At 43.7% G+C, this 133,706-nt stretch overlaps 1 protein-coding gene across 4 annotated transcripts; it reads left to right on the top strand.

The window, feature by feature from the left end:
• Positions 1-81,273: 81,273 nt before the first annotated feature.
• CHRDL1 (chordin like 1) lies at positions 81,274-126,557 on the top strand. Of its 4 annotated transcripts, none has more exons than XM_075107235.1 (12): positions 81,274-81,426; positions 84,281-84,427; positions 86,369-86,481; positions 90,476-90,569; positions 108,608-108,753; positions 109,765-109,858; positions 114,231-114,298; positions 115,623-115,797; positions 118,766-118,960; positions 120,669-120,833; positions 121,996-122,085; positions 123,333-126,557. In XM_075107235.1, exons 2-12 carry the CDS (start codon positions 84,331-84,333, stop codon positions 123,461-123,463), a joined length of 1,368 nt encoding a protein of 455 aa, XP_074963336.1. In that variant the 5' UTR covers positions 81,274-81,426; positions 84,281-84,330; the 3' UTR covers positions 123,464-126,557. The 4 variants fall into 4 exon arrangements, with proteins under 4 accessions (XP_074963336.1, XP_074963334.1, XP_074963337.1 ...); XM_075107233.1 differs by having other exon boundaries at positions 120,666-120,833; XM_075107236.1 differs by having other exon boundaries at positions 81,285-81,426; positions 108,626-108,753; positions 120,666-120,833.
• The last annotated feature ends 7,149 nt before the right edge of the window (positions 126,558-133,706 follow it).

The following is a 133,706-nucleotide window of genomic DNA, read 5'->3' as shown; positions in this document are numbered from 1 at the left end:
ACCTTGCAAACATTGACTGTGCATGGTGGTTTTTCCTGAAAATCACAAAGAGTTTTTAAAAGTCTGTGCCTTTGGTGTTGGCCTTTAGAGACCACAAAGCCCTTGAACATGTGCTATTTTAGCCTCTCAGGGTTCTCTAGCCATCTTTCAGCTGCTGGATGGAAGCTGACTGTCCCATGCCTAATAGGAAGCTGATGTCCCATGCCTTCCTGGGAAAGGAGACAAAGAGAAGAAGCAAAGGCAAAGGCCAGAAAAGGGAAATTGCCCAAACTGCAAAGCTTTCTTGCCCCTCACCTCAGCCGTACGTGAGGCTGACCCCGTCAGAGCTGGAGGGCTTCTCCGCACATCGTGAGCAGCCAGGTGCACCAGCAACAGGCGCATTGCTCACAGAACACTGCTAGGAGAGGGAAAAAGCTGTGACTGCATGGCCAGGGCACCCACACAGCCCCAGGGTGCGGGGCTCGGCAGCGCAAGCTGGACTCGCTCCACGGGTGACACCTGGGCTGGGCTGGGCTAGACCTGCAGTCTTGCTAAGCCTGATCCAGCCCAGACGTGGACAGGGTGCCGGCTTTGTCCCCATGGGGCATGGGAAAGCAGGCTGGTCCCTGCTAGATGTCAATCCTGTGTGACTGTCACATGGGTGTCAAAGTTGGCTGGAAACACTTCAAGGGTCTGCACGCCCACAGGGTCTAGCTTCCAGACCTGCAGGGCCTGCCTGAACCCCGTTTTTTCAGGAGCCAGCTAAGTCTCTGAGCAAGGGTCTCATCCTGCAAAAGTAACCTCAAAAGCTGCCCTAATTTGAGCCCCGATGCCCAATGCTTCAGGAGTCTGAGAAGCAGAAGGAGGGACCTGGCTGGCCCAGGTCCACCACCAGCCCAAATCACTCCTTTCTCATGTGCAGACTGGCTGTAACAGGACCATCGTGCTGGAGCGTCCCTGTGCACAAGCTCCCCAGCCCCTCCGTGGGGTACCCCCTGCCAAGCGCGGCCCACAGGCAATTCCTCCCTGAAGATGCAGCCCATGGAAATACAGGACCAGGTAGCCAACAGCAAAGCAAGAGAAAGAAATACTAGCTCTGAGCAACAAATAGCCTTCTCCTAGCCTTTGTTCTTCAGAAAGCTGCCTGAGGACTTCAGAAGCCAAAAGCCACGTGACCCCACCTTTTAGATCTAATCAGATCGACCCTCCCGAAGTGATTGCAGTGCTGCAGACTCACACTGCCTGAAACCACCAGCACCCTTCCCTGTGCAAGAGAGGTGTGCAAGGCTAAATGTCTCAGTAAAGGAGAACAAGCACCAGAAACCAAATGTACACTTAGCTGGGATGGCCAGGAAGTTAAAAGAAAAGTCTGTCTTGAGCAAAAAGAGGAATCCCTTCGAAGAGCTGCCTGAACCTGCTTTCATGTGCTTAAGCAGGACAGGAATTCAGGAAAGGCCTGCAGCCACACATCTGCCGGACACCTCGGTCAGTACCATGTAGGATGTAACCTTAATGGGGTACACGGTTCCAGGGGTGCCTCAGATACACCCTAGTGAAGGCACAAGGCCACTGAACAAACCCCTCTCTGCTTCATCAGGGCAGGAAGGTGGACACATTCTCCATCCATGACAGAACAGGTTCTGCCGCATTTATCACACCTTGCTGGCAAACATGACACAATCCGAGCAACACAGCGTGACTGGTAATCGGGTGTCAGTAGGTTTTCATGGGAAGGGGGGAGTAAGGATCCCATTAGTCTCCCATACTTAGTGGTACCTGCCAGAGAGTTTCTCTTGCAGATAAAATTAACTCTGACAACTAACTTCCATCCCCATTAACAAAACCCCAATAAGCAGCAACCTATTCTGGCTCCTACCAGCTGTGAGTATTACACTACCCTGCAGCTTTCTGTCTGTGCCGTGCTGCCGAGGCACAAGCACTTGGCTGCCATGGCTCTCGCTCCTGACCATGGCTGCATTACGTGGGGAGCTCCGGGGGCCCCTCCACCAGCCCCGCCAAGCCGAGCCAGCTCCGGAGCAGTTTGGAGCGGTAGCGCAGCAGGACTAGCTTAGCTGCACCAGGGGCTGATGTGGGGAGCGCTGGGGGGAAAGGGACACAGAGGGACACTGAAAGCTAACAATTAAATTTTGGGGCCTGCTTGGCCCATGATGTCATGGTTTCCCAGCGCCCCGGCGATTGGCTGCGGGTGAGCATCTGCTGGTTATTTGCCTGAGGTTCAGACCTTTCCCAGCGGCTCTGAATCAGGCTGGTTGTCGTGACAACCTGGATAGTGGCAGCTCCTGATAACCACGTAATGCGGTTGTCACAAAAAGGAGCCCCTCTATCAGAGAGGTTTAGGGATCATTAATGTTTCCGAGGGAGCGTGAGAGCAGAAGAGGTAAGGGGACCATCTGGCGATGCTGGAGCACATCAACAGCCTCCCTTGGAAAGGAGCTTCCTTAGACAGGAACCACCTACCGACACGTAGCGATGGGAACCAGGCAGGCTGCCTGCCAGCAGTGAGGGGGTCCCAACTGCTCGGCTGTGGGATCTGGTATCTGCCAAGATCCAGGCAAAGGCAGAGCAAGGAGGACACACGAGCGCTGCCTGGGAGCGACTCGAGTCGCTGAGCGGCGAAGGTGCCCGGGGCTCACTCGGGCACAGGGCAGTAACGCAGCCTGGGACAAGTGAGACGGTGAGGCTGGCACACAGAGGCCTTCCCACTGTGCCACTGGCTTCACGTGCCACCTTTTCGAGGGTAAGTCATTGAACCACTCTGTGCCCTAGTTTGCCCCATTTGCAGGTAACTTCTGCGAGTGTTTAGAATACCTTCCCTACCCCCCCACCGCCGTGCCGTGGGGCACTGGGAAGTACATGGACCGCAAACCCCACACGGGGCAGGGCAGGGACTGGCAGCAAATGCAGCTCATTCAAAGACAATTCGTGCATGATCCTGTTGTCCTGAGGATCCTCGCAGCTCAGGTGCAAGAATGACAAGGCAGGACAGGGATGTCCCCTTGCCATTACTGAAGACTGAGCCCGGGGGATCATGCAGGTCTTCTCACACCAGGAAACCTTTTGTCCTTCACCTTGTCCTTGTGAAACATGGGTTTCACCCTGTTCTCAACAAACCTGTAAGATATCTGCTGGCTGCAATAACAGCGGATTGGGGTGCGCTCACCGATGGTGATAACGCCACAGCTTGGAGAGGCTCAGCTGCCAAACAACTGATCCCCAAGACCAGGTCCTGGAGCAGAATTTCCCCATTCACATTAAGGAACACACTTTTGAAAAAAACTTTCCTGCAAAACGATGAAGTCTGAAGCTTTCCTAAGAGGAGGCAGAAATTACCTCCATAGATAACTATGAATCTTACAGCAATAATTGACAGCATGTTTCTTTTATGTCATCTTCATCTGTTTTAAAAATACCTACTGTAAACACTTGCTTAAGTGAGTATAAGACTTTACTAATAAAGTCTTCATATTAAAAGCAGCTGTACTTTTATTTTAGTTTATATTTTTACCTCAAATCATGATTTTCCTACTCAAAATTAACGCTTCAGCTGTGGATTTAACTGAGATGTAGTAAGACTATTAACACATGCCAATTACATACCAAACAACTACTAAAGACTGCATTTAATAGATGTATTTCTTAATATACCACTGCTACAGCTCATTAAAATGTTGTTGAATCTTCATAACTGTTGTAAACAATCAAGTGGGATATAATCCACCTCCAGGAACTAGTAAAACTAAATGTAGCGCTCCCCTACTGTGGGGATGTTTGTGACAGAAAATTCAAAGCTAAGACATATAGTTGATTACATATAACAGAAACACTCTCAGATTAATATTAGACACAAATCCTGCCTCTCTCAGACAGGAACAAAGGGACGGGAATGTCTGCAAGGAGATCCCCATCGTGGAATAGAGTTTTGCAAGAGGGAAACAATACGAGCCGATACTGCTTAAACCTGTGATCTGAAATACGACCTGAGCTCTCGTCAGTGATTCTTCCCCACAAGAGGCCGTACAGCCCAGCAGTGTTGCTCCTCCAGTTTTGGCAGAGGGGAAACTGAGGCAAAGAGCTGCAACAGCAGCCTAGGGCTGGGCAGCAGCCCCGTGGCAGCTGTGCACTAACCTCCCAGTAACGTTGCCTCCCACGGATCCCCAGTGTCACTCCCAGGCCATTTTTTTTGTAAACTGCAATTTAAATCACCTTCCAACAGGAGCAGCAGGACTAACAGCTTAAGCGTATCAAGCCCTCCCTTAACACATGTTGCAAACAGAACATATCACAGCTTCCTGCACAAACAGGAACAGGATTCAGAATTTTTCAGATGACCCGTATGAAGTCCAATCCTGTCTGATTTGCACTTAAACATCTCCCATCCTCCTTCACAGGGATCACATTTGACTGAACACAAGCAAAGATGACCCACCTGGATTTTACCTACTAAAGATGTTGAATCCAATTTGCTCTCAGGCCTGAGAAAACCAAGATTCACCCTACCTATCTAAACAGCACAGAACGGTTTCCAGTCCTTCCTGGTGTCAAAGAACAGGATTCTGAGATGCAGCATGTTACCCCAGAGCCAGGGGAGCGTGGCCAAGCTGCCGTGGCCCAGCACAAACACCAGATTTACCGATTCGTGACCATGCACAAGCCCCCTGCACTATAATGTCTCAGCAGAGGTGAGGGATTACTTCTCGCTTAGGAACACATACACTGAACTATGCTGCCGTGTGCTTAAAGGGCAAAATCTGGCAGTAAAACCACCATAGTGAGATGGCCCAATGCAGCAAATGTATCTTCTCCCCCAAAAATAGTCGCTATTCAACACTGATTCCTCATTGGAACAGCCCTACATCACCGTGCCTCACTTTTCAACCTGTAAAACGTCTAGAGCTGGGTGATACATACAAAAACTATTCTCTAAGATGCTTATCTTTGTTTTAATCTGGAAAGCATTTACCAACATACTAGATTTTTACACGTCAGTCTCCATTTTTTTCCCCAACTACTTGTGAACAGGAATGATACAATTCTTGTGCCTGCTGGGAGACATCAAAACAGAGTGGTTCAAGAGGTGAAACGTCAGCATTACACAGGCTACGTTCAGGCTTAGCCACACTGTGGCAGTGTCTGGATCTGGGGTTTTAATTTACACTCACCTCGATGTAATCATTAAGACTAATTACTGCAGCACCGAGGTAGGGGAAGTGTGAAGCAGCCCTGCCTGCACAGCCCTCCGCTTTTGACACCCGAGCGCAGCCCGGTGCTGAGAACACACGTGCCAGCGGGGAGACCTGCTGAGCTCCCACCTCGATGTACGCATCTGAAAGGGGTAAAGCATTGGTGGTACCTCACATTTTGGGTTTTTAGAGATGCTGAATATGGAGGCTAATATATAATCTGTGACTGTCCAGAGCATCTCAGCATTCCAGACCAAACCACATGAAGGCAACATACAAAGGGAAGGTATGTAGCTGATCTGATTTATGAAAATGAACTGATTAAAGCCAATAAGGCAGTTAGAAAATGAAATGGCATTAACAGCGTTTACACTGAAGTCACTACTGAATTTTTTTAATGCCTGTTTCTCGGTCAGACATGTTTGCAATACAAAAATCTTCCTCTCTGGCTCTTTCCCACTCAATGCAGTTGTGCTTCAGGAACATAAAGGGCTTAGGCAGGGATTCAGACCTCTTTTTTGCACTCCATCACCAGAAGATTTCACTTGGGGGATGACTCTGGACTGAAGATATAGGAGACTGGAGTGCTGTTTGCTGTGGAAGAGAAGCAGTGTCGAGCAGCTGCCAGGAAAACTTTGGCATCCCTCATCTCCTGCTGCCTTCAGAGCATTCTGGAGAGAGCAGGAAAGTCTGATGCCACTGAAGTCCAGGATTTCTCTACTGCCCTGAGACATGGTCTGTGGGAGCCGAGAGGGAGCCAACCTGTGAGGGGGGCAGCAATGCACTACAAAACAGGCTGGAGATACAGACTTATATCCGGAAACAGACAACCCATAGAGGAAAGACTCTCTATCTTGTTTTCAACTCCTTGAACTATCTCCCTTCCTTTGACATCCCAGCTGCTAGGAGCAAATGATGAAGGCACCACCCAAGCGTGTGAGAACAGCAAGGCTACCAGGGGCTCTGCAAGCTTGTATCCACGCAAACAATTCTTGCAGCCTGGACATCCTCCCGTGGCAGCCCAGTCACACAGCCTCCAAGCCTGGGCTGACTGGCTGGCCTATAGCACAGACAAACTCATAACGGTTTGCACCCCTTAGGGATCCTAGCCCTTCAGCTATGGTATTACATGGGAGGGTCTGAGTTATTCCTTCAAAGCAGATGGGGCAGCTGAGGCTGCTTTCATCTTTAGTGGCTTCTTTCCCTAACCCCACAAATGAAAGCAGATCCTTATTTCCATGCGGTTCCTCCTGCTCACTCAGCTCTCTCTTGAAGATCCACTTTTCCCACAACAAATGTTGTGCATCTGTGAATTAACCTCATATTAGGTAAGTATGAACTTTGATTTCACAGCTACAGCAACGCTGCTGATGTCATGGGTGAATACGAACAAAGGTGCTATGGATGGCAAACACACGGCACTGCATGCGCTGTGCTACCGATGTGTTGCAATGCGAAGATACTATAGCATTGGGATAACATCAGCCCAGAGGGCCTGGAGAAGAAAAAGGTCTTTATATGGTTCCCATTCATTAAATGAAGACTTCATTGCCTGGTGAATATCCCATGACAGATAGACTTTTCTACCATGCCAGCTCAGGGCAGTGTCCTCCCAGCAGCTGGAAGATGAGAGACAAGGGTTGTCTGTGATCTTACAGCACTTCCATACCAGCCTGCTAGACTGAAGCCTTGCAGTTAGAAAAAGTATGATGGAGAATGTGTCTCTTGACTTAGAGAATGACCTTCCCAAGCTTACCAGGGTTGTGACCTGGAAGGTTAAAATGCAAGAAACACCCTGGCTGCTGGCCAGGCAAAGTATTTGATATTGGGTCAAAGAATCAACGGCTCTTGGCTATAGCAGACAGGCATCAACTGCACTAGCTAAAATGCCCCTCTTTTCTTTAGTGTGCCTAATACCAGCTAGAGCAGCAGGACTGAGACTGCCTTTGTGATATAAACAACTTGCAACAGCTGGAGAAAAAAATCCCTCTGAAACCCAATGTAGTGAGACACTTCAAACAAGATTTCAGGAACTTGTTCCAGAGAAAGGACTTCTACCTTTGCGAGACTGACCATATCACGATAATAAATGGAGAATGTGCCAGAAACAAACTTACATGTACCAAGAGGAGCTGCTAGAGCCTAAAACACAACCTCACCCCCAACACATCCTCAGTGCAGTTACTTCTTTAGAAAAGAATACCCCCTTCTCCTTCTCATAGAATCATAGAACCATTAAGGTTGGAAAAGACCTCTGGGATCATCAAGTCCATCTGTCAACCCAACACCCCCAGGCCTCCTGAACCATGTCCCCAGGTGCCACATGTACATGTTTTTTGAACACCCCCAGGGATGGTGACTCCCCCACCTCTCTGGGCAGCCTGTGCCAATGCCTGACCACTCAGTAAAACATTTTTCCTAACATCCAATCTAAGCCTCCCCTGATGCAGCTTGAAGCCATTTCCTCTTGTCCTATCACTAGTAACTTTCCCCTCTCATTACTGTCTGTGAAATGAGAACCACCTTCCAGCACCTTCCTTCTCTGTCTCCCCTGTAACTCTTCACACACTTGTAGCTCACTATACATCAAGACACAGCCAGTAAAATGTGAGAGCTTATAGATTTGCTCATGTCAAGTATTTCACTACTATTTGTCCCCAAACCCTTTTGGCCACAGAGAGAAGTCCATAAGACAGAGTGAGGGCTGATTGCCCAGCTAAGCATGTGTGTAGGTACAAACACCAAGGAGAAGTTTGTTCCGTAGATTTATCTTTCATGTCACTGAGAAAGCTAAGGTCTGTTTTGACATAGCATAGACAGGACCAAGCATTGCTTTGAAGACAGAGGCCACAATCTCAGAAGAAATCTCTTTATCATAAATTCAGGGTCCAGAAGGCAGTGGAGCATGAATTTTCTGGCAAAATAGGTTTTCTTCCTCTAAAAATTATGCTTTTCAGAGTACAAAACAACCCAGGTTTGACAAGTCTTATATGAACAGTAGAAGAGTCTTGAACCCCAAGATTAAGGAAAGATATGTGTTCATGAGACCCTGACCCAAGTCCACAGAGAGAGGGTGAGACCTGTCTTAGATGTGGAGACTTTTTTGTATCACCTCCAGTGGCCAGCTTCTTTTAAAAACTCAAGACACCATCAAATCTAGCATACAGTCACAGGATGGGAGAACACTTAATTAATTGCAAATTTAGGAAAGTTGTGTTCTCTATCCAGTTCAATCAAAACCAAATGTAAAAAGAAAAAATATTTCAAGAATCATGAGCATGACCTTCTGACCAGCTTCAGTGAAGCGCAGAAAGCACGACAGTGCAGAAAGCACTACATTTCAGCCCTCATCTCTGGCTGTGAATGTCAGGTGTTCAGAGAATACAGTCAGGCTTATTAATCTGGTGCTTAAAGATGTCACCTAATCAAGAGCTGGGATCAGGACGAAATCCCCAGCAGACATTAAAATGTTAAATGCAATGGACTGAATCCAATTATTACTTTTATTGGAATTGCTAATATATGGGATGGGGCTGGAGGGTCTGATTTCCAAGATAAACACGTGCCATCAATGCCACTGGAGACAGGGACTGATTGAAGCTTTCGATCTGTTCTGCACTGCCGCTGTGCCAGGTCAGACTGCCCTTCCACCCCAGGCCTGCTGACATCTGGGCAGTCGAGAAGCTCCCATGGGGTCAGAGAATCCCTGCCACAGCAATGGTGTCTGCGTGCTCTCATGCATCACAAAGGCTACCAACCTGCATGGTTGCCCAACTATTCCACTAATCCTCATCTTCCATGAGGTATTTCCTTTTTGTACCCATGAAATCCAAAGCTCAGAGATTTACACTCCCTGGTAAACCTAGCATATAAAGAGAGGAACTGTCTCCTTCCACGAGCAAATGAACTCCTCTCTGTGAAGAGATCTCACAGCAGGCCTTCATCTCTTCTGGGTGCACATGTGCAACCTGTAGCCAGAGTACCAAGATAGCCTTCCTTCTCCTGAAAGTGCCTTTGCAGTTAGCTGATAAGTTTCCCTGCCAGTCTGAATGGCTTCACTGCAAGGATATGTCATAAACCTTCCTCCCAAAAAATCCTTCAGTACATGAGAGGAAAATGACTGGGGTGTGTTGACAGCCTTCAACTATCTGAAATCACTTTGTGAAGTGTTTCAGGGACCCAGCCCAGCCAAGAACAATCACCCTTAAAATAGAAATTAAAATTAAATACCTTTATTTTTTCATGAAAGAAAAAGCAACATGTTTCACTGGAGCACCCACTCCACCTCTGTGTCACTCTGACACCTTCACTGACAATCACGCTCAGCTTCTGCCAGCGCCCCATGGAGCCCACCAGGATGGGGCCACCACTCAGTATCCATCTCCCTGCTCTTGGTACTTGGTAAGCAGATAATGGCTCCATATGAACAATCTTTACAACGAAAGGTACCATCCTGAGGCCACTGGCAGAGAGGCCAGTACTGGATTCGATGGCATCCTGCCCGCTCTCCCGATGCCATGAATCTGCACTGGACTCCAGCAAACAGGATGCAGCCAAATGTAATAGGCGATTCCATTACATTACTCCAGTTTACACCAGTGTAAATAAGACTGGGCTTCTGCTCACTTTTCTTGTGCTACCAGCGTTGCCTTACTGTGTGACTGCCAGTCTGAATGCCAATCCAGTCTGCTTCTGTCTTACTGCGGGACCCAGACTCTTACACTTCAGTGCATCCTTGCAGTCGAAACAAGACGTTTGTTCATACATATTTTTAATTTTGTTGCTACCCTGGCTTCTTCTCGTTAGCCATCTTGCACAGCCGTCGGTTCCACACCAGGGAAACAGGTCAATTATCTTGCACAGCCCAAGGGAGAGCTACTGCTCTGGGAAGCAACGGGTGCTTGCCCCGGCGGGAATATCTGCTGTCCCACAGTGAGGGGAGGAAATCCCAGAAGTTCAGAAAGTCCCAGCAAAGCAGGGGAGGAAATGCCAGATAAATTCCACATCATCCAGAGGAAGAGAAGCACCATCCTTCTGGCAAGTGCTGTCTTTGTTGCATCTCAGGGGGCTGCGCACAGCCTGGCAGACGGGAGGTAAGGACCCATTTCTGGAGACAGCAGCTCCCTGGAGCAGAGTTCAGGGACCGATCCGGGGCTGGGCAGCTCCAGGGCATACTCACACTTTACAGCACAATGTGACACAAGGCCACAGACTCAAAGCTGGCAAGTAGAGACCTATGTTGCTGAGCAGGACGGGCTCACCCACCACCAACATTTCAGCTCCCGTTAACTTGGACTGAAGGTCCCAAGGGACGACCTTAGCCAAGCCCAGTCACCCTAACCACACTGTCTCCTTGGAGCTGACACCTGCAGGTCAAGCTACAGTCAAGGCCATTGGCAGACAGCCTCATCCCGCTCTCCCTATGCACAGGGCAGACACATCAAGCCTGGGAGCAGCATGCAACACAGAAGAAGGTAAGACACAGGCAATATGGCTTTCAACTAAGCCAAAAACCCTCTGTTCACATTTCCACCCAGACATCATCAGAGACATGGTCCCTGCTCCTTCAAGCTTGCCATCACAAAAGACACAGGTTCTACCTCCTGTAAGAGATCTGATCTGCCAGTTCAGGCTGAGGCACGTAGACCCCAGCTCCTCTTCCTCTCAAGGAGTTAAGCGATTGTACAGCCTTAGCTACACTTACCAGTGTCTGCAGTGGGGGAAGAGAGAGAGCAGAGGAGGCTGACTTGCCCTTTGGACGTCCAGTCCCTTCACTACCTGCCTCCCCCAGGCCCTGCACCAGCAAAATGGATTTTCACGCTTAACCCCACATGCAGCCTTTGTGCCATCCCACTTGATTTCACATGGCAGCCGTAACTCCTCGAAATAACGCATGGTCCAGAACAGATAGACTGTGCAGCAAGGTGAATTACAGCTGTGAACAAAATGTCTGGACAATTGCTATGGCGAAAGGAACTGGTGTTGCTTTATGCTACTGCTGCCAATTACCTCCTGGTTGCACAACGAATCCCTTATCACCTTCTCTCACCAGAGCTGGGAAGGAGAAGCTTTGCAGCCTTTGTTTTTGTCTCACTAATCATTGCTGGGCTGACAAGTCCCATGGACCAGGAACAGACTGCTCTTCTGGCTCAGAAATAGTGCCCATACCTTGCCTTCATTCTGACTGCTGAAAATGTGCCCTCAGATGGCCTGTGATGCCATTTTTGTCTTCTAATGGAAGCTGAATGTCACTGCCTCCCCATCAGGAATGAATGCTGGCAGACTGAAGCCCCAGTTCTGGCCACTTGTTGCACCAGGCAGCAGCTGAACAGGTCTGTCCAAGGAGAGGGGCACTGGGCAGGCACGACTGGAAGCCTAACTCCTCTCAGTCCCAGGGTGGGCAAGTGCCAGTGTCTGCCAGAGCCAGAGCTAGAGCTGGCACCGGCAGGCAGCCTTGCACACCCCAGCTCATGCCTTCTGTCACTGCCACCCTCAGCGCTCATTGGAGAGGTGGAAAGTCATGATGCCAACACCAGTCACCTTGGAAGGAGACTAAGAAACTGTTTCACTTGCACCCAAGTGATCTGCTCAGGACCAGCTGGATGGATTCAGGAGACAGGAGGAGAAAAGTCTTATCTGTTTGATGTTTAGTGGCTTAATGTCAGAAAGCATTCTGACTGAAAGCATCTCAAGCTTCACGGCCTTTGAGCTCTTTTGGTTGTGGCTCAAAAAGGCAAACCCCAAACCAAAAGAGCTCATATATAATGTAGGAATTTTCCTCCCTCTATTGCCTCAAAAAATGTGAAATCAGAGTTTACCTGGGGTGGGCTGCAGCCCCTGTAAGGGGCACGATGCAGGGCAACCTCTGCATCTGCCCCGTCCCCTGCCATGCCTCCTTTAGGGGTGCTGGCCCACAAGTAACTCTGCTCCATGAGCTACCCAAACCTCATGTGAATAAGAAAAAGAGAAACAGATCAATCTTACCCTACGTAAGGGGAACGGAGAGGCACAGCCAGTCCCATATACATGTTAGCATTGCAGAATAACCCACTGTACTTTGGACTCTACCTCCTATACTAACTGCTCTACTTCGCAATTTTCCAAGCAAAAATAATTTTGAGCCTGCAGCAAACTGTCTGCCCAGAATTGCCACCACTGAACTGGCGTGTCTGCGTCACTACACCTCCCTCCAGTGTCCTCGTACTGACAAGGCCTGGAAAGGTGAGCTGCTCTGAATGGAAATGGGGTGGGGGTGGGGATGAGGATGGCCATCAAATCCAGGGGCATCATCAGTTTTCTTTCTAACTGACAGCAATTGCTCCTCCCCACCTCCTGGCCTCACCAGCCCGAAGGCTATCTGCTTACTGCAGCACTGGCCACCTGCCTTGGAGCCGTGTCTGAGAATTCAGCACATGAATGCTGCACTATTTTGCACTTTTTGGTACATGTGCCCAAACGAAATGATTGTGGCCCTGCAAAACCCTCAGAGAATGTTGTGTATTCATGAGTGCCATCTACTGGCACCTTCTCCCTTAATTAAGCTTAACAAAGCCACTTTTTGGGGTGTGGAGCTCTCCAGACCCAGAGCACACAGGTACCACTGGCTCCTGTCCCCTCCTTAGCAGGGGAAAAAGTCTGTGCCTTCACCAATATCCCAACCTCTCCATTCTCAGCAGCTGCAGGAAATAAATCAGGTGGATTCATTCTATAATCTGCTACAAGGATTGTTTACATAAAATGAACATGTTTTCCTGGTAGGGAAAGGATAACAGTTAAGATCTTGAGATCTCAAGAGATTCTTCATGATGCTTCTGCTAGCTGGAAAAGAAGACATCAATGAAAAAAAAAATCCACCCAACATATACATATAGTGGCTTCTTCCTCAAAAGACTGTCTGGCACCCTGGAACCTCAGCTTCTAAGGACTGCAGCTGCAAAGAATCTTGCAAAGTGTGCCGAGAGCCAGAAAGAATGGATCTATCATGAGTGATCTCATCCCTAACCACCACCCTTGCAGTCATAGCCACTGGGGGACAAACATGGGTAGTTTATCCAGTTTTCCTGGGAGAGTGAAGCAAGGGGGTCCCAAACCTGCACACTTTGCACAAAACAATATTTCATTAAATGGGCCCAAGTCAAAGGCATTTACCAGACACCGTTGCTTATTTTGCTCCCCCAAAATGTCAAGGAGACTTAGCAGAGCCCCTGTGCTGTAAGAGCTCTGCCCTCTGAAGGAGAGCCATGCAGCATCTACCCTCATCAGGGCAATAATTACTCTCATGGGAGGTTTATGAAAAAAGTCTGGCAAAATTAGAGAAGGTTGCAACAGCAGGAACATGCCAATCTAACTGACAAGTAATACAAAGGCTGCTGAGCGATGAAGAGCAAAGAACTAGGGTTACAGAGGAAGAAACACATCCAAAAGTGCCACAAAATCACGCTTAGATGGATAAAGTCTCCTTGACACCAGCTCTGCCAAGAGCAGAACTACTTCATCTCCGAGCCACACAGGCTTAGGATTTGTGTTCTCCTTCCATGGCCCTTGACGTGGTCCTTGACAAGGAGCCAAACTTCTACGCTAGCAATTAACGCCCTGTAGGGCAAGCTCTTCTTATTGCCTCGTACAGACATAGACATTAGCCTTCCCTGAGATCACAGCACCCAGTGCCCCAGGCCCTGCCCTTTCCTTCTCTTCTCTCCCTGTTCAGTCACCTCCTCCTGTTTGCTTTTTCACCTTCACACAGGAAACAATCTTATAATTGGAGCCAGAAACAGATACTCATCCTGCAAAGAGCCACCTCAAAGCAGGAGGCTTAGATCCTGAACTATCCTAGAAAGGCATCTGAGTTATGCACACTCCTGATGACAAAAGTGATTAACCATCATTACCAGGTTGCTGTAGTGTCATTTCTGGTGCTCGCTCTAAAAAGGATAATGTCTGATGGCACAGAGTTTAGCAAAGGAGATAAAAACCAGAATTTAAAGTCCAGATAATCCATCTTGCGGAGAGAGGTGCAATTAGCTCAGTGTATGGAATTTAATAATGAGAAGGTTAAGTTGCATCTCAATCGCAGTCTGTACATACCGTGCAGTGAAAAAACCCTGAGATTAGTAGGTGCTTGAGTCTTTTTAAACAAAAGCATAATGAGAAGCACAACAAAGACTGGAGACTGGAAGTAAGTAAGGGGAGCATTTTTAGACCAAAGCAATGCACCACTGAAATAATTTACTAAGCAAAGCAGTAGATGTTCCCTGACTTACAGTTTCTGCATCCCCACTGAATGTCTGTCTAAATGACATTTCTAACCTAAGCAGAAGTTATTGAGCTTGAAGCAGAAATCTTTGGATAAAAGTTTGTGATCTGTTTTGCATGGGAGGTCAGACTAGCTGCTTAGAACTGTCCCATCCTCTTGTGAACAGGGCCATGATGGGAGACCTGGAACCTGAGAACTGGCAGCCAAACAACAGTAGCACAACAGTAGTAAGTTTCCCATTACCTGGGATCACAGTACCATTAAGTCAGTACTGTAGGAGGTACAATATTAATGTTGCCTACCCAGGGTTTCTCCAGCAGCAATAAAACTTAAAGAGATGTATAGTATGACTCATATAGACTGTATGCAGTAAACAAATAATGAAAATAAACCATTGCAATATCCAGTACCATGTGTGTTATTAATTGTATTCCCATAGCAATATACTTCTGCAGTACCCTGTAGCCTCAAGCCCCTCTTTTTCTGTTAATTAGGGCTCACAATAAATGCTGAGAAGTGAAGGAAATGTGTTTGGCTCACAATAAATGCTGAGAAGTGAAGGAAATGTGTTTGTCTCTCTCCTACGTTTGTAAAGCCCTACAAGCAAAACCCAAAGAGACTTGCACGAGGTCACAAGTTCACTTCCAGAAACAGAGCTCAAAACTCCTGACTTCCAAGTTTCACGTTCCTCCCACGGGGAGAGAAAGGTTGGTAACAAATCCCCAAAAGAGTAGGAATGAGCTAGAAAATTACAGTGTGCAGTCTGGCTGCGATCATAGGTAAGTTAATTAGATTGTGGCCTAATTAAAAGACAGGCTTTGCATCTTGCCTTTCTTCCTTGATCATGTGGGCAACAGGTATAGGTTGCCCATAAGTTCAAACTGTAAGCTAGGAGACAGCTTCTAACCTTGGAGAGAGGAACAGCCCTACGATGGGGCGAGAAACCCAGTGATTTCAATATATAATATAATATATAATTGCCTGCAACAGCAGAGGGAGAGAAATGAAGACACAAGAGGCTCCTCCCAGTGCTCCCTTCCACAGTAAACCTAGTTTTAGAAGCACTAAACACTTGCTATATCAAATGAAGTTCCTGGGTATTTGGCACCTCTGGAAAGCAGCTCCTGCACCTTAGCGATTCTAATAGACACACAAGCCCAATATGCTTTTAATGACTTGAGTTAAAGAATACTTCTGCCGAAAACAGCAAAACCAATTGGAAATCAGGTACCTCTGCATCAGAGTGAAGCTGGTAAAGGAGAGCATTATTTGTGTTATGATACCTCTCCTCCCTTTTTGCCAGGAACACAGTGGGAATGAAGGGAAACAACTTAAAAACAGGCCACAAAAATGCAACATTAACCAAAGGTTTGATCTCCACACACAAAACAACTGGGAAAACTCTACCACAATAAAAGAGCTTTTTTGTCTAAAGATGGTTTTTAGAGGGCAATGAGGTCAGAGAAAAAGCTGTGTTTAACTTGCTTAATCTTCAGCAAGTTTTAAGGGTCCGATCAGGAGCTCACTAGCAAAACCCCACTGTTGTCATCACTCACCCGTTCTGCACAGGCAGAGGTGTCACGAGCACAGGCAGCACGCCGTCACCTCTGGGGAAAGGAGGTTTTCAGTTACCGAGGCACGAGTGCAGCCCAGGTTCTTACTGAAACCTGTTCACATGAGGATGAATAGTTATGAAATGAAATACCAAAGTCTCCCAGCACAGAATCAGTTCATCAGTGACCAGAGATGAAATGCTAACACCGATACAAGCTAGCGCGTGCAGAAGGACTGAGCCACAGACCCAGAGCGTTCAGGAGGTGCTCAAGGCAGCTTCACACAGGCTGCATGTCCAAGATAATTCCCCTGCCAAGACAGATACCCTCTGGACACAGACGATGCTGAAAAGCTAAAGTATTTGGCAGATGAGAAGGGAAAAAAATTATCTGTAAACTCTGAAGGTAAAAGACATTACTCTCACCCTTAATAACTCACAGATGTATTTTTCCTTATCTTGTATGCCAAACATTTTAAACCAGTGTTGCATTTCCTACTAAGCCGTGATGCCCACACAAGGAAACTCAAATAAGCAGTGGCCCATGAGACGGTATAGTGCATTGAAAATGAAGTTTCCAAAAGCATTTGAGATAATGGAAAAGAAAAGGAGGGATCAGAAGCAGCAATGAATGAACACAGAGAGACAGGATTTCTCTGTACATCAGAGCTCTGAGCTTCAAAATCATGTGGAAACCCCAGCTTTCCTGGTTTTAACAGGAAATAGCCCAGGAGATAGACTGAAGGCTCTGAGGCAATTCATTTTCCAACATGACAATGCAGTCTGCAGCCAGAGCATCACATTGCAGTCATGCTGCCTGTTACTCAGTGTGAAAAAAGATCAAAGAGCAAGAGGGAACAGATCCAGCAAGGCACGGTGCGAATCTGCAGCTGCACTGTTCTCTCTTTCTCACAGCTCACCTAGCTGAAAGCACGCAGTCTGTTCAAGCTGTGGCTGTCTGCACTTACACAGAGAAGAAGCCAGTAACGCCAAGTAGCCCCTTTCCCCCGTGTGATGGACGGCACCACACACACTCGCTTAGAGCCCCTCTCCCATTCAGTGGGCTGGTAGCACCGCTGGTTTGTTCCAGCACAGGAGGGTCAAATGAGCCACAACTCCAGAAAGGTCTGGTTGCAAACAAAAGCCAGGGAAGCTCATGTCTTCATGAACTTTTATCAGCTTCCAGTCCCTTTTCTCTTCTGTTTTGCTGTAACCTATCACTAAAATTAAATAACATTTGGTATTGTCACTATGTTAACCAAGAAACACTGCAGACTCAGAGAGTCAAACTCAGTCTAACCTGCTGGATGCTCACTCCTGGTACACTTGATGAGGAAGCACAGCCTAAGATGGAGAGAAGAGGGGACTCATCCCTTGGACATCTACATGCCTGATGCTCACCAAACTCATAAAAAAAAAAAAAATTACAAAGGGATTAGAGACACAAAAGATTATAATTGGGAGGATCCTACACAGGTGTATCAGTAACTGACGTTAAACAGCATGGAAAAACCTGATTCACAGCCCTCCAAAGGATCTGGGACAGAGAACATTAGCAGCACAACGTAATGCCCAGCCTTTGCACACTGTCTTTACAACAGGCAGTCAATATCCCTGCCAAGTTGCCTGCTTGCATTTCATATGTGTATTATCTTCCACATTCATTTTGGTCCTGATCTCAAAAGGTGTTGTTCTCTTCTTCCCAAACATCATCTCCTCAGTACCGCACAGCCATGAGCTGCTCCTATATTTCCATGCCTTGAGAAGTTAGGATAAGGATGCTCCAAAACCCAAAGAAATATAAAACAGTGCTGGATGCTCTTCAGGTCGTCAAAAATACAGGGCAGCACTGTAGCATGGGCGCAGCGCTTTCTGCTGCTGTGCCAGCATTTTAGGAGGATTCTTGGTTTTCTTCTCTCTTCCTGATGCTTCCTTACATATCAGGCTCTCTCCCTGCCTGGTCCTCCCGTGATAAAAGTCTCATTGCAGCTGCAGGGAAAGGCAGGACATTTCACTTGCATGGCTGCCTCTGCATTTCAAGCTTATTTGTATGAGACGTTGCCACAAAGCACAATTTGCATACGTACCAAAATGCGAGACCTGCACAAAATGAAGCAGGAAAACCATTTGTCTCTCCTCTTGGAAAAGGTTAATGGCATGGATACTTCGCCAATGTTTACTATGAAGTGTTTCCTAAGCCTCTGAGCTATAGAATTTGTACATAAAAGGAGGTTCGCCCTCTTCCCCCAGTCCCACAATCCTATTTGCTTCAGATTAACACGAGTGACCTCTACTTCACTTGAGCGTCATTCATCGCCCACAGAGCAGGGCCTGGTTTTACTGAATTATTCCTCTGCCATCACGAAATGCTGTTCAGCTGCATTGGAGGGGACAAGGCTGCAGATGCAGGTGTAAGCTTTCTATTATATTAACCGTTCATCACCCAGACAAGATCCCTATTTAAACCTTACTGAGATCAGGAGGGTTGCAGAAAACCATGACGTAAGTACAAGATACCTGGACTTAACACACCAGAACACTAGGCCCAAACATGTGATAAAGAAAACAGGGGCGAACTACATCCTGGTGATCATGCGATCATACATGTCAGGGGACAAAGCAGCCCTGCCATGAAGCACTTCAGCTCAGCTCCTCCTGCAGCTCCCTCCCTCTCTGTCCTCAACTGTGTCAGGCACTCAACATGCCCCACAGTTGCTGTCTTACGAGTGCATCAAAGGCTCTGGGATGGGTGCTCTTTGAAATGGCTTAATTTAAATTGACATATGAAGTGTCACCTCCAAACTAAGCCAGGCTGACGAAAACCCTTCAGGACCTTTGTCTCCCTTCTCTCTCTCTTTCTTCCCCTCTCACTTTGTTTTAAAAGAGGGCTTACACCTCACTCACCTCTCCGGCCATCAATAGGAAACAACTCCTACCTGAAAGGTGTCTTCAGTGGCAGACTGTAAGGGCAGGGAGGATATGCCCTCATCTCCCCAGTCCTCCAAGAATAACAGCCCAGACTGAAGTCCCTCCACAAGTCAGATGTCCTGTGTCAGACACAAACCCAAATTATTCTGGCACATAAACACAGATCTGTGCTGAAAGAATGGCCATTGGGCAATTAACAGAACCAGCATTAAATCCGTCTCGCTCCTTTGTTCTCCAGGCAGGCTGGAAGATTGACTGAACCCTTTTACTTGGGAAAACAAATATTAGACCCGATTTTCAGCTGGCAGAAAGCCACACAATGCCATCAATTTTTCTGTTAACTCTGACTGAAATTTTGACCTACGGCTTCCAGCTGCACCAAAGCTCTTGCTTGCTACCTGCACCTCCCCTGCCTTCAAACACCACAATAACTCCACTCACTATTTTTCCAGACCTCTTTTTTTTTTTTTTTACACCTTGCAATTCAGTTCTGGTTTTCCTGCCAGCCGGATACCCCTGCCACGCTTGCCCTTCTACCTCCTCACCCTGTTCTGTCTTATGCACACAGGCTGTGCTGAACAGTTTTAAGTAAGAAGTCAGATGCTTTCTGGAAGTGCCACAACAGCACAGCACAAATCCCCCGCTGCATTAGCCTCACAGCGGCCACCCTGTGTGGCACCCAGGCTGCCTGGCAAATCCTGCTCCGACATGGACTGGATTGCGCCGGGTTTGGGAGCTTTTGCTGTGATTTGCAAATAATCAGATAATTCCAACACAATCCATGAACACCATATTTAAATGTTGCGCTCATGACTACAGAACAGCATCCTGCCTAAAGAAGCAGAGCCCTAAACTTAACGCAGAGCAGACAGCTACAAGGGGCTGGTGGCAGTAACTGTCTCGCTCTCACGGAGCGAGGGAAGCGGGCTATTTAAATACCTTCAGCACCCAGCCTGTCCCAACAAATATTCCATCCTTTAGCTCTCCAAAGAATTACAAACCATTCCTTACTCTGCACAGACAAGAATTTGCTTTTGCATTCAGTGAAGGGTGGTTGGGGTTTTGGTTTGAAAAACAAAAACATGTATTTACTGAGAATCACATGTGACTCTTGTGATGAGCAAAGCTATTTTAAACAGCCCAGTACCTGGGGTAACCACCCAGAACACAGAGGGTGTTGTGTGGGCCTCTCTTCAACACGCCCGTACTGAACTCCAAAAAAGCTAGAGTCTGATGAAGACGGGGAAGATAATCAGAATATGGGAGATTCCTCTATGGGAGACCAGAATAGCCGGCTCTTTTTAGCTTAACCAAACAGAACTGAGAGGAGCCATCACTGCAGTCCAGAAATAACTCAAAGGCAAACACCAAGGAAGAAAAACAGCTAGTCAAGATCAGTGACTAGAAATAAACAAAGAAGAATGAAATGGCCATAAGTAAATTTGGAATGGAAATTATAATGTTTCTATTACCAGCAGGATGAGGCAGAAGCTATTTTTCAACAGAAATAGTGGGGGAAAGAAACCATTAACCATCTTCAGGAGTTTATAAAGCAGACTCCAGGACATGGTACCTGCAGTCAGAGGGTGAATCAGACACCCTCGAGCTTCCTCGCTACACTGGCTGCTCAGCTCAAACCCAAAGAAGGAAAAAAAAATTAAAACAGAAGAAAATGTCAACATTCACCACTGCTGTCAAAAATCTCTCATTAAAACTAGGCCACAAATGCAGCAAGCTCTGCAAGGAGGAATGCCCAGAGGAGAAAAATGGCATCTCAGTTAACTCAGGCTCCCTGATCATTTGTGCCTCTCCATCACAAACACAGACACTTGCCCCACGCTTGCTCTCCAGGATGAACTGCCGGTTGGGATCTTTCTGTAGCACGTCTACAGTCAGGCCGCAGGAAAATCTCTGTAAAAGCTATCGGAATAACTCTACCCAAAAGCACTCTCTTGCAGTGAAACGAACCGTGAAGAAGAAAAGTGGTCAAAGTTTTTCTGGACTCCTATTTAGTCTCTGTAACTAGAATTTGCAGGAATCAGAAAGAAAGAAAAGTGCTTCCACCCCTAGTTAGAACTTTTCAAAGGAATCGTGCTCATTTTTTTTCCTGCAAACATTCTCCATCAACATTTCCAGTTTATGGCCCAAGAGACATGGAACGCAGAAAGTAGGCAAACACATAAAAGAAAGCAGAGTGCCTACTTCTTTTTTTTCTTTTTAAGATTTTACAACACATAGTGCAGAGCAAGAAAGAAGGAAACCCAGCTGGCCTGAAATAGGCAAAACTATTTTTAAGGGTTTCTTTTCTAAGCCGAGAGAGTTCTAGAACAGCATAGCTTTCTTTTTTTAAAAAAAAAGGACACAATACCCTCACTCACTCAATACCTTAACTAAGGATTTAGTGTTCCAGGCTTGACATGGAAGGATTATATGATGCTTTATGCAGATGTTCTCATGAAGGAAACAGTGATCTCTCTGCCTGTAGAGAGATTCTCATCTGAAAGCCTGGCAGTGCCACTGAATGACTATTTATCATGACCAAAACACTAGTGAGCTCACTCTTGTCTCCTTCCATGCATGGAGCTTGTGACGGTATCTTTACCTTGCCCCATGAGGTAAAAATATAAAAGGAAAATGAAAGGAGAGAGGGAAATCAAGAAAATGGGTAAAAAACTATGTGGGGAGGGACATAGCAGAAAGAAACCCAGTGCAGGAAAGAAATACCTCCCTCCTGGACATCTCCACTGCCACCATCTCCACACTGTAACCTTGTCCCTCTTTAATATAATCTTCCTATTTTGCAAACACTTAAAAAATAAATAGAAGCCTTTCTGTCAAATAGATAGTGAAATATTTTGAAAGACATAGTGAAAATATATACACACACAATATATAGTGAAATATAGTGAAAAATAAACCGACAGGTTTGTCTTTCCCTTCACACTGTCCTTGTGTCTCACCTGCACCCAACCTAGAAGGGGTGCACGGTCACACCGAGGTTTGTTGGGAGATCCGTCAGGGCTACGGAGGGCAGCGCTGGCCAGGCTGAGGGCAGCTGGCGCGGTGCAAGCTCCCACCTTCACTGCAGCAATGGGGCTCTACCTACGCCACAGCCGAAAGCTTCCCATTTCCTGTGACATTTTAGAAACTAGTTGGGAATCACCTAGAATTTTTTCAAGTATTGAAATACGAGGTGTTGTGCCACAGGGAGAATTTAATCTGAATATACCTGGAGATGCAGCACATGCACATGCAGGCACAGATGCTTTCAGTGCTCCTGAACAAAAGGGTTGCTCAAATACAGCTGGCTCTCGGCTAGAATCCAAATGACTGAGGAAAGTTTATCATTGCTATTCTACCCATGCATCTTCAAAGCACACTGGTCAGTAATGGACCAGATCCTCTGAAGGAGTACCTGTAACTCATTCCTACAACTACACCGAGAAGGAATTAATCAATATATTAGTTTCTAGGCACTTGCTGAGGGATCAGACCCCCATTCTGCATGGACAAGCAGGAAGGATGCCTGTCCCTGTCCTACACCGCTTACAAGCCCTGTTACTGGCAGCACACCAGTACAGGAGATGAGAGGACAGGGGCTGAAGCCATGGACAGCACAGCACAGAACCAAGCCTCAGCTCAGTTCCTGTCTGCCTGACGGCACCTAAGAGCAACGCACAGGCCTCTCAGCAGAGAGAGGTTTCAAGGAAGTATCAAAAAACAACCCAGTAAAATGGTTTTTGGATATTTGAGTAGTTTTCCAGAGGCATCGGGATGTGACCAGAGAATCAGCAGACGCGTCTCTTGGGACTGACAGTGCAAAAATAATGGTCAACATGTTGATCCAGTCATAGGCAAGGCTGCTGAGGAGATGCTGCCTGGTCAAGAGCCCTAAAGACCAAGCTCTCATTTTAAAGAGGCTGTTCCTTCCATTTTTCAAAGGACAGAAGCCAAAAGCCTGTCCAAAAATATGATCAACAGCTACTTTAGTTTAATCACAGGAGCCAACTCAATTAAAAGGGATGGTAAGTAGAAAGTTGTGCAGAATAACTTATTGAACTTCTTTTTCTTCTTTCCCACAAGAAAGAAGGTGCTTGTCAGTCCCATCAAAATGCCTTTGATCCCAAGACTGATCTAAGCAACAAAACAAGAAGAAATGAAAGAAAAAATGAAAAAGGCTCTGTGGAGGAGTGCAGTATGCATACATCTTCCCTCCACACGCTGCTTCGCCGCTGCCTCCTCAGCCACGAGCAGGTGACTCCTGACAGCCGGAGAGGTACGGCGCAGAGAACAGCCCCACACACCCCGATGTGCCCTGGGCACTTTCGTAAGGCTCTACCACATCCTCCATTCCGCTCTGTCACTGCTAGATATGTTAATAAGTGACCAAGGTTTACTGTGCTATAGTTACATTTTACAGTCATATGTAGTGCTCTTCTCAACAGCATTCTCCCTCTTAAATTCCCAAGAGTAGGGAAGCACAGTCCGTGGGGTTTAAGGATGTTCTGTATTTTGAATTTGGAGGCCATCATCATTGCTAGAATAAAACTGCATTAGCTGAGTCTATCTACAACAACACAGTTATCAGCCCTCCGCAGGCTCGCAGAAGGTCAGGGCAGCCAGGCAGGGAAACCTAAAATTCAAGAAAGGCTGTCTGTGTGTTAGGACTTAATTTAGAATTGGCTTGGGTATTTCAGCACTTACTTAAGGTTAGGCATGTGAGACGTCTCACTGAAGTTACAGGAGCTATTTGTGGGCTCAGAAGTCAGACACACATTAAGTATCCTCCTGACTTGTGACTTCAGATCATAACATCTGTGAAGCAGAGTCTGCTGCTCAATACCACCTCGTCCAGCACTTTACATGATGATCTTACCTGCTCTGGGATCTAACAGCCACTGTATAATAATTATTTAATTTAAATGATATCAGCTGAGATCAGACTAGCCTTAAGTTTGCCTTTTTCAGGAAAAACCAGAAAGCATCCATAGACGCACATTGCCTCTTATGATGTCAGCAAAAATTTTGCTACTGATTTCATGAAAACCAGGATTTCATTGCAACATTTAATGCTCTGAGCGTCACTAAGCAAAAGTGGGACTGTCCCAGATTTCCCTACAGTTGTTAAACAAGACAGCTATCAGTTCAAAGAAAAAAGCAGAACTGTAAACAGTGCTACTCGCAGTGATTATGATAACTGGAGGAAAAAAAGGAGAGTTAATATTTCTCTGCAGCACTGGATGCTCCTAGCAAATGCTAGAAATGGCAAGTGTTCAGTGACAGCCACGGCTTATTGTTCACAGAAGGCTATCCATAATCGTAAATTTTTTACCTCCTTAGCCTTTATTTTACAAGATTTCTGCCTGGGTTTGCTCTGGCCCTCTGCAATCTGGAAGCTGAACAGCCAGCCACAGTGCAGCACAGAGCTTGAGAAACTAACCCTGAGACCTGGAAAAATTCCTCACTGTCTGCCGAAACCTGCTGCTTCAGAGATCCCAGCAAACCCTTCTCCATCGCAGGGCTGCTCTGCCTGGCTGGTGGGCGAGCAAGAACCAAGTCCGAGAAACAGGCAAATATTTAGCGATCCTTTTGGCACAAACACTCCTGTTGAGGGGAGTGAAAAGTTCATTTGTATTCACATACACTGAGTGGTTTGTACAGCTACCCCTACTGCTGTATATCACATACACAGGATCAGACCGCAGGCAAGGGAGAAAGTGGGTCGTTAAGTCACAGGAATTCAGTCAACCTGTCCAGATATGAGTCTCAGGAGAACATTCAATTTAGATAGCTTCTTCAACCCTCCTGAAGCTCTGTTTATGATTGATTAATTTAGACATACAGAAATGATAATAACTTGATAAATCTCAGTATGCAGGAGGTCATTTTTAAAGCATCACTATGTGCATTAGAAAGCTTTAACACTCATGACACCACACTTATAATCAAGCCTCATCTGGCATTACCTAGCGTTGGAAGAGTGTAGTGGGGGGTAGTTTGGTTTAATTCCTAATCTAATTAAAACTCTATTTTGTTCCAGCAACCAAAGCCATCTTCCATTTTAAAAGCATATCAATGCATACCTACAATTATGAATTAAGTAATTTCATTTAAAAGCAACTGCTGCATACAAGAAACTCCTGCACCTTGGATGTCCTCATGATAAAACACAGAGTACACATCTCTAACAGAACATGCCAATTCTGGCTCCTTACAGCCCAACACTGATGTAAAATAAAAAAATTACAAAGGCGGAAAGCTCACAGCTTCGCAGGGCAAAGGCACAGCTGTATTTCATACCTCACGAAACTTATTATGTGCAGCACAGACTTGAAAGTAAATTTTTGGGGTGGGGCTACGGGAGGATGCTTAAATCTGTTCTCAGTTGCCCAGTTCGGTTACAAAGTTATTAGGCTCGTTGTGAAAATTACAAGGCAAAATACCACATCTTGAATAATTCAGGAAGTCAGATTGAAGGACGGTAGCAATGCCTTCTCACTTTAAATCCTGCCTCCCTCTTCCCCATACTGATCTCCTGTGACTCCACTGAACATAAAGCAGCAGGCAATAAAAGAACCAGCCATGACTACAGACAGCTGCATAAAGCCCTGCTCCCTCCCTTCTCCCCCCTGTGCCCATCAGAAATGACCCTTCGCATCCTTCTCTTCTTTCTACTGACTTGCGAGTGAGAAAGGGAAAGCAAAGATTATTGATCTGATCTCCAAATTCAAAAGTGCAGAGCATCCCCAGGCTCCAAGAGAGGAAATCCCTGGTAAGGTCGTGTTCTTTATCTGGCAATACCTCGTAGAGCTGACAAAACTTTCAAGGTGCCCGTTATCACAGCTGTGGGGTGAAACCAGAAAGTCTGACTGGGGTTTATAAATCCCAGTTTAACACATGCGCATCACGATTTATGGACGTGGTACATTAATGGCTGGGTTCAGCATCACTAAATCAGTCCCTCCTGCCACAAGTATGAAGTAAAGATGGATAAATCAGAGCATTTCATTTAGGGTGATTTATGTCGCAGATAAATCACCAGAGTGATTTGTTAACACATTGCAGGATCTTCTAATCTCTTTCTGGTTTTCCATCAATCAAAACTTTTTGAAATTACATCACTAAATCCCAGACTAGAGGGGCAGGGCCATAACTCAAGTCTCTGGAGCAAAACCAAGCAGGCTTATGGTGCGGAGTGATGGTTTGGTTGGGCTGGGCTGGGTGACGAGGCAGCTGGGTTCAGTTCCTTACTCTAGGACTCCTTACACAATTTGGAGGCCAAACTTTGCTTGGGATCCACTCTCCTGTCTTGTTATACAATTCCTCTGTCCCACGCCCCCATGCGTCAAAGGGAGACCAGAGCATGTCCCTCTGAGGGTTGGATCATGAGGAAAAATAGCTTCAGAAGAGCACAGGGTGTTAAACACTAAGGCAGCTACACTGCAAGGCACTCGGGGATCCTGGCCACCCCAGAGATCCATGAGAAGCAGCTGAGGTCTCCCTCAAGGTGACAGAGTGATCACTTACAGACCAAACGGACAGAAGTAAGATAGGGTGACCTAGAAAAGCACAGACTTGGGAGCATTTCTACAAGGAGCTCCAGTTGGGTTCTGCAAAGATCATGAGCATAATTTTCACAACAAGGAAGATAAATCACAGAAAAACCTCCAGGGGACACAGTTTCCTAAAAGACTGCTGTAACCACCCTGCTTGATCACCTCCATAACACTCTCCGTAGAAACAATCCAGAAGAGATGGTGGGAGAAAAGGGCTGGAAGGAATGTCCTCTGAGGAGCGGCTGAGGACTCTGGGCTTGTCTAGTTTGGAGAAAAGGAGGCTGAAGGGTGACGTCATTGCTTTCTGCATCTCCCTGAGGAGGGGAAGCAGAGAGCGAGGTGCCGAGCTCTTCTCCCTGGGATCCAGTGTTAGGGTGTGTGGGAAGCGTTCAAAGCTGCACCAGGGGAGGTTTAGACTGGCCATTAGGAAGCACTGGAGCAGGCTTCCCTGAGAGGTGGATGCCCCAAGCCTGTCACTGTTTAAGAGGCATTTGGAAAATGACCTTAATAACACGCCTTGGTCAGCCCTGAAGTGGTCAGGCAGTTGAACTAGGTGGTCATTGTAGGTCCCTTCCAACTGAAATAGTCTAGTTCTATTCTATACTAAAGAGCTCCTAGTAAGGGAGCCAAAAACCCCCTCAGCCTTTGCTGTACCAATAGGTACAATTTTGGAGGACTGCATGGCAGAGGGGCTGCGTGAAGCCAGCACACAGGTACACACCACAGCTACTTCAACATCTTTACTGGACCATTTCCATAGCTCCAGAACAGGGCCCTCAGGGGCAGGGAGGCCCCAAGGACAACTTCCCTCCTGCATCTCAGGATGGATGACTTCTGTCCTGGCTCCACCCTGGTCTGTCTGTTCCCCATGTCGTTCTCAGTGCCTGTTTCCTCAACTGTGAAGGGGAAATTAGGAGACTGGCTTCATTTATAAAGCACTTGAGATGTGCTGATGACAAGTGCTCTAGAGGAATGATTTGCTCTTCAGGCACAACTTCTCATCTCAGTGGTTGCTCAGTCTTTCAGCATATCCAGATAGCTTAAGACCCAGAACTAAAGCACTTATGCTGTGTCTCTGTATTACCTCTCACAGACTTTACAAATTCTCTATTTCCTCCTCCCAGAAACCAACAAGTTTGGTTTCTTGGGCAAAGCTGATAACTTCTCCATCACAAAAGCATTCCAAGTTAGTCAGAATCCAAAATATGAGAGCCAGGTGTGCCTCTCTAGGTTTCTCCCTACAAAAAAAATCCTTTCTCAACAGTTAGGCCTTGGAGGCTGCTGCTTTTCACATGAGAGATCACTGTCCTGTTTGACTGACTTCTGCCTCGGCTTTCATGTTGTAGTGTGGCACTGAGGAAGCAATACTAGAGTAATCTGGAGTTCAGCAGACACGAAGCTGATTAGCACCGTACATGAATCACTGTCTGACTTTTGTATCCATTTATTTCAGCAGCAACACTCATTTGAATAGATCTAAAGGATCTACTTTCTGAAACGCTGTTACACTGATGCAAATAGCTCTTATGTAATTCCTATAGAAAGCAACACATCCAGTGCTGTTCAGGCAGCCATTCACAAAGTCCTCTCTTGTACTGGGTGGACAGGCAGCACCAAAAAATTAGGACTGACTCTAAAAGGCATTTGGTTGGGGTTTTTTCCCCTGTACCTTAAGCACAGACGGGAGGTTTGTGCAGGCAGAAGGTGTCAGAGGAACCCCTCCAGAGAGGGGGACGCCCCGACCACCACGGAACAGGCACCACACAGCACCGACGGGCCTCTCCCACAGCTGGACGCAGCTGCATCCTGCAAGCTGAGCGGGATGTTTCCCTCCGTGCCAGCCAAACCCAGAGCTCGTGTCGCACACCGGGCAGTGGCGAGGGGACAGTCACCGCCTTTGCTGCCCTCACAAAAGCACCCATGCTCCCTTCCCCACCCTGCTCAGAGCAACAGAGGAATATAACTTCCACTCAACAGTGCTCTGACTGTTGTACATATATAAAAACTCACACACAAAAATACACATTTATATATACATATATGTATACATATATGTTCATACATGTATGTGTACCTATACATATATGTATGCACATACATATACATATGCTGGACACAACTGTATGAACTCGAAGAGCTCAGGACACAGGGTAAAGTGGTTTAGTCTGAGACTTTCCAAGCCCAGAGTATCTGGTTTTTCCCCTCTCTCACTGGTCCAGCTGTGCCAGCAGAGAAAACATTACCCTGACAAGACTGTGCTTTTAATAGTACAGATCATTTTGATGAGGTGTCTGTGTACAGTAAAAGTACAGTTTTGCTAGAATCACTTTTCTCCCCACCAGGACCAGTGAGAGGACAGAGCGTGCTGGTGTTGCTCCAGTGGTCCAAGTCCATTCCATGCCTAGACTAATGTTATCCTTAATTTACCCTGCAGGTATATCCAAGCAAAAGAAACCTCACTCCCAAAGCCTCAGCCTCTGTAGTCTGGAACAATCCCCTTCAATCCCATAATTATTTTAACAATTTGGCAATCTAGCTGGATTTTGCCACTTTTGGAATGATTTGACAGTCCAGAGATGCTTGCTGAGGACAAAGCAGAACTAGAGTGCCATTCTAAGTATTAGTTGATTAGGTAACTTGTGCTTTTAAGTATACTGCATGATTATCAGCACATAAAACACCATAATGCTTCTGAGCTCTGGTAAGACCCATGCCTTGCATTAACTGCATGAGCTATAAGCCCAGCCCCGGTGTGCTCTGGCTTCTCAATATAAAGCATATTCAAAACCCTACCAAGTGCTAGCACAAAGTTATATCACCTTATTTGTGTAGTCTCTGTCACAATGGTGACTTGAGATCTACCCTTCAAATATTTACACACACACTTCACACACCAGACTAGACACTGTGGAAGCAGAGCTGAGGGTATGCATAATACACCTTTTTTTTCCTATGATATTGTTATGAAGTAGGAGGTGAGATTATTCACATATTAGGCCTTCAGTCTCCAGGGAACTGTCTGTGGTTTCTATATTTATACTTTCAGGGTTGTCACAGAAAATACTGCAAGAGATTTTGATCTTGAAAACTGATTCAAATTTTAAAAAAGCTGTGGCATTCCCACCTCATCCCCAAAGCTGGGGGAAAGAGACGCTCTCAGATTTTTGTTCTCTTCCTTAAAACAAAAAGACAGGGTAAAGCAGCAGGAGGCCATCACACAAATGGCAATCATAAAATTGATCAGGCTATCAAACAACTGTCATCAAGAAGTGGAAAATAGATTAATGAACATTCATTATTGACTGGTCAAGTAGGCTGGCAACAGCTCTCTTCAAATGCTGACAACAGCAGGACTCTAATAATTTCCAACCAGGACAGGACCTTTCTTATGGCACTGGTCAGCACAGCTCTGGGGTTTTGCTCTTCACCATGCGGGGGAGATAAAAGAGGGCTTAGATACCGTACTGGCTGCTGCCTAAGCACAAATATTCCAAAATTTGAATTGTCTAACATGTAAGCACCAAGAAAAATGTGCAAATCTAGATTAAGAGATGCACAACTAAATATCTTCGACAGCTTATCACAGTTTGCTATTTTCAAGAAAGCTGCCACTTAACCAAATGAAAACACAAATAGCAAAGTTTTGAAGATGACCGATGAAGGAGTGGTGAGAAAACAAAAGGGTTCACACAGTAGACATCTTGGTCCCTGCTATGTCAATGCCAGTCCATGGCCAGCAGAACCACTCAAGTTGGATCAACCTTATTGTGAAGAAAGGGGCTGTAGGCTTGGCAGACTCTGAGAACACTCCTGCTCTCCAGTGCACTGCCCAGGCCGTTGTATTAGTCTGAGCATTGAACTACCCTAATTTTACATATAGCTCAGCGTATGAAGCATACATACAGATTATCCTTTTTGTATCTGGCCAGTTCAGATAGGATGCACACATTTAGGGTCATCAGCCCATGTGCTCACGGCTGGCTCCTGTTCAAAGCAGTCTGGCTCCAAGGACCTTCCAGGCACAGAGCAGAGGATATTTATTTTATCAGGTTTCTGAATAAGTTCAAGAACATTTTACAAAAGGCGATGAAAGGGGTGGAAAGCACCTTATGTCAGCAGTTGGCTCAAGACACACAGACCTGATGGTTTGAATGCTGCCAGGATTGGGATTTTGTTGTTACTGTGCAGCAGATGAACTGCAGCCTTCTATAAAACAGGTATTGGTGGTTGTGTTAGGAAGAATATTCTACATCAATGAATCAAAAGCGGGTGGCTTCTTGGTTTGCTTGAGGGACTGCTTCTGTCAGGTAAAAACAAAGACAGGGACGAAGGCCAAAGACATAGTAGGGAAGTTCCATCTCAAGAAACCTCTGTACTACACAACTACAACTCACATCTATTCACTGTCCCACAAGGTACGTAGTACAACCCACATACATTCACCCCACACACATGGCTGAGGGAGTCAAAATCGCCATTGACTGGTGCAGCGCAGAATGAGCCCTGTGATGCCCAAAGGGGCCCGGTGACAAAAAGCCAGAGCAGGCAGTCTTTTGTACAGCGACACTGCGCGCTCACCTGACGCCACCACGTGTGTTACGTGTCCAACCCCTTAGGTACAAAAGAGGGAAAAAAGAGGGCGAAAGGGCTGGTATGGTTTTACACAAGCATCTCTGCCTTCTCCCCAGTGCTGCTGCCCCTCTCCTGAAGGAACTGAAACCCAGAGCAGAAGCAGCTGGCACTAAAATTTATAGAAATTTCTAGAAACCCTGCCATATGCTTTGCCTTTGGCATGGGGACCCACCTCTTCTCCCCTACCCTGTGTTTCCATGTTGCATGATTGAGCAAGACCTATGGGGGATAACAGCACTCGTGGCGCATGTTCCACACAGTAAGAAGTTCCCTCTGCCTCCATTTCCCAGGTCACTTCAGCATCAGTGAGAAGCCCCATGAGCTGTCCTCCAGTCCCAATTGCCAAACAATTAGAAGGGGATGTAGGGTACTTATGCCCATTTATACCATTTAAAGATCCACCCTGTAGCTCACATTTGCTTAGTAATTTTACAGAGGTGATATGAAGAAATGGGTTGATAGTTAAAGTTTCTTAATATTAAAAGATTGATTGTAGCAGGGGGAAATTAATAGTGCAGAACATGCAAGCGTGATCCAACAGAAGCAAGTGCCTGTTCCAAAAGAGCTGGGATGCTGCTGCACAGAAAGAACCAGCATTTATCTGAGTGTCCTTAATAATTGAAGAGTTTGCTGCCTTTGTTAGCCAACTCTAAAATAAACACCATCATCAGTATTGCAGTGGGGCCTGCAAGACCCATCTCCCAGGCCAGGACCCCAGAGCACCAAATGAGCCCAGGCAGCCTTCCCCAGCAAGCTGATAAACAAAATACAGAGCACAAAGTAACATGTGGGTACAGCTAAGGATGCATAAGGAATTAAGAGGAGGATTTAGTTCAAACTGTGAATAGTGCTATCAACTGTCAAAACAAGCTGAAGAATAATCTTTAATAAATGCTGCTGTGGAAGACAGAGTTTTGAGGCAGGATAAGAAGGAATAAAACAAAGTTTTACTGGGGATCTTGGAGGTACATCCTCCCATAGGAGAGCAGAAGTCCAACGGCCAGTGGTCAATCCCCCCACAACAGGTTAACCAGCCCTTCTGGTTAGTTCAGGCGAGATAATGAGAGTGAAGTGGCTCCTCACTCCCTCCCAGCTGCCACTGACTTCCAGAGTGGCTGAGCTAGTGCCTAGTGCCAGGTGGGCTGGCTGGAAGCAGCTTCGGGAGAGTGGGAAGGTAGGAATCAGGGAAAGGCAGATGAGTGGTTTGTGTGTGACAGGATGGGGAAGGTGAAGGGCAGTGGAGAGATCTTCAGAGAGGAGGAAATGCAGGCACAAAGCATTGCAGTACCAAGAAAAGTGAGGTAAAATGAGATTTGACAACTTTCGTTGCTTTCCAAGAAGGATGATGCAGGGAGCTGAGACAGAAGATAGAGGAAACCTGGATGGAAGAACTTTATTTGTACCTAGGCTTAAAAAAAAAAAACAACAAAACACCAAACAAAACCAGTAGCAGCCTCTCCATATGCTCTGGATGCACTTGACAAAAACATCAAACTAGAAGAAAATGTCTGAAGATGAACTCAAGCACAGACCATAATTTAGTCTTAGCCAGCGTCAATGATTCAGGTAACGCCAAAGCTCTACATTCACTGAGACAAAACATCATTATTAGCAAAGAAAATTAAAGCCATTTGCTCTGAGGTCAGTGAGATCAGAGCACGTGAAGAAGTTGAGTTTTGCTAGCTCATTTTAATACCATATATTTTCCTAAACAAATAAATCATTGTGCCATAAACCACTGTTTTTTGTAATGGGGACAAATACCCTCTCTACTGCCCTTTAATCAGTTCAGTCCTCCCCTCCACGTCTTCCTTACCGGCAGCACCTTTTTTCTGAACTGAGTGAAAACAGAGGTAAAAATATCACGACCAAAAGGAAAAAAAAGGATAATCCCAACTCTTGCAATTGTTTGCACTGCTAGCATCCCCCTGACAATCTGTCACAGTGAATCATTCCCCAAAGGGAAGCTGTTCTGGGATGCTGATGGTTCACAGTGCTGTGAAGTCCTGTTGAGGATCAATTTGAAAATAATGTTTCACCAAAGATCCAAAAAATGCCCCCGGATAACCTTTAGCCCAAATTATCAGTCATGGTCCCAATGGCTTTTACACACTCAAGTAACCTCTTTCCCTCCCACCACCCTTCTGCTTCTGGCTTCAGATTTCCACAGAAAAGAAATTAATAAACTCAATCCCCACAGACCATTTTATTCATTAATGGGCAAAATTCTCTCAGTTCCTTCACTGCTTCTCCCACAGCTACTAGACAATGTTCAGATGCCCTTCTGCTTTTGTTATCAATGTACAGCTGAATTTAATTTAATTCAATTATGAGTGAAAGCCACAGGAAGCCAATACGACAACTCCACCAGATAATCTTCCACTTATCTGCCACGATTTCATCCATAAGACGTTTTTCTCATTTTACTTCAAGATTCCTGACTGCCTCACAGTCTGATTTGCTTATTTTTAAGACAAAAGCAGTAATTTGCCTTCCTAGTCATGCCAAAGATTTTTGGGTGTAGGTAGAGATATATGAAGTTTTGAGATACCATGTTTATTAAATAGTCAAACATTTGCTTTTTATACTGTTACATTAGAAAAAGTAAATGGTTTATTTTCAGCACTCAGAGGGACATTAGTCTTTCTGATTGCTTCTAACAGAGATGCATGCAAAAAAATCACTGCATTGCACAAAATATAAATAACTAAAATAAAATAAGGCTATATAATTATATGGCATTTTAATGGGATTTTATAATTATATTGCATTTTAATGAGATTTGGACAATTAACTCCCTTCAGCTCTTTGCAGATTTCTGCCTTAGGCAACAACCTTGTGCCAATGTCCATCCCAAACCAATGGGTAGAACAAACCGTGGGGTGACTTATGTCTCCACTGAAGTATAGTCACCTCCGTAATGAGAAACAGCCACTGCTGACCTGTGACAGTGGCTAGAACACAAAGCAGGAGTGCTCTGTTTAGCCATAAGCCAACAGGGGATTGCACCGCACAAGCTGCAATGCCAAGAGGCTGGGACAAGTAGCCCCATCCCACACGTTTCCTTCTGCTCCACAGTCCAGCAAGGTTGACTGACAGGGAAGAGCCTTATTTCATCAGTCACTAATGCCACGTCTTAAACCAATACAGAGGGGGATGTTGCTTTGGGAATCTCCCTGCTGAATACTAACCTGTGCCAACCTGTTTAGCTTTTAAGAGCTGGCAAGGCAGGACAAGTTCAGAGACATAAACTTATGGGTCAGGAAATCTAAATTCTTCCTGGGAACTACATTTCTAAATAAAACCCATCCTTTTTGTGCAGTGCTATTTATAAGGGCTGCAAGTTTATGCTGCTCACTCCCTATTTAGTTTAGTCTTTCTCTAATATTCATTATCTCACTCTTGACTTCTTGCTGTCTGCGTATCCATTGTCACCTCTCATTTAGGAGTGACTCATTCTTAAAAGGATTTAGTCAGCTGTGAACAGCCAAGCTAAGTACTGAGCACAGAAGAGCCAGCGAAAGAGAATCTCTAGAAATGTCTGGACAGATCTATTTAGATAATCTCCGTTGCAGACAGAGCAAGCAGACAGTCCAAATAACCCACCTTGAGCCTTTGGGAATTTTACTCCCAGAATTTAGGGTCAAATTATTGTTGCTGACACGTAGACTTTAGATAGGGTAAAGGCGCAGGAGCTTTTTCCTCCACTCCATCACTGCCCATCGTGCCCCCCCCCCAACGCAGCAGTTATTTATCTCCCTTTCTCCTAAGTGCAAGAAGCAAAATAGAACATTTTACCATCTGTCTGCAGCAGTTTCCAAGAGCAGAAATTTGATCCACTGTCCTATTCTTTTACACGCCATAAAAAAGCCTTCCCTGAGGAGCTCACCACCTTTTGCCCCTTGGAGCTGGTGGGGCTCGTTCCCAGCCGGGCAGGGGTGCCTTCTAGTGGGACTCATCTGAAAACACGGCTCTGTTAGCTCTCATCTCCTCAGTTTATGGCCACCCTCTCCCCTGATGGACTGGCTGGGTAGGTGGCTCACAGGTCCACAGGTGACCTGGGTGGGTGGCTGGCAGGTCCACCCAGGGAGCTGCTTATGGCACAGGAGGTCAGGAGAAACGAGAGGTTGCTCTTGGGGCTTGAGGGAAGAGCAACTCTTACATCTGCAGGAAATGACAAGCCAGCCTCAGAGCCCAGGATAGCTGGATGTCCTCTCCCATCGGCTCTGGGCTTACTCACTCGGGAAAGCAAAAGTAAGCCCTATATTAAATGAGAATTTACTTTAAGGTTTAAGAGCGTGGCTGAGGATCACAGAGGTGTCCAAAATGCTGTGCTAGCAAAATGCATCCAGCTTCCTCTTCAAATGAGTCTAATAAACTGGGAAAACCCTGTCAGTCTGAATATACTGTAAGTTAGTGAGGCGCGCATTTAGTCCCCGGCAAGGCTGACTTCCAAGGTACAGTCACATGCAGTACAACCAAAGAGGATGGCACGTTACCACAACACCTCGCCTCCCTGTGGCATAAGAGATGCCCCTGCTTTGCCTGCTCCCGCTTTTTGGGTTTTGTTCAGAAGGACAAAATAACTCCACCTCTTTCTTCATCAGCCACACCCCCTGTGCCCACAGGGGCTGGCCCTGCACCCGATTCAGCCACGCAGCAATGGGACAGCTTCCTGCAGCCATGTCCACCGCAAGGTCAGATCTCCCGGGGACTATCCTGCCTGTTTCCGGGACTGAAACACCAACTCTGCCTTTCAAATTCCAATCTGGAAAACAAAGCCATCCCACAAAAACCACAACCAAAGAGAGATAAAGGACGGGAAAGAGCAAAGATTTACCCTGTTCTTCCACCCTCCTTACCAGAAAATGACAAAAGTCAGAACTGGTTTTGATCAAGACCCTGTTATAGCTGAAAGCGATACATTTGAGGGATGGAAAAGGCAGGCAGATAAATGGTTCTAATTTTGGCATATCCTGCTTACAAATGCACCACACAGTAAATCACCCCAAACCAAAGCAGACGCCAGCAGAACTGGTATCACGAGAGCAACGCTGAACCCCAGTCTGGGCTGAAACTAGAAAGCTAGAACGTTTGCTGAAACCAGATTGGAAGAGTGTCGGAGAGCGAGCGTCGCATCTGCAAAGATGAGCATTTCCCTGCAGAACTAATTCCGGGAGCAATTTTCATCCAATTAATGAAGTGAAACAAACTGTTGCTAGGCCTAAGGAATTTGCTTAGCCAATCTATTTGGACGTTGCTTCTGCATCTTTGATTACAAGAAGCTGGCAATATGAGTTCTCTTTCCTGAAATCAGTAGGATCAAACAAGAAATAGCCTCTCATGGATCAAAACTGCTCATGATGGCAACCGTTACCATCCAAATTACACAGCAACAAAACAACTGGACAGATACAGTCAACCGGCTCGTGAAACTAAACCTGCTTTTAAAAAAAAAAAAGGGGGGGGGCATTGTTGGATGCAATACAGTTCAGAGTTTAAATCCTTAAGGAGTTGTCACAAGGTATAGCTCCACCACATTTCCAGAACAAAATAAAATTGAGAAAAATCATTCTTCCTACAGAAACAGGAAAAACAAACAAAAAAATGAATGGAGAACTCATTTCTTAAATAAGAGCTCCCCTAAGAGTTGTTCAGCTTGCTCACTTGCTCCAGTCACAGCTCAGTATGTGTCAGGCAAATCTTGTGGATAAAACATGGGACAGAACCTAGATCAACCTATTTCTCCCTATTTAGGGTAAATTTACTTTTCACAATGTAAGTGTACTAAATTGAAAAATACTGGGCAGGGAGCTCAACAGGGAGCCCCCATTCCCACTAGTGCTTTTCCTGCTGTTATTTGTAAAGGCTGAGGAGAGTCTCGAAAGAGATGATAAATCTCTTCGCACTAACCTTTGGTATTATAAGGAAATCCTTAACAGTCTGGGGTGTAGATCATATCACAAAATAAAGTAAGAGTGCTTTCAGACTCCAAATAGTGGCTGTCTCACCACAGCATTAAGAAACAAAAATTCATTTGCAAAGTTGAACGTTTAGGCCATCTCTTTGGCACCAAACAACCCAGTTGCATCTTGAACCCTTCCCACATCTCCTTGCAACACTGAACAAACAGCCCTGAGCAGAACGGACTTTTCTTCTCATAGAAACTCTTCACCCAACTTTTACACCCCTCCACCCTGTAATGATTCAGAAAGGGTTTGAAAAATATTCCTTGTGATTAGCAATCCAGTCAAATTAGATTCACATTGTTTAGCTCAAGTATGCCTGCAATCCTCTCTTTAGCTATGGTTAACCACTGTTTGTCAGTCAGGTCCAGCATACAGATTAAATCCAAACAGCATGTTCCCCGATGGCGTCACCAGCCTGGAGGCTCTGCTTCCCCTTGGCGGGGCGAGATGCGGGAGGAGCCAATGCAAAAGCGCGCAGCAAGCTGCTCTACCAGGAGACAGAAACACCCAAGGTGCTTCTCATTAGAGCTTGCTGAAACTCACACCCCGCTCTCATCTTCCAGCTTTCCTCCCTGAAAACATCCTGAATACACAACGTATGAAAAGTGCGCAGGGAGGCAGGAGGAGGGAGGGGAGGGGAAGTGAAAATTTCTATAATGAGAATATTTCAAAGCTATTTCTTTTTTCTACTCCTAAATGTAAACATAGGAGTGAGAAGATTTATTTTCTTCCTCTTTGTTGTCCCCCATTTTGATATTCTACCTTTTCTAAGCCTCTCCAATTTTGGCAAAGTTACAGAGTGGCAAAATTCCACTGTTGCCTTTTTCTCCTTTGTTTTGCTTTGGAAATTTTATAGAGAAGGGTTTTTTTTTTTTCCCAAAGAGTGGGGAAAGGAAAATCTAAAAGAAAATATCGCTGAAAAAATCCCTAAGCTTTATTCATGCAACTGCATCAGGAATTAAAAAATGCTGGGTGTGGTGGAAAGGAGCATTCAAGAAAACCCAAAGTAAGAAAAAAAATCAAACACAAAAGGAATTATTTGTTTCTGAAATAAAACTAAAATTTTGAAGCCTTTCCACCTCTCTATCAAAGAATAGGAAAGTATTTTCTTTCAATTATGCATAATTTTCTACCAAAACCCTTTGGGGGGATAACAAAAAATAAATTTAATTCTGCTTTTCATAAGCACAGCAGTTTGACATGCACCATGAAAGGTGCCTGGTGTGTTATTGCCACTGCGGCCCAGCGTAGATACGCTGAATGTCTGCCCAGTGCACTCCACTCCAGAGACTGGTTCTAGCTTTCCTGAATCTTGTAAAAATCATGGGGCTAACGAACTGCAAATCATCCCTGTCCATCTCTGTACATACAGAACCAATCACTGAGATCACCCCCATACAGTGAAAATAATGCATTAACGGTCTTCCCCGGAGTCCCTGAATTCCAGTTAAGTAACCAGTAAGTTCTGCTCTGGACTGCTGTGCACACACATTACACCCGACTTTGTAACCAAGGCAAGATTTTCAAGCAATGCAGGGAGCCATTAGGAAAGCCAAAAAGCAGCTTGAACTTTGAGATCAAAAAGACTTGATCTACACAGGAACAATTTTATTACAAACATACTCACTTTCCTAAAGGGAGACCACACATGCCCTAACAGTTCTCCTTTACTTAGGAAATTCCCTTTCACCAGCACTCTGAAGGCACGTGCTGCTCGCTTTCATCAAAGAAAAATTTCGCAGGCAGGGAAGGAGGAGGAGAGGTGTTGGCACTAGGGGAATTTGCAAGCTACAGCATCAGAAAGTAATTTCTAAAACCCTAAACACTTCAGCAATAAATGTGCATTCCCCAGGAGGTGCAGGTCCTGCAACTGCCTCTCTGTCAGCGAGGAAGCAGCACGAGGACAGAACCACACCAAGGAAAACCGGGAATGGGAATTCACCTGGCAGAGCGCACAAGGAGGAAAAACACAGCAGCAAAACAAAATTAGCACTTTCTGCTTGCGGGGTCCCTTCGTCGGTATGGAGGCATCCTGTGATTTGTGCCGTATCAGGGCATGTGTTCAATTTTCACACTCACCCCCCACGTGCAGGTCCTGCCCCATTTGCCCCCAGCAGCGAGGAGCAGGGGGTGGCTGGTGCAGCACCAGGGGCACATCCCAGATGGATTTAAGCAAAGCAGCTTCGTGCAGGAAACCTCCCCCCTGCACCCACAGAGGAGAAGGTACGAAATCAAAAGCTTTGTCAAGTGGAGCGTCCAACAGAGACAGATGGAAATGCAAACCAAAAGCAAGGTTTGCAATGAGTTTGTAATGAGGCAAACCCAACACAACCCTCATTGCTCCCCCTGTTCACACATCTCACCTCTCCCCGTGTCCCTCTTTCCTGGAAGAGGAGTGAAGGGTGAAGACGCCTCTGCTTTTCCTGTCTCTGCTACAGGACAACAGCCTCCAGAAAGCCAGCAGAGGGCCAAGAAGAAAGAAATGAGCTTTAATTTGCCCCAGCACCAACTGCAGAGCCTCTGCTGGCGCTTCACACCTCACCCCGGGCTGATCCAAAGCACCAAGTGCCTCAGTGAAACCCTCTCTGGCTCTCGGACCAGGCTATGGTTTCCACCCTCAAGGAGTCTTGAACCAAAGGTCTGATCCAAGTGCTCTCCTACACAGGCAAATTCAGATCCAAATTCAGGCCCAAAACACTGTGCTCGTGTGGCCAGCACCTAGGTGTGAGAGGGGCTGTTGGGGTTCAGGCTGCCTTAGCAGTTCTTCTGCTGCCACAGGTGAAGAGAGTCCACAACCCTGAGGAGTCAGTCTGGGAACTTCCCTTCACACCACTAACCAGAGTGGGTTTGCGGGAGGTGAACTGGCCAGAGAACAAGGCCCTGGACAAAGGGAATGAAAATCAAATGGGAAGAAAATACAGAAAGATGGGAAGAAGGGAGCCATGGGATGCATGACTGACATTTTGCAGCCTCCACCCCACTTTGCTGTCCCTAAAACCCCTAAATATGTCAAAAAAGCATTCACAGGCTCACTTCAAGGTTACCAAGAGCAGCAGGAATCATCTCACTGGGTTTGCTGGGTTCAGGTCCACAAAGCAGAGCATATATGAGTTTCCCTGAGGGTGTGGGTAGGATTGCTGTCAGATCTCAGAGCAGCTGAGACTTGTAAACCTCACTGATTTCCCCTCTGGAGGGCTGGGGGCAGAATTCCCCACCAGAAGCCACGTTATAAGGTTCTCCTGGGAATGGCAGATCCTCCTCTCTCTCAGTGGGTGCTTGGGAGCATGGACTATCCTCCTGATAACAAAGACGTGTCTTTCTGCCAGAGACATCCCAGGCATTTCCCAAAAGTCCCTGTGTGGCTCAGAGCAGTCACCTTTCAAAGTAATGTCTTCTTAGTTTGCTCAAGGACACTTTGTGGTGCCATTAAAGTATCTCTCCAGCAAACATGCTATTACACAGCTTGGAAACTTAATTAATAAAACAACATGTTCAATTTCTTTTCAGCAGCTAACGCAGCACAGAGGAAGATGATCTGCAACACTCTTGCTTACTTCAGTGAGACTTCCAAGAAGCGCCAAAGTCTCTGGGCAGGCAAGCAGCCCCGTCCTGCCCCCTACTACACCTTTTTTGATCACACAGAATGATTCTGTGCAAAAGGGGATCCTCTCAAAGAGCAGATGCTGCAGCCTAAGAGCCTCACAACTGACTGTCCTCCACGCTGTCTTTGCTTCAGAGCTGACAAAGCTGTTAGCACTGGTAAATGTTTTCTATTTCTTCAAATCCTACTGTGCGGTTTTCCTTGAAGACACCTCTTGGCAGATAATTCTTATAGTCCAGCCCATTGCTCTGTATGCAGTAAGGTTATTCAGCCGTTTTCCATGGCCCATTTTTCAGTTTGAATTTCCCCTTCCCTCTCAAGGTACCATAGAGAAGGAAAGGACTGATCAGGTTTTCTAGTGAGATTCTTCAGACCTCCTTCTCTATTCCTCTGCAAGCTTTAAAAGCAGGCAATAATAATATGAAAAATTAGCAAACTGTTGTTAATTTGCTGCACTTTTCTGAGACACTAAATATCAATTTCCATTTTCTCCTCATTTGGATTTTTTCTAACACCATTCCTACAAACGGAGGGTTAAACTGAGTCGCAGTTTAATCCATTCCCAATTTTACCGCTGAAATGAGCAAATAAAATGGTGAATCTTACGGGGATCAATGCTTTGCTTCCACAGAACAAATGACCCCACTCAGCAGTTTGCTAATTTATCATTGTTCATTTTAAAAAGAAGCTTTATTGGAAGTTTAATACCTTTTGTTTCCCTGGAAATGCAGGGTTTGCCTTGCCTCTCCTACATAATATGACAGAAGCAAGAGAGCAAATCCATCCAAAGTGATCTAACAGCTCTCACTGTTACTAATAATACTTCAATACGAGCAGCTTCCTGATTATATCACCAGAAGAAGTCACTGATAAAGGACACCAAGAGGCAATATCCCCTGTGGAGATTGGGAGCATCAGGTAAATTCCTTCATTGTGCTCTTAAAGTGCCCAGGGCTTATCAGCATGGCTGTGAGGACTGTGTCACCTTGTCAGGAAAAGACTCAGACCTGCAGGGGCAAAAGACAACCCACTCATCAGAGTTCAGCTAAGTCAGTCATTTAACAGGAGCCTACTTCGTTGTATTGCATTAGTCACATGGGAGGTTTCCTCTTGCTCCCAGAGCTGGTGGAGGGCACATCTGTGGGGGATCTCTGCTGGGATCACACAGGCTGGTCCCTCACACTACAGACATAACCACCGAGACAGTCACATTTTGTAGCCTCCTGCAGGCACCTGAGAGATGGGCCCAAGGAAAACTTTGAAGTCCTAAAGGCCACATCTCTGAGCTGCAACCCTGCCAGAATCCTCCCTCAAGTTTAAACATTGCTGTAGTTCAGCTCAAAACGCACAGCACTGGTTTGACGCAAACCCTGTCTGCAACGAGCAGGAGCAGCTTCCCTCCATCCCCTCTTCCATCGCCGAAACTCAGCCTCAGCCGCACGGCAACCCTCCCATGCAGTGAGCGGTCCCCAGCTGTCCTCCTCCTCTCCCCCTCGGAGAGGCTGGGGAAGCAGGAAATCTTTCTTCATCTTCTGTTAATAAGCCCCCTGTCACAAACCCATATTCCAAGGACCAGGGAGAACACTAATTAAAAGAGCAAATATGCCCTGGTTTTGAATATGCAAGGGACTCGGCGACACAGCCTGGATTTCAAACCAGCTGGCGTATTGTGGAGCAAACAGCTGCTGGATTTGTCAGGCTTCATTGCCTGTTCAGCCCAGCACCGGGCTTCAAACACACTGAATGAGAGATTTCCACTAACACATGTGAGATTCTAACTTCTCCCTCAAGCAGGCATATAAGCCATCCCTTTAAATGGGGTCAGTGTTAATTAACCCACTTTAAGTCCCTTTATACAGAAAAAAGAATACTTTTGTCTTTCTGTGGACACACAGCTTCATCTGCCAGCCACCACTACGTTGTACAAAACTGAGCTCTCTTCTTTTACTTGCAAGGAGAGGGATTTTGTGTACCCTCCACATTCATGAAGATCCCCAGCAGACAGAGAAAGGCCTCCTATAACAGGAGAACACGTAGGTGGAAATAACAGCTTATTTCACTGAAACGCACAAGGAGAATTGTGGAATGAAAGGAGCTCATTCAGAGCACTCGGTTAGGAAGGTTTGGCTCGGCACTGTTCACAGAGGGACTTTTGTCTTCGATGTATATGTATTTATGGGAAAAATGAGCAGGTAGAATATATATCATGCACTCATGTTAAGGACTCTACTGCTGCTCATACACACCCTTTCTATCATCTCACTCAAAAGCCAAGTCATCTTCCTTCCTCATCAAAAGATCTGCAAAGCCAGAGAAGCTGCTGGAAAAGCCATTTCATTTATAGCATCTTTTAAATATAAAAGGTATCTCAAAGTAAAGACTGAGCATGTGACCTACTAATTTGTTGCCAATACCTCAAACACAGACTCACATGCTTCATGCCAGACTTACCTGCAAAAAAAATTCCAAACAAACAAACACATACAAACATACTGATTCCCAAACTTTGTCAGACAATTTCTCCCCTTTCATTCCTGTTACAAAATTTTAGGTTATTTTGAAACTACAAAACATGCAATGCTCTGAGTGTTTCTCTTATTTCTGGCAATTTGCTGGCCTCATTCAAACCTGAACTTTCAAAAAAGCCTGCCTTCACTGCAGAAAGACCAAAAAGTGTATTTACAGGGAAATTGTTACCCTTAGATTAAAGTCTAGCAGAGATGCAACATTGCAGCCCTGACCTTGAGATTTCTAAGTGAGGTAAACTCCACTGGGGAGTGTACAGCCAGGTTCAATCAGTAACCTTGGGGTAAAAGCTGGAATATTGCTAACCCCCAGCACTTAAAAATCAAGAGTCGGGCCTCAAAATAAATACACGCAAACAAACAACAGTCTTGGGGCTGGGGACGGGGAAGGTTTCTCCTCTTTAACATGCAGCTGGCTCAAATTTCCACTCACTGTTCCATGGATGGGGAACATAGCAAATTACTTCCTTAAGGGATGCCGAGAGTATCCCCTGAATCCAAGAGCTGAGGCCTTAAGGAAAACCTAAACACAGCAATATTTGTAATAAAATAACACTGTGAGATGGGCTTTGTCTCCGTTAGGACTTTGCACCAGTATCCACACACCCCTTTCTTCAAATGAAGACAAAATTCCCAATTTGCACAGTTTTACTTTAGGATATCCCTTAGAGAAAGATCCTTCCCGGCTTCCCTTTGCTATCGTGTATTTTTCTCTCCTTCCCCCTCCCTTTAACCTAATTCGCTCCTTAGATGTAAATCTCAGCTATGCCGATTTCATAACTAGTTCATAATATTTTTGCATTAATATTTTACATTATAAAAGGCCCAAAAGACTATATGAAGAAGCCTTTACAGTTATTTCTTGTTTCTGCCTCAGAGAAGACAACATTGCTTAATGTAGTTCCCATTTACCGTGACATATCGCAGGTACGGTAAAGCTCTGTATATGCCATGTTATCTGCATTTCTTCTCTCCACCCCCAAACTGTGTATGTCTGACTATGGGTCCCCAGGCATGATTTTAATGGGGGATTTTTATAGGTGTGACAGCTGGAGTAAAGTACTTAGCACTTGTGAAAAGCAGGTCTCTTGTCTCCAAAGCCAGCCTGGACATTCAAAAATCATTACTCAGATCCTAAAAAATAACGAGATTGTCTTAGAAAACAAGATGGTTTTAGATATTATATGTTTTATTTGCCTTATGGTGTTTCTGCCTTTTGCAGCTATGTATTCAAGCCTTCCTTTTTTTGTCCCTTCACAGCAAAGAGGACTAGCAACTTGCTTCTAAATGAAACAGAGAATCTCCCCAAAAATCACCTGACTTCTAGAGCTGGGATTTTAAAAAAATATACAATATCATCAGATTGTTGATGTAAAATTATGATTGATTTATCCTCATTAGAAGCATGTCTTCTTGTACAGGTTTCTTCCAGGTAAAAAGTATTGGAAATGTTTTCTCCCTTTGTGGATGCTCTTGGATAGATCTACTCTGTCACCCAGTCTCTCCCAGTTATCACAAAGGGGATACCTACATTCAATAGTCAAGCACATTTGTGCTCAGACTTACAGACCTATACAAAATGTATTTCAGAGGAAACCTCTTACATTGTTGGAATTGTCACACTCACACCATGCAGCCTGAGACACTGCAGGAGACCTTGTGCCCTTTGGCTGAATGAGAGACATCAAGGCCCTGCTAAACCCCTCGATGTCTCCCCAGGTTTGGGATGAAATAATCAAGTAGCCTGAAGTCTGGCTCTTCGGGAGGCCTCGATCCAAACATTTCCAAAGCTCTGGTGAAAGCTTAAGGAAAGACTTAGCTTTGTATCTTACTCATTTTGAGTGTGGGAGATGAGGGAGCAAAACATTAATTGTATATATCCCATTGCACCAGCATGTCTAAACCAACTTACTCTTCCAGCACTCCCATATACAGCAGGACAAACTAGCCCTAAGTTGATAAAAGCCTGCCAGACACCAGAGAGGCTGACAAGTGGCACACTATGGATGGGCTTTCAAATTCCCCCTGGAATTAAAAAAAGCAAATGATTCTAGAGAGAGAGGGAGTTTTTAACATATATTTATACACTTCAGCGTTGCAACATTCTTGGAGTTCCGCTGTCGAATCCTTTTCTGGGAGTAGGGGGTGGCAAGATGACGTGCCTATTAGCGGAAATAAATAAAAGCTTAGCATGAAACAAAGAGTTCACCCTCTCCGGATCTCAAACTGGCCGGAAGGTCACACTTCCATCTCTTTCTTATCACTCAAAAGTGACACCTCCATTTATCAGGGCAAGCCATATCCTTCCACTCTTTTGCTGGCAGCATCAACGTCTGTAAGACAGTGCTGCTCAGCAGTAGCCTGACCAAACTATAAGATTCAGTGCTGTTAGATCACCCTGGAATACATGTCTGAGACACTCAGCAAGTTACCAGGCTGAAGGCTTTCAAGCGCCATCATGGCTGTTTCCAAGTCATTCTTCCAAGGTATAAGTCTACCTCCTATTCCAAGAAGTTTTCCTAGAAGTAGAGCAGCAACACACCATGGCCATAATGATGCAGAGGACCACAGGCCAGGGATCAGGACCTGACAGCTGTTTATCAATGCTTCACTTCCTACACTGTAACCAGAATCCGTTTTGGCTGGAGATGGTGCAGCTAAGGACTAATCATGTTCCTACTTAAATTAATGGAAGTTAATCTTCCTACTGCTTTTCCCTGTGTCGGATAACTTAAGGACATTCAGCTATCAGTGCAATCAGAGTTGGAGTTACACTAAGGTGGGGAAAGTGGGATGTACAGCCACTGTGAAAGAAAAATTAATGCAGGAGCAAAAATCATCACAATCCATCCTGCTTAAGATAATTTGAGAGGCCTATCTTTATATAACACATTTTTGGAAGAGTTATGCATACTTCATGCCTCCCTTTTCTGCCTGCAAACTCCCCATGCTGCTCTAGTAAGAGTCGCTGGTAAAACAAACTGAACATACATAGCTTTTCAAAGAAGGCATCAGTGCCCTAAAATAAACAATTCTTTAAACCCTTGTGCATTGCAGCACTTGCTGGGCCTTAGGCAAGGGGAAAACAAGACAAACTGCAGCTGTGAAATATGAAGTAAGACAGGAATAAGAAAACATTCCTTTCTCCTGAGGAAGTGTATGCAGAGCTGCGAGCATTTTGATCTACCAGTTTAAATTAGGCCTTACAAATCAGTTGCCTCGTACACAAGTAGAGCTGAGGAGTTCTTGCTAAGTGCATGTAGTACGGGGCTGTAAGCGGAAGGTGTCCCAGCAGCACTAGGAGATGAACAGAACCAGCAGGAGGAAAACAGCAGTCTTGCTCTTCCCGTCTCCTTCGCTATTATTTTTTTATTCAGCTTTCTTCCTCCCCTGTCTTCTACTAAAAGTTCTCTTTCTGCTTATAAAAGAACCATGACTGTGCACGAATGGAAGGATGTAAATCATGCCACAGGTTGTTTTTTAAGCTTTAAAGATGTTTTAATCTGCAGGTAGAAAGTGAGTGCTCACGAGTTCTGGGAAAGGAGAAGCTGGTGCCTGGGGAGAACACTCTGGAGCCCTTGTTTTCCAGGCAACAGTCATCCCAACATGGCCAGGTACGCTCAGCTCAGGTACTCTATTAGAAGCACTTTTGCACAGCCTTCCGGTTTCACAAGGTAGGGGGGAAGGTACTCCTACTGCTGTTATAATCAATAGCTTCCAGACCCCATCCACCATATCTAACCATATACAAAGCCTGAAAATGGGTGTAAGACCGAGTTCTGACTTCCTAGTGCCAGTCCCTGGTTAACCATGAGGCTTTGATCCCCAGCTGGGTCATCGCACCAAGCAGCAGCAAATGTCACCATGGTTAGGGAGGAGAGAAGGAAGAGAAGGTCTGTTTTCCAAAATACTTGTGTAACATTGATATCTCAGCATCTTAAAATACCTATCTGGGAACCAAGTACCTAGCTCAGTTTAGATCAAGTCAGAGACAGAAAGATAATCAAGACCAAAGCTGAGCCACTGTCAGCATACAGGTCTCTGAGAGCCATCCTTGTCCGCTGGCCTTCCCAACTGTCCTTCCCATAACAAGGAGAACAGGAGATACTCAGTAGCTGCTGACAAGGGAACAAATAAAATGCGCTGTGGTGGTATGTTCAGTTAACCCAGCTTGAAGGAAACCATATTAGGCATTCCAAAAGCAAATAATTATACTAGCCCTAACTAAAGCTGTCACTCTAGAGAGTCTGCACAGAAGAACCAAGACTTGCCCACTGCAGTCCTGCCATCTCTGAGCACATCTCTCTTCACAATTTCTTTTTAACTTCTTTGGACGCAAACTTTCCTGTGCTGTTGTGTACATGTATAAGCGTGCCCTTCCTGCACATGGAGACTGCCAGGCTGTGATAAGGGCTTGAGAGGTTGTCTAGCACCCCTGCAGTCTCTCCAAGAGCTTCTGTGTCCTTTGCAGAAATGTTATTTCACAACGTTTCAAAGCACCTCAATAGATTTTGACAGATATCCCTACACTTCATGAAAGCACCAGCAGGCTAACAGGTCTACCTTTCCTATCCAGCCACCAATGAAAAACATAAGGAACACAGAACTGGCGTGTGCAGATGCCAACTTTTAATTTCTAACAATAGTCACTTCTGGCCATTCCTGATTTCTCTCACTCATCAGAACCTAGTTGTTACTGTCAATTGTCTTCCAATGGAGTGGCACATGTTATTTCAAGGGAAGAAGCTAAAAACATATTTCAAAACTGTTCAGTCAACCCTGTCAGTATAATATCTGGCAAGAGAAGAACAAATTAGGAACACCAGAACTTAACTTGAATGGTTTACTATTTCACACCCTGTACTGCTATAATTATCTGTGTGTACAGGCATCAGCAAGGTGCAGGCAAAGCAGAATTTTTTGGTCAAGCACCAAAGATCTGCATCCCAGATAATAAGCATTTCTTTAAGTCCTCTCTGCTGTGCATTTATATAAACACCTCCTGCAGACACTCTTCAGTCCCAGCTGTGCGTAAGCTGAAGGTAGCACATACAAGATCTGATAAGACGACAACTATTTTGCTTCATGGCACTTTCTGAGGTTTCAGTATTTCAGTGCCTTACAATGAGTTGAAAACAAACCTACTCCAGTGTTTAACTTAGCAGAATCATTCTGAAGCATCATCCACATTTAAATGGGAGTCTTTCCAATCAGGACGTGCAAACCCAGTGGTTACTGTACTGAGCTGAGATGTGACAGATTCAGGTACTAGTCCCTGATGTGAGATGAAATTGCCCTGACAGATGAGGGACTTTAGAATCATAGAATCATTAAGGTTGGAAAAGACCTCTGGGATCATCAAGTCCATCGTCAACGCAACACCCCCAGGCCTCCTGAACCACATTCCCAGGTGCCACATCTACATGTTTTTTGAACACCCCTAGGGATGGTGACTCCCCCACCTCTCTGGGCAGCCTGTGCCAATGCCTGACCACTCAGTAAAAACTTTTTTCCTAATATCCAATCTAAGCCTCCCCTGACGCAGCTTGAAGCCATTTCCTCTCATTCTATCACTAGTAACTTGGGAGGAGAGACCAACCCCCACCTCACTACAACCTCCTTTCAGGCAGCTGCAGAGAGCGAGAAGGGCTCCCCTCAGCCTCCTCTTCTCCAGGCTAAACCCCCCCAGCTCCCCCAGCCGCTCCCCAGCACACTTGTGCTCCAGACCCTGCCCCAGCCCCGCTGCCCTTCTCTGGACACGCTCCAGCCCCTCAAGGTCCTTTTTGTCCTGAGGGGCCCAAAACTGAACACAATATTCAAGGCATGGCCTCACCAGTGCCGAGCACAGGGGCAACCTTAAACCTCTAACACATGGTTCAATGCTTGCACGACCTCTGCATATGCATCTATAGGGCCCCATTCATAAACAGGTACACCTACATGCTGACCAACTTCAATCTGGGCAGCTGACAATACAGCAGAGGGGCAGCAGCCGCTAACAGCCTGACAATATATCTCCTGTCAGTAAGTGCCCTACTTTACAAGTTGATCATCCTCAGTCGCTGAGAAATTTAAGAGCGATCAGCAATCTATAAGCATGTCCTGTGTACTCAGAACTCAGTACAAGTTCAGCACCTCAGCTGAGAAGAGCTAAAGGAGACATTCTTGTCAGCTGCCCCCTCATTATTTTGTAGAATGCCACCTTGCCTCTTTATTCACCTTTGTTTTACACTGGCACTCCATTAAGACAAAGGTTCCTAAACAAGGACTCATCCCATGCGCAAAATGCAGGAGTGACATATAAGTAACCCCAGAAAGTGAGAGAGATGGATCCGAGGGTGAATATTACCTAGAATGATTTTTAGCACAATCTTTCATATCCCACTGTTCAACTTAGTCCTCCAGATACAAATATTTTCTCCTCTATGCATGTCTGAGGGACTCTATTCTAGTTTTTACAGTAGAGACCAAAGCAAAAACTATTGTTTTTTGGATTTCTTTTGAAATACAGATTCATCCAGAACTTTAAGAGGTGAATACATGCACTGTTAAAATATTATTCTCTTTTCTAAAATATATATGTAATATTAGATCCACCTCTGCTGAATTTCACTTGACTTTGGCACAACTTACACAAATGCTGAGACCAAAGAGAAGCCTTGTCCTCATTGTCTTCATTTAAGGGAAAAAGGTCCCACTTGATACTTCCAATGCTTCCAGAATTAGCAAAGGACGGCACTGAAGAATGCCTCTGTTCACTCTGTTGTACTCTCAGACACTTGAGACGGGCATGCGAAAGAACAAGCATTGTGCAGCCATCCCCTTCCACAGTGTAATTAACTCTCATTTTCCCTGGCCCTGGAGTGCTTGTCTCCTTCACCCATAACTGAAAGAAACAACAGAAAGCTCTGGAGGCAAGGGAGGGGACAAAAGCAGCTACGGAAAGTTGTTCTCCCTGTTGGCTGTATGTTGCTTGTTTAGGTAACTGGAGACAATTGGTTCATTGGCTGATGTTTTTCATCACAGAGGTCACCGTAAAAAAATTCTGCACACACATCGTGTTGAAATGGAGAGATCAGGAGAGTCAGACTCACAAACCCAGAATTACTCTTGCTGGATCACCCAACAGCCCTGGGCAACCTGTTCCTTTCCCATTCCACCATAAACGCTCTTTCACCAGGACACCACAAAAAGCTTGACATCAGTTGAGACCCCTGCCTGTCACATTGCTTTACCATCGCCTCAATGTTTCCCCACACTCCTAACATCTTCAGTTCTCCCAATACTCCCACTGCAAGCAGTTTGGGGCTGAATCTGGCATAGCCTTAACGCTCCCAGCGCTGATTCAGGCCTGGAAACCCAAGGCACAGTATTAGCCATGCCTCACTTTACTCACCCGTAAAATGGAAGCCGAGATGCTATTTTCTACAGAAGGCTGGAGGCTGGGTGTCAGCTCAGCAGCTGCCCCACACCGCTGACAAGGATGAAGTCGGAGACACTTAGTTTCTGAGCATCATGTGCTCTGCCTCTTTCGAGACCACAGATCCAAGGCAGCAGGTCAGACGGACCTAGCCTGCTGGCCACCAGTTGAACTATCCTGGCTGCTATCTCACAGGTACTTGATCAAGAGCAATCTAAGTACTCAGATACTTGAACAGAAAGAGGAATTGTTTTCTAATTAGAGCCATGGACACCAAAAGAACTACATAGCTAATAAGCCCAAACAGAATCATCATTAGAGGAAACTTTATTAAGATACTTACAACTGAGATTATAGCCATTTGTTCTGCCAATAAGCTTAGGTAAAACTGATGCCTGGTGTCCTTTAAACCTCAACTGGCTTAATTAGACTAGTTGAGGATATTTGATAACCCGTCCCTTTAGCCCCTCTAAAAATAATCACATCATATGTCCTATTTATTAATTTTGATTTATATCAAGACACTCCTCTGTTTCTCTAGGGGACATTTACAAAAGTTAAAACGCAGAGCCAGCCAATAAATCCATCCTGTATATAATGAAATGACCTCCCAAGGAAGTAAAACCCATCTCCCTGAAAAGCCAGAGAGGCCTTAGTTGGATTTGCTGAAGGTAACTACAGATTGAAAGATGGCATCTTTGCCTAAGAGGTTGGAAAAAGTGGTAGCTATCATGTTTGAGTGTATTATTAAAAGCGACAATTATCTCTGTACGCTTACAATTGGAACTTCTGATTTCATAGACTATAACAAATGCACCGCGGCTGTTCTGGATGGCCTAGTGTTAATAAAGCAAACCAATTTTGAATGCCTAAGGCCGGGACCTCAGGGACAGCAGATGGTGCCCAGGATACCCATTCTCACATTAGCATAAGAATAGTGCAGAGTGGGTCACAGATTGCCTTTAAGCAAGCTTTCAGTTGTCCACACAATCTCTGCCTCCTACCAAATGAGACAACAGCATTGTTTTGGCTTTCTAATTTAGGTAATCGGTGCTTCATTACTTAGAATGTATTTCACAGGCAAGTCAAGCAAAAAAGAAATCCATCTCCTTTGTAACAACTTGCACTCCATAAGCACCTTATTCAATCTTTGGACACACAACAAAAGGAAATGAACAGTCCTTGTTAATATGCACCAAAACACTTCTAGACAAATGACGTATTTAGAGTTCTTAAAATTAGACTTTTTTTTCTTAAATTGTTTCTAATTTTGTGTGCGATCAATTGCAGCTGTATTTGCTTATAGCACAAACAGTATATCCATTGATATCCAACTTGACTCTCTCAGTGAAAACCAGAAAAAAATCCAAATAGAAAATTGGAGGATGTGCCTCAAATTCTTTAAAAATAGCATGAAAACCACATGCTTACCTGGATTCAAAAATAAGACTTCCTTGATCTCAAAAGAGGCAAAACTTCACCCCAATCCTAACTGCAGCCTCTGAGTTAAGAAAAAAACAGCCAAGGCCTGACTCTCCAGAGAGAAGTTCAGATAGAGACTTAGGATATCCTATGCAATCTCCCATGAGATATTTTGCGCTTTCTAGTAAACATAGGTATGTTCCACTTTAAATAAGGTGTTTCTCAGAATGTCTGTTCGGTATCTTAACATTAATAATTAACAGAGCTTTGTGTGTTTAGATGTCTGTCTTCTTGGCTGAGCTAATTCAGATTTCTGAATTAATTAATTAATAATTAATTTCTGATCTCTGATCTCTGAAAATATGACTTTGCAGTCCTTTCACAGTTCACACTTTGTGCCCCTTGGACAGGGATGCTAAGCCCAGTTCGTTTCCTGGCTGGTTATTAACCATCAAAAGAATGTTTCAACTTCACTCATCACATGTATCAGTCAAATCAAATCTAGAAAAACATACAAGAAGAAGTCAGTTTATAAGAAAACATGAAGTGCATTAATTGAGAGGTTGCCTTCTACCTCACAAGCTCTCTGCGAGAAAGGCATAGAAGGGCAGAGCTCATTTCTTTTTTTTTTTTCCTCCATCCAAGAAACAGGAAGAAAAAAAAGGGGTGTTGTTTCCACTCCCAGGCCCAAGGGATTAAACAGAGGAGCTAAACCAATCCACCCAGATATCGTGTGCCCATGTACCTCTTCTATCACTGCACTTATCTAGCAAATGGCAATCATGGCTTCACCTGCTTGGATCCCCCTTGAGATCCCATGATGGGAACTTCTAAAGCAAAGACTGGTATTAAAAATCTGCAGGGTTTCAAAAAGATGGCTAACCTCATTCCAAGTCAAAAGTGCAAAAATCTCAGGATGATGGTGCCACGGATTCACTAGGATGGATCTTGGCAGGCTAAACAAGCCCTTAGTCTCCTAAGCTGTTCTCTGAAACAAGCCTGACAAAGAGCTAGCAAAGGTAAGCCACTCCACACCACAGGCACACCCCAGATTCCAGACATGGGTGATGGTGAGGCAGCTGAGGATTACAGATTTACACACAACACAAACTGGCACAAGGAACAGATGAAAATCTTTTGTTGATGTTGCTGTTCTTGTTTCTCATGTAACAGTTTTCATTCCCTAAAGCCAATGTACCAATTGCCAACTGAAAATAAGTCATCTCATCATCTTACTTGAATAAATAACAAGAGTTCTTGAGCTTGACTGGAAAATTCAAGAAGCTGTATCTGGGCAGTGAAACTATTTCTGTATCTTGCTCAGCACATTTCCTTCTAAATGAACTGCTTGAAAATTATGAGCTCTCTAGAAACATTTTGGAATTGGGGAAAGCTTGGAAAGCTTTTGAATAAACTGGAGGATGTTTTGGGTCACAAGATCACTGGACTCCACTGAATTATGAGTGTCCTTTCTTGGACGAGGAGTTCAGAGAAAGGCTGAGGATTCTGTGATTGGCAGATGAAATATGAAAGGGACATATTCATCTGGGACAGGGACAGGGGCTGAAAGCTGGTTCCCTACGTAACCTCAAGCAGAGTTGCTTAGGGCTTATTTTTCAGACCTGTTGAGCTTCAAGAATTTCAATTTTCACTCAACTTCCTTCCAATCAAATACTTCTGGGGATGGAAGTTCTAAAAATTATATCAAATAAGAATTATCAACCTTGCCACTGGAATGTAGCCCACTGAACAGACCTACTGCTCAATACTCAGCATTGTTTAACAGAGAGAAAATGTAAGTCTAGCAGTGTTTCTTGACGCTACCTTTGGGGAAAGAACTTTCTGCTGTTGCAGGTGTCTCCTTGTAAGTGGTTCCAGAAGGTGAGCAGATGCAGAGAGGTGGTAATGCTTGCTGGAGGGGAAGTGTCATCCCCTCCTGTCAGTGCTCAGACTTCTCGCACTCATCTCAGAGTGGGAATGAGAGAAGGGAAGAAGGCAAGCACAAACGTTACAGTAGAACACTACGTAAAGATACTACACTGCATTTGTGCTGGATAGCTATAGCCATAGAGTTGGAAAGATGGCCATAAAAGTATTATTTTAAAATTATCTCTAACATCTATTTTATTCTTCTCAGAGTCTGCTAAGCAGCCAAGTTGGGGTGGTCCACAGAAAAAAAATACACTGTAGCTGAAGCACTGCAGGCAAGTGCTGAATGTTCTGTAAAAACATAAACAGTTTCTTGCTGGCAACCTCCTCTCCCTCAGATTTCTCATCTTTCACTCCTCAGTTCCCAAGATACTAGAATTTCCTCAGTTCTTGGTTACCTAGAGTTTTCTTCATGGAAACAAGCACCAAACACATCATGAAGAAAACAAACAATAGGCAAAAATCCCCTTAAAACAGCCCTTCAGTTTATTATTCCCTTATTCTTCCTGTGCAGGCTCAGAGCCAAAGATACTCCAGCCACAGCTGAGGAGATCAACGGTAAACATCGTTAGCTGTTAGCAGAGGAAAAATCTTAAAATAAACAAGTTCTTTAAGGTATAATTTTTCCCCTGATAAAGGTTAAAGAGGGGTAAAAACACGTGACCTCTTTATCTGCCCCCTTCATTAATTAATAGTACAAGCAATAACCTGGAAATAAAAAGGGACAGTGTCTTTGACCCTATGGGAAACCCTCGAATACAGGCATAAGGCTTCTGTCCCACTTGTCACAGGGCTGCCATGATTTGCGGGTGGCACGGCAGAAATGAAGTCCCACACTGTGAGGAATCCTCACGTCGTCTGTCGCGGGCACGTGCTCTCCCAGTGCACTCTGATGCGGCCAACCGGCTGGGCAGGCACTTGCCCGAAGTGCCTTTCTCAATAAGAAAGAGGAGGATATTCCATTTCAGTCCTTGCAAATATTAAGGAGTTCCAGCGAAATGGTAGTTAAAGATCTGTCAGGCCAAAATGTGCTGCACTTACGGAGCTTTTATAGTATTTGCCTCTAGCTGTCTTTGCAAAGAGGGAGGATGATACTTAGCATCCTTTTTACAAAGATCTCAAAGAGGTAAATAAAAATCATTTTTTATCTGGAACAGGCAAAGTGCAGGGAGGTTAACTGAACAATCCAGCCTCTCACAGCAAGGCAATGGGAGAGTCAGGGAACGAATCCAAATCAGCTGATTACAGTCCTGTGATCCCAGCACTAAATGGATATCTTCCTGTATTTACAGTCCTCCTTCTCAGGGAAGTTTGTCCTGCCAACGTGTACGCCAAAGAGTGACCAAATAGGTCTGGAAGCCCCTGCCGCAGGAGCTTGTGCAGATGTGCAAAGAAGGTTGTTTCAATAACAGCCTTTCCAGGGCTTCTTCCAGAGGTCAGCAGCCTTACTGCCTTGTTTGGGTTTGGGCTCTTCCTGACTTTTAATTTAACCTGAAGGATTTGATTCCTTGTTTGTCAGCAATAAGCTGTTTCCTTTAAAAGGGCTAATCAAACTTTGATGAGGCCCTTGTGCAATGGAAAGATTGATGAGGTACATTAAAAGTTAGGTGTGGAGCAAAACTGAAGATAATGGCAAAAACTCCTAACTCCTATTGAGTTCAACCGAGTTATTATTGGGTTTTCTATCCATATCTTTTTCCACTGCTCTATCTCATATTTTAATATATTTGTGTAACTACCGCAGTATCCTGGAAGGGGGAAATGGTAACCTCTCCCATGCTTTGCTTAGCTTCTCTTTGCTGCCAATGTCACCATGAAAGGAACATGTTTCACCGGCTCGCTGCAGCGCACTCTTACATCGGTGCTTCATCAGGCTCAGAACCATAGCTTCCACTATGAAGTGAGAGATTAAAGCAATTAAGACATGTTTTCTGCCTACACCATAGCTAAGTAAAACATCGAAATCATGAACCAGGCACTCATCCAGACCAAGAACCTAACAAGATTCAAGAAGGGATAAGAAATACACACAAATACAGTCCACCAAAGAACCCTAGCAAGTTGGCACCCAGGCTGTCTCCATGCAAACCCTGCCTGTGTTGGTGCTGCCCAGACCTACTTAACCTGGCAGAAAGGCTGCAGTGCCCCAGCCTCAGCTCTGCCCGATCAGCCCTGTGTCGTACCTGCACCCACGGATGGGACCAAAGTGATGTTTTGGATGGCAAGAGCTGGGAGATGGGCCAGGAAGAGAGGCTGTGCTGCAGGCGTGCAGGAGTTACCACGTGTGTGGGAAATGGAAGCTCTCAGCTGACAGCGCGGACCCAAGTCCCCCATCTGAATACTTACATCCTCAGCAAGACTTACTTTCTTACTCCCAAAAATCTTCAGCAGTGGAGAGGCTGCAGCCTCTCTAGGCAGCCTAATCCAGGATTTAATATCACTGCTGCTGGAAAGTGTTCTTAAATTTATAATTATAAACATCTGAAAAACATATCAAATTACATGCTGATCTCCTAAGGCACAAAATGAGCTATCATGTGGGGACATGGACTAGCCCGCAAGTTCCTATGGTATGGTCTTTACACTGTCCCCTGGGCCACCCAGGAAGAGTCGTATCAGGCTTGAACAGCAGAGCAGGTGACCTTCAGACCTACTCTAATATGTCAGTTCTTACACTCCCACAAAAATAACAAGTTCACACCAATTGCCAGACAGCAGGTCAGTTTTTCCAGCTGATCCCCTGTCTTATTATGTAAGATACACTGTTTGATTATTGCTCTCTCCTAACCTCTGCATAAATTAGCCATTAAGGACTAGAACAGAAATTATTACTGAAAATTCAATCAGTGCTTAACTGATTTTTAATACATCATCATGTGTAGGTCAAAGTGCATTAACCTGCTTGAGCCTATTGGAAAAGATTTCACTAATGAACCCCATACAACCTAGCAACATTACAGAAAAGGAACAGTGGTCCAGGAGATGGGGGGATGGGGAAAATGAAGTCTAAACTTCTCAACTTCAGCACTTCCAAACGCTGTATTTAGGAGGGGACATTATCCATTATTTCACCTACAAAGGGGATTTTATCTTCTACATGGCTTCACCTCTACTCTGCTTTGGCTGGCACATGTTCCAAAGCTCTTGTTCAGGAGGTGCTAGTGACATGTGAGGCCAGAGCAGGTGATCCATGCCTTTCCCTTTCCCACAGAAACGTATCACTTCTGCAGTGTTCAACGCTCGCGGTCACAAGCCGCCTTGCAGAAAATGCTGCCCGTTGATAGTATCCAAGGTTTGAAGTTTGGGAAAGTGCTGACATGTTGGAATGTGACTGCTCGGGGCACACTCAGTGCAGTATCAGGAAGGAAATGTCTTACACCATACAAATATTATGGGACAGATCCACTCCAAAATCAAATTAATCCCTTAGGGGAAAAACATGCCAACAAATGGTTTTGGAGCACTTGAAACTGCAAGAGGCCCACAGAAAACCCCACACGTGGAAGAAGACACGTTAATGCAGCACTTAATCCAGTCCTGAACACAGTCCACTGTCTGTCACATAATGCTGAATTTGAAGGCAGGACTTAGGAGACTCTGTGATATCACAAGACAGGTTCATTGCAAGGCTAGAGCTGTGCCAATCTTAACTCCACATCAGAGCAAACCACATGAAGACCTTAGTGCACTACATATGCTCTTGCACTACTACCACTGTCTCCAAACCCCTGTCTCAACAAGGGCTAGAGAAAAAAAATCAGAATATAGAAAAAGGCTGCCTGCAACCAGCAGCATCTATAAAAAGGCCCCCTTGACATCTCTTCTAGCCTCACTCTCTCTATATATGTACGTACCTATATACCTGTATATAACAAGAAGGTATAGAAAAGATGGAGCTAGACTCTTCCAAGAGACGTGCAGTGAAAGGTAACAGCCACAAACTGAAACATGGGAAATCTGATTAGATAGTACTTATTTTCATGAGGATGGTCAAAGACTGAAATGGCACCAGAGAGGTTGGGGCATCTCCATTTTTTGAGATATTATTAACTTAACTGAACCAAGTCCTGAGTAACCTGCTATAAATGGGCCCTGCTTTGAGAAGCAGGTTGGACCAGATAACCTCCAGAGGTCCCTTCCATCCTAAATTATTCTATGATTTTTCCTGGGTATATTTGGGTCCATACCATAGGGCCCTAGCCAATATTAATACATGTTTATAATACTTAAGCTGACGCTCTGCACTGATCAAGAATAGAGGCAGACTGCCGGTGCTCAGCTAAGACAAATAATAGCACTACCCACAAAATACCCACAACGGTCAGCATCCACACTGGGGAGCTTTACACTCCAAAACCTCCTGTGCACTCTACGGACACTTCATCTACCATGGTCTCAGAGTGCTCACGGAGATACTCCAGATATCCTGTTGTGCTCCACAGAGCAGGACCCTGTGGCTACGAACAACTGGTTCCATAGTGAAACCTAGAACGTGATGCACTGGAAGAAAGACTACTGGGGAGAAAAATCAGAAGGAAAATCATTTAGGACCTCAAAACGCATCTCATTCTGTCTGAAGGGCCAAGGCTTCAACTAGGAGGATAATTTTAAAGCCCTCGCTTAACCTTAGAGAGCACTGTGAGAGACTGGGAGTACTTACATATACTAAAATAGTTACAATCTGATGATTTAGTGATATCTATTGATGCCCAAAGGTATTTTTGGGCCCATACTTCCTTCGCTGACTGTCTGTTTTCATGTAGTTGTTTTGCCAACTACTGCCAATCTGTTTAGAAATATCAGGGAACATGAAATCTGGAGGTGTATCAGTGTGTGAGCGTCCACTCCAAAACCCCTGTGAAAATAACCTTCAGGAATGGCAGTCAGCCAGAGATGCAGTTTGAAGCCAGCTAAGATACGAATAAATATTCATGGCAGCTAAGGATTTTGGGTTTAAGGCCTTTCTGCTAATGCAGATAAATATTCAGATTTCCTTGGCTTCTGTAGACTAAACCCAGTTTAAAAGAGAAATCCATACAATACCATTCAAGTAACACTGCCGCTGCTGGTAGGGGTTTGGGGGGAGGTGGAACAGGGCTGTTACCATAAATTTTGAAGACCAAGACAAAATCCCTGTAATTCAAATGTCTACATTAGAAAGCAGACACAGAAAGATTCACACTTCCCAGTGGACTCTGGATCCCTGCTGCCTCATGGCAGAGGGATGGGTCTTCCTGTACCACACTGTTTAGCACTATGCTGTGCTTTTACCTACAGGACTGTATTTCTTAGGCAGGTAAAGCACCTCTCACTTATTTTGACATTTTTGCAATGAACAACATAAGCCAAAGCTACCATTTTACTGCTGTTACTCCCACCTACTGCACAGCTTTCTCTGTCCTAAGGCAAATGTTTATGTGGTATAAACACCAGGCTCACAGCCGAGTGCAACCGACTCCGACGGGTTGATGACCTTTGCAAGACTCAGTTTACACAAATGATACACAGTTGAGTTAGGCTTAACCATACTATCACAGCTGCTAACGACGTTACAGCAGCAGATCTACATAACCACCTAACTAGGTTAAAGCTGAGCTTTCCAGCCAACCGAGAAGCGATAGTTACGTCCTGTCTCCACCACAAATTCTAGTCACATCATGGGCAGGAGGGACCTCAGAAGAAGCTATCCAAAGGGAAGCAGAATGAAAGAAAATTATTTCCCTTTCTCTGCACATTCACAAGCAAAAGGATAACTGTGCTCTATAGCCCATTATTGGAACTCTTTGTGGCTAACGACACCATCGGGCTCTCGCACACCAGCTGGATGCCAGCCAAGGCTGTAGTAACTGTGGGACCACTGATAAGTCACTTCACTCTCTCAGATGTAATTCAGGAGCCTAATTCACATGCTCCAGAACATTAACTTATAAACTGCTTCCAACACACCTTCAGACTTCATGGAAGGAAATGAGCAAGATGACGGGTGGAATAGTTGTTTCTTCTTTTTTCACAAAACAGCTCTCAGTCTGCATTATCTCACTGCTTCTTATTTCTTCTGTGCCATACTTTCGTTTCTGTAAGTCTACGTAGACTGAACGACTTGCACTTTCTCTTCCCTCTTGTGACTGTAGTTTCTGTAAAAGGCTAAGAAAGGAGGGCAAGTAACTCCTAAACAAGGCCAGCTTTCACACTCATGGCTGGCCAGAGAGGGGCAAGAGGAAGGGAATGGGAAGAGGAAGTGCAGGCGCATGGCAGTGATAGGCCAAGGTCTTTGCCACAATCTTTCGGTTGCCTTAAGCAAATCATTTCCGTTACATGTTGCTATACCTTTAAGTAATGTTAAATTGAGCAGGCTTCTGGCAAGATTTCCAAAGTACAAGGCTCAGCAACCAATATACATATACTTGAAGACATACAAACCACAAGTTTCACCTTCATGAAGAAAACTATTTACAAGCAGGGGTTCAATACTTTGTTAGAGCAGTTACTTCTTTAAAAAAAGTGAAAAAGACGGTACGCGTTCAGCAGCCCATAAGTCATCCCTGCCGAGATCTCCCTCAGTGCTAGTGCCTTTGCTGTGACAAAGTTTTTACATGACCTCAGTGCTCATCATCTCTGTTGGACAGAGCATGCCCTGAGTTTGCCAAAAGAGAAAAACTACATGCTGCATCAAAGTGACAGTAACAAGGCCAAAGGGGAGCTTTGCACCTGATCCCATGGAGAGGGGCTAATTTAATCTTCCGTCTTGCTTCAGCAGAAGTTCACAGTGCTCATCTCCATTTCTAGCATTCTGCTCACCATTACCAACCTCTGAAACTGCTCAGCCAGCTCGATGGTGTTCCCTTAAACTAGGGCATCAGATCTAACCCAGGAATGGTTAGACAGGCAGATGGACTACGTCACTGGCAGCACGAGGAGTTTTAGGCTGCGCCTGGCTTCAAAGGGAGCCCATTCCAGTTATTCTCTTCCTCTGAGTCTGGAAGTGACTGATGCAAAGACAGTCAGGACCATCCCACCGAGCCTTCAGATTGAAAATAAGGACAAGGCAAAAGTTGGGAAATGTTTAATCTGTGAAAAGCCACTGATGTTAAGATATTGGAAGGGGAATTCACTTAAGGTACATCTGGCATGGGAATGAATTCAACTTGGCCCAGAGGACAAGCAGCCCAACTCCCCCATGGCTCACTACGAGGAGCCTGCGGATCCCTTGGCCTCGCACCCTCCCTTCGAGCACCCCGCCAGGCTCCCTGCGCCCTCCAGCCTGGGACAGCCAGCAGCACAGCACCCCGCTCCTACGCACCGCGGCCAGGCCCAACCAGCACCACCAGGCACATGCCGGAACGTTTTCCATGGAGACAGTTCTCCCGGGAGCCTCACACTAACCAGGTCCTCCAGAGCAGGAAGAGAGGCTTTGGGGGGAGGTTGGGGGGCTGAAGGCCCAGATTTGGAAACTGGGGAACTGACAAGTAGCTCAGGGGCTCTCCCCAGCCCCTCCCGACGTGCAGCCCCACACGGACCCCCTGTCCATGGGCAGGGCTTTGTTGCTGCGGCCGGCCGGCTGTAGGCTGGGGAAGCAGGTTGCAAGGAGCCTTTCCCTTTCCACCCAGGACAGAGCTATGCCTGGGTACGCAAGGTTAAAAAAAAAAAAAAAAAAAAAAAAAAAGCAAAGGACAGACCTTCTCTGTGGCCTCTCCAGCGCTGGGGAGGGTGCGCTCGTCCTCCCGGCTGCGGCCGCGGCTGCGGCGGGATGCTCAGCGGCTCCACATTGATCCGCCTGCCGGGAGCCTCCGGGATTCGTTCCTCTCCCTCCTCCCCTCCAGCCCCTCTTTTCAGGGGGGACAAAAAAGGGGGGGTGGTCGTGGTGTGGTGGGGGGGAACCTTTCTATTATTATTATTATTCTAATATATTCTGGGGGCTTGTGGTTCCTGCAAGCAGGCGGAAGTGAAACCCGTGTTGGCCCCCCTCCTCCTCCCGCGGTGCTCGGGGCCTGGGTGCAGCCCGGCGGCGGCCGAAGCTCCGGGACCCCCGGCACCCCCCGGCCCGCTCCCGCTCCCGGGCCCCCGCCGCCGGCAGCCCCCGAGGCGGCGGCACCATCCCGGGCTGCCGCATCCCCCTGTCCGGGCCCCCCGGGCGGGATGGGGAGGCAGTGCCGTGCCCGAAAGGCAAGGGGGGGTGCTTCGGAGGAAAAAAAAAAAAAAAAAACCAGAGAAAAAAGGGAAAAAAATGGTTTTCTTCACGCCAGTGAGGGGGCACACGGGCCGGCGCCGGGGCGCCGGGGCCGGGCCGGGAGCGGGCGAGGGGCTGCGCAGGGCTTGCGGGGCTCGCAGGGCCGGCCGGGGGCGCCGGGGGGACCCGGGGGGGCCGGGGTTACTCCGGTGAGCGGCAGTTAGGGCTGGCAGCGCCAGAGGACGAGCCGTACAGTGCACTTAAGTACAGGGGTATCACCAGCTCCGTGGTGACATCCTGTGGCGCGGGGGCACCACTGCTCAGGGCCGGCCGAGCCCCGGCCTCACGAGGCCCCCACGGGAGCTCGTGCGACTGACGCGTTGCCCCCCGATTTCTGCCGCCCCGGTGCGGTGTCGGCGTGTTCGCTCAGGGACCCACGCGGTCCCGCGTCGGTGGTTCTGTTTTCAATCAGCCTTATGCCGCTGCTGCAGAGCCGCTCTGTGTCTCAAAGGTAACCGGCTCTCAGGCACCGTGGGGATTTGTGCTTTATAAATGTGCATCTCCCACGGTACGTTACAGGGCAGGGAGGGCTGAGACCTAAACACTGCAGCTGGCCTCGTGCCTAGACTGAGGAGCAGAGAGTGAGAGAGACACCAAATGAACATCCAGCTAACTAAGGCAAATGTTAATTTCTTAATCCAGCATGTGTTGTCACGTTGAAACAGACTTGCAGAACATCTCCCCCAGCCAAGAAGGAGAGATGAGGCGGCCCCGACCCTCCCTAAGTCTTAGCTACTCTAGAGAATTCCCCCATCCACCTCCTGATGACCTGTGGCAGAAACGGCAAGAAGAGAAAAAGCTGGTGGAAGAGAGCTAAGCGCATGGACCAAGAGACCACAACCTGTCCCCGGGCAGGAGGAAAGCATGAAGTCAGCACTTAACAGGCATAGCTGAGCTAACCGGATTCCAGCTTACAGGGATGGCACTAGTAGTGAGGATTTGGTGGCATCAACAGAAAAATGCCTCCACAGCCCCTGGCAGGCTTGGTAAGACCCATGCCGCCATGTTTTTGATGCTTACATTGCCCAGATCAAAAAGGTTAAGGCTAGCCTGGGCAGGCCTGAACACACAGCCACTGAAACTCCTGATGATTGTTTGGAGGCCTGCAGGTGCTGGCGGTGGATGGGTTGGAAAAGGCGCTTCTGAATTCCACTACAGGACTAACTCACATCAGGTGATGCAGATGTTCACAAGAGATGAATGGGACACTCTTTACTGAGGTCTCTGTTGTCCCCAGAAGCCACCTGCTCACAGCATCATGATGGAACTTAACCCCTGTGAAATTCTGGCGCTGCCCCTTCCTCCTTGTGGGAAAAGTGAAATGGTCAATGATGCTGACATCTGTTTAGTCTGTAGGACCTGCTGTTCCAGACTCTGCAGATTCATCTCTGTGCTCAGTTCTGCGTTAAACATCTCCTTCACATCCCAACAGCAAGAGAGTTGCTTCGTCAGCTGGCTGCATCTGCCCCACAGCCCCAGGGCGTCTGTGGCCTCCGCATTGCCAGTGGATGGCTGAACAGCCGTGTCAGCAGAAATGCCCTCTTCCAGGTGGGACTGGCCGGGAGATTGCGCCTCATCCTAAGGAATGCACGCCTGGACACACTGATGCATGAACGTGTGTCTTGCAGCTTAATTACTACAACTGCCTTTGAAATAAACCACAGCTCGTGTAAAATACAGCAGATGTCTGCTTAGCAATGGAGAGCAGCGTGGTGCTCGTCTCACCCTAGTTTCTTACTAAGACGACTTTGGTCTTCTTTCCTGACACTCAAAGCCCTTCATAATCTTCTTCTATAGCCAGCTTCTGCTGGAGCACTGCAGCCATTGACAAAGAGGTAAGAAAAGAATTACTTTTTCATCTTTCCCAGGCAGTATTTCTGCACTGTGGAACATATTTTACCTCACAGAGATACAAATAACCCAGATCTCGATGCATTCAGAAGTAAACGCAAAACTTCTCTCCTCAGCTTCGTTTCTTCACACGGAAGCATGCAGAGAATGCTAGTACCCAGCCCAAAAAATCCAAGCCCTATAACCTAATCAAGCTATCCTCTTATGGGCTAGATAGAAAGCAAGGCAGAGAAGGAAACAGCTTTTTTCTATTTTGAAATACTTGGGAGGCACACAAGTCCCACAGAGATGGGAGCCATCTAAATATATATAAAGACATAGTGAGATAAATGAATCCATCTGTTGTAATCTAGCAGTTTCATAAAACCAATGAAAAAAATCGACAGTTTCATGAAACCACTAAAGTACTATTGATACTTCCAAGTTTTAAAAATTTTTCTCCAATGTGTATGAATGTAGGAAATCAACCATCCCATCGGATTCCTGAAATGAATAGAAAAGGAACGAGATGGTCCACGAAGTTGATGCAAACAAATCCACAATGTAATTAAAGCAAATTGCCATTAACAATCTAACACAGGCTATTACAAATCCCTCCTCACACCCCGAAAAACATTTCTGATTTCCATGAATTATCAGCACACAGATCCACTGCTTCCCTTCTTCCGTCCCAGGGATCTCAAAGCTTCTCACAGATGGTGCTTAAATGAAGCCTTACAACACCTCCATTCTATTTCTCCACAGGGGAAACTGAGAGGCACAGAGATTTGCTTATCGACTAACGGGAAGTATTAAAATGTTTGGAAATATGTAGGTGTCCTATCTGCACATATGCCTTGCTCTTACTACTAGATACAAGTCTGCTTGTAATTAGAGAAAGTTGTTCTTTTAAAGACTGCACTGAGCAATCCACTGACAGCTTTACAGGCAGAGAAGGGCAAAGAAATAGCTGCTTTTTTTTTTTTGCTTCACCCCAATGAGCGATGCCTTTTCTCAGCTCTGTGTCTGAAGAGCCACGTGGCAGCTATGGAGCAGCACTCATTAATATACGGTGAATTCACCCCAGCTTTTGTTGGTTTCAAACACTCGTATTTTGGTAGAGCCAGGTGGCCGGTATGGGAAATAGCCAAAGGTTTCCATACATCAGGGAATCCTACAAAACGTGTTGGAAGAGAGTCACTGCATAAGCACCCAGTGTATCAGCCATCATCTCACAGGCATGCTGGTGTGTGCTTTGAGACCTTCCAGCAGAGCAGGCTAGTCTGGGAAGTGGGAAAACAAATGTGCATTAGCCAGCGAGCTGTACTGGGCCAGTGGAATACCCTTGGGAGTGCCTTCCGTTATATATGCAAGCAGATTCAGCTTCCTCCCTTCGTTCTCCTCTTCAATACATGCACACACTCATCTCGGTGTGATTTCAAGGCTATACAACAGTCAGTCCCACAGCCCGTCACGCAAAGTCCTGACTAAATATTATTGCACATATAGAGGGTTACATACTGAATACAAGGCTACCTAGCGACTATGGGCTTCACGTACAATATAATGAAAGAGGGAGTTGGCAACAGCTGATCGCTTCTGCAGATCATGTCTAGGTTACTATTTTAACATGCTCTTCTATTTTCCTTTTTTTTGGTTTGAGTTTTTCTAGAACTTGGTAACTGATGTCCCACTGTTATTACCAGTATTTTATTAATAATATACTGTCAGCGTGTATAAAAATATTTCTCCCCATAAATGCTGCAATATGAAAAAACAATCTGCTGTTAATAAAACAGAGACAAATTCCCAGAGGAAATGAATGCTCTTAAAAACCACGAACTTGAAGTAAAAAACCACTCTGCTGCATTTGAAGTAATTACAAGAGAAAAATGACGAAGACTGTTTCTCCTCAAAACTTGGCAATTTTTATATCATGCTACTGATATTCGCAATGAAAAATGGTACTTTTATTCACTGCCACTTCTTTTGCTTTGGCCAATGCTGTAGCCAAGCATCTGCTTGTTAAGTTAGCAGAGGAAATTGGTGGTTAGTAACTCATGAGTTTCCAAAGAAGATCTCCACAGACATTTCCAAAGGAAGACCCTCTCTAAAGCTTTTTAAGGATGCACTTAGGAGGGGAGAACGCTGTGACAAAACAGAATTTCCTGTGAGTACAGGAGATGAGGCTAAAAGCAATGGTGAGGTAGCAGATAGAGAGTTCATTGCTCAAAGGATCCTTTCCTTTCCCTTCTATCTTTAGAGAGCGGCAGAGGAAAATTAATCATGAGTATTAAAGTTACACATCCTGAGCCCGTTCCTGCTAACATGTTGACCCATCCCTATACTGGAAAAATTCTTAGGAACAACCCAGCTTTGCCAAATCTATCCCAACAGACAGAATCCTGTACATCCAGGATTTGAGAGGCAAATCCCCAAAGAGCCTATTGTCCAAGCTGATAGAATCCAGACAATCATTAGCAAGTCTCACAGGTCCTTGGCTTACACTCTCTCTCCATGCTGTGCGAGGGCAGCTGAGATGTGTCAGACTTCGGGACCCTCCAGGAGCAGGTACAAAAAGGCATCCTTACATAGCCAGACTAGCAGCATTCCCACCAAATGCCCTTCCTTTCCTATTGTTGACAATCAATTTTCGCACACCAGGGTTGAAACAATAAAATACTACTTGTGAAAAATCATGTCTTAACAGAATAATAATTTTTAAAAGATTTGAAAGAAGTGTGTAAATAGTGATACTATCCTCACAAGGCAATTAGATCTGTTAGGCTGAAGAGTAGAAAATGATGATGACTCATTTTTTAAATGATAATGAGTTTCTTGCAGGCAAACTACACAGCCCTGGAGACTGAATCCTCAGACTATCCACAGACCATGGCAGCACAGAGAAAAAGAAGCCAGTTTCTCCAGAGCAGTGCCTGAAACCCAGGAATGCCTTCCCTCAGTGGCAGTGAGGAAGCCTGGGTGCCAAGACATTAGGAAAAATTGGATGGTTTTGTGTGCTTGTGACACGCCTGCACAAAGGCACTCCAGCTCGTTTCCAGCTGCAATGGGAACTGAAGGTGTTAATTATTTTGTTAGAGTTATGAGGATGTCAGACTGTGAGTTCAGCAGCACTGGTGTAACAGTGAGGAACTCACTGGGGCACAAATGATGTCAGGATGAAGTTCTGCACCTTTCAGCGTGTTCTGAAAATAAACCTCCTCTGACTACCGCTGGCTTGCTTTGTTTTCAGACTCCATTCGTTATTGTACAATGGTAGGACATAACTCAAGGCTTTGCACGCTCTGTGCTGCTATGAATTGCTAGCAACAAAGACGTTCACCACAACGTACACAGTAAGGTGAACAAGTAATTGTGCAACTATTTCCTGAGCAGTACTTCCTTATCACCACTAAAGGGCAGTGTTTCCTACAGTTCTACTAATAAGAAGGCCAGCTCTGCAAGTTCAATTTTAATTAGCAGTGGTTAATGCCTCCTTTTAGTACTTGAAGTGTTTTATATTCTATGTTATGTTTGTTTAGTAAGTTACTTCTTCATGGCGCAGTGAGTTACAGGCCCATTTATTGTACTTTCACTACCCCCAGCAGTCTACACTAGTAAATCAAACAAGTGCATTCGTGAAGGTAATTCCTCCTATGAACTTATAAGCCTACGAGGATGGCTGGTCTAAAACAACTGGTTTACAGTCAGGTTTCAACAAAAGGGCATAAACAGCTTTTCAAAACACATCACTTTTTGCATATTTTTTTCAAAATACATAATTTGTATCTGTGAAAACCTCATAAACTGTCCTCATCTGTGTTGGCAATTCAAATATTGGTAAATCTGATGCTCTTTGATATGTGTTGATTCTGTTTTCATTCATACAGAGACACTTTTGCCGCTGACTTCACTCAGAGTGAAGATAATGTCTGCTATATTCCGAGGCAAAGCTTCGCTAACGGTCCCATTTCTTCAGACATCTTTTGTGTCTGGAGAATAGTTAATCAACTTGAAAGACTCCACTAAGTAACCTTCTCTCAGTCTGTGTTTCTGAAAAATACTCTGAAAGTCTCACTCACCAGAAAGTAATTCATGTATTATAAGGCTGTGGCTTATTTATAAAAGGTGAAGCTTTTACAGGACGATATAGCAGAGGTACCTGGTTGTCCCTACTTTCACACTCATGCAACTAAGCAATGTCCATGAAGTACCTGCTACAGTGATAACATATGACTGTATCAACCCCAGTGCTGTATGATTTCAGGACCATTATTCCCACATCTTGTTTGGTGTTGGCTACAAGGTTGGTAGTTGTTCAGTCAAGCTGATACCGTAGCTGCACAACCAAAATCAAATCTCCCTGGCGTCTCTTCAGTGAGAGAAAGCACAAGGCACATCATATCCAATCAATAAGGAACAATTAAAAAATCAAAAAAAAATCATGAGTGCTGTGAGCAGAAGGCTGTCCAGATTCAATACTCTGCTGAATAGTACATCTAACCTTATCTACACAGATAATCCAGTGCAATTAGCCCCACTGGTGCTAGCAGGAGACACTGGCATAGCCAAGCAACAGATATTTTTAGTACCCACCATCTAACCTTGCTCTGTAATTAACTGCAGAGCCCCACAGATTTCTGCCTAATTAGCTGTTTCAACTAATGAGAGGCTCCGGACTCAGCGAATATGAAGCCTGAATTACCTGCCATTCATCGACTAGTCTTTGTGACCGCACAGAGCAAATCACAGGTGCAGAACTGTGCTGCAGCAGGGCCACAAAGAGGAGAAGGGGGCCCGCATCCAAACTGTGCACAACTCCTCCGACTTCAGGCACATGGATTGAATGTTTTGGGTGGTTACGCACATGCGAGCAAAACCTGGCAGTTCCTGTATGGTCATTACCCAAGATATAAAACGTTTGACTTTTAATTAAGATCTACAATATCAATGTCACAAAATGAGTCTGAAATTACAAGAGCAGGAGCTGATCTGATTGTAGAAAGCTCAGCTATTCAATTGAAGGCCAACGCTCGGTCATAACCAGAGGAAAGTTGAGGTCAGGAGTCCAAGTTCAGGAGTGGAGAAAATAAGAAGCTGAAGGAAACATTATATCCTCCAATAATCCTTGCAGGAGATATGATTTCAGCATGAAAGGATGCAGTCCAGCTTTAAAGTATCCAAGCAAAAATCATTCTACTATAACTCCACTGTGAGATAAAAGCAGACATGTGATCTAGTAATACTGGCCTCTTTCACTGGTGTTTTTATGGCTGCTGCCCTCCATATTAAAGAAAACAAACACTCTGCTTTTGATATTAAAGATAACTCCAACAGGTCTGCTGTAGAGAACCTGTCTGTGTTAATCCATTCCTTGTAGTACAGTTAGCCTTCCATAAATTTGGAAGGTGGCCTGTAAAAGGGAAAGCAAACAGAGGATTGGCTTTTTAAAAAGCTTTTACCCAGCTTTTGGGGGTTTCTGTTTGGGTGTTGTTGGTTTTTTTTAATGTCAGCTGCTTCTCCTTTCTGTTTTAAAGGGTCATGGAAGAAGAATTAATAAAGTTGTGATCTCATATGTGGTTCTCCCATTTCTTAACTGAGAAAGAAGGAGGTTTGGATCCTTCTGACACCTGAAATACCTGAAGGAATGCATAACTACATGAAAGAGTACGTTTATTGAGTAGAAATATCACTCAGTGAAACTCAGGAGGCAGGGTCTGATGTAGCTACTCGTGAGCCTGATGGGTATCTCCACACAAAGCGTTTCCTCTTACTGTGTCTCAGTTTCTCCATTTCTAAAACAGATAACCTGGAATGTACACAAGTTTTAAAGTTCCTTCAGATAAGACAGTGCAGTGTAATAGCAGTGCCAGCCATGAAATCACCAGATGAGTTAAGGTATGATACCCCTCCTTGCCAGCAGACCCCCTGTCGTCACATGGGGCACATATATTTTGGCAGTGCAACATATAACACAGCTGCTGGAACTCCTACTCCCTTCTCCCTCTTCATAACGTGACCGGATTCAAATGGAAAGGATTTTTAAGGATGCTACAATAGTAATAATTTTGCTCTCACTGTACTGTCAGATGGTAATTTTCTTGTACTTAAATCATGCAATCAGATATTGTTAAACATTCCTTAAACCAGTCCTGTCTGCTAATGAGTTAAGTTATTGAATGTTACAGAATAATGAAGAGAAAACCAGGAAGTCTTGTGAACAATAATGGGTGCCAGTGTCAACAGAAAAATAAGGTGTACTTGCTGAAACAAAAGTTAGAAATACCTTCCTTTCTCTCTTTGGTGTGTGTTTGTCAGCTGCTTATAGCAATGGACATCATCATTTACATCAGTTCTCACTGATGAATAATTGGATGAGCTGGGGTGCAAGGTAGGGTGCTGTTGACCTGATCGTTTCTGCAACCAAAACAGGTCACACATAACCTGGCAACATTAGTAACATCCAGATTCCAGTTTTCCACAATGGAGTCCTCATGTACTGGCTGAGGACAGAGTTTTACACTATATATTTGCCCATCGTGACAACAATCTGGGGAGAAGGCAAAGGATTAAAAAACAAAAACATTGAGGAAGCCATCTCCTCATCAGTTTAGAGTACCACAGCTGCTGCCCCAAACCATACCCTCCTAGAGGAGGGAGACATTGGCCTTGGTAATTAGCCAGACATCAAAACCTTCCTAGGGAATTCCTCCTCCTGAGAGGCACACGCAGATCAGAAAAGGACAGGCTGTCTAAACACAGAGAGCCTCCTCTCCCTTGCTGGGTTATTTTCTTTCTCCCTAGGGGAGCTCCAGCCAGGGGAAACTCCAGCTTTAACAGAAGGTGGCCTGGTTGCCTCCCTGTTTTTATAGCAAGAACAAGTTACAAAGGCACCCTTTCGATAATGTCCGGTTCTTCAAAGTCAAGTTCTCTGCAGTACTGAAGCATTTGACACTTCTGTTCTGCTCTCACTGCAGTTTTATCTAGCTACTGTACTTCTAACACACCCAGAACACCAATCCATACCCCAGTCTGAAGTGTACTGATGTCGAATAGCAAAAGACATTTCATGACCCCCTGCTCGTTCCAAGGAAATGTCGAGATCCTCACTCTCAGACAAAATACTGTATATGTTCAACAAGCCAGAGGTGCAACATCAGTGGTCTCTAGAGACCCAGTCTGGGCTTTCCAACTCTGGGAGAGACAGGGACCCGAAGGAATAAAGGTCTCACCTCCTAGATGAGCTCCAGACAGCTGGTGGCTGAACTCCTCTCCACTGCAGGTCAGATGCCATGCTTGAAGGTACTTACAGGGAAATTGTATCAGCGTTAAAAACATCAAAATTGGATTATACTTGGACACATGCTGGCAAAGTATTTGTAATGTATTCGGAATAGCTGAATATTGGCCACATCCACATAATATTCCTAAAGTTGGATAAAATTTAACAACAGTAAATTAGGAAATGTTGCCAACTCCAAAGCACTACCTCAGACTTGGGCCAAAACGACGCACTGGCACTCAAATGCTCTAGAAGGATTTTTCCCTTCTGCCAAATGCTGTGGATCAGATAAGGAGAGCTGGGCTGTGGACCGCAGGGATAGGGATGCTGTTGATGGCGAAGGCTGGGCTTTGGAAAAGAGCCATCGTGGCAAAAACTAAGAACTTGCAATGAAAAACTAAAATACTTGCAGAGCTCTGTGTAGAGGGCAGAGGAGCGGGGCTGCTGGGGCACTGCAAGCCGCAGCTTAAGAGCACCCTGGACAGTGGATGTTGCTCAGAATCTGCTTCTGCTGAGTTCTTCTTACCCACCACTCTGTATTCCGCACTGACCAACCTACACAGGAAAATGGGAAACTGAATTGTTGCGGTACATAAAAACATTCCTTCCACAGAGATATCTGGAGCACGATGAGGGGCAGGGGGTGCGGGGAGAGGGGAGGAGAAAGAACAAAAAGTTTTAAAGGGGAGAAACAAGCTGTTGGCGCCTATGTCTTTTGTCAGATCCTATTGAGGTACACTGTGAAATCTGTATTTCTCTCAGAGACCTCAGTGAGGCTGCTTATGCACGACAGTGCTCCCCCCAAGCAATTACACATTGTCCTGTCTGGCCCACTAGAACCCCACTAAACCACAAGACTCCGGAGGAGAAGCACAGCCTTGCAAGAACACTTCCCTCTACTGCAGGATTATTCAATGTGATATTTAAAAGATTCTCCCCATCTCTTAGAAGTGAAGGAGGGGAGGATCCGTCTGATTGTATCTGTGACCCTGGCAACTCTTCACAAGCAGAGACAGCTGAGTCACTAATATTTAGAAAAATAACATAATTGACTGTATTCAGCCCTGTGGAGGACCCCTGCTGGGTATTCACAGTTAAACATTAGCAACTCAGTCATTTCTGGCAGCCTTTGTGAAGGGTTGCCAGGGCTGTAGATTCAATTAGATGACCTCCGACAAACCGATTTCCACTGCAAATATCTTTGAAAAAAATACATTAAATCCCCAGTAAATACAGTGAAATTGGAGGAGACAGCCCTTCCTACCTCATTGAATGTCCCAAATCACCCTCCAGCCCCAGCTAGATGTCTCGCCTGGATGTTATGTATGCACGGGCTCTATTATCACCACTGCCTAATGTGATTTAGCACTGTCTGCGGATTGCACTCTTTAAATCTAAGAATGTGACAGTGTCGCAGCTGGATGCAGATTAGGATACAAAATGATGTTGAAAAGGTAAAAACATTTGCATTTATCTTTCTTTTCCTTTCCGTTGGGCAGGGGTGACTCTTCTTTTACCACTACATGTTGTCCTCAGACAGCTTTTTTTCCATTACTAGCCATTGAATTATTTTGATGGAAGAGGAACTAAGAAGAATTGCTAGATCCAGGGTTTGTACTGCAGCAGTGCATTACACTGAGTTGGAATATTTACTTTCTTCTCAGTATCTATACTAAAAGTGATTAATGTACCACTAAGGCAACTAGAGATGAGATTTTAAAATTCTGTTTTCTGCGTAGGGTTTTATGACAAACCCTACAATAAAACAACCAATGTGGACCTGTTTGTTAACACTATCATAATGAAATCAGCTAACACCTTAATTACACCTTGTAATTGCTTCTCATAATGTATAAGACATTTCCAATTCAACTTTTAAACACCCAGTTGCCTAAGTTCCTCTCTGTCTCCTCAGACTACAGGATTTTGTTTCAGTCAACATATTCTGCCTTGGTAAATTCGTTCTTAGCTCAACTTTTTATTTGCTTTTTTTCTATCCTAAATAATTCTGAACAGCTACCAAACCCTCACCTTTCTTGCACACATCAATGTTTGAGAAAATCTAAAGAAACAGAGTAGTGCTGGATTCTCTTGTTGCTCCACAGAGAAGCTTAACAAAACACTGTTTTAAAATAATAAATCCCATTGTTTGGGTTACCGTAAGATACAAATTCAACAGCAAAAAAATTATAACGGAATAACAGCTATTATTAAATTATTATCCAGAGGGCCATCAACCAGCATTTTCTCAAATGGCATTGTAATTATTCTTTGTACATGGTGCAAAATAATATACTAAGGGTATTTACAGAGGGGAAACTTTTCTTTACATCTAGTGTAAATTGGTATATGGAACAGAGACACTGCATGGAGTTTAGTCTGATTTTTTTTTCCTCAATGTTCCCTGCTGAGCAGTGCCACAATTAATCAAGCTTTCTAGGTTTTAGTTAATTGCTGGACCCCAATAAATTGGTTTGTACTGGCATTGGTCCAGGTCTGATAATTTCACAGCCTTGGAAACTGCTGCATGTTCACACAAGAACCTTGCAAGCAGGGAGCTGGGATAAAAAGAATAAAAGAAACTCTTGTTCTGTGAGGTTCCATTAATACTTAAAAAGCCAGCCCACTAGCAACAGTGTCTTCACTGTTTGTTTTTCTCCATGTGTTTTATACTGATGTTTTTAATGATGAAAGGAAACCCCCCCCTTTCCTTATTTTACACTTTTTTTCTGTAGTTATTCTCAAAGAGCCATTTCTAATTTCACCAGTACCCTCTTGGAAATTTCCACTGTTCCCATCCTCTGCTGCAAATCCATTGTGGCTTTTTGAGACAGCTCAGCTATTTTTTTCCCCCTCTCTCCAATTTTGTTCATGTGAAAGGATCACCATCTTCTGGTGAAGGGAAGTTCAAGGCTGGCTTTCTGAACGAGACAAAAGAGATAAGGGGTCCCACAGCCCGGCCTAACTCAGTGCTGGTGAGTGCCCCCCTTGGCCACTCGGCGCTGCGAGGCAGGGCAACATGGCTTTTCCTAAGCGTGCAGGATCAGAATCAAGCAGACTGGCGTCGCAGTTTAGTGCAAGTCAACGCCTTAGGGTCTGTTATGAGTAAATACACAGTATTGTTATCAATGTGAAAGACAGGTCCACAGCCATTAGTTCATTTTACAACCGGGCTCAGTTACACGAAGGACTTTGCGTCCTCAGCTCTTGCTGGTAGCAATGGGATTTGCGAGTGCTCAGCCCCTGGCAGGCTCTGGCTCCATGCTGGCACACATTTGACTTTGTTCTCCCTGGAGAAGGCTCATTTGGCAAGTTCAGTTTTGCTAATGGGTTTCAAAAGCACTCTCACACCAGCAAGTTTCTGAGCAAGAGAATTACATAATACCCGAGGTGTTCGGTAACCTCATTGTTATTGTCTTTGGCTCACCAAGGCGAGATTAGCAGCACTAATCACGGTTTTATAGAAGTATATTTGAATTGCAATTGGAGCCTCATTCAGTCTGCCTTGACTCCTTCTGTCATGCCTTGGAAGACGGGACTGACTGGGTTTATCTGGTGGATCTCAGCTGTAAAGAAATGCCTCAGCAAATGGATCTTTATCATGGTGTGACCAATCTGTAAGATTTGTTGCTGCTTTTCTCATGCATAGCTATATCCTCAGCACGTGCAAATCACTGTGAGTCTTTGAAAACTCCTGCAAATTTCTACCAAGTGTGATTCTAGTCAACAGTTCCAATGGCAGGGAAGAATGTCTGTTGCTTTTATGTGAACCATACCACCTTCTGCTGTTTTCAAGAGCGTGTGGTACTGAAACAACAATGGTGAAGTTCCTCCCAGAACTCTGAAAGGATCACTTATAAGGATTATTTAATGCTGCTTTTCACTTGCTGAAAACAGTCACCGAGATGCTGTTGCTTACTATGTAGTATTACTCTCTGGTAGTAGCAGTAATTGTAGGTTGTGCAGGCTTCTCACCCACAGAATGCTGTCCAGACCGGAGTTACAGATGAGAGTTTGGACTGAAGATTTGGACTTGGTGTCTGAAGGGAAAAAATGCCCCTTTCAGTTTTCTCAAATACGTGGCATCAACTAGGGATTCAGAGCTCTTGTTTCAACTGCTCTATTGGTGTTATGCCTCTAACACCCATTACATTTCAATACAGGATTAAATAATGTGAAAGAAATTAATTACTACTATTAATACTGGAAAAAGACAAAAACCCCAATCTGGCATGGCTAAATAATAAAAAAAAAAAGAAGGTAAATTAGATGGATAAACATACAAAGGGGACAAATTAGAAATCAGTGGTTTCTGCCAAAGATTACAAAGCACCACTGACAGTAAGATGTACCTGGTCAAGCATTTCCGAGTTGGAGATTCAACTACCTGGATAAGAAGGTACAAGGAAAGACAGGACGGAAAGGAAAGCTTTCTGGGAATGTCACAAAGATCAGCCCTTTCACAGTTTAACTGTAGTCTGTGTAGACTCCTTGGGCTTTTTTGAGTAATAATTGCTTCTACATACCTTGGCGATGGCAATTCACCACTATTTTACTCGCAGTAAACCTCTGAGCACCGGTGTTTTGGCACACCATGGCAAAGCTCATGCAGCTCATGAATATACCAAAACCCCTGTATTCCTACAAATCGTCTTGCAGACTTTGTTTGCTGTTACAAGTAAGAGAGAGAATTGTAGGATCATCATCACAGCTACACACACACTGTGGTGGCAATAGGTATTTTATAAATACCTGGAATGGAATGGATTGGATTGGATTGGATTGGATTAGATTAGATTAGATTAGATTAGATTAGATTAGATTAGATTAGATTAGATTAGATTAGATTAGAAACAGCAGCAGATGAGCTCTTTGAAATCAATGCAAAATTCAGGAGGGCCTCACCTCTGAGTGCATGTCTATCTATTCCATAGTTATACACTGGTATTTTCAACACCTCACCTAGCGAAGTGTCATCTGCTCTAGGACAGAATGAAAAATTGCGTGGTTCCCTTCCCCTGCATTTTCGTGTTTGCTACTGGCAGCTCTTGCGACTCTCTTCTTACCTGTGTATTTGGAAGTGAGATTTAGTGATGTATGTTTTAGTTGCCTTTTTTGGCGGAAGAGTGAAAGATTTACCTACTCTTCAATCTCAGCTGAATATGTCCACATCAAGGTAATGAGGATTTGGGCTACAATTTGACATTTTATGTAATGTTGTTGTTGTTGTTTAGTAAACTGTATTGAAATCTCAGACTCACTACGTCCATCTGTCTCACTGCTAAATAAGTAAATTAATTTCTAATGCTAGAGGACTGAAACCCCACCGCGGATGAAGTCAGTGCTACAGAATGAACAGGAGGGTGGAGAATGTTCATGACCATCCTATGCCATAATCACAAAATCATGCACATCTGAAGCCCTTTTTGTTTAACAGTGTATGTGAAGACTGCTTGATGAACATCCAGATTGTATTCCCAGTATGGTACTTAGAGGGCTGATCCAAACCACAAAAAGTAATTTAGAGATTTTTATAAAATCCTGGGAATAATATTTAGCATCTTAAGATACATTTTCCAAAGGGCTCCACTGAATCTATAGGAATGCAAAAAAAACAAAGGAATTTGTTAGTTTAAGAACTTCTTTTCATACTTTTTCAGAAGTGAAAATTTGACCATAGATAATAATTTTTGCTTGAAAGCAAAGAGGGAAAAAAAAAGACAAGGAGGTAAAAGAACGTTGTGTCATGTGTCTAACATCTCTCAAAGCTCAATGTCTGTTCCAATTAAGAAAACTCCACATGGTGTATAAACATGTTAGCATTGGCACGAATCTTTTATCCTGGTTTTTTTTTCCCTCAAGAACTGAGAAATAATAGCAGGATACCTACATCCTGCTCAGTCACTGTGAGGCACAGCACAAGGAGCACTGTTTATTAGCTGCTTAGCTTCCATTATCTTTAGTTAGAATTACATGGCTACATTTCTATGCTCTTAAAAACTGAGGGCACCCTTGAATCTCTTAATGCCCACTATCAGGAGCAATTCTTTCCTCTCCAGACACCAGAACGCAGAGCATATTCGAGCAGTGAGTTCTGCTTGGCAGCATGAAGGGTAACAACTACGTATTTGATGCTTCTCTGGAGCTCCCTGTGTCACACGTGCAGCAGCCCTGAACTTCACAAATTGCGGTAACAGTCCACTGCTGAGCAAGAGCACAGGGCAAGGTGGTTGCTAAGTCATGTCAGTGCTGTGGTCTAAGGGGAATAAGACAGACTCCCTACCATGGGGCTGTATTAGCTGCAAGACAAGGCAAAGCATAATGGGCTGTGGCAAGACACAGAGAGTACTAGCTTTTAATTGTACTTACTCCTCAGTGACACTTAGGCAGAGCTGGGAGAAGAGGAACAGCTCAGGCACGGGTGCAGCGCTACCAGGACCCAAGGGCGCTGGCAATCCTGCAAGCTTAGCAGGGGTCACTCACCGAGAGGCCACCTGTGAACGTTTCACTCATGCACAATGTCCAGCATGCGTCACTTTATCCTTTGACCTAACAACCGTAACACTTGCTGCGACACTATCCCATGTGAAGATGTATGACAAAAAACAGAGGCAGCCTTTGTACGTGACCAAGAAAGAAGCAGACCCTGATAATTTTAAACTGCATCATCACTCAAAAGCCCACAGGGACATGCCAGCAACTGATGCACAGCACAGCCTGAGCAGCAGGATCAGAACTAGGAGTAAGGCTAGGGCTTGCCTTCAGAAGTCTGGGTTTCCGTCATGTTGCACATTCAGTAAGTCCCAAGCCCTCACCTGAGAAAGGCTCTTTCAGCCAATTCACTACAGTCTAAATCTGCCAAAGAGTGGGGAAAGGGCTTCGTTTTTTGTATTTCTGTGTTCAGCAAAGGTCTGACACCTGAATGAGTATCTCCAGAGACCCTCGGACACCATCATCTTCTGAAACAGTCTTACAGAATGCTGTGGAAAGTGCTGGCATCTATAGCAACTTTCCCAAGGCACTCTTCAGGCCAAATAAGGAATTTCTTTTCAAAGAATCTCTGAGCAAAAGAATTCAGGTCACAGAGTCTATAGAAAATATTTCATTTCTCATTACTACTACACTGACTATGTGTAAAGAGTACTGCAACAATTACTGTTGTCTTTATCTGCACATGCTGGACTTTGTATCAGCACAGAGAAGGAAATACACATGAAGAATGCTGTCTAGATGAGGTTGGACAGAGCTGAGTAGCTGTATTGGGTGAGTTGTTCCGGAGGATGTCCACACAGTAAAACTGGCCCAAAGCTGCACCTACCAAAGTCATATAGATGCTATAAAAGCAAGCTATCAAGCCTGCCTACAGGGACCTGTGCATTCCTACTCACAAAGATTTGCAATCTCTTTTCTTTTCTAGACAAAACCACAAATTGCATATTTGGTTTTGAGTAACACTGGAAGAAACAGATACTTACATTACCCAGGATGCCTAAAGTCTTCTGAAAACACCACCATACGTATGTTCACTTTGGCCACTGTTATCCATAAAGAGAATACTGCTTCTAATCAATGACAACAACAGAACAAAAGCCTTGCAGAGCAGAGACCCAGCATGGAGAATGCAGCCTTCATCCAACTGTAGTAAGACAGGAGTTCAGAAAATCAAAACACTCTGCTGGAATTTGGACAGCCCATGCAATGCCCCTTTTCTATAAAGGAAAGCCATCTTAATGATGTTACTATGGGCATTTTAATATCTCATCAACTCCTCTGAAATGTGATGGCATATCAATTTAGCTCTAACACTGTAGGGAATGGACTGATTTTTGATTTGGAAGGAAAACTATGGCATGCGGAGTCACCAGCACGACTTCAGCCTCCTGTAAGGGCAGCAGGACAGAAGCGCAGAGCTTCACTTGTAATTGCTGCCCTAAATCCAAGAAACAGCCCTGATGATGCAATCTGGTTTAAGTTGAGAGCTATCAGGGCATGTAGACAATCTACTGCATCTTGCTGGACTGTTCCAGTAACAAACTCCTTTCCTTTCACAGTATGATCTTTATTTCATTTGACTTCATTTACCTTCGGTGCTACATCCTTCGCTGCTGTGTTTCCTTGTGGTGTCTGGACTCAGTTTCTGCAACAAGATCAGCAGCACTGGTGAAGAGGTACTGGGGTAAGATTCACTACTCCTCCCACACCCAGTGGGCTCCCAGACAGCTGGAGGCAGCTCCTAGGAAGGTCCCTCCACCCTGTGCCGATGTCAGTGGGAAGACTCTAACGGGCTGTGGGTCTGCCTCTTTGCAGAATGCAACAGGGCCAGTTCAGCCATAGATGTGAGTGTGTATGTTACTCGTATGTGATTTACCTCACAGACTGAGCCCGCACAGTCTAACCCGGTGCAACATCCAAAGGAGCAACATTACTAAGGCCCCACAATTTAGAAGCATGTGTCTACACGCTTAACTCTCCTCTCCAGGAGCATGGCTATACCTCTGCAGGACCAGAGCTTGCACAGCTCAGGCTCCCTGCCTTCAAGTGCAAGTTACTATCATATTTCTGATTCAGAGTTACCATTTCTTTTCCCATTGCCCACCCTTATTTCACACAGTGCCTCTTCCAAACTATCAGCCTGAAGCAGTAGCCATCACATTCAGGACCAAGAGCTTTAAGGGATGATTTTTCCTCAGGGACACTGATTACTGCCTGTGCACAGCAAGGCAAAGTGTGGAAGAGTTATAAAGTCACGTTTTACTAAGAGGCAGCCCTGGTTACTCACAAAGTCACACTACAAAACCCTTAGGAAGTCAACTGTTCTTTCCTCATGCTAGTACAAGGTTTCACCATACACTGTATTTTCCATATTTCGTCCAGCTCAGTTACAATGGAAGAAATGAAAGTTCTGCTCAATTTTCAGCTGTCTGAAAATATCTACCAAGCCCGGGAGGCGTATGACCTCCCAGTAGTGCTTCCCAAACACCCTGGTCCCAAACTAGGGGAAATAGGTTGTAATTTGTTTCTCCACATGATGTCTTTTCATACCTCACCCTTTTTCTCAGATCATTTGTCAAGGGTTCACTGATCTCTTCTTGTTAGTTACAGGGGCTACAACAAGACAGAAAAATAATGTTTGGCCAAGCATATAATGTCATGAGTCATGGGTTTAATTTAGCTCCAACAGAATCTCAATGTGACCTTGAAACCTTCTAACACAATAAATCAGAGCGGAGGGTATCAGCAGAGGGTGCCTGAGGGATCCCGGCGGAGGCGAACTCCACGGGCTCTGCTCCGGAGGCTGTGCAGAGCCCATCAAAGAGCCGCCTCGGTGCAGAGCCCCCTCCCCGGGAGAGCGGCCGGTTACCGGGGCACGGGCTGTGCCCGGAGCCGCTCGCCTTCCTTTTCTGTTTGAAGGCACCGGAGCCAGGCCCGGCCCGCAGGTGGTTCCCGCAGGGCGGGAGGGGAGGGCGGCGAGGGGGAGCCGGGCCCCCCACCCCGGAGAGCCCCCGCCCGCCTCCCCCCGGCCCCCCAGAGCGGAGCAAACCCCACCCCAGGGCCGTGTCCGGCGGCGGGAGCGGGGCGCAGGAGGGGAGGGGGCCGGGGCGGGAGGCGGACCGCCGGGGCGAGGGCTCCTCCACTACTCCTCCTCCTCCTCCTCCTCCTCCTTCTCCTCCTCCCGCCGCCGCCGCTCCAGTGCCGGCGGGGCTGCGGGGCAGGACCCGCCGCCGAGCATCCTCCGGCCGCGGGGCCCGGCCGCGCCGCCGCGGGGGCTGGAGGCGGTGGCAGGTGTCCCACGGCCCGGGGCCCTCCGAGCGCCCGCCCCGCGGCGCCCCCGCCCTTAGCGGCTTCTTCCTCTCCGTCAGGCGGGGGTCGGGGGCTGCCCGTGGGTCCCCTGCGCGTCCCCGCACCGCCGCCGCTGCGGGAGCGAAGGGGACACTCTGAAGGGCCGGGCGAGGCGGGGGAGGAGAGGATGGCAACGTGAGAGGGAAGCGGGGCCGCCTGGCCGGAGCCCTCCGCACCCCGGCGGAGCCGAGCCGAGCCGAGCCGCGGGGCTGCCCCCGCCGAAGCCGCCCTTGCAGGCAGTCCCCAGGGCCGAGCGGAGCGGCCTCCAGCCCTGCCCAAGGTTTGTGAGCTTTTCCTTCCTTAGGCGAGACCCCGGGGAAGGCGCAGTCCCGCTGGCCGAGCTGCGCCCGTGGGCGCGGGCACTGCCCCGGGGGCTGCGGGGGGACCGAAGGGCTTTGAGTCCGGCTTAATTTCTCCCTGCCCGAGGGTCGGGGCCGGCCGGCGTCCTGCCGAACCCTCGGTGGCCCCCGGGGCTCGGACCGGCACCCCGCCGACGGCAAACCTCGACCTACGCTCCCCTCCCGGGCTGGGCGCCCGAGGGACGACAGCTCCCTGGCGGCGGGGGGAGCCGGGAGCCTCCGGCCACCGAGGGGACTCGCCTACTTGCAAAACAGCCCCCCGACGGTAAAAGTGCAGGCTTACAGCCAGCTTGCAGGAATAAAAACCTTGGGAAGGGCGGCGGGAGGTGCGTGCCCCCGCTCCTCCGGGCGATGGACGGAGCGGAGAGCCCGGGCCAAGCGTCCTCCAGCTGGGCTCGGTCCCGCTTGGGCTGGGGTTTTGTTGGGCTTTGGGTTTATTTTTTGCATTAATCCTAAAACGTGGCGAGGCCGGACCGTGCCGCTTGTAGTTGCTAAACCGGGCTCTTCTTACGCGAGGCGTTAAAACGGTGCCGTAAACCTTATCGCAGTGAGCAGCTGGGGTCCGAAGGGGATCGCTTTCATTGTTTCTACTAAGCAGAAAACACACCAATAATTAACAGGTTAATCCTAACTGAGATTATTTAAACCCAGGAATATTTTTAGGACGTTGCCCTTTGGGGAAATAAAGGGAGTGTGCTAATAGTGAGAAGTATGTGTTTATATTTGGAGTAACAACAATACAGAAATTAAAGAGAATTAAGAAAGACATCAAAAGTCCCCATCGCATTTCTGTTATTAACTCCTCCATTTCACATCACCGTGCAGCATTTCTGAGCGTAAGCAGTCCAAGTTTTAAAATGTTCTTGCTTCTGAAGACCTGACTTTTAAAATGGATGGATTTCTCAGCCTTTCTATTCGAGCTAACCAATCTAGCGAGCAGGTAAAGTGCCGCACAAAGGATAATTGTTCTGCATTTATAAATATTGTTTGCTTAAGCAACCCCCAAGAAGGTCAAAATATTTAAACACTCCCATTTCTGCTAGTCCCGGTGATGTGCTACCGTTGTTCCCAGCGCGTGCGTGGTGTCCTGGGACTAAATTGCAAGGCTTTAATTTTAAACAAGTTTCTAAAAGGTTGTTTGGCTTTAAAATGCCCTTTGTGATTTGAACACGTTAAAAGGAAAAAATTACTTACGCTCTTCTTCTGAAATTGGAATATTATTCTCCGTTTCCAAAATAAATGGAAAGTTTTATTTTGTTACTGCATAGGGAGTGTGCTTTTAAAATATTGTTATTTTTTGGAATGTTTTCAGATGCAGTTTGCACTGTTTTGAATGAGCTTATTGGGTACAGACCGAGTAGTTGCATAGATGTGATTAGGTAAGGAAGATGTCCATTTTGGTTGTGGTTTGGGAACGCAGAGAACCCTTGAACAGTTAAGGCAATAAAAACACTCCGATAAAATCAGATCACCCCCGCTTTGTTACAGTATCCTACCTCTCAACAGTCTCAATCGGAAGATTTTCTTTCTAAGTGGTTGTTAACTTACTGTTCCGTTAATTTCTGTGAGTTTTCCACCACTTAATTTTGAATGCACATATCTAAATTATTATTTCTGCTTTGGTTTTCTGTGAGCTGAAACATATTCCTGTACAGTTCTATTACTTACCTGAAATATGAAGAGGTCAAATTAGTTTACAAAGCAGATTGGTTATTTTTCCAATAGTCAATCTATTTTTTTTTTTTAACTTTTCTAAAACTAATTGTGAATCCACATCAAAACTCTTAAAATCAAACCCAAATCTTTCCAACACTGTAAATTATGGACAAGTGTACTCTGGGAGGTTAATAGTTTTGCAATGAATTCTGATAAACAGTAAAGCATCAACATATTTCTCAATTTAAAATCTTAGGTTGGCTATCAAAGACGAATAAATTCGACCATAGTTAATTATTTTCTCCCTTGTTTCTTTCATTATAAAATAATTCACCTTTTAAAAGCTAGAAGAAGATAAACAGAATGGCACATGCAGCGAGTACGATGCCATCTCTGCACCGCACAGAGAATACATTCAGCTTTGCTCCATATGCAAGATTTTGCTATCAAAGGTCGACAAGAAAGGGGATGACATGTCACTCCCCCATTCTACTTTCAGATATCAAGGCGACAGAAGGGTTAACTGTAGAAAAATTAATTATACATAATCCCAGAACAACAGTAGATGGGAGAGGGGAGGAGGGGTGAATTAAACAGTGGTAGAAGCCTGTTAGATGCCGTGAGGAAAACTCCCGTTGACTGCCGCATGGCCAGCGTTTCACCCAGCACAGGGATTGCCATAGGACAGGGCCAACGCACCAGGGCACCCAGGGTTAATTTTACGATGAAGGAAACGTGTGACAACTGACACCTGTATTTCCTAAGTTACAGCCAAAAGAGCTGCTCTACAAGAAAATCTCCCAAACTAGTTTCTTCTGAAGGAGAACTTCAAGAATTTAGATTGCTTATTTGCCAGATTTCTTTCTTTTGAAATAAAATAGGGACTTTATTATAAGTAATATCCAGTTTTCTGCTTTCATGAATGGGAGTGTGTCCCCTTTTCCACAAATGAAATGATCTGAAGCCAAAGTTGTTTCCACGAAATGAAGATCCATGATACAGACCAGTGTTTTAGTTCTGGCAGTTTAGGATTTCTGTGTGCTGGATGAAATCATGTCAGAGAATGTAAGTATCTTACAGGACTTTAGTTTAATTAATTTAATCTTTTCTTTCCAACAGCTCAACATTCTCTACTTTGGAGGCTCTTTCTTTTCCTTTTGTTGATAAAGATGAGAAAAAAGCGGATATTGGAGGATTTTCATTTTACCTTTTTTGGTGTGCTCTGTCTCCTTTTCCTAGATGGAGGTAAACTAGAACAAGTAAAACGTAAGTAGACTTCGAACAAAGCTGTCACATTCACCCAAATTTGATATTTTCCTTCTATTTGACAGAGGTGGTCCAGAAAAGATCTTCAAACAAGAATGTCCTAAACCGTGGAACTGACTTCAAAACCTTCTAACATTCTTCCTCTTTCTAATCCTATGTTTAATGGAATTGGGTCACATCCACGTTTGGGGCAGGTTTTCCTGAAGCTGTGCAGGTTTCATTGCATCATGAAGAACATAACATGTCAATTTTAGAATCTGTTTTATTTCAAATATCCTAAATCAAGAGAGCGCTTAATTCCATTTTAGCGACCTCTGTAAACATCTGACGGATTATCTGGATTTTGTCCCATGTGTAAGACTATTGTGCTGAAGTTTTCAGCCAAGGTAAAGTTCGTCCAAGACTGTTCTGTTGTGTTCCAAAAACAACCTCATATGAACTGGATTAGATACATCCTTTGAGAAAATTAAGAGTCTAAGCACTGTCAAAAACTTGATGAGAAGCATTGAAAAGAATACAAACAAAACAAAGGGAATATTTCTACAAAGCCGGTCATCTGTGGGAGATGTTAACACATTTTAGAAAGCATGGCAAGGAAGAATAACTACTCGGATAAGTCTGGGAGTTATTGACTGCCACAGCCTCATTACTAGCTCTCTGGAATGCTCTCCTCACCTGCACAGGCTGGGTTTTGGCCACCTTCTTACAAAAGACATTGTCTGCCCTTGAGAATTAGTTAAAATTTTCAGTCTTGGTATCAGCAGCTTCTGCTTCTAAGGAGGTAGATTAAAAAAAGAAAAAGAAAGAAAAAAAAAGATTAAAAAAAGGCAAGTGCAGTTCCAAAAGTCTGCCTTCTCTGCTGAACTTAGTCAGAAGAAAACAATGTACAGGTATCCCTGTTCAAAGAAAGCACAGTGTGAGAAACTATCGGACTCCACTTCAGCTGTCTGCTTTTTCAGATCCTGCATTGCATGTGTCATGCTTTTGCGTGAAGTGAAAGCAGATCACTGCACCGTTGCTACTAATAATCCCTGCCTCTTGCTACCTTCTTTTAGCCCAGTAAATGTCAAGAATGTCCCTTGCTTGCGTTATCACTTGGAAGACTTTGATACCCTGAGGTGTCATCCATACTGAAGGTGATGAATGCAGCTGAATTTGGATATCATTAGGAAAACAGGAAGGACTTCTCTCATGGACACACATGAGAAACACCCTTTTACTGGAGAGATTTGTGTTTTCATGTAAAACCATAATGTGACAGGGAGAGACAGGACAGGAATGTCTGATCTGTAGATTATATCATCTGTAGATGATATCTGCAAAACTGCATCTGCAAGATTAGAAGTGCTTAATGAACAGAAAGGTCTTAAAATATGTTGAATGCTGATGCATATGTAAGCCAGCACAAATTGTTCTGAAATGCTAGGACAAACTTCTTTTTTATTAGGTTGTTAAAATATGGAGATACTGAACATGCAGCGTAAACACAGTGCGTTTATCTTCCTTCTGCAGTCCCCATGTTCAAAATCTCTCTGCTGTACAATCTGGGACCTTCCTGAGTTGAGCTAATTGTTTTGGTCTTGCAGTGGAAAGGTTTTGCTTCCCATAAACCTGTCTGAGCAATCAAGCACTTTAATTTTGTTACCTAAAAGGGATCTTAGCCTGTGGTTTTGCAAGTGAAAGAATTAACTCACCCTGTATGAAAACCATTTTGTCGGCTATTTCAGGAGCTGCGATTTTGGAAGGATGGGAGGCCAGTCCGTTTATTTTGGTTTGGGAGGTTAGAAACAACAGCACATGCAGTTAAGGGCATTTCTGTTGTGTGATTCTCCAGGGAAGGAAAATATAGTTTACAGAAAACATTGCACACCTAAAAAGACTTTGTAAGCATGGAATGGGAACATTCATTCATAGCTCTTTCAATTCTTTACTGTTTTACAGATTCAGATACATACTGTGTGTTTCAAGATAAGAAGTATCGCGTAGGAGAAAGATGGCATCCTTATCTAGAACCCTATGGCCTTGTTTACTGCGTTAATTGTCTTTGCTCAGAGGTAGGACTGCTGAGTTATTGATCCTACAACTTCTTCTGCTTGCTTAATTGGCTAGAATCCTTTATGTTGTGTCTACAATTTGACAAAGCCCAAACCTGTTTCTGCTGGTGGGTCTGATCATGCTGCAGGAGATAGAAGCAGGTGACCCCAGCGAAGGGAAAATGTTGATAGAGAGGCCAATACTGGAAAAAACCCCACTTGCATGGGGTAGACAAAACAGCTCCTCAACTAGCCAGAGGCTTTGTCAATGCTGAGCATTACATCTTGAATAATTGGACCCTACTACCTAAATGCAACCCTTGCAATTCCATCAATATGGACGGGTCTGCGGACCCTGAATTTGGTAGTGTTTTGATCTGTGTACAGTGCCCACATTTTCCAAGGCACTTCCACAGTCAAAGCGTCTGCTGCCCTAAAGTGCTGAAGGAACAGGCTTGGATATCACTGTTTGTAAAAAGTCTGTGAAATAAGAATGGGATGATGAAAAATGAGAACAGGGTATGGGGAGCAGAGAGAATTGGGTAGGTCATGAAAGGCGAGGTCCTTGGCTGCCATCGGTTGGTGCCTGATACGAAGCCACAGCGGTCATAGATCCCCTAAGTGTCGTAAACAGCTGAGTGGGGACACACCAGGAAAATGAGGGCAGAATATGCCCCTTGGAGTACTTCAAAATGACTAAACAGTAAGGGATCTTAATCACTAACACATGAGACACTCCAGATGCTGAGTCTTGTCTGCTGTATTTAATGCAGAATAAAGTTTTCTTGGCTATTTTCCCCCCTGCAAGTATAAAATATTGGGCCCCTGTGCAGCATTTGTTCTGAGGGATCTGCTACTACAATTTAGTGCAGAGATGCACAAACAGTAGTCCTACAAGCTTGGCTGAATCTCAGATCCGTGCAGCAGAATGTATCCGTAAAAGAAAAAGCAACGTGGTATGAGGAAAAGGAGAAGTCCCTGGTTATAGCTAAAAGGAGTTTCCACTCACTTTTGGTGATCTATATGCAAAGTTGAAAGTTCCCTCAGTCCGTGTGTGGCAAAACGCTCATTAAATTGCTGGAAGGCTGTGTCTTGGGTGGGGATGAAATTCACTGGAAACCCTAGAGATCTGGATACAAGTAATCATTCAATGATTTTTAGGAAGGTATTAGACACTCTGGAGGGATAGGAAAGTGCATGGGATGCTCCTCTAGAGAACAGCACTGCTGTGATCCGGGCATACCCATGCACTGTGAGGCTCCAACAAATGGAGTGTATTTTATTTCTTTCCTTCGCACATGGGCATGGAAGACAAGCATGAGAGTTCAGGGCAACAAGGTTAGTAAAGAAGGAAGCTGCTTGTGGTAATTTTCAGTACATGCAGCTCAGGAGTGGTTCCAACTCTACTACCTTGTTTGCTCTGTTTTGCCTTTGTTATACCGTGAGGGTGCAAAATGTAACTTGAGGTTATTTCAGCAGTGGGGATGCTGAGGGATGTCTGGGATGTGACTCTTGTTGCCTGGAAGGAAGACTCCAGATAACAACTGCAGCATCCAGCCATTCATTTGAGTTTTGTCTTGGCCAAAAGAAATGCCCTCAGAACACTGACCTACAGTAAAAGCTCCAGATCATTAGGAAACTCTCAATAATTTATAATTTTACCAAAATTAAGGCCAGATAAAGCATTAGAAAACATGCCATGACATAGCACAAGCACAGACCTTAAACCAAATACTACAGCATAAGAAATGAAACTTAAGTGTGCCACAGATAGCAAATAAGAGAAACCTATGTGTGACCCACCTGTGATTCCCTGGCAGTAAATCAGATAGGTAAAGGACATGTTCAGAGTCTGAAGCAGCAATCTACTCCCTCACACTGCAGAGAAAAGCAAAGAAATCCCCAGGGATCTTCATCACCAGTGTGACCAATATTTCTTTGCTGGCCTCAAGTATCATGATGCATATGATCTCTGCACAAGGCAAGTCATAGCAGCCAGGCAACAGACCGAGGTCTCAGCTCCATCTCTAAATAACAGTCTGTCTGTCCATCCCCCCCAACGCAGACTTCTGCTGTTTAAGAAAAAGGCAAGACAAATTAACTAACAAACAGAGGCCAAATTATTCAGCCTGGGATTAAAAAAAAAAAGCCTCCTGTTTCTGTGTGTATGTAGTATTGTATTTTTACAAGTTATAATTTACATACTTAAAGCAGAATAAAACTAAACATAATTCAGCATTCTCACCCTGTTCCCCCTTTCTTTCACAACCCCTCCTCCCCTCCAATACGCAGTGGAAACTGTTGACTGTTACTGTCAGGTAAATTGGAGCACTCACAATTTGTCAGATCATTATTTTACTCTAAAATACAGCAGTTTTTTGCTTGTGTTCATAGTCAGATCTGCAGACTTCAGGGGCTAAAATGAATGCTCTCCACACTTAGCCCTGGTAACACAGCTCAAGAAGAGAGATGCACTGTCACTCTTTGGGTATCTGATGCAGAAGTGCTAACCGTGGCCCTGACTCGCAGAGTCCTACAGGAGCTTAAGTCCTACTCTAGTAAGTAGAGCTTGGTCTCCCAAATATCACTGTGAATCTAAGCATAACATCAGTCTTACCAAGCACAAGATCAGTTAAAGTATTTCTGTCCTGCTGCAAACAGGCAGCACTGAGGAGCGAAGTAGGCCTGCAGAATTTTTATCACAGCTGATCATGCACAAAAAGTAAACATTCACCTCAGGAGATTTCACAGGACTAATAATTAAAAAGGGAGTGGGGGCCTGGAACGGGTCAGGTAAGCGACACGGCGCCAGGCCAGCAGGCAGTGCCAGCCTTTCTTCTGCGGTGGTGCTTTACAGGCTCTCAGACGACGGCCCGCCTACTGGGCAAGGAGCTGTGCGGACCAGTGGTAGTCCCTACCCTGCAAAGAGCCTAGAGCCTAGAATTTGCTTCTCCTCTATAAAATCAGTATATTTAATTTCAATCATCATTGGAAACAGATGGTGATATCATTTTAGTGTCTCTTTCCAAAGCAGATGCACAAATGTAGTTCATGGGTTGTAATGAGGTAACAGTATGATTCCAGCCTGTGGTCTGCAGATATTTAGGAGTCATTGGATTATTTTGAAAGAGATGGCTAGAAAAGCCTATACATATGCTATCTAAGGAAGTCTGCACATCCACTGGAAACATTTCAGTGCTCCAGAAGGCATATGAAAATGAAGTGGGTTTATTCCCGACGCCACCTAAAACTACAGTCACAACATAGTATCAGTGTTTGTGCTGAAAGATCCTTCTTGCTATAAACATGAGCAACTCAGAGCTAAATTAGGAAGATGAATTATAGATGGGAAATGGGAATTTGAAATGGATAGTCTTTTCTGGTTACAGACACTGGAGAATGAAAATTCCCTGTGTTTTAATTATAAATCAAACTTAGATGTGGTCAAATAGAATATTATGTTAATGACATGAATAACGAACACTATTCCCAAGACTTGCTCGTATTTCTTAGAAAAATGGCTGCTTACCAACTGGTGTTTTTTTGTCTACTGGGGAACCCATAAAATGAAAACAAAAGACTCTCCACTGTTTTCAGGAGCAATTATAGACGCTATTGTCTCTTGCGGTCTTGATCTAATCCTCAGTAAGGGATGTATCAGAGACCTAGCATTCATTATCTGTGTCTTAGTTTTGGAAATGCAATTCCTAAGTATAATCTGCTGGGGAAAAAAAACCAACAAAAACAAAAACAACAACAAACTCACAAATGAAGATTGTTGCAATCCATTTTTAGGCACTTCTGATTTTAAGGTTTGTATGGATTTCTGCTACATTCTGACCTCCAGCATAAAGTCAGAGGCAGTGAAAGTAGTCTGGGCTTACCCTGGTGTGAGTGAAATCACAATGTTGTAAAAAGGTATTTGTTTTTAAAATGTGTAGATGCAGAATAGAGAACATGGAAATTGGTAAGACAGTCCATTTCATTCAAGTATTGTATTTTGTTCCACCTGCAGAATGGAAATGTACTGTGCAGCAGAATAAGATGTCCAAGTCTACACTGTCCTTCCCCTGTGCACGTACCACAGCTGTGCTGCCCACGATGCCCAGGTAATTCCTATTAAAGACATACAGTCCTTTCTGAAATAGTTATTGGATGTGCTGAGTAACAGCAAAATTAAATGTCTGTGCTGGAAAACTTCTGTGAAGTAAACATCCTTCTATATCCATTTAGGTCATGAGAGGCTTGTCCTACAGTGAGTTACAGTATTTCCTATGGTGGTTTCTTTTCAGGAAATCAGAAGTATAGCTTTGGGAAGGGATCAGGTAAGCTACCAAGCCCAGTCCCCTACAATCCAGGCAGAAGGTAGCAGAAGTGTCATTGATGGGGTCCATGGACTATCAGCTCCCCACTCCTTCCCTCATCTCTTCACTCCCTCACGATAAAACCCCATCCCACAAACTTATTTCTGCTTTTGGTGCTTTTCATAAAAGCAGGCTAAAATACATGGTTATTTGCAATGGTTCTCTGCTAACAAGCAGTTCAAAATTGGGGTGGCGAATGTGCGTTTGTATAGTATCACTGTACAACCAGTCTGGTAACATTTGCCTTTTACATCTCGAATCCAGGCATAGCTTCGTAATTAGTAGAGACTGTTGTAAATCATAGAAGCAGTGCTGTAGAAGTTTATGACTATATAAATCCAATTGGATACTGTATAGTAAATTCCTCCAGACTGTACCTTTATTATATGCTCATTATTAAGAGCCACTGTATGAAAGAGACTAAGCAGGATCTTTCACGAGGCTGTTAGAACATTCCCGACATGGCCTAATGGCTGGTAGATTTGACTGGAGCTTTTCCCTAAATGTCTGTCTTAGTGGCACCCCTCATTTCCACTTATAAAAGAGTATTTATGCAGCATCATAGAAAGGGGTTTTATTTTACTTTCTCCAGAGAGTTTCATTGTCTGAGGAAAACAGCTGTTCCCTGACCAAAACCTGTGAGCAGGAGGCAGCACGCAATGGTGGAGGGAGACGAGTGCACAAGTCATTTCGCTGTTCAGCTGGGATTGGAGTGCATTCATTGCACTTACTGGAGAATAAATGGCACCCACCCATCAATTTTTGGTAGGATTCATCTGTCTTGACAATTATATACATCTGTCTATCAGATGTGTATATCAATATCTGATCGAGGTATCTAGAAGACCGTTTTAATCAGCAATGAGGAAGAAGCATTTCAAGCGCCTAACTCATCTGATGCCACGATGCCACTCTTCTTGTGTCCTGAGATGAGATTCATCCCATTCAACTGCAGATCTAACGCTTTGGCATCTATGTGATGGTGGAGTTTTATCTATGATGGTCTAATACATAGGAAAGAAAGTTTGTAAGGTAATATGCTTTATTTGACCAAGTAGTACTGTTAGGTTAAGTGGTAAATTGCTGAGAACAGGAACCCCTTTTCTGTTTTCAGATCAAAAAAAGTACTTGCGTGCCGGTGTGCCCAAAATCTCATCTGTCTTTCCAGCTAATCTAAACTTCAGTTGGCAAGGGAATCATCTCAATACCCTTTAGAGCTGTTGGAAGCATGCTGTCCCCAGGGGGTCATTCATCCAGTTACCCAGAATGAAATGAATTTTTCCCTGGAGTTGCCTGTCTCTCTCCGCTGATTATTGAGGGAGCACAGGCAAATAGCTTACACTAGACACTTACTTCTTTGACAGCTTCAGTTAAATCACAGAAATCCTACTCTCAGTATGTAATTGGCATTTGGGGTCAGGTACTTTTTCTTTTTTTTTTTTATCATCTCTGTACAGTATTTAGTATAGAAACATAAATGCTTCTAGATTGACTGGTTTTGTTTCAAGTGCTCTTTGGCAGTGAACTTTCTGGCTTTTTTCTGTTCACGAGGCTGTAAACGTCATGACACCTATCAAGATTTTAAAATATTCTACAATGACCTACTAAGGAAGAGTAAGGACCCCTGTAAACTCTCAAGTCCTTCTTATTAAATTAATTTCTTGCTATTCATAGTCTTCAGCTGGAAGTTTGTACTGTGTGTTTAAACTGATAAATCCAGAAAATTATCAGAATGAGCCTTTCCTGAACTGTGATCCATTATCTTCTCTTAACTGCTCCTGGAGGCTATCTGTAGTCTATCTGCCACATATGGTGGGCAGCGTCTCATCAAAAATGAGAGTCCCACTAAGGTTTATTTTTTCCCTAATTGGTTCTGTCATTCAGATGGATCTGCGGCAATGTTAGTCAAAAGAGGACCAGGAATCTCCTGTGATTTCAGGGGTTATTTGCATTCTGCTTTATGCAGTGATTACGCATATCATATTTAGTGCTCAGTCTTCAGTGGTAATGTTCACGCCTGATCTGAATAGGATTCCAAGCATTCTTGCCCATCTTACGCCAGCTTTCCATTCCTATGTGTCTGGCATACAATGTGCTTTGTGCAACATCCCATGATATGCAGGAAACTCACTTCTCTCGTTTCCCTGTTTTTTTTTTTAATGGAACGTGCCAGAGCTCTGGCCATTAGCCATCCATTTGAATTACTTTCATAAATGCTCATTATATTCTGTCGCGCATGTTTCCCCTCAGTTTCTCAAGCTGCATTTCAGAAATGAGTAGTGCTAGTCACAGTGACTTTGGGCTCTTCCTCCTGCCTTTCTGCAGGCCTTGTAGAGGGTAACTGCCCAAATAACTGCCTCCTTATTTAATGAAGCAGAGGTAATGCCAGGAGGCAGCAACTTTCATTGGAAACTGAACTTCATAACTACCTAAGTGCAGGAGCTGTTGAAGGGATTCCTTTGAGAAAAGTTGGCACTACTCTCCCCTTGGAATTAGTGTCTCCTGCATTCATAGTGATACTGGACTTGCTGACACAAAGAGATGCAGTGTTTGTATCCTGTCTCCCTGGCACCAGCCACAATGAATCTTAAGTAGTTGTCAGACATATGTTATGAAGCATCTTCTACTTTTCACCAGTGTTCAATCCTACCAGCTTCTACCACAGATTCACTGCTAACTTTTTTTTTTTTGAAACCTATTCCTTCTAGCATTGGCAAAATCCAGACCTTGTGTCTTATACAGAACTCGGTATTCCTCCCTTTTGCAGCTCTGAAAAATATTTTACTATCTGAATTAGATTCTTATCATCGCAGATATGTAACCAAAAATACTAGGTTCACATTCATTGGGACTCTTTAGTGTGACCCAAAAGGACATCACACACTTCCGAGCTTGAGCTCCTTCCTTCAACCCAGGATGCTCCAGGCATTGTCAGAGGAGAGGTGATTTATAGAGTCAGGGAGAGGATTCACCATCGTTCCGAGAGCTGGATCAGCCCTTGAGCAAGAGTGGACCTCAGACCTCCTGCCTCCTGTCATGAAAATAAACTTCATGTACAAGTTCTTCAAGCATTTAGCTGCAGCTGTCTTTTATGGCACTGCTATGGACAGTGCCTTTATAAATGGAACATTTATTGTAGATTGTATCATCTCTACATGGAACGATTGTGAATCAAAGCATTTAGAGCCTAGTTAAGGATCTAAAATTTTTGTGTACACTGTGAAATATGTAAATCTAAGATGGGGAAAGCTTACATCAGAAGCAAAAATGCACAATTGTAGGATTTAGAACGGCTTTCCATATTGCACTTGCTGATTTGATTTCTCAGCAGATAAGGCTGCACACCGATGTATGAATCAGCCCATCTGGCTCTAGTATTTTTTAAGCTTGCTGCCCCGACTAAACACACTGGCTTCCAAGAACATTCATGATTAGTAACACATTTAAGTTTAGGCTCCTTTGGTAGTATGATTTTTCTGTATCAAATGCAAACCACTTTTCCGATGTACTTTTTGTTGTTCTTTAGATATTGAAATAACAACGAAGTGCCAGGTGGCACCCATATACATAATGGGACTAAATACAAAGATGGACCACATCAAGTATCTCACAATAGTAGTCTGAGAATATCACCTAAAAATAAATGAGGCTCTTTCTGCACAGTAGACTGCAGCATGATTTAGTAAGACCTGAATCTTTGAACTAACTATTTCAGATCCTGGAAGCAGCCTAGTTCAGACAGTGCAGAACTCACTGCACTGCAAACTTGGTTAAGAAGCAGGAAAAATGTGCCTGCAATGAGTTCAGCGCTACCTTTTCTCCATTCCTTCCTGTAACTGAGCTAGTCCAGGTAACATGCTGCACTCTGTAGTGCAGATATTCTTAGACTCAGCCTTGCAAGATGCTGAGTACATACACCCCCTGTTGACCTGATACACATCATATATGTAAACACAGAAGCATGTGCATAATACAATGCATCTTGCACTGAATTACAACCAAAATCTTCGACCTGGGCAGTTGGAATGCTCTGGTGGAACGATTTCCCACTGCAGAATGCACATACGATAAACCATTTGGTGAAGAGGTGCTGGGATCTACTCAGCTCATGCACCAGAGCTCCCAAGCTCTCCGTTCTAGTCTGCTCACTCTTCCATTCAGAAAAACCCAATATATTTCACAAATATTTGTCAGATGGAGGAAGGCATGTTGTGCCCAACTTTTCCATTCTCTATACAGTTCTTGTTGCTACCACCTATGCACCTCACATCACTAAGTGAGAAATTCATGGCCCAGGTCACACTCTAGTTAGAAAGAGTTTTAATTGCCTTAAATAGATGGGTGTGAGGCCTGAGTAGGAAAGAGAAAAAACAATACAAATATGGTAATATAAAGAGGTGTTCAGGTGGTCTCTTACTGATCAGATATTGTTTTCCATGCTGTTAGTAAAAGATAGTTGTTACCACCCATACAAAACGTATCTCTGTTGACTGATGCTACACCTCTGAAATTAAAGTCAGAAACACTTCATATCCTGAATTCCAGACTGAAAACAGACCATTATAGCGATACTCAAGATCAAGAATTTTTATGAGTAACCTGGCAAAGGGCATATCATCCTTCTAAAAGTTGTGCCTGAACCAATACACATGGTTCAAACACCTAAGTATTTCATGAGAATTTGGAGATGGATCCAGCATTCACATATGACTTGCCAAACTTTATAACTCTTCACTGTTCAAAAGATCAGATCTCTGCCCTGCCATGAAAGACTGTCAAGGTTCTCAACCCTGACACAGAAATCCTTTTCCTTTCTGTATGTTAATCTGTCCTTCTATTGCCTGTGTTCCCAGGCAGCAGAATTTCTTCATGAACTGTGGTGCCAAAACACCCACTTTCCATCTTACCCCATGAAAAGATTTGAGACCATTGGTCACACAGCAGTGTAAACAATCTCTGAGCTTGTGATTTCCTTTCTCTTTTATAATGGTGAAAGGATTAAGGAGGAAGGGCACAGGGAGATTCTCATGAAAAGAATGGTATGCAGATAGCCTTTCTGTCTTGATTCTTATTGAAATTTGAATCTGACAGTAGCAAATATTACAGCTACCGAAAGTTGATACATGCTGTATTTTGAGACAATAATAAAAAAAGGCATCTTACAAAGGTGTCTGCAAAAGGCCTAGATGTAGCCTGTGAGATGAAAGCAACAGAGCAATAACAGCTGTCATTTTATGAAAGACTGGATAAATTATGGAGAAATTTATAAAACCCATCGCTTGTGGAAAACAACAGCCTGTAAGTGATTTTGATACCAAATTCTTAGTCCGCTACGCACAGCTGATGGGAGTACTGTGCTTGACACATGAAGGGCACTTTGGCTAGCAGGGACTAAGGAACAGTAGAGGACAATCTCTGTGCAAGCCATTGACTGCGAGTGATTAAATCTTGGCAGAAATGTTCAGATGGAAAAAAAATCTAAGGCAGTACAAGCATCAGTAAAGTTAGGTATTGAAAGTACCCCATTTTAATAACTGGGGTTCCCTTCACACATCTCTTCTGTAGCCATCAATAGTTGGCATCGGAGGAGTTCAAACACCTGACCTACAACATGTCCACCTACAAAGCCTAATCTATGAGTGACAGCACCACGTACCACATATACAACTGAAAATCCTTGGAAGGGTCTCTGTACAAAACGCAGTGCTAAAAAAATGAGGAAAAAGAAAACTCAGTATGCAGAAAGATATTTCTGTACAATTACTTTTGGAATACAAGAGAGGAGAAACTTCAGGACTAATCAGCATTAAGGAATGAACTGCAAAGCTTGAAAGTCCTACTGGCTTTATTCTTTGCTCATACAACATTATCCAGATTTCTGGAAGCAGCTGAATTGTCTGAGAGAGAATATAAATAGCTAGACTCCTGAAAATCTTGACTGTTTGAAACCATTATCCATGCTTGTCTGAACTGTTCATCCAAACAATAAAGTCTATATATTCTGTAACTGATGCATGGTATATAGCAAGTTCATAACCACCTTAGTAATGAGTCCTACCACTATTATCGTCCTAACACCAAGGAACAGAGAGTTGGCACTTAAATAACAGTCTGTTGACAGAAATATGAGTTTGGAGCTGTAGGCACATCTCAGATTTTAGAAAAACTGGCCACATTCACAGCATCCTGCCCACTTTGCCACATGTCTGACATGAGCCTCAGCTCATGGAAGAAATCCTGCATACTCAGCTCCCCTTCAGTGTTCACCTCTGCCTTCCCTTGTTACTTTACCTCAGCAACTGAATCTCTTGAGACCTTTGATCCATGCTGTTGCACTGCCTGCAGGCCCAGTAGCCGTGCCTTCACTGTCCACCTCTGCACTTTCCAGTCAATGAGAAAGAAATGAAAAATGCCCTGTGACCCAAACTCTGGGCAGTCACGGCACAGGAGGCTGTGGAGGAGGTATGCCAACATACACAGAAACTGATAGTAATAACTGGAGGACTACTATTGATAAGAGCAAATTCCACATTTTTCCAGTTCACATTTGGTTCCTGTGGAGGTACTGTAGAATTACAGAGCCGTGCTTGTTTATGGCCATTCCACATATACAAACAAGGTGGATATTCATATCTGGAATAGGAAAGACTCACAGGATGTTATGCAGCACCAGAGATTGGTGAGATGCTCTGTTTTTTGTATAGTCCCAACAATGGTTAGCTGTCAGATAGTTCAAATGAATTGTTTATTTGCAAGTAAATTTGATTTGGAAATATAATGATATAGGCATTCTTGGGAGATGTCTAAATTTTTCCTATTGATGTGCGCTCAGATAGTTCGGTTTGTTTTGTGATTTGCCTTTGTTACTGGCTTCATAAGGAATGTTTGCTATCACAGGCAGATGGAGGTTATCACTTGTTTCCATTCTGCTTTTTTGACCATAAAAATTCAAACAATCTATCTGTAAATCAGCATCCTAAATGCACTGAAAAAAATGTGAATCTTCCCACATGGGAATTAGAACTTCCATTCTTTGGACTGACATGATAGGATAGGATAGGCTTCTCAGGGTTTTCCAAGATAACTTCCAAGAGCTTCAGAGATGCTTCAGAGAGGATTCAGAATGCACCAAAGCTTCACTCAATTTGTTTCCTTGGCTGGGAGAGTGATTGGAAGATGGGTTGAACCTTAGAGCAGGAATTAAAATGGAGCAACCCAGAAAGTGTTCTATAACTCCTTGAGAGTTTTGCTGGGCAATTTTTTATGCCACTATAAAAGAAAACACAGGAAATTAAGCTGCAGAAAATATATTAAAATAATGTGAAGAGATTTACTTTAGCCCTAGAAATTTAAAAAACAACCAACTGCCTTTTGAATGCTTGAACTGAAACTACATCTTTGCCTTGAATCTGTATATGTCTAGATAAGGTGCTACTAGTTCCTTCAAGCAATGAGTTTCATACACTTTCTACCGTCTGACCATATTAAAGACTTGCTGTTGCGATTAACTTTGAATTACCTTGGAGTTTTTAGAGCTTAACCTGGTCCTTGAAGTTATTTTAATGTAAAGCATTTTGTAGCTTAATATCTTTGACACCTGCACCTCTGAGAGGCACATATGGACTGTGTTTAGAGCTTGCGTTTGCAGTTTTTGGATAGTGCACAACTTTTCAATCCAAATTTATTGTCAGCATCAGTCACTGCTTTAAAAACAACATCGTTGCGCTTTCTGTAGTTTTTTAAAGGGACCTTCACACATCATCTATGTTTCTTTAAATCATAGATTTATAATAAGTTGGATTGTGATATATGAGTGAGGGAAAAGGCTAAATGCAGATGGACTGAGGGTTGATCCACAATCTACTGTAGTCAATCAACAGATTTCTATTAGCTTTGATAGTTTTTGGATGCAGTCTAGTTTTTGGACTCAGCCTTCTATGAAAACACGTGCAGTTACTGACTGTGATATAGTTCCCTCTCTAGAAATGCTAAGGAGTATGGTGGAAATATGAGACAGAAGATGAAAGAGAAAACTGCCTTTATGCTGTACCACACAGAGTAGGTGTTTGGGCCAGGTTCCAAATCTATTTAGTTCAATGGACTTCAGATCAAACCTTGAGGTGACACATTCATGTAGAGTGGAAACAAAAGTAGAGGGAAGAAATTAAGCAAAGGAATTTTTAATAGGAAAGAAATGCATTTGCTCTCTTATGGTGTGCTATAATCCCCCAAGGACCTCCAGCCACAAAGGTTATTTAAAATAATACTAGGTGATCCCTAGAAGATAACCTTGCACTGAAACAGTGTAATAGTGTTTTTCTATCTGAGGGCCCTGTAGCCCTGTATTCTCACAAGATGATGAATCAATATTTAGCTCTGGTGATGAAGTAGCTCTAGAATATTTGTGGTTTACCCTTCTTGACGTGGTAGTGGTAAAAACATGTACCCTTTCGGCAGCTGGTGGTTTTGACCTTGCAACATCCAGTTTGCAGTAGCAGTTTGTCAAACCACATGCTGAGGGCACTCAGGGCTCAGTTTCGTTGTCCAGCCATGAAGCTGCACTAGGAGCAGGTCAGGAATATGTAGTAACCAATTCGATGGTGCTGACAGGTTTCCTGCCTTTCTGAGGCAAATGTATGCAAAAGGCCTCCACAGATACTGAAAAAAGTTTGGTAAATTTCTGGAAAAAACAGAGCAGGCGTTATCCCAGGTCACCATGATGCCTGTGTTCCACAATGTCCCTTGCTGCCTATAATATAGAGACTCCCTGTCTTCCTAGTTTTATTTATCCCCTCTGCATTTGGCCCCTCTCACCAAGTAGCCCAGCATAGCACGCTAGTGCTAAGGTGGCCAAAATACAATCACAGAACGTCTTCTGCACTGAAGGCCTTTTTGGGGAAGTGAACCACAGTGGCAGAATGAGGGTATTCAGATTCCCAGCTATATGCTTCTTTGCACCAGCCCTTCATGGTACAAATGTATCAGAAGATAAGCATTAACTGGATCTCTGGGTACAAAGCAAACCTACTGCTGTCACTGTGCCATAGTTTCCCTGGAACTGCAGGAAAATAGGCAAGTGCTCTGGGTTATATAAAAGCAATGCTATTTGTGCATGAAACACACTGCATAAACACAGAAGAATACTATTTATGTGATCTTTTCCCATATAAACATGAGGACCTTTTTTTTAAAGAATATTTAAAAAAATACAGTTTGGTTTGAACACATAGCATAGAATCATAGAATCATAGAATCATTAGTTCAATCAACAGAGTCGTTCCAGATTTATTCAACATAACTATGATCAAAATCTCGCTGACTGTCACTCTCCTAGCTAGCTGCATAATCTCTTTCTGCAGGATGCTTCCCTCACCTCTTTAAGTCTTAGGCTGCTCTGTTTTGAATTTGTAAGGATCAGATTATCAACACATATTTATTCCTCCACTTCAAATACGTGTCTCATACTGAATAGCTGTTTCTTATATATAATAACCATATTTCATTGGCTTATGTGTAGAGAGGGAAAAGCCTAACATAGAGGATTTCTGCCTGGAGGCAGGCTTCTTTATCTTTTACTTGGAATGTTACTAGCATTTAGATTTTTCCAGGACTGGGAAGAGGTTTGGCTGAACCCCTTGGAACACAGACACCAAGGCAGCAGGGGTGAAAGGACTCATTGCCACTTTTTCATAGCTCTGATTCCTTAGGTGAAAGGAAGCTAGTTCAGATATTGTTCATCAGAGTAGCTCCACGACTGCTCATATCTATAGCGCGCTTATCTAGCTGTCAAAATGTCTGTTCCAGCAACAGAAAGAGGCACGTATCGTTTTAAAGCTGGAGAGAGGAGTTTAGGCCAGGTCCCCTTGCATTGCGAATTTTCAAAGTGATTAGATTTACTCGCTTTGTGTTTCTCTCCTGTACATCAGGGTGACAGAGGGTTCAAACACGTTCCAAGTTACTGTAAGAGTAAATTGCAGTCTCTCACTCAGTGCCTGCTTCAGTAAGATGCCAGACTGAAGTCTGTATCTTGCAGTCAGAAGGAACTGCCAAGGAGCTTCAGATTCTCAAGTATTGCACACATTGCCTTGGTGACACAGAAAGATAAGTCATGTCAGTTAGTAGGCAGCAAACATGCACAGCTACAAAGGAGAGTCCAAACCCGCTGCCATCCAATGTGATACTAATATATCACTTGCTGTTGCTTCCCCCCGTATACCAGTGACACAGGGCATACTAACCGAGAAAATTAACTAGCATACACCCTCGAGAATGAAGCACACCATGTGCCAGGACCTTCCTTTTAGTTTAGTTTCTCCTGCATGAGGTATAAAAGCATTACCCGCTGAAGGAAAATGTTTTGAACCAAAGCACAGCTCATGTGCTTTGAATTAATTTTCAATATTGCTGCTCCAAAATTGAAATTAAAATGTTACACCTTGTTTACTTAAGAGTCCTAGTCTCTGGAGTGATTCAGTGAGGCGTACTTCCTTCCCAAAGCCATTCCCTGGCTTCACTGGGACCCATTTGAAAGAAATGGACTTATCTATACTGTGGTGTAAAAGATGCTGTTCACCACATGCAAGGTGGGACCTCAGGGTATATTGTTACCCTTAAAGTTTTACAGATTCTGCACTGGGAATTTAAAAAAAAAAAAGAAAAAGAGCCTTGAGTCAGCCCATTGTCATGGGTGTTTGGCAAGAAAAGACAAGAACTGTTTTTGCTGCTGCCAGTCCCAGCTTCGCTTTTAGATAAAAGCTGGAAGTTGGAGCGTGAGGCACAGTTCCTACTCTGCACGTGTCTGGCTCAGGATAGAGCTATTGCTGTGAATGACAGTATTCAGGCTAGCTAATTTGGGGAAGCCTTGTCCCATACACAAACACAAAGTGAATTCCATTCTAAGACAGATCCACAACTCCTGTGGGTGACAGCCTGTTTCATGTTAAAAATGCATTTCAGTGGTGGAGGAAAACACAGCACTTTTTATATTCTGGTTAGCCTTTGGCAACTGCAACCTGCATTCTGGGAGCAGTTGAAGAAAGCTAGAGAGGTAACAAGGCGCATAGCATAAATAAAGCTTCCAACATCTTATCTGCAACTCCCTCCTCCCCGCATTTCATGCTTCCAGCTCCTCGTATGAATTGCAGTCAGTGCAAGGTAGCATTTTTTCCTACATTGCTGCCTGGAGGTCTTTTCAACCCACTTTGTAAATTGCAATTCCACCTGCAGGTTTTTATCCAGAAATGTGATTTTCTGCACATGAATAAGTTACCCATTACTGTTATTCCAGACTACTTCAGTTAGTATTTTGGGACCTCCTAGAATTAATCCTTCACAGTGGAACCTGAAGCCCATTGTCTTAGCTGTTAACATTGCTATGAAAAACACCAGTAAAAAGACTCAATAATCAAGAATCATCCCTGTACCTCTCTACTGATTTATGTGTACGTTACCCTAGAGAATGATTTTCCTTGAAGGGAAAAGACCTGGACTCCCTGAAGGAGGAGAATTAGCAGTATATTTTAACAAGAGACCTACGGGTATGTGCAAGTCCTACGCAAGCAGTTTTCCAAAAACAGATGTCAGGTCGTCACAGTGCTGCTGCCCACCTGTGTCGGACAGTGTGTGTACCTATCCTGTTACAGGTTTCATAAAACTTTTAATAGGCAAAACAGGGAGGAATACTCTCATACTCTAGTCATGTTCCCCTTTGGCATTAGAAATGCTCATGATCTGCCCATTTCCAAGAACTGTGCTTTATTTTGACCTACATAATTGCTCTTCATGTGTTGCTTCTTAATATTTAACTTGCAATTCTTATGCCAACTTTAAATGTCAAGGCAAGTAATATGCCCTCACAGGATGTTATGTTACAATTTGGGAGTGACCTGAGTTCTGTACAGAAGCAGCATGTGAGACGACCAGTTAGCTGGTGTCCAAAGACAGTTTCCTGCACCAGGATACAGCCTAGAGAGCTTTGAAGAACCTGTTGCAACTCTCCCAGCTGTGTTCAGTCAGTGTGAATACAAGTGAATATACAGGAGAGATGTCAGTGCAAACAGTTGTCCCAGAGTTATTGCAGAATTCAATTGCTTGTCTGGTGAATAGGGTTCTAAAAGAAATCCTCAGTCGCTTGGTCTGTACATCCTTATGCTCCATGTTGATTCAGAAAACATGTTCCATAAAATCCTCTCTGGATTCAAATTCATAATCTATCATCTGTCTACTTACAAAAGACCAGAGAGGCTATCTGCAGAACAGTTCCCAGTATGGTAAGTTTCTTAAGGCATTAGACCTTGTGATTAATTTCATATTATTTAACATTTGATTGTTTTTATAATGGTGGTTAATAAAACAGACAAACTGCAAAAACCAAGCCAGGCCGAACGTCTAGTGTTTCTGCTTGATGTTAAAAGCCCGTCTTTTTCAGTAAATGACACTAGGTGATTCTGAATGATGCAGTTTAAAAATAGTTTCTCAGTCAGCAAGCCAAGAGTCTGTAGGATTTTTTAAAAATGATCTTTGCCAGATGTTATGATACTAAAATAAGCAATAGTGAGAGTTTTAAGTACTAACAAGAATGGCCAGAATATTGTACAAGAAAGTATCTCATAGAGATGCAGTAAAAGCCCACAGAGCCGTCCTGGGGTGCTGCGCAGGGCCCTAGCAGGCCCTGCTGAGAGGTATGCAGCACCGTGAGCTTTGCCTGAACACCTTCGTGGTCTAATCTGTACAATCTCCATTTCGAGAGTACACACAGTTTCCTTCAACCTATTTCTGGTTGGAGATCAGCGAAACTCAGCACAATGACTTCCAGAAGGACGAGATGCTTGGTCTCATTGACAATGGTGAAGACTACCCAAAAGCAACCGTTTTTCTTGTCTTGAAGGTCAGATGCCACATCATAAATACTTTACTGATTACCATGTCGTGACCGGACTGATTCTGAGGTGGTTTTGCCACTTTGTTAGTTAGTGTCCTAAAATTGTTTGTTAGCAATCGTACCTGTACCTCCTGACTCTAGCCAGCAGGATTGAAGTTGAAAACTTAATAGTAAGGCCTAGATCCTAAAGCCCTTCCTCAAGTAAGTCACCCTACAAGGCTAGTTTGCTCATTGCTGCTTACCGCTTTTCACTCTTTGCACAAAAATACTTTTACAGAAGTTACCACTGTTTCAGACACCAGGAACTGCCTGTGGAATTTGTCTAAGCTATTCAAGGGATTAGTTGCAGATAACTGATGTTCTTCTGCTCCATATCCAAGTAAGGGTAAAGCATCTCAGGACCAAGCTTTTATAACAACCCAGGAAGGCATAGTTGTAAACAGAAAGAGCTAAAAGATGATGTTTCCAAAACTGACTGTGATCCATGTGACACAACATCTGTTTCTCTCAGGAGAGTGGAAAGTTCCAGAAGGCAGGAAACCCTGGTCTGTGTACATAGTATGGCTGCCCTCAAACCTTGGAAACCTCAAGTCATGGGCAGATCATCAGGAACCCAGGCAGGTTTCCATGAAAAATCTGTGATTGGAATAGGTTCCACTGAACCAGAAAATTTCCATAACATATCTGTGGTTTATCAAATTCATATGTAACTTTGTTTTGTCGGACTATCAGGAAAGCATTAGGGCTGCACTTCACACTAAGTTAGCATCCATTCATGGCAAACTTCTTGTTCTTCACACACCCCGTCAAATGGACTATAGTTCATGGAATATGTGAGCTATACCTACACACCTACATGCAGTTCTAGTTCACAGTGAACTTTTATATCAGGCTGTACTACAGATATGAACTGATACAAAGCTTGTTTGTATAGATCAACAGTTCCTCCTAGTACAAGCATCCATCTCAAACATAATCTTAAAAAGCAGCGTTCAAGCAAGCAGCTAGGCTGAACCCTGAAGGAAACCTTTCTACTGGCTTCACCGAGGCTAGGATTTACCTTGTGTGTGGTACGCCAGCGAAAAATAGCCTCGGTAGACACAGAAGCTGGACAGAATCCCATGTTTGAAAGAGAGGAATGCTTGGATATAAGAATTCAAGCACAGTCACCATAATCTCCAGTTGCCTTTAAAAAAATAGTTGTTTTGAAGCTAATCCATTTTTGCTACAGTTGTATTCTGTTGCCTGTTCCTAAAACCTGAAAGATTTCTTCAGCCAGGTTCAACCTTTAAAGCTCCTCACAGGATAAGTTCAAATCCTTATCAAGTCATGTGAAGCCTAAGTTGCACATCTTAGCCCCTGCCATTACCTAATGCTAATGTTGGTGATAAATCAGTGCTATCCATATTGCTAACTCATGGCCTTATCTTGATCGCACTAAAATTGCGGGTGAATGTTAAGCATGGCCTGTCAACTTCTATACTGAAGTCTGAGCCCTTAGAGAATAAATGCCAACCACAGTAACAAAAATACTTCCTTTTCGATTGATGCTATAACATCTTTGCCCTATATGTTTCATATTGCTTCCACTGACATGCTATGAATGCCAGAAAGAAAAGCTCAAATTGAACCCAGTTAATTAAAAGAATTCACACAGATGGTTTGCCTGGTACTTTACAGAGGCAGCTAATTAAAGCAATGTTAGTCAGCACCATTAAAATGCCAGATAAAGCTTTGGAAACAATCCTGATTAGGAAGCAAGGTTTACAGATAGAGCTTTGAGCAATGCCGTATATTTGCAGTTAATTAATCTCATTCTAACACATTTTAACTATGGCACAGAATAATGCATGCTGATATCAATATTAATGCCAAGATTTTTCAAAGTTCAAACCTGGCACTTATTAAAACAATCCACAGCGACTCTAATTTCACATTCTAACAGGAGAATATGATATCATGAGGGAGTCTGAACTCCTCTAATTAGCCATGATTTAAAGAGCATTAGAAAAGAAACCAAGGCAAGTCCTAGTTGTAGAAAGTCAGTCACACATTAGCAAAGACAGAGAGAAACTGCACCAGACAGCAGTTATATTTAGACACGCAATATAAACAAAGCTTCCTTGCAGTTTTAGGCAGATGCTGTGTTTGGAGAGAATCAGTTGTGCTCTCCAATATGCTGTCTCCAATACATGGCTGCATATATTTTTTGCAGCAACAGTAATGTGGTCTTGATCTGAAAACTTCTTCTAAACCTTATTTTACGCAACCAAACAGGCCTATTCATTTAATGTGCTGAAAGATAATCATGTGCACTGGTATATGCAGCATAGGACCTAAACCATGGTCTTATTCCCTGTAATTGAAACTGACTTTTCTTATAATTATTTAATCAAATAAGACTTCAAAATAGCAATAGAATTTCATCCCATATTCCAAAGGCAGGCAGATGTACGTGTTTTGGGCTGCATGTTATGATTTAGCTGTTACAGGCTTAACTTCTATGATCAACTTAAAAGAAATGTAGATGAAAACAACTACCTACTGCATCTCTCCACCGTCATCTTCCAAGCAATAAAAGTTTCACCATCCTCCTTCCTTTATTTCGAAGCCACTGTTTAAAGGCATTTGGTAATTTCATAGTGAGCTGAGCAATGTGGCACATACCAAGGTAAATCCACAGTAAAATTTACTCTCTCATCCAATACTCTGGAGAGTCACGACGAGTCATTCAAGTATTGGTCTTTGCAAATGTCAGACCACAAGCCAAACGCTGCTTTTAGACAGGCATCCCGCATGGGCACAGCAGTGTCCTGCAGAGTCTGCACGAACAGGGCCTCCTATCCAGACAAGAACCCTCTGTATTTTCCTCTCATTTCTCCTTTCATTTTCATTTCTTTCCAGTTCTACTGCTCTTCCAGTTGCCCAAGGGGCAAGGGGATAACTAAGAGTTTGGCAATGTCTCTTTCTGCTTTCCATGAGATGACTCTCAGAAAGCCCAAGAAACTATGGTGACATAAGTTTCAGAAGGTAGCATAGTCCTGAGAAGGGCCTCTTTATTCATGTTTTCCAATATTTGTTCCTAATGGGACAGTAGCTGATTTTTTTGCTGATGAATTTCAAAGGAGGTGTCTTAATTAGAGCATACATCTTGCTGTTCCAGAATGTGTATGACTAGCAAACCATACAGAAAGTGCCGAAAGCACTGCATTTCTGTGCCAAGTGCAGGTATTGTCAAAGCTCTGTACTATTTATAAGATTTTGGAAAGGTATCATTAGACACCCTTGATTGCACTGAAATAATGATGTATTTGGTGCTTCAAAGGAGGAAGTGCAAATACCATGTCTGTCTCTTGAAGAGAAATGAAATGTCAGGCAAGGAACTCTAAATGGCTAACTTTGCCTGCCACTCTCCTGCAGAGTGTTCTTTGCTGACCCATTAGACTCTCAAATACTGTAGTTCATGTATGTTCCACAGTCAGATTTGACATTTACCATTCAAAATACTATTAATATTTGATGGACCAATGTAACTAAATATATGCTTTTATGGAAAACTCTAAATGTCAGTGTTTAATGCCAGCACATGCCAGCAGAAAACTGCTCTTTCACTTGAGCTCTCAGCTGAAAAATGTGCATTCTGTGGCAGCGCAGTTCCACAAAAAAATTTCCTGGGGTTTATCTGATAGATAATGAAAGGGGCTACAGCAAAACCTGAATTTTCAGGTCAGGTTTCTTCCACATGAAAGCCCAAAGCCACTGAATGAAATTTCAGCTGCATTCCTAGAAATTTAGAGTGATTCGCTCTCCAGAGAACAAACACTCCACTGTTACTTCCATAGAGCTCTTGTTCAAAATGCCTCTTCCCATGCTGAGATGCTAAATTCATGTGAATGTAAATGTATAGTGCCAGATTCGCTGCCCAACAGGTATCAAGTGACTTACATTTCATAGGTAAAGTATAATCCCTTTGCACAGTTTGTCAACTGCTAATAGTTAAACAATCTAGGGGATGTTTTAACATAAGGTATGGATAGCTTTAAGTCTTAGAAGAAAATTTAACCCATGTGGTGCAGAACTCGATAAGATCTCGACTCGAAACAGGAGGTTTCACGGTTGAATTGACACTGCCACCTTGTGCACTTTGTCATACGCACTGGGTTCTGCAAACAAAATGCACTCGTTTGCACATCTGACATTAAAATGCATGTAAGAGAAAAATCAGCTTTTGGGTGGCTTTTGAAGTCTGCCTTTGACAAGTTTTGCCTGTTTTGAAAACACCACAGCAACAAATTGTGAAGGCCACTAGGAACAAACTCTTATATGGTACAGAGTTTTCTCTTTATATGGTTCCATCATCAGAAGCAGCATCGTGTGTGCCCTACGGCACAACCTGCAAATCTGCGACTAAGTCTTCTATGGGCTACAGCCATTGATAAAATGGTACCAATACTAAGAAGGGGGAAACCATGCTAGAACAGTGCTACTGATTCTGTGGGATTCTGTGTGTATACAGGACCTAATGCCTTCGGCATTAAAGCATGAAGCAGCCATGTGAATATAACAAGTGGCCATATAGCTGCACCTATCTATCCTAATACCGAATGCTACGGCAGACAGCAAAAGAAAGTACAGCAGCATGAGGCATGGCCATCAGTGCTGGCATTGCAGTTGATCATCAACACCGTAAGATTAACTGGGACGGTCAACCCGAAGTGAGAATTATTAAAGTTCAGCAAAATAACAGCATGAGAATATCACTTATACTTTGTAGCATGACAAAATTTGTCCTTTTATAATAAAGAGAAATGAGGGAGAAGGGAAGCTTTTCCTCCTTTGTATTTGTGACATTACAAGTTGTCAAGAACATTTTCATGAGGTGTTCCTTTCCCATTGCTTCCAGAAGACTCTCTTTTCTCAGTAAGCAGCAAAATCACCGGGAAATCCTGTGAATACAATGGCACCACCTACCATCACGGTGAAATGTTTGTGGCAGAGGGGCTTTTCCAAAACAGGCAAGCAAACCAGTGTGCCCAGTGCAGCTGCTCAGTAAGTAACATGATTTGACAGAGCCCTGCTCTGTCTATGCTTCACTTCTCCTTTCTAGAAGACATGACACTGAAATATAAGTAATACATAGCAAAGGCTGGCAGTTGAGAATGAGTGCTGAAACTCATGAGTGTGCTCAGAGCCAGTCTGCAGCACCTGGTAAATGCCAGGCTCCCACTTATCAAACACAGTGGACAAAGCTTACCCTGTCAAGCATCTGCTGTAAGTGAGCTTAGAGTGCAGAGGCAGCAGGTGAAATACTGCCAGTTGACATATATAGAATATCTCACCTCAACCTGACTGGAAAATATAGCACTAAGCCACTGACTGAAACTGAATTCATTTGGACTGAGCTGATAAGAAAGAGCCCCCCGGGCTGGGAGCAGACAGCTCTGTTAACTGGCAGTGGGCCACAGAGGTGTCACCAATTCAAATCCAGAATATTTGAGCAGTCACCCAGTGGCTCTTCAGAGCCAGTGTCTGAACCAAAATGTCCCTCTTGATCCAACCAGCTCTTCAGTATCAAGTATTGGCAGCCCTGGACCTCTTCTGATCAAATCATCATCATATTCTACATTAACCACAAATTTAACAGGCCAAGTACTGAACAGGCTTCATGACTTCCAGTTACTGCTAAACTAATCCTCCAGCTCAATGGTAAGACACAACAGAGGGAGAGGAGTGGGGGTGGAAATTTACACTCTGTGATTTTAGTACCAACAATGTCAGGTACATTTTCAGCCCACAATAATTGCAGTTCTTCTCCCCACACACTTTTACTTCTTCCCTTCTCCCTGTTTTTTTTTTTAAAGAAAGAGACCTTCTTCTGTGTGACAACAAATTTTAAAAAAAGCTATTCAGACTTTTCATTGGTCTAATATTCTGCTTTTGCATATGAGAGTGGCATTTATGTAAACACACAGATTTAAGCATGTCCATAAAAATCACGTTTACAGTACCAGATGAATGAATGATGACTCCTTCTAAATTTGCCTTGTGTTTTACTGGCAGGAAGGAAATGTGTACTGTGGGTTGAAGACTTGTCCCAAATTAACTTGCTCTTTCCCAGTTTCTGTTCCGGAGTCCTGCTGTCCCGTTTGCAGAGGTAAGTTCAAGTACAACCACAGAAGGAGAGGCTCTGAATTTACCCTGTCCCCTGTCAGAGCCCTGTCTGTGCACCAGCACATTCACACAGGGCACTATCTGCAAGTTTCCCATGTACTTAAAATCCAATTGATGCTGGGAAATGAAACCTCAAATTCCAGCAGGGTAGCATTGCTACCTTTGTTTTCCTAAACTGAAACAAGGAGAGAATGCACTTACCCCATAATGAGGCAAACCAAGGCTTCAAATGATGCATTGAAATAGGTGCCATTGCTCTGGGTAGAAAAGCTTTGCAATAAAAGACAAGCTTCTGTCTGACAGGTTACCAGATCTGCTCAAGTTATACAAGACACAAGAATTTAAATTCAGGGGGTAAGGCCAGTTGCTCCAGCTTACATTAGTTGTCAATCCATACTCAAGTGACTGCAGTATTTCACTAGCAATTGCATTTTAGATCTTGTACACACAGGAAACTTGATTCCAGGGGCCTTCCCAGCCTTTCTGAATATCTAAACCTAAATGTCTCTCTAAAACCCCGTCTAAATGTCTGAGAATTTGTGAATGTGTTTGTCATGGTTTAACCCCAGCCGACAGCTCAGCCCCACGCAGCCATTCGCTCAGTTCCCCCCAGTGGGAGGGGGGAGAGAATTGGAAGGGTAAAAGTGAGAAAACTTGTGACAGTTTAACAGGTAAAGCAAAAGCCACGCACACAAGCAAAGCAGAACAAGGAATTCATTCCCTCCTTCCCACGGGCAGGCAGGTGCTCAGCCATCCCCAGGAGATCAGGGCTCCATCACACGAGACAGTGACTTGGGAAGACAAACACCATCAGTCCAAATGTGTCCCCACCCCCGCTCCTTCCCCCAGCTCTATATGCTGAGCGTGATGCCATATGGTGTGGGACATCCCTGGGGTCAGTTGGGGTCACTGTCCCAGCCGTGTCCCCTCCCAGCTACTTGTGCCCCCCCAGCCCCTCGCTGGTGGGGTGAGGGGCAGAAAAGGCCTTGGCTCTGTGCAAGCCCTGCTCAGCAGGAATGAAAACATCCCCTTGTTATCAACACTGTTTCCAGCACAAATCCAAAACACAGCCCCAACCAGCTACTGTGAAGAAAATTAACTCTATCCCAGCCAAAAGTAGCACAGTATTTTATCTCAGTATTAGCAGTGTGGCATTTGAATCGCCACTTCTAGGGTATCTAAGCACCTGTGGCCAGTTCTCAAAGATGCAGATAAGCACCTAAAGGTACATGTGGATTTTAGAAGTGCCACTCTATTGATATCAGTGATGCCAGGCTGCTTTGAAAAACTCTCCTGCTTGCACCTTTGTGCACCTATATCCTCTAGAGATTCTGCTTGCTTGAACTCAGTACTATTGCACGGCAAAAATAAGGAGTATTATGTTGTCGGTTGTATAATTTTGCCTATGGCGCTAGAGTTGTGAAACACAAACTAGCATAGTCCCACATTCCCGCTCCTAAGGAGTTAAGTGAGTACACATGCTGGACCAAAAGCTCTGAGCAGTGAAGGGGCTGAGCCAAAAAGAGGGTACTTCAGAGTGCATCAGTGCTTAATAATGAAGCATGATGCAGAGGTAGTACAGCATACTCTGAAGGAACAAGTTCCTGGATAGAAGCTGTGTAGTCATGTCAGTGCAGCAAGTTGTCTAAGCTACTTAACCTGCAGAGATGCAGTGGTAATTAACTTCAGTGTGGCACCATGTAGGACTTGAACTAATCTCTTGGCAGGGCAATGCCGTGTGCTGCATAAATATATCAGCTCAGTCAGAGCAAGGATGAGGATCTTTATGCAGATTGTTCCTCATTCTCTGCTGCTTTGCCGTGTTACTCCACAGTATCTTTACAAATCTTGAAACATTTTGCCAGGCAAATTGCTTATAAAGCTTTCTGATCTCATGCAGGCAAGGTGATAGTCCTGGCTTCCCAGGGTGAAAGTTAGTGATATACTGTTTTAAATGTAATACATTGGCAGTTAATTAAAGTAAATGCTTGCTAATCTGGTTCCTGGTATCCGTTCTCTGATAGTTACTTGATCTGTATCTGAAACCAACCTCTTCCAGTTACAAAAATCAAACTGACTTTCCAAGTATGAAGTATCAGACATAGCTATGCTGTAAACTAGCCTTACACTGGAGAAATCAAGTCACTTCAGCCAGAGGGAGTGTCGCTAATGAGAAATAAATTCGTCAGGATTTCCATATGAGAGGTGAGATCAAATTGGATTATGCAGTAGAGATGACCCAATGTCGCCACTGGTGCAGGGGTTTTTAAATGTATTCCACTGTCTATTACTGTTATTTAAAAATGTTAAAATTATAATTTATCTTGCAAATAACTTTGCCCTTTTCAATATGGCATAAGCTGTTTTATCTCCCCTCTATGATTCTTATGAAATGCAAACCTAAACAAAATGTTTGCATCAAGATCTAGCACAGCTCATGGGGAGGAAACTGTGAGTCAGTTTCTGCTCCCTGCGTGGCCAAATATATTAACATAATATATATAAAAAATTGCTGATTTTCCTCTGCTACTGAGTAGAGAAGGCTCCAAGCACTACAGTTCAGACGCTGATTTATGTCGGCATCCAACTTCCCCTTAAATTAAGGGGAAAGTTCTCAGAAACTGCATAGAGGATAAAATGCTAATGCATAGCGTGCACTAGGGTGGTGGATCCCTGATGGATCTGGTTGAGTTAAATCCGGATGGGTTAACTCCAGAACTGGAGGCATAGCTGCATCAGCACTGTGGCTCTCCCAAGCCAGTATCGCACCCTAGTACTGCTGCAGCAGCTGGCCTCCTTTGAGGACCCAGGCCTGTGATCTGTGCCATTAATATAAGGCTCCCGATGTGGTGGTACTGCTCTGCATTCTAGTGCAATGCTTGGCACATCCAGAGCTAGGCTTTGAGCCACTAGCAAAGCAGCTTTATCTGTACTTGTATCTGAATTCCAAGGCTGGGATAAATTCCAAGCTCCCCTCCACACTAAACTATTTCTCCTGTTCTTGTACAAGTTTTCCAAGAATCAGATAGCAGTTCTCAGTTCCATGGCTTGTCTTATCAAGGAACACCTCTAAATATGTCTCTCAAAACTCCTTAAAGCCACATTCTCTCTCTAGCCTGAACTGATTTTTCCCTGCTATAATCTCCACTCTAGCTTATGCTTAGTTATGTTTGTATTTATGAAGTTGTCTTTACAAAGAAAACAGCTGGACACTGCTCCTGAGTAGAAACTGAGAGTGTTGTCTTCTTTCCAACTTTCCTTTCCGTGAATCACATGTTTGGCTGTGAGGACCTAGAGCCTGGCTCCACAAGTCCCTCACATTGATTCTCAAAAGCATTCATTACTTCTATATCACACACACAAATTGCAAGCGCTCTAGAAAAGCCTTTTCTCTTTTAAAAGACAAGTCAGAATGCGCTTACTTTGTTATGAGCGTCCTTAGTGCTACGAGCCTTATTCTGTAGTACTTTCATTGGCCTGATTGAAAAAAGCAGTGCTGAATATTTCATACTATGTGCGAATATAGGATCCTCTGAGCTTAGATGGGATCCGCTCTTAGCTGGCCTACTCCTCATACATCCGGCCGTAACTCGTTGTCTGTGCCGGGCTTCCTGGAGGAGTTGCTGTTTTGCGTCCAATGAGTCATGCACTGAGCATGGCCATCACTTCTATTTATGAAACAGTCTATCTTTGACAAACAGGTGAAAACACCTCCCTGGTTCATTATCATACCTGGGAGTGAATCATGACTTAGCAATTTTTATTAAATGAAGCATAAATAAGAGGGAAAAAACAACCATAATGATATGGGGACAGGAAGTTTGCAGGACAAAACATGGCTTACTTTTTCTTATTATATATAATACAATGTTATTTATTATTAGCTACACTTCAGACCTGGCTACAAAAATGTAATTCAGGATTCAATTCTCAGTCAAGTTAAATGTCAGTTGAGGAACAGGAACTGTGCCTGTGGGTTCCCTCAGCCCACAGTAAATGGAAGGTCACACAATTTAGCCTTTCTCTGTGAGCTAAGTCTTGTCTCCTCAGCTTTGCTTGAGATCACGTAGCAAATGGTTGCTGGAAATTACCTTGCCCACAGCATATTGTTAAACCGCATAAATCTGATAGTAAATCCTAATCCTGAGTTTGCATAACGTTTGGGAAGGGATCTTCCTTTTGGTCTCTACAGAATCTAGTACAATAAAGCCAGACTACAGACTGACAGTTGTACACACTGATGCAACCTCTACCCTAAACTGAGCTGTAAAGCTGGATGGAACGTTCCCCCTGAGTATCTCCCAAGGTGTTGCACAATTACCCCGCTAACTGATACTGCTCTGCTTCATGTACAGGAGATGGAGAATTATCCTGGGAACATTCTGATGGAGATATCTTCCGGCAGCCAGCCAACAGGGAAGCCGTAAGTATGACCTACCATTTTAAGAAATACTTTCCTGCTGTGCTGTGCCTGCCAGTACATTGGGGAAAAAAGAGAGAAGGATGAAAACAGGTCTGAATACCTACTGCTTCATCCTGGGTTCTGTGAATCTAGCCCGAAATAGGTTTCTTCCACTTCTGGCAGCCCCTTAATAAACTCAACCTGAATTCATGAATAACGCTGAATTATAAACTCCCATGAGCAGGCTCTGGTTTGGTCTTTGTTGTATATGCTCTATAAGAATAAAATTCTACAACGTTTTGTTTGCTATGCAAGCATCACTTTTAAATCTTAATTGCAAATACTTACTTCCCAGTTGACATATACACATGGCTATATTTACTTTAGGGGCTAAGAGTATCCATTAACAACTTACCTCTCAAGAGGTGATTTTTATAACAGCATTTGGAGAGAATATGAAGAGCTTTCAAGCATTAAGTGCATTACCTAAATACATGAACCAACAGGTCTTTGGATTAGTGAGAACAATCATGCTTTACAAAATAGTTGCTGTAATATACACTATTCCTTCATGCCCACGGGTATTTTGGAAAACAATTCTCTGAAAACAACCAGTGTTTTTCTCTAGAAAACACACTACACACTACCACCTCTACTACTATTACTATTACTACTACTACTACTTTTCCTTTGCAAATAAAATGAGACTTCCCAGTACATAAGACAGATTCTAGTAAGGTTCTGCTCAGTCTGTGCAAGGCTAACCCTGGCCTTGCATGAGAGTTTAAAACTGCGAGCAAACAAGAAGCTGGACAGTCATTCTGGACGTGCTCTGCCACTTAAGCCCCGGGAGGAAGCAGTTCTGATGAGGAAAACTAGACAGGCTTATGGTTCTTCTCATCTAATCTTTAAGTAGAGTAGACATCAGTAATGTAGATATCTAGTTTTGAACACTGTTTTGAATACATGTAGCGAAATAGGCACTTCTGGGTTGTGATTCATCTCCTCATGATAGAGAGATCCACAACAGGTCAGGTTCTAAAATTGCCTCTGTCTGTTGACTTGATTAGGGACTTCAGATGAGCAGCTTCAATAAAGACACCTACACTGACATACACAGTCTGGTGAGATGAATTACAACTGGGCATGTGTAGATGACTTCATTACCATGTTAACTATCTGGAAAACCTGAATGGCCTTTATTTAGTATGGTGCCATTCATAATATTTAATGATGTTTGATGATAGTGACAACACTCCCGTTGCTTGTGTTAAGCTTCTATACAGGCTCTTTCCCCAGGTTCACCAGAATGAGACATTTACTTTCCTGCTCTCTCTGCCTCCAGAGACACTCATACCATCGCTCCCACTACGACCTGTCACCCAGCTCTGCAAGGCAGGCAGTCAACATTCCACGATTTCCCAATGCCAGGAGTAACCGTGGAGTCCTGCCGGATCCCCAGCAAGCTTCAGGAACAATAGTGCAAATCGTCATCAACAACAAGCATAAGCACGGACGAGGTAAAGACAAGGAAATTATTCGCGGTCATTTTCTTTACACTGTCTCCTATTTTGTTGGTTTACTAGCTATAAACAACATGTTTAAACTGCCCTGCAAATCTCAGATCATAAATCTTTGCCATAGTATCAGAGGTTTTCCACCTCCAAAGCTTAGCAAACTATTCTCAAGAAAGACAATATCCTGACTTCCCCCACCTTAAGCTAGTTGTCTGAGACAGTGAGATGCAAGGGGTGCTTTTCCTCCTCCATGACTTAATACTAGGGGCAGAGTAGGCAATTAGCCTGTACTGGATGCCTGAGCTGTGAAGAGGCAAAGTTAACCAAGGTAATGAATGTCACTCCAAGAATCCTTTACTGCCTTCTGATAATATACCATAGGACATACTATGTTATGGGGACAGCAGAACTTTGAGCCAAACCAAGGCAAACCTTATCCAAACACGACTAAGCCATAATTCTGCTGCATTACAGGAATGACAAAAATAGAGGGAAAATACCAATTCTCCAGTTAGTGGGACAGCAGGTTTTGTACAATAAAAAGGGTGGGACACTCAGTTCCCACAGTGGGTGTACCTCAGTGAACAGAGTCTGCAGGAACAAGCCTAAGAAGCCGTAAGAGAAATAGCTGTAAAAATGCATGTTCAGAAGAGCATCCATCCACAAATGCCAGTCAGTACGCACTTAGAAACTACCAACAAAGAGTTAAAAGCCCTTGTATTAGGGCCAACTAATCTTTTAAGGTATTAACTAACAGAAGGAATGTTGGCCATAGGATCTTTATTATCCACCTGAATAAGCATGAAAAAACATTCAGATCATGCCAGTGTTTTATGCTGAATCTAGGAGCAGGAATCTCCATGCAGTGCAATATCTTTGACGTGTAATTCACACATGAAGATATCATCAAAGCAATTTCTAACTGATGTGTTCCAGCAAATAAAGAGCATACAGAAGCATATTTCTGGATGCAGTATATAGTAACCGCCGCCAACTTCAGACAGTCATTGCCTGGAGAGTGTCTGAGAGATCCCCATGATGGAAACAGGAATGCTGACCGTGTATTTGCTTTTGTTCTTGTGCAGTTAACAAGTGTTTTATTAATTAATGCACATGTCCCTTGAGATGCATTTCAGCAAGTTAAAAAATAAACACACAACAATTCTCCTGACATGCAAATACTGTGCAGTTGCATGGATACAGATTTATCATTCTAAACATGAAGAGCACTAAAAACAGGGCATCAGGGAACTAGAAGTTATTTGCCATACTTTGGCTTCTACTGGAGGCTTCATTTGCTACCTCAGAGTAATTATTGAACAGTTCTGTGCTAAACAAACCCTAAAACCAGCAAAAATATGTAGCTACACCATGTCATATATTATCCCTTCCCCTGTGAGGGAGAAATCATGAAATATTTATGTCCATAAAGGATCTGGAGAACTCTAGCTGGGGAAAAAAATCCATATAAGCATAAATATAATGAATAATATAGTATTTACGCATTTAAGAAGCCCACTGAGCAGCTGAGTACTTAGCAGTTTTCTCATTTATACTTTCTTCTCCCACGTTCTTAGTATACAGATAACACTTTTGAGAAACAAAACTGTTTCCTACCTCTAGAATAAAAATATGTCTTACGAAAGAGTTAAAAAGTAGCAAATTATAAACCGAATGATAGCATAACCCTGTGAAAGACAATACATTGCAAAGAACACTCCCCATAAATCTCAGTAACTCAGTAAAGTATAAGCCAGTTGGTCACATCTGTTACCAGTTAGATGTAAATTTCAGATTACAGATAAAAATTAAATTGCTTTTGAAAGTTACAGGCAAAATAGGAACATATTTTGCAAATAAAAGCATTAATAAAAATGATGGCATATTAGAAGAATTGGAAATATTTACAACATATCCTGGCTTTACTTTAATTTACTTTAGCTGCTTTTAGAAATCAGGCAGTGCCCTTTCTTTCACCTTGTTAGGATTAGTTTGCATTTTTCTTTGTGTTTATAAAATATTTAAAAAGAAAGGAGTAAGGTTTATAGGACAAATGCAAACACGGTGTAAAGTGATATAATTCCCATTAACTGCCGGGTGACCCAAACTGGCTTCCACTAAGCATGGATTTTTCCACTCTTCTTGTGTCAGCTGTATTCCCCTGTGTCCCAAGACCACTGAGGTATAAATATTCTGAGATGCTTAGATGCTGTTGGAATGAAATTTCAGTCCCAAATGCATCCTTTCATGTTAATGTATTCTTGAGATTCCAAACCCCAAATGTCTCTATATACCTACAGACATATATATTTCCACACAGGACATTAAAATTCATTTTGCAACATTCCCTCACTTTGTTCTGTGTGTTGTGTGGAAGGAACTCTCACACAAAAGCAATAAAAGGCCCAGGTGGCACTAATCCATCCTGCTGATAGCATGGCTCTCGCGGCACGAGCCGTGTTCGGCTAACGGTAAGAGAAGCTGTGCAGATGACTCAGTAGCAAATGTTGTGATCCTGTCATCTGCCGATTCCTTTCTAGAAGCCAGAGCCAAGGTAGCAAGCTGTGCCCTGCATGTGGACTAACATCAGGCAGGGAAGGAGGAGTGAGTTTTATAAGCTGGTTAATGATGCACAGCTGAAATGCATGCACTGGAGAGGAGATAGTCACATACTTGACTCACCCACCTTCACTGTTCTCCTCAAAATAGTGATGGACACCAGTGTCAGCAGAGTTGGAATCAAGGCAAAACTGCTCGGAAAAAGGCTATCATAGGCTCAGACTCATTTTAAGTAGCAAAACTCCAAGATAAAGTTAACAAGCAGAGAAATGGGCCAGAGACTGTAACAAATTATGTACAGAGACGCTGCTTTAAACAAATGTGCGTGATTCAAATGAATATTCATAGAGAGGCAGCCAGTGAACGTACCTTTTCCAGTTGTACTTTTTCTTCCTTTTCTCTTCTTTCATAGTTTGTGTTTCAAATGGCAAAACATACTCACATGGTGAATCTTGGCATCCTAACCTCCGGGCCTTTGGAATCGTAGAGTGTGTGTTGTGCACCTGCAACATCACCAAACAAGAATGTAAGAAAATTCATTGTCCAGAACAGTATCCCTGCAAATACCCTCAGAAAGTAGAAGGAAAATGCTGTAAAGTCTGTCCAGGTAAAACAAAGTTGATCACAGACCGCCTTTTTGCTGTGCATGTTAAGGGGCTTGGCTCAAGCCTTATGGTCATAATGAAAATAGCACTAACTGGGCCCGTTGTTCTAATGTGAGTGCAGAGGTCTCAGTGTGCGACAGGCAGAGCTGCCTGGCCAGCCCTGCTGTTCACTGCTGTTCCTCAGATCGGGGGGCTTGCTGCCTGGGGTACCTACGTTCTGATCAGTCACTGCTGTTCTCTCTACTGCTGGCAGGAATTCCTGACACTCATTTCCAAAGCGAGTATTACAGAAACATATGCAGAAAGTTCATTACTGTCAAACGACTCTCCCATCCTTCCCCCACTGCAGTGCCCACAGAACCTTCAAATAATTTTCTAGCTTGTGAAATTTGCGCGGGGATAATATAATTTCTGCTTTATAAAATATACCAGAAGGATTCAAAACCCCTGATTATAAATTGATTGGTGTCAGTTATGTAACTTATTCCTTGAAATAAATACTAACTTAGCCCAAATTTACCACTAATGATTAAACTTACGTAGACATTACTTACTAAAGTCAATGTCTACTGTGGGTGAAAAATCTCCTAATATGGTCTGCCAAAGGACCAGCCATGTTGCATATGATATAAAGGGTAAAGGAGTGTCCAGTTCCCTTCTGTGCCTTTAAACTTCTTTTCTGATCTGTATGGCCCATTTCTGTGATTGGTGATGCACTGGGCGGAAATGCTCTGAGGAAATGAGTTGTTCAGTCATATAAAGAAACCCTTCACAGAATAGGCACTTCCCATTTTCTCTTGCCAGCCTTGCTTGCTGGGAAAAAGCACGATGTAGTGGCAGTAGGCAGGCAGGAGGGGTGATCTAGATCCTTCTGGATACTTGTGAATCAGAGATCCATGGCTTTTACTGGGCTCATTTGAGATGAGAACAATCAGCAAAACCTGGCTGACAGGCTTCAACAGCAAATTTAATAGCGAAGAGAAAGTTAATGTCTTTTTCTCTGAGATTCTATGTGCCAGTTTTTAAGAAAGCTGAACCTCTTCCTGCAGTCTCTCTTGTATGCGTGGAGACATATTAATTGTTAGGCTTTTCCACAAAGAGCCGTCCGAGTTTCTGAGTTGCATCATCTCTCTTACATTCTTGTCCAACTTCCAATTACCAACAGAATAATTACAATTTCTACGTACATGCTCTATGACTTTACCAGGTGGGCGAGACATAATGTGCTCTGTGGCTAGCCCAGGCTTGCACTGGCCAGCTGGCTGCTGCTGAGCAAAATGCAAACCTTGGAGGTTCTACCTGCCCTTTTCTTCAGCCAAGCATTAATTTGGGTCTCTTCACTCTGTCCAACCACCAATTTTCATTTAGTTATTTTATTACCTCTGAGACTTCTACCATTATTTCAAATATGCTTGAAAAGCGGACAACAGGTTCAAAAATTGTGAGGAATCTCAGACCACATGGTTTTACACAGCTCATTTCTGCATGAAACTGGGTTTTCAATATGAATACTGACTTGCCACCATAGACAGGCCACCAGAACCTAGCAGAATTGAATATCTGGGGCTTAGCTGGAGATGGATTTTTTGTGGCCATACAAGTGAAAATTCTACTTTGAAACTAAACCTGCTTGGCTATTGGTGCCAAGTAAGTTCTGGAGGACTTGATTACAGCCGTAATATGTGTTTTGGGCTTTTTTTTAAACAGAAGAAGTGCCAAGTCAAACCTTTGACAACAAAGATTACTTCTGTGGGAAAGAAACATTTCCTGTCTATGAATCCGTTTTCACAGAGGAAGGAGAAACCATCAGAAAAATTGCAGTAGAGACTGAAAAGCCACCTCAAATAGAAATACACGTGTGGACAATTAGAAAAGGTGAGTTGAGCAAGTTCTTTCTTTGAACAGTGATCACTGACCATTAAAATCCAAGGACAGTTTACAAATCCAAGCATCTTGAGACTGCTCTTCTTCTGGCTATTCAGGATATCACTGTTACAGCTGTTTCCAACATACTCAAGTTTTGCCGTAAAAAAAACATTAGTAACAGACAAAGCTCTAGTTCTGCAAACTCCTACCCTTCATTGTGAGCAAAAGCACAATGACAAACAGGTTGTCAGTAACACCCTGTGTAATTTATTGCAGAGAAATGGGTGGTAGGGGTTGAAAGAAGTGCCTGAGGGTTCTTATTTAGGATGGACCAAAAAGCTTTCCATTGAAATCAGTTTGCACTATCTGTCTTAGTGATGCTACACCCATGATGGTCTAGAATATGAGCAAAAAATGTTCAGGATGGAAACAATACCTTTAACTAGACTAACTGGTAAAATCAGAGAAAAACAGGAAAGCATTCAGAAGCCCAAGCACTTTGCAAATCCTGAACTTCTAGTATAATGAAAATTACCTCCAGCCTCCTAAAAATCCTGTCTACTTAATCTACTTTAAGCAAAAAGCATATGATCCTCACGGAAACCCTCATATAGTGTGGCCGTTTACCTGGAAATGATACATTTCTAGAATGCACTTCAAAGCACAAAGCCAAGCCCAAAGTTTGAGCAGAGAAGTGACAGAGGATCGGATGGTTGATAATTGCGCTCTGTGTGTTCAAGAAGCCACAAAGCCTTGTGATGATCTAACAGTGATGTTGCCTGCTAGCTTGTGACAGGCAAAATGGCATCTGACTGCAAAATGATACTGTTTTTGTCCAAGACACTGGGATTTTGGCTTCTGTTGTAACCTTATATTTACTCATACTAAGGAAGGGTTCAGCTGTGTCGGAAAAGAACTGGCTAATTCTCACACCCCTCACAAACTCTCTGCAATCGTAAATCCACAGAGGGATTGACAGGGGAGTAGTAAAAAAAACCGGGGTGGTGGCAAAGAGAATAAAAAAGAATAGGCTAAAACCCCACATAATTGGTAAGGGTTATTTCACAAGGTGACTCGACGTGGCAGTAACTCTACATAAAGGCAGGGCAGCAAGCCAGGTTTAGAACAGGCACACTTCCAGTAACATGCGCTTCTCATTTCTTTACTGAAGGGATTCTGCGTCACTTCTATGTTGAAAAAGTGTCCAAGAGAGAATTTGAAGAACTTCCTTACTTCAAGCAGATAACACGGACAACCCCTAGTAAGTAAAATTCTGACCTCTTCAGGTTTCTATTCTCCAAATAATCATAGCCTTGAAAAACTTTCTTTTACTCAACACAGTCAAACAGATGTACTAATTTTTCCTCCAGTACCTGGCTCCAATATTTTATAAGCTTAGATTTAAATAATCAAAATACAGCAATTTAAAATATAGATACATACAACAGTACTTCATGTCCATGCTGTCTTAGTCTCCTGTACTTAGATAAAATACAAGATAGGCTGTTTTCTGCCCATACTGCCGTTAAGTCTGAAACATGACTGATGTCAGCACAGCAGCACAATTTGGATTTACTTAAGTAACACATCAAGTTACCCAATTTTTTAGAAAGTCATTTAGAAGGGAAATATTCAGAGATTATTAAAGGAGCTCGCCTATGTACAGATATGTTATATTTGAAAGAAGCCTTTCCTATGTTCTTAACAATATCTTAATTATTAAAATCTGCCTTTTGAAGGGCCATGTAATTCTGTTATCACTCTTGATTCACTTTCCTTTTTGTATTTCATGCAGCTTGGGATATGACATTTAATTTGATAGTTGAATTAAGGTATAGACATTTTTAGTTGCCTATTCTTTTGCATTACAAGCTGTCATTTTTTTCTGAGATCTTTAATTAGGCAAGGAAGTATTTTTCCTAGGAAAAATAAATTCCTGATAATACCATCTTAGTGAGAATCAGGCACCTTTTTGCTGGCAGCATTCCATAAGCTCGTTGTTGTTTCTAATACAGTATTCTACTTACTGGGACAGTGGGCATTTCTATTAACATTATCAAAAAATGCATTAAAATATTGATATCCAGCAAACACAGTTTGTGTTACACGCAGGCAGGCAGAGTTCACAGTGGATGAAACACTTAGACTTGTTGCTTCCCAACTTTTAAATACTTCGGTTTACCATCAGAGTTAAATTTTCACTTCACTGTCATAAAGTAGAGTCTACAATGTCATAAATGGTTGAATGAATAGGGTCAACTTACAGTACTACTTAATTAAAGAAAGAAATAATATTCTGGCCCTTGTTTATTATTTTTAACAAAGTTATTTTGCATGGAATATGTTACGTGGTTGTAAGATGCTCTGAATATTTTCCATGGGAGGATTGGACGTTCTCTCTTTGACCATTGTGAATCATTTGGTCTGGAGAGTGCTTGTAAATGTCTTCGAAGTTCCCTATGCCCTTTTCTAAGTCAGTATCTGTCTCCTTTGTATTTTTGTTTTCAGGCCAGTGGAAAATATTTAGCGAGGGAGAAGCTCAGATCAGCCAAATGTGTGAAAGCAGAGTGTGCAGGACTGAGCTCGAGGATTTGGTAAAGGTTTTGTACCTTGAAAAGTCTGAAAAGGGTCACTGTTAAGGGAGACAGCACTGGAGGTAGAAACACAAGAAAACTTATGAAAACTTGGATCTGCAGCTGGACTGCAGGCTTATTTTGCTTAAGTCAACAGTTGCCCTAAAAACCAAAACTATAATGCAGTAATTATTCACATCATGCACAGCAAATTTGCTGCTTTATGTGTAGTGGTCTGTGTCAACCGTTCAAATATCTCCTCCAAAAGACTAGGAGGCTCTGTATTACTGGTGGGGGAAGGAGAAAGAGAGACTGTACTTTCCCAGAGTTGCATTTCTTTACAAGTTAAACAGAGAAAACAGAACATTTTTATTATTATTATTTGGCAAGTTATTCAAACTAATGAAAAGAAGGACACCTAATAAATGTGCAGGAGCTATGGAAAGCATTATTTTCTATGCTGAATTTATACCATTTTGGATGTTGAAATGACTCATGGATTTCTTTTAGTGGTGGAGGAAAAATACGAGTGGTACAATACTTGTGTTGGAGACATAAAAACCAGATTTAAACTAACAAACTCCTAAGCAGCCTGCCTTTGGGATGATGTCTTGTAGTTGAGCAAACTGAGTCCATAAACTGAACAGCAGGTGTTAGTGGCAGTCACTATATTGTTGTAGCAATTTGAGCAAATGTTTTCTTTTAAGTGGTTTTCACTGTTTCCTCCACCCACTCCTCTAAAAAATGTGAACTGTTAGCTCCCTATCACAGCACTAATAACTTCATTCTTCTGGGCCCTATTAACACATGGTCTTGGCTGATAAATTGCCTTCTAAAGTGACATGGCAGAAGGTGGTGAAGTACTTGCAGTACTTTCAAAGCACCTAGAGGGTTAAACCTCCCAATTAATAACTCCTTAAGAGTTGTGACAGTGCTTAATTTATTTGTTCTGATATGTTACAAACCTAATCTGCATTTTTCTGAGAGTGACCTCTCAATTTTCATGCTTCAAGGACAAACACCAAACAGCCACAGCAGGCCTTTAGAATGGAGCAGCTCTGTGAAAACTGTTCTCTTGAGAAAAAAAAACAAACTGAGAGATTCTGTTACATTTAGTATAGCACGTCTACAGTGTGTTTAAGAAAGGTGGCTGTCATCTGCAGAAAAAGTATAATTTAAAACATGTTTTCTCTGAAGAGTCACCGAAGTACTGCACTGCCTCGTCGCTGTGATGTTGGATTAAATCCCAAGAAGCAAGTGGCTCTGCCTGCTTTTGCTCCCATTTTCTGTTCCACAGGCAGACAGGAATACTGCTGTTCAAAGACACGCTAGGAAACAACGTTTTACGGAAATGGTCCGAGCCAGGGGCTGGGCCTTCACAGGGAGTGAAATCAACAGTGACAGCAAGGATTTTGAGGTTTGTCATTTTGCCAGTGACAGCACTCCAGGGTGTACCCATTTCTAAAGGGGTGAAGGTGTGGGAGAGCTCAGTGCTGAATGACAAAAGCCTGTTTCAAGCAGAGCTTCATGATCCTGAGGGGATCTTTGTCTTGAGCAGCAAACCCTGGCAGCTCTGCAGCTCTCCCTCTGCAGTGCAGGCCTCAGGCCAGGCTTCTTTGTGCCACCCAGGTCCTGCCTGTGCTGCCTCAGCGTCAGGAGGGGTGTAAGGCAGGGCTTCTCAACAAAGAGGAGCAAGTGAGGAGAACAGACACGAAGGTGAAGGAAAGGCTGAAGGGAATTAGGAGAATACATGTAGGGTGATCTCAGGTCCTTAGTGATCTTGCCTGTATATAACCACCCCGTTGTCCCTAGGCCCAGACAGAGAGCAGATAATATTTAGGAATACTTCCCTCCCTAGCAAGCACTCAACACGGTCCACTGCATAACAGAAAAGCATGCTAAAAAGGGAGCTTCTCCAGCAACCACGAGGATCTGCAAGAATGAAATATTCTCACCTGGTACGAGAACCACGGGGGTCTGTTTCCAAGCCTCCATGGGCCGCAGAGAAATCCTCCGTGGTCCCTCCATGGCCACAGGAGGGCCTTTGCTGGGGGCTTGGAGTGCCTCCTCCCTCCTCCTGCCTGGCCCTCCGAGTGTGGGGCTGCTCCTCACACTTTCCCCCTCACCCCTCGCTGCCGGGCAGCATTTTGCCCTTTCTCAAATACACCTTCCCCGAGGTGCCGCCAGCCTCGCTGAGGGGCTCAGCCATGCCCTGCGGTGGGGCTGCTAGAACCGGCTGTCCCCAGCTGTCCCTGGCATGGGCAGCCCCTCAGCTCTCCTCAGAGGGGACCCTGCTGCCCTGCTGCCAGCCCCGGGGCACGGGCACCTGGTAGCACTGACACCACGCTATAGTGCACAGTCTTAACTTGCACCAGGCCTTTAGAAGTCCTGCATCACTCTTCATTAAAAGGAGAGCTAAGTGAACTGCCCCACCACCTTCCCATGGCACTGTAGCCTCTGCCTCCATAAGTCCTGTCCTGGTGTCTGGAAGGGGTGTATCGTATTCTGAGGTCCTGAGACCTTGCTGTACCAGAGGTTACTGCAGTGTAACTGTAGAAGAAGCAGTTTTGCAGCAGCAACACCCACGGCATGTGGCAACTACTGCGTTGAAATATGCTGCAGAAGTGCAAAATTTTATTATAAATCTTCTAATAAGTCATTAATTAACCTTATTGTTACTTTGGTGAAGATGTTGTAAGGAGGAGGTTCTGAGGAACTGTAGTGATCTGGTGGGAAGACCAGCAGTTGATTTCTCATCTCACAGGCATCGTCTGTTTGTAGCAGTAGCTGGTGAATAAAGACTAAGTGGAAAGTGTTACAGTATTTGTAATTTTTTTTTCTAAGAAGAAGAAGAAAGCAACCTGCTATTTGTATTTGTGACAGGACAGGTGGAATCCAGATTGTGTATTTATTTTATAATAAACACTTTTTCAGAAAAGCAAAAAAAAAAAATCATAAGCATCATTTAGTAAAATGCAGTGTTGCATTTTTCCATTTCTGGTCACTTAAGAAAAACAAAATACACAGTGTCATGTTTTTCATTCTCTTCATGGGATGTATGTCTGTTACAGTACTTATTTATGTACTTGTTGTATCACTTTGACCTGGTTTGATAAATTAATAAACTCTGAAGTTGGTAATAAAACCAGATGTTTTGTGTATGATGCTGTTTGGTCAAGATGTTTGGTTTCAGTTCCCTGTTTGCAGCCCCGCTGCTGCCACCTCAGAGAAAGCCTGAACCCACGCAGCCGGCTGGGTGCAGCACGTGGCTGCCCGCTGTGGAGTCAGGTACTGAGCTATGGAAGAGGCAGATTCAAGACTTAGACTGTTGGACAGGGTGCAAAGTGAGGTTTCAGCACTCACCCATGCTCTTAACACTTCAAGAGTGAGCTTGAACCACGTGGACTTCAGCAGTGCACCTAAGACGCCAGTTTATCAAAAACCTAAGAGATATTCATGGGTTATGAGCAGTTCTGACTTAACCATCGCTTACAGCTGGGCCTGAGAAGCTCTGTGGAGCGCACTCATGGGAGTCCCAGTGAACTCAGCAGGATTGTGTGGCCCTCCACAGGCAAGTTCAATTAATTAACTCCTGCAATATGCTGCAGTGTTTAATTCACAGGGGTGGTAATGTTGCTCCCATTTAAGTCAGTATCGGACCAAGGCAGTAAAAGCTTGCTGTAACTCAGCATCCACGGGGTCGACGCAGAGCCCTGAGTGCTCACTATGTCTGAAAATCAGGCACGTAAAGCTTGCAGCAGGACAGCTGTGTCCCCGCACTACACTAGTTCTTTCTTTCAGGTCTTCTCTCAGGAATGTCTTCCTCAGAATTTTGCAAACCAGCTTACACTAGCACTCACCCAAGCTAAATTGAAAAGCTATAGAAATTCTCACAACCTGGGTAACGCAAACAAACAAATCGGAAGGATCAGCAGGGTGCTCAAGCTATCAGCTTATTTAAATTGTTCAAACAACTACGATGATGTGCTTTCAGGACTTGTTAGTAGGACAGCAATAGTATGCCGGGGAGGCAGTATAGGATCTGCAATATATAGATTTTCTGCTCACAGATATGTTTGACCTTTGAGAAATACCCAGGTTAATTCAGCTTTCACCTACCCAACATGATTAATTTTGAAAATCAAAGCACTGACATCCATAAATGGAAACCAGCTAAAGAAGAAATCAAGCATTGACAACTGAGAGAACAGTACAGCACATATTATTGCTTTCTGGGCAATACATATTCTGACCCTCAAAATAATTGGGGGACTGTTGATGGAATCAATCTGTGCTATTGATGAAAAAGAGATGATCTTAAGAAACATAAGAAAAAAGCATAAAACACTAACTCACACACAGGTAGCAGTGTCACTAAAATGGAGAGTATCTACCTTGGAAAAGATGATTGTTCAAAGGAGTTCCACAGTAAATCACTGTGAATCAATAAGTACATCAAATCTGAAATTCAAGATGTCTCTGGAAATTCTTCATTAAATTAATTTCTGTTATTTCACCACAACCTGCGTATTCATCTTAGCCAGCTTTTTAGTTCAGCAAGGCATCTGTTACAAGAATCCCTTCCATGATGGCACACCCTAGGCATGCATACCTACTCTGCTCTGATCTCCTGCTGTCCCAGCCCCCTCTCCAAGCCTATCTGAGGGGCGTTAGCCTTCCTGGGAGTCACAGACTGAAAGTCACTAACAGGGTTGCACAGCTGCATCCCCATTGGATGTATTCTCTTGATTTCAGAACATCCACACGCTTCTTAGCAGCACACTAAATCTTCTTTCTCACTCCACTCCTATTCCCCTCACGTAACACAGATCATCTCTGACTCCACACAACTCCACAGGCCGGGAGGGGCTGGGTACCGAGAGGAGAGCTCTATTCACTGCTGTGTTCTTCTGAAATGACTTTTAAATATACCTACACAACTACAAGAGAAAGAATGTGTCAGCCTAATGCCCTCATCTTCATACACTCTCCATAAAAAAAAAAAGGTCAAAACATTTCACAATTCAGATGATGAATACTTCCAAAATAATTGATAACACATGAACTATTTGCGTAATATTGGTGTGCTCTGGTGCCTATTGTGTTATCCATCTAAGATAAAAGCCAAGATTTTGGAGATTTATTGTGGGAGGGGTGAAAATTGACAAAGTTAATCCTTATTTCCATTTATTGCTTTTGTTTGGGGTTTGAAAAATGTCTTCATCTTCTGATCTGAGGTTTTGGACTGGTTTACTTCTTGGGTAAAGTATGTCTGCAGCTACATGAGTATATGAGTATGAACCCACAGCTCTGCCCTTCTCACATAACACCAACCCAACTGTGAGCAAGAATGCAAAGCATCCAAAGCAAAAACAAATAATTGATTTTAACCCGGCAAAACAGTTTTTAATGTAGACACACTGGATGACAGTTCAGCATGTTCAGAAAAGGCAGAGCGCCTGATTTCACTACCGCTCAAAGTAAAAACTCCCAGTCTATCCTCAAATGACCTCAGCCCAGGAGACAGTACATCACACTAAGCTCAAAGCGTAGCTAACTGCTTCTCAAACAGCACCCATAGTTAGTTGATCTCTCCACCAAGATCAATTCTGTCTCCTATAGATTTGCTTCTCCTGTTTCTCTCTTCTTTATTTGTTTGTTTCGGAATCATAACACCACAAAATCAGGTAAATTAAAAGTGCATTCTATTCCCACTGAAGTAAATAGCAAAACTCTGAATCTGTTTAAGAAGCGATCCCTGAAGAACTCATACTGGTGTATACTGTACTGGCATTAAACACATTTTAGTGTGCTCTGGTATTTAGTGTGTACCAAAGGTGCATTTTCTACTTTTCACAGACAGATTGCCGGCCACTTCATGTTCCTTAGCCAGCACTGTTACTCCAGCCTGTTCTTCCCCAGCTCAGTTGTCCCCTCTGCCAACAGCTAGGATGGGCTAATGAAGCTGAGTCCTAATTTTAGAGGCATAAATAGGAGTCAAGTGACACTTAAGGTTTATGCACTGGGGTATTTTTGTTCCATATCTCTAAATGGGAAGATTCGGAGTTTCCCATTAAAACATCTAGCTTGAAATTAGCGTGGTATTTATTTTCATTTCCTGTACTGAAGCGTTGTGCAGCATGGCCAGGGTGCGTGCTGTTAAATATGCAGTTTGAGGTAGCTGCGGTTCACTAGAGGCTGAAATAGTTCCTATAGAAACTTTTCGTAGTGTATTCTGGGTGGAATGGGAAATGCTGTAGAAGCATCAAACAAGGAAAGGGAGCTCTTGGGCCAGTTTCTTCATTACTGAAATAAAAAGACATTATGTAGCAGTATTTAGAGTTACAGCTGCATAACTGTCTCATAAAGTAATACAGTCACCGACTAACCAATCTTCACAAAGCTCTTCCTAGAGAAAGGAAGATTTGATTGTAAATACAGTTATTTAGTTAACAAAAAGTTGTTCTTACAGAAACACATATAGCTCCAAGTAACGATACGTTCCAAAAAGCTGGGTTTTGGTATCTGAGATCATGTTTTCAATTCTGTGCTCTTAGAAAATATTTCCTTGCTTTGAATGCCTTATTATATATTCACATAAGCTAAGTCTCACAAAATCTTCCTTTTTCGATCTAGCCAGACAGTGGCATCCTTTCAAAAATGGTCCAATGACAGCATTAAAAAACATTAGAGGATGTTTACAATCAGAACTGATTATCCACTAAGTTTAACTTCGCCATTTATATTAATGCAATCTAGTTGTAAAATCATGCAACCAAATCCTACCAGTAGCCCTTGTCATTCACCTCACACTATGTAAATTACCATAACCAAGTCTAAACTTAAAAAAAAAAAGTTCTTTTGCACTTCAGAAAATGTGCTAAATTTCTGGAAATAAAAACCCTGCTGCTGTTTTGTTTGAAAGACTTAGTTTATAAATTATGGATTGTTTTCACAAGTGAGAGGAAAAATCTACAGATTTTTTTACAGCTTCAAAGAACATTCAGCCTACAGTCTCTTTTATTTTGCATTCGTAAATAACTAAAAGATTCAACTGATAATATGGTCAAAGCCTACAGAGACTTAAGAACTTACAACAGCTTTTCCCACCCTGATTTTTCTTCTTCATTCAAAGTTGAACATTTTTTAGAGGCCTTTGCACTGATGAGTCCCTGCTGAAGAGACTGGGCTCTTCCATGACATCAGCTTGTAACAAGTTCCCAAGTTCCAAATTTCTTCATAGTCAGCATGTGTTGGGAATGATTTACCCCATCTAAATGATGTCCATGACGAGATCACTCTTATTAAGACAAAGCTGTCATAACTACCGTGCTCGTGATTATCGCGGCTCGTATTAATGCATAGAGCACCTAAAAAACTGCACTAATTTACTTTTCAGGCAAGAAGTTAAGCAAACCCTAGAGAAACTCCTGACAACTGCAAAACTGCATTTGAATACTAAATGTTGAAAACTGGAGCTCTTCATCCTGGTGCCTCCACCAAGTAGTATATTTCTTAAGAGACATTTTATCCTCTTGTCTATGATTAGAATATTGAAAGGAGCAGTTGCTAGAACAGTACCTCTAGAACGGAGCTCCAGCAAAATCAATCTGCTGGAAGATTCTTGAAGCCAAGAATCCAGTAACAGGCACATGGGCTTCTCCAGATCTTGGATTACACGGCTCAAACCAGAAAATCACTGCCTGCACTGTTGCCCTAAAACACATTTCTCCGTAAATCTACATAATCATGATAAACTGTGAAGGTTTTTGTGAAACTCAGTAGAAAAACATACATCAAGTAGGATTTCAAGGGAAATCATCAGATCAAATTCTGTTTAAATCAGTTATTTGCGCATTAGAGTGACATCTGACCCAACAGGGGAATAAGCACTTAAATCTAGAGAAAATGCACAAGAAAAAAATCAGACTTTGTCTCTTACAAGTGTAAGGAGAAAGACTTTTCTTGTCCCCACACTTCCTTTTAAATTGCAGTTTTCAGAGCCATTGCAAATCATTCATTGCTACTCCTGCTGAACAACCCATGAAATCTTCATAGATTTCCAAACAGAGGATCCCAGGGGACCACTTAGCCCAGAGGATTAGCAAAGAGAGTACAGTAGTTGTTAATGAGTTCTACTTCAGGGCAACGGGATGAACCTAGGACACTAGCTTTTATTTCCACCTCAGAAAACGGATCCAAAGACCTTGCTTGTAAATAAAGATTGCTCTGGTCTAATACATGGGAAGTAGTCAAGGTGAACCCCAGGATCTCTTCTGGGGCTTCCTCAATCAGCCAATATATCTTAAAGCCACTGCTACTGCTCTATACTATGTTACCTAATATATATTAACAAAAATATAGTAAAAAAATAAAGACATCTCCCTTGTATCAAAATAACCTGATTTCTATCAAGTGTCTCCTTTCTACCAGCACCCTTCCAGTCCTAGAGCTAAAGATGCCTTCTTCTTGTACTTATTCTGCTCTGAAAAAATTTTGGTAAAACAGGATTTTGTAACCAAAAAAAAAAAAGCAGAAGAGCCAAAATCTGCTTCCTAAGAACTCTTGGTGCCCTAGCTGGGAGAAACTCTGTAAAACTCCAGCTCTGCTGCCCTGGAATTCAAAAAAGATCCTGGGCCATTTCTCCAAAACCTTTTGAAAAGCCAGTCTGCCCCTGCCAACAGCGTAACTGTTATTCTCACTAATTGCCAACTGAGAGAGAATCCCAAAAGAAAGTTGGTGATTAGGCTTGGGAGACCTCAGAATGATGTAATGTTTGACAATAAGCTTTTGACTTAAAACAGGTAGTCCAACAAGCTGAAAGTGCATTTCATTACAATATTTTATAGATGAAAGTGTTTTCCTTTCTGACAAAGCTTCGGCTGCCACATAATCGTAAACTTTTCAATTTGAAGGTTTGACTACTGTGTAGGAGATGCCAAAATCAGGGAGGAAATGAGAAAATTTGACATAACCCCTTCTAAATGAGCTTTTAAGTAAGTTAAAATAGACTGATGTGCTCTTTTTTTACATCTTAAATTTTGCCCTCTACGCTATCTACTTTGGATATGCTGGGATCTCTTTTCTCCATTATGAAATCTCATTAACTCCTCACTGCAAACACATCATCTTCCACTATCTATCTTGTATAAAACTTATTTTTCCAAAATAATAACAAATAAAATAGGGTGAAATGAAGCTTAAGCCAGTGATGGAACTCTTTTATGAAGTGAATAGGTGCTCTCTGTGCCAATAGAGTCTGTTTAATCACAGCCTAAAATTTTAATTATGTACATAGCTAAGCAGACTTGCTTGCATTGGCTTAATTATTCTGCATGATAATATGAACAAAGGGCCTCTGTTAAAGTAATCAACAAAAATTTTAGCTGGCCGAGTTTCCCCAAATGTTCCAAGAGCAATGAAAGATCTGATCATTAAGCATTTACTGCCCCTGAGAGCTGTTTTAAACCTGTTCCCTTCATATCACAGCTGGCCCTTTGAGTAGCCTCAAATTCTTTTTATCTGAAAGCCCTAGTAAGGCAGAACAAAAGAATGTTTCTCGTTTGGAGCGAGCTGTCTGTGTCATCTGTGTGATGTTCACTAGCAGGAGATGTCTATCTTAATGAGCTTTTGGCCAGGAACTGCACTGCCACTTTCTAACTTTTGTCCAGCTCACAGGACTGCTGATGCAGGGCGCACTGGATGTGTTAGAATTGTAAATGAGCCCCAGCAACTGCACATTGCACACAATCCCACAGTAACAATTAAGCAATAGTCTCTGCTGTCGTGGGCCTCTCCTGCCAGATAATTGACCACGACAGGAGCTATGCAGAGAACCCACGCCAAAGGTGAGGACATATAACACAAGTGAAGGTTCATTATCTTGCAGTGAAAGGGAAGTTAGCACCAATGGGAATTACGTTTTAAAGGACCAAAGGGTTAAAACTTTCACATTTTGGAAGCATTTACCATTAATTTCTCCTTTGCCCAACAGAAGCCAAGTGTTTTGAAATGCACTCCATTTTAGCAGGCCCTGGGAATCAGATCAGTGATAGCCATGTAAGCACTCCAAACCTACGCACGTATATGGTTGGAGTGAGTCCAAGAATGCTAGAAAGTTGTGCAGCATGTGTGTCTTTATTAAAAAGCTAAACATTCTGTCATGGTGAAAGCTTTCCATGTAAAATCTGGAAGTTCAAGAAGAAAACTAACAGCCATTGTATTAGAACAAGGGAGGATCTCTCCGGTACCCTGCGACAGTTGAAGTCCAAGTACTTTTTGATCCCACTTCCTCTGTAAGTCTCCCTCA

This window comes from Phalacrocorax aristotelis, chromosome 11, assembly GCF_949628215.1.
Source record: "Phalacrocorax aristotelis chromosome 11, bGulAri2.1, whole genome shotgun sequence".
NCBI classification, from domain to species: Eukaryota; Metazoa; Chordata; class Aves; order Suliformes; family Phalacrocoracidae; genus Phalacrocorax; species Phalacrocorax aristotelis.
The sequence above is the reverse complement of the archived record's forward strand: the minus strand, read 5'-3'. Positions and strand labels throughout refer to the sequence as shown.

Excerpts from the sequence above, each read along its gene's own strand:
- CHRDL1 (XM_075107233.1), top strand. The coding sequence starts at position 84,331 with ATGAGAAAAAAGCGGATATTGGAGGATTTTCATTTTACCTTTTTTGGT. Across the intron at positions 84,428-86,368 it reads TAAACTAGAACAAGTAAAAC|ATTCAGATACATACTGTGTG; the intron begins GTAAGTAGACTT and ends ACTGTTTTACAG. Across the intron at positions 109,859-114,230 it reads CTGCTGTCCCGTTTGCAGAG|GAGATGGAGAATTATCCTGG; the intron begins GTAAGTTCAAGT and ends CTTCATGTACAG.